At 38.7% G+C, this 139,763-nt stretch overlaps 2 protein-coding genes across 6 annotated transcripts; both read left to right on the forward strand.

Annotated features, from left to right (window-relative positions):
- The first annotated feature begins 213 nt into the window (after positions 1–213).
- dscaml1 (Down syndrome cell adhesion molecule like 1) lies at positions 214–112,116 on the forward strand. 4 transcript variants are annotated; one of them, XM_032590673.1, is made up of 35 exons: positions 218–451; positions 13,408–13,728; positions 23,203–23,349; positions 66,704–66,850; positions 66,980–67,258; positions 67,993–68,268; positions 69,169–69,468; positions 72,717–72,859; positions 73,020–73,149; positions 75,981–76,259; positions 77,067–77,195; positions 77,308–77,487; positions 78,734–78,939; positions 79,877–79,973; positions 80,099–80,227; positions 80,330–80,497; positions 80,653–80,723; positions 81,582–81,822; positions 89,614–89,760; positions 90,492–90,647; positions 93,661–93,800; positions 98,331–98,484; positions 100,960–101,077; positions 101,147–101,310; positions 101,455–101,553; positions 104,632–104,820; positions 106,469–106,597; positions 106,768–106,926; positions 107,060–107,218; positions 108,618–108,648; positions 108,797–108,915; positions 109,058–109,210; positions 109,517–109,711; positions 109,851–110,159; positions 110,723–112,116. In XM_032590673.1, the coding sequence occupies exons 1-35, from the start codon at positions 409–411 to the stop codon at positions 111,295–111,297; spliced, it is 6,282 nt and encodes a 2,093-aa protein (XP_032446564.1). In that variant the 5' UTR covers positions 218–408; the 3' UTR covers positions 111,298–112,116. The 4 variants fall into 4 exon arrangements, with proteins under 4 accessions (XP_032446567.1, XP_032446564.1, XP_032446565.1 ...); XM_032590674.1 differs by having other exon boundaries at positions 109,058–109,171; XM_032590675.1 differs by lacking the exons at positions 218–451; positions 13,408–13,728; positions 23,203–23,349 and adding exons at positions 46,838–46,939; positions 47,115–47,215.
- Positions 112,117–122,528: 10,412 nt separating this feature from the next.
- gvin1l2 (GTPase, very large interferon inducible 1-like 2) lies at positions 122,529–130,832 on the forward strand. 2 transcript variants are annotated; one of them, XM_032590677.1, is made up of 4 exons: positions 122,529–122,831; positions 124,362–124,496; positions 124,992–129,696; positions 129,839–130,832. In XM_032590677.1, exons 2-4 carry the CDS (start codon positions 124,454–124,456, stop codon positions 129,981–129,983), a joined length of 4,893 nt encoding a protein of 1,630 aa, XP_032446568.1. In that variant the 5' UTR covers positions 122,529–122,831; positions 124,362–124,453; the 3' UTR covers positions 129,984–130,832. The 2 variants fall into 2 exon arrangements, with proteins under 2 accessions (XP_032446568.1, XP_032446569.1); XM_032590678.1 differs by lacking the exon at positions 122,529–122,831 and having other exon boundaries at positions 123,895–124,496.
- Positions 130,833–139,763: the final 8,931 nt, after the last annotated feature.

Below are 139,763 nucleotides of genomic sequence, written 5' to 3' on the forward strand. Positions count from 1 at the left end.
ATTTTCCTCAGTTTAGAGTGTGAACTCACCAGGTCATTGCTCGTAAAAGTGCTGTCTCCAGCGAGTTTTTTTTTTTTTTTCCCACCCGCACTTTTAAACAGTGCATTATCATTGTATCTCTCCAATACACGGGGCATCATTTGGATAGCGGGGGTGGAGCGAGCAGCAGCCTGTCCCGGTAAGGGGAGGGGAGAACGGGGAGCAGAGGCGGTTCTTTCCACGGCTCTTCGCTTTTTCGGCGCTGGAGAGTGTTGGGACCAGGGCTGGAGAAGACCGCCGGGGAGCATCAGAGAAAAGATCCAGTCCTGTGCACGGAGCCTCGACTGGGCGAACGCGGCACCGTGCGTTTTTCTTTTTTGGGGGGGGGACAGCACAACATTCCTGTGAAATATAACTGCTATTAATGGCATGTGGCTTGTAACTTTACTCCTGCTGTTTTCTTTGCAAGAAGGTAAGCTGGAGATTTGAGTGTTTGCCTTGTCTGCATGTTGCCTCCTCTCTAAAAAGATGCTGAAGTTGACTAGTTGATGGATTTGGAATTAAACATGCTCTAAAGAACACGCACCAAACTCCAAATCACTGCTTGAAGAAGATAAGAAACTTTTTCTTTTCGTTTTGAAGGTGTTTATTCTTATATCAACCATCAATTTATCATAAATTGCTGCTTGGATTAACGTCTGCATGCCCCCATGGTGATTAATCTGATTAGGAGCAAATAAATTACAAAGAGAACACTAGGAACACAAAAATCAGCAATCACTTTTATTTGTGTGAAGCATAAAAAAACACAAGTATATAAAGTTGAGCACAAACTGCATCCTTATAACGACCACTAAAAAAAAAAAAAAAAAGCAGTGGCATTAGCGATTTTGCATGATGAATATGAGAATGTGCCGTGAATATGGAGGCTGTTGAATAGGAGGAGAGGCTGATAGCAATCTGTGCTGATGAAGAGCGCTGATGGTGGGGCTCTGGGGCTGTTTCCTCTGAAAAGTCCGAGTGGATAGAGAAGTTTAAAGCTTTTGCAGATCTTTTCTGTCCAAGCAAGATGTTAGAGAGCGAGTTTGAGTCTCTGTGTGTGTGTGTGCGCGCGCAAATGTGTGTGTTGGAAGTACAGAAGGCAAAGAATGGAGTGTTAGGAGTAAAAGCATCTTTCCCCGTTTATCTCGTTTTTTTTTTTTGTTATAGGTGCCAAAAATGGATGTTTCTGAGGATTTTGCTTAGTTGTTTAATTCCTGCGAAAGCAGAGCAAAGAGGGTCAGTAGATTTTGATGAGATAAAGGAGATTTTCAGGTGATGCTTTCCACTTAGGTGTTTTAAAATGCGAGAAAGAGCCAGTTATAGTTGGGTTTCCTCTGCTAAAATGTCGGAGTGACTCAGTTGTTATCATCCTTGCTCTAATTATTCATCCACCATTTTCTGTGCCACTACATTGTACTGATTGGCCTTGCTCTGAACACTGCAGATGCAAGATAATTAGTCGTTTTCTCCCCTTTCTTTAAAAAACGAAAACATTTAAGAATTCATGTAAGAATTAGTGGGGATATATACTGTGTATATATATATATATATATATATATATATATAAAGAAAGAAAATCAAGAGAATCTTAGTTCAATCTGCTGCCTTGACAAGCGACTTTGCATCTGGATGCTTAAATATGATTGATATACCATTCTAGAAGTTTATTCATATGAACTAACGTTTGTTTCTTGAGTGTTAGATGTTTGTAGTCGCTGGCCTTGGCAGTGCCCTTTGCTGGGGTGCACCTGCGCGGTGGGGGACTCCTGGGCTGTTTTTTGTTGTATGTAATTGGATTACAGGGTCTATTTCGATTTTACGCACTGTACATTCCCCTGTCCCGTGACTGAACGAAATGTATCGTGGGTGTGTGCGCGCGCGTGTGTGTAGGTTTCCATGTGAATGGGTGTGCGTGTATATGTGTGGTGATGGGAGGAGGGTTGGGGGCTGCAAGCAGCCACTGGAGCGGAAAGAGTGCTTGAGATGGGAGAGATGTAGATAACGCAGTGGAAAACAAACTTCAATTTTTCCGTAGATTTTTCAGAGCCATGCTCCCTCTGGTTTTGCACGGATCAAACATCTGATCGCTTTTCTCCTTTAAGAATATATTAATTGATGATATTGTCCAATTTTATGGCGAAAGACGAAGGTCTATTATCATACATGCATATGCATTAGTACTGCGTATTTTCCTGTCAGCGCCGCGCCACCCGATATGGCACACTATCTGCTTGCGTCTTGTGTTTTCTTTACGCCAGAATTGAGGGTATTTGCTTGAAATATTTTTTTTATATGCATTTCCTTTTTCTGCCCGTCACTGATGGCCTTTTGTTGCTTTAGTTTGGCTGCGTATCAGCACACCTGAACCCGTGTCTGAGTGCGGAGTGGAGAGGAATGGGTGGATAAATGGATACATGTAGGCAAAAGGAAAGGAGGAGAGACGCACTCATTCTTCTCTGTCATAATTTGGAAGGCTGCTTGTCATATTGGGGAAATAAAACTGAGTCATACTCAGTTCAGGGATGTATGGGAATGTTACCCCAGGCCCTATAGGCCGGATCCAGGCCCGATCAAAAGGAAGAGGGTTGAAATAATTATTGCACTCAATGGAACTTAGAATCAACTGGGAAATCAGGACCTTTGCTTATGTGCGCAGGTTTAAAAGCACCAACTCTTAACTCCAAAAAATGTTAAAAGAAAATGTCATGTGGTGATCTGCACCACCTTGTTCTCAACCACATTCCCTGAACTAAATTTAATGTGCAATAAAAAAAAACAGAAAACAACAACATGGTTTACTATTTAAAAACATTTTTTTTCATTATTTTTCTTTTGATAACTTCTCATTACAATTTCTTCCAGCCTGCCAAATACAGTAACATTATTATACTAATGAGAGATGCTTTCATTTATACTAGCAATTGAAGCTTCTAACACAAATGTTGGAAATTAATTCTGCTACACTCAAACTCTGCAAGGGGTAAAAAGTAGCTACTGTAGTTAAGTACAAGTTTTCTGTACTTAACGACAGAAAACTTTGCATTTCTTTAAAGGAGTCTACAGACCTAAACCTTTACTTTTACTTCAGCTTGTTTTAAATACTTTACTCAGTTACATCTGAAATCACAGACATCAATGAGTAAAAATAAACGGCAGAAAAAAATGGCATTGATGCTTCTTCTAGTAATCCGATCTCATCTTGTTGCATTAATTGGATGACAGAGGCGCTAGGAAAAACTCAGAGCAAGGTTCAAGTTAACCTCTGAGAAGTAGAAGAAAACCCGTGACCGTACATGAGGGGCCAGTGTGAGGAAGGCAACAGCTTTGTCCTACAGTGTAAGCTTAGTTTGGTTAATGTTCAATACTATGACAATGCAAATATTCAGAATAAAATTACAGAGAAGAGAAGCTTCATAGATGTAGTGAAGGATGCAGAGGGTTTAGTGTAATGGAGAAGGATGCTGAGATGATCACCTGTGTAGAAAACTAAAGACTGACAGAAGATGAGAAATAAATGTATCATTAATAATTGCACAAAATTTTACAAAGCCAATCCACAATCCTAGACGCCAACAAAACCATGAAGACTGATTGAAAGACACTGTGGGGAATATTGCAGTTCTGTTATTTTAGGGGTCAGCTCTGTTTAAGAAATGTTTTCAAAAGAAAATTGTTGTCTTAGTTATCATACGCATTGTTAATTTGCCTTTTCCGTACTGCACTATTGGAGGTATTTTTTTCGGAAAGACTGTTGGTATTCAATTATTTTTATTCAGAAATATTTCATTCTATAAAAATGTATGTGAATAGTAAAGATTATTCAGTTATCTCCATTTGAATCAGTAGGACAGTTTAATCTACAAAATGATTTAGTCTGTGAAAAATTGGGAAAAACTTCCACATGTTGGCCATCACAGAGTTGATGTTTCATACTACAGCAATTACATTTGTTCTGAAAGAAAGCAGGAAAAATATGCAGCTAATTACTGATACAATGACTTGCAAAACTATTCATACCCCTTGAATTTTTTTATATTTTGTCACATTACAAATACAAACATAGATATATTTATGTGGAATTTAATGTAAAAGACCAAGACAAAGAGGTATTCAATTATAAAGTAGAAAGAAAATTATACAGGATTTGAAACATTTTGTACAAATAGTAAAGTGAAAAGTGCGGAGTGTAACAGTATTCAGCCACCTATGAGTCAATACTTTGTGGAACATTATTTTGCTTCAGTTCCAGTTGCAAGTGTTTTAGGGATTGTTATCTCTACCGGATTTGCACATCTTGGGACTGAAACTTTTACTTATTCTTTTTTGCAAAATAACTCAAGCTCAAGACAGTTCAGATGGAGGGCATTTGTGAGCAGCAGTTTTCAGATCCTGCCACAGATTCTTGATTGGGTTTAGGTCTGGACTTTGACTGGGCCATTCTAACACATGAATATGTTTTATTTTAAACCATTCCATTATAGCTCTGGCTTCATGTTCATCGGCCCTTGTCCTGCTTAGAGGTGAACCCAGTCTCAAATCTTTTGCAGACTCCAACAGGTTTTCTTCCTAGACTGCAGGGTTTTTGGCTCCAGCCATGTTCAACTCTGACCAGCTTCCCAGAGCATAAAGCTTCCACCACGACAGTGGATACGGTGTGTTCAGAGTGGTGTTGTACAGTTTTAGTTCTCCACCACACATGGCGTTTTGCATTTTGGCCTAAAAGTAAAGTTTTAATTTTCTCTGACCAAACTTTACTCACCAAATCACATTTTTTAACATGTTTGCTTTGTCCCCAACATGGCTTCTGGCAAACTGCAAACAGGACTTCTTGAGGTTTTTTTCTTTTTTTTATCAATGACATTCTTCTTGTCAATCTTCCTTTAAGAACATATTTTTTGAGTGCGTAATTAATAGTTGTCCTGTGGACAGATTCCCCAACCTGACCTGTGGATCTCTATGTTTAGGTCAACGGCCTTATCTTGCTAGGTTTACAGTTGCGTCATCCTCTTTCCATTTCTGGATGATGGATTGAACAGTGAGATTTTAAAGCCTACATTGCTTTAAACTTCTCAACTTTATTCCTGATCTGTCTTGTCCCCAAAATGAACTTTGCAGTTTATTTGGAGATTTGTGCAGCTTGGCAAATTTGTAGAACTTTATATGAGTCTGACAATTATATTACATACAAATAAAATACAATTGTTTCAAAACTGTAACAGTTAAAATGGAAGCTCATCTAGTCTTCTGTGAAAATGCTCCACAATATATGAGTGAGTCTTATCTTCTATGCATAGTTTCCTCCAACGTCAGATTTGACTGAAGTGCATTGTGTCTATGCTTTTACAACTCCGCAGAATAACCTCTACACATCACTTTAAAGTTAAGTTGCTATCATCATTGTGCTCAGACAAGCGGTTTGTTTCTTTATTGTGGAGTGCTTGGTAGATGAATGCAGCTCAAAAGCGAGAAAAGAAAAAAAGTCACTCTGCCTCACATTCTGTCTGAACATTTTGTTTATTTTGAACACGCTCACTTCGTTGGCCAGTTGGTGTGATGTACTGTTCCTAAGGCAAATTCACTTCCTATCAAAGCGAGAAAAATGTCAACAAAATTGAAATGGCAGTTTCTAAAATGAACCAAAACCCCAAAAGTGTGCTCACAAAAACCTGGAGGGACAATGTTGCCTTGCGCTTTTACATGCCTTACTCTACAAAAAACACAAGCACTCTAATGTCCGTGGTTTAGCATAAGAGTCTTAATTGGAGATGTCATGCAGTCTAATTAAATGTTGACTGCATGCTACAGGTTTTTTAAGTCTGGCCAGCAGTGGTTGTCATGATTTCAGGGAATTTTACTGACCCAATCAAAGGTGGCGACGATCTTAAAAAAGGTAAAAGATTTCCACACAGAATGGAAGAGGTAAATGTGACTGGCCATACCAAAACCAGGAAATGAGTCTTCCCGGGGGCATTTTGAGTTATTTACAGATTTTTGAAAATGTGGATGCTAAGCTTTCTAAATGATGTCAAACGCATGGAAATAATAATAAAAATAATAATTAAAAAATCAAATTAAGATATGGCTGTTGAATATTGACACTCTGGAAACCAGATAATTGAAAAAGCAGCCCTTAAAGTTTCAGAAGAATTGTCCCCAAACCTGATCAGCTACCTGGGAGTGTTAACAAAGGGTGCTCATTTACATTTCTTTGATATTTCACAAAAGTGCTGTGACAGAGGTCTGATTTTCCAGGTTATACAGCAATGTCTGGAGGACAGAGATGAGGCATTCAGACTGACGATGGTGATGATGCACTTTGCAGAGGTATGACAATCATGGGGAAGCTGCAATCTCTAGGATGACTGACTGGAAGGGAACAGGCAGGAGGGCTTCCTCAAAGTCTAAGGATGGAATCCAGAGCTGAGGGCGACCTCGGTCCCGAAAGCCGAGCAGAGGTCTTCCCAAAACTTGGAGGCAATTTGAGGGCCCCTGTCAGAAAGGACCTGTGAGGCCAAAAGATGTATTTAACCAGTAGCTGAGCGGTTTCTAGTGAGGTAGTAAGTTTCTTCAGAGGGATGGAGTGGAAGAATTTTGAGAAGTGGTCCACAATGGCTAGAATGATGGAATATGGGACCACAGGCGATCAGGAACAAACAAAGGTTGCAAAAGCCCTTGGTGGAGCTAGGGTTTGGGACGTGGGAACATATGTGACAAGCCTGAATGTACTCTTTTACATCCCTGTGTATAGTAGGCAACCAAAAAAAGTGCTGGATGAAAGAAATGGTACATCCCACACCAGGATGGCATGTGGACCTTCTTGTGAACCAATGGACTGTAGTCCAGTTAGGGAGACTGTTACTAGGATTAGGTTCAGTACTTTGCGCTTTCAGAATGGAGTTGTGACCAGAGCCAACTACACAAGAGGTGGAAGAATGGTGTCAAAGGTTGGATCTTTACCAGAGGATAATTGTCTGGAGAGAGCATCTGGTTTTGTATTGTTTGAGCACTGATGGCAGGAGGATTAAAGTGAGAGAGGAAGATTGACCATCTTGTTTGGCAAGGGTTCAATGGCTTGTCTTCCTGAAGGTAAGAGATATTATTATAGTCAGTACAGAAAATGATAGGGTGTTCCAACCAGTGATGCCATTCTTGGACAGAACTGAAGGGAACATTGTAAGAAGAACCGAACTTATTGGCCAATTTCCCCAAAGAAGCTCTCAGGAATGGGCGAAGCAGCTTCTTGGGCAGTGAGGGCTGCGAATGTGGACAATGATGTGTGGAAGGTGTGGCAGCTAGATGTTGGAAGAGGCCGAGCTGGAAAGCTGCTGATTGATTTTTTGCATTTGACTGGTAAGTTGATATAAGCACTGGACAATGTAACCTTGTTGTTCACAAGGAGAAGTTGATGTAGTGTCATCCTGGGCAAGTAAAGAGATTTGCTTCATGTCGGGGTTTTAAAATGAATATGGTGGCTCAGTCCTGTTAGGATTTCAGAGATTTTCCTGACCCACTTGTGGAATAAGAGACATAAATGTTCCTGAAAAAGGTAAAGGCTCATTTACTGAATGGAACAAGTAAAAGTCACCCTGCAAGGATAAGCAGGTATTGGTGATGTAAATGCATCCATTTGCATTGTCCTTTGTGATGTTGCGCTGATATATTTTGGTGGCAGAGACCAAAACTTATAGTCTTCTGTTTTCTCCTCACTAACATCCTTGCACGTTGCATATGCTCAATACCTGTCCCCCAAAACCATGAAGCCATGTTTAAAAAGACATTACAGCAGAATACACAGCCATATAAAATAAGCAAAACATCAAATCAGAAAACTTTTGTTTCTCTACGATTTTTTTAATCCAATTACTCAAGGAATCGTTTTACCCTCAAGTATGTATGTATAGATTGGAGCATGAGTTGAACCTGTGTGAATTAAGAAAATGTATACTAAAGCTGTTCAGTCCATATTTGTTTAACTGTTTATATGACATTAATGCAAATGATTAGAGTATTTAAACTTCTAAGTTGAAATGCAGCAGCATTGCTTAGTGCTTCCAAAATCTACTTGCAGATATGTTCCTATGAATTGAACTTGAACTGTCTTTATGTGACTTTGTGACTGAAGGAAAAAGAGTTGAAAGGGCATAGTGAGGGATTTATTGCCCTGTTTTTCTATCCATGTGATTGTTATGGTGTGAATTCGAGTCTGCGTGTGTGCGCGCGCGTGTGTGTATGTGTTCCTGAATGAATCTAGATGAGACACAGAAAGCTGCATTATGCATAGAGGTTCACCATAGGCAATATCCTTGCCTCTACAGCATACATATTCATACTCCATTTTCATATCCACAGCAAAAACAAGTGGAGACGTGTGAATGTGTTGGGGTGCATTGCTAAGACATGTTTTAGTAAAATAAATAAATAAAATGCACCAAAACAAGAAACACATAAAAAAGTTAGGTTTAATGGTTCACCTCGCAGATTATATCCTCCTTCGTGTTTCAAAAAGAACAGGTTCAATCTTCTTCACTGCAATCCAGTGGTTTTAAACTCCAGTCCTCAACAGCTGGTGTCCTGCAACTTTTAGACACACCTCTGCTGCAGCACACCTGGTTCCAATATTAGCTGATTAGCATAGCTCTATAGAACTCATCTGCATGCTGGTGAAGCAGTTTAAGCTTAATTCAAGTGTTTAAACTTGAAGGGAAACATCTTAAAATTTAGTTGTGGGGTGTGACTAGGGACTCTCGTATCCCCAAATCCCCCCTTCATCTTCAGCCTTCAAGCAGAAAGTTATTAGCTGTTCCAAGAGGAAAAATAGAGAAAGCAATCCCAAAGTATGATGCTGCAACTGATGTGTTTCACTGTAGGGGTGGTGTTTCTCGTTTGAGTCTTGTTTGGCTTTGTATGTTTGGGTTGTTGTTCATAAAAAAAAAAAAAAAAAAGTACAACAAAACCAGAACGGAAGGCCTTGTGGCAGCGTTGTTTTTGTTTATCTTTTAGTTTAACTATACAGGATAGAAGGCTTATTAAGGTGGGAAAATCTTTAAATTGTCTAAAATGGCTTTGTTTTACATCAAAAACATCTAAATTTGTATTTATTAAACACAGCACCTCTTGTCTTTTCCTGTCCCTTAAGTGACCGGTGACTGTGTATGATTTGATGGCCAGAAGGAAAGTGTTAAATCCACATAATATTTCCTGTTTAACTCATCCACATTGTAATCACACCGCTGTGGGAAACTGATGTCCGACTTTCCTAGTTTTCGTGTGTGTGGGGGTGTGTGTATGTGTGTTATTCTACAGCTGACTTAGAGATCAGGAGTGCATTATTCCTGACAGGATATGGGTGGTTGGGTTGGAAGGGGAGAGGAGGAGGCTCTCGGGTACAAAGGTGCTCAGAAGCAACTGAGAGAGTGAATGTGTGTACGTTTCTTTCTGTGTGAGGTGATGTCAAAGGGATAGAGAGGTTATTGTTAAATCACTGGCTCAGTTTTGATGTCAAACTCAGCCAACAGCAAAGGCAGGGGAGTACAAAGAGAAAGAGAGAGAGGTGGAAAAAAATGCAATCGCTGCTCGGATGCATGTGGATGGGCCTGTGGATGTATGTGTGTGCACGAGCACAGTAAAGATGACAAGCAGATAGTGAGACAATGTTGTAGCAGCTACTCTCTTCAAAAATAGGAATTTAGGTCAAGTTCAATCCATTGGTGCTGTTTGATTCGGTGTCAATCGTTTTCAAAGGCTCTGAGGGAAACCGATCTTCACTTTCAGCACCATGGAGAGCACCGCAATGTGCTGCTGAGCAACACTCTAATGAGGGATGCTAACGTGAGCAAACAAGGAGGAAACCACTAAAAGATGTCAGTGACAGTCTTCCTTCTTCGTATGGTCAGTTTTAACTTCTAAAATGACATATTTATATGATTAAAAACAAAGCAAAGAGAAACTAAATTGACAGCGTGCTCCAGTGTATGGAACAGCAAATATAAAGGCCGAAAATATCCCTTTTATACAAAGCTGCATAAACAAGTCTATATATTGTAGTAGAACATGTATTATTTCTGGTCCAACTATGTCATACAAGACAAAAACTGTTTTGGTGTTTTGTTTTGTTTTTTCATCTGAAATGTTTGTTTATATTTTGTATTGCTTGATTTTCTCCAAATGATTCTGATTAAAAATTAAGGCAACAGTCAGAACATTTAACAACAGCATTACCATACAGCCACAGTTTTTCACTTTTTTGTTTTGTACTCAAATCCGAAGAGAACCTAAATTCATGGTCTCTTTATCTTATCTTGCAGTTGTCAACTACTATTAACAATGGCGGAGACAATTAGTAAAAATTCAAGATTAAGAGCAATTCAACGCCGTCTTTAAACCTCAATTGATGAACGAGCCCCTTTATTCTCTGAGGATGTAGAAAATTGAAAAGATTGGATTGAATAAACCCAGGCATTGTTGATACAATCCAGGGAAAAAAAAGGAATTAATTGAGTATCAATGTCTGAAATAAAAAATTCTCTGGCTTGGGGCATCACATCTCCCCCTGGCCTGCAGCCAAGCTGAGCTCAGCACTTCCTTATGATCCTCAGTTCCCCCCTCTCTTCCTTTCCCCGCCATAATCCCAGCCAAACATACACAGAAACAGAGATTTTCATGGATGTCTTAATACCCCACTTTAGTTTGAATAAGGGTATTTTGAGAGGGGATGAAAAGCGTATCTGCTAGCCGTACCTAATCTGTGCCACGGCAGTATTGCTTTACAGTGAGCCATGTGTGGTTTCCAGTTCCTTAACTCAAACAGCAACAGAGAGTTTCTCCTGCTGAGGCCAGGAGAATCACGAGGAACAACTTCCCTAGCTTACAGGACATAATCTGAAGAAATAGGTTGAAGTTGTGATATATTTTCTGCCCTACTCAGAGTTGGGTGGGTGCAGCTTATTACATTACTGATGGTTGAAAAATGCATATGGCATTAGACAATTTGCAGCAATTTGCAGTAGTTTGGAACATGAAGGAAGTTGTTTGGGTTAATGTGAAATTGACGAGCATACAGCTCTGAAAAAAATTAAGAGACAGCTGCAAATTGATCTGTTCTCTGATTTCACTCTTTATAGGTATATGTTTGAGTGAAACAAACATTGTTGTTTTATTCTATGAACTACTCACAACAAATCTCTGAAATCCCAAGTAAAAATGTAATATTTATTTACAGAGAATGATCAAAATCACAAAAAAGATGCAGTTCTTTTACACCTCAAATAATGCAAAGAAAACAAGTTCATATTCATTTATGAACAACAATGCTAATGTTTTAACTCAGAGTTCAGAAATCAATATTTGGAGGAATAATTAAGAGGTTTTCACTGGGGTTCTGTGCAGTGGGCTCTTTATATTAATTTTTATTATTTTTTTACATAGCTGTGTACACAGTGCCTTGTATACTGTAGGGATGCAAGTTATCGATTAAGAAGTTAAGCTAAAACTGATTGATCTCATTGATTGACTAACAATGTATTGATAAGCGGACATTTTCTTAAAAACCAGACTTTTCTCTTGTCTTTCTATAAGTTGAAATGCCATTGTTTTAATAATATGCTAAATTTTTTAAAAAAGAAGCACATCCTTACATTTTAACAATTTTCTGTGCCAGCTGTATTAAACACTGACTGAATAAACAAAACATTTTCTCACACATTATTAAACATCAACATCATTCTAAAAAATAAAGAGAACAGGAACTTTTTGGGGTTCCTGATTAGAGAAAAAGGTAAAGAAAATAAAACATGTGGAACCCATAATCCCCCGTGAACAGAAAGATGTAAAACTATCCCTTAAACACAGGATGACATTTAATTTCAAGGTTTCTAAGATTTCCAGTTCTGCTATCAGGCCAGTCTATAATCATTGGTGATGGTGACACTTTGTGTTGTTCAGTTCAGCTGTAGTAGGCTCTCTAAGTTTGTGGTTATGGTTGCTCTTGAAGTGAACCATAACTTTACAACTGTGAACCATTAAGTGAATTAGCTCATAAAATCCCTCAAAATAAACTGTTTTTGGGCATTATGTCTTTTTCTGTCATGTTACTTTTTTTTGTGTGTGAAAAGTTTTGTGGGCAGCTGAATGAACACTATTCAAGTGACAAATTAAGGCGCTTGATAAGTTTGTCTTTGTATATTTTAAACAAATAAACAAGAAGGTAATTTAACATATCTGTGAAATGGAGAGAAAATGACAAAGGGTTTACCGATAGTTTTGATTGTACAAATAAAAAAAAGTCAAGCTTAGGAAGAATTTAAATACAAAAAAGACATACACTTTTGAGTAAATGATTGATTTTATTTCACATACAAATAAATTTAGTCAAAAGCCAAGCAAGAAAACAAAACAAGGGCCCATAAATAAGTAGGTAGAGGTAGAAAGCATATTCTGACTTCCCCTATTTTAAAATATGTTATACACTAACTACAAATTTGTTATAATTTACATATTTAAAACAATTCAGTTTTCAACAGCTGTTGCCAAAGCCCTTTTTTGCAACATTTGGTATTGTTATGCTGCAAATACGTTAATTGCAATTAGATTCTTCCTCCATCAATATGTCTTATTCAATGGAATGGAATCCATTGAATAAGAATCATACTCATTGTTACAAGTATGACTCCATAGGTATTGTGCAGCTCTAGTCAGAAATTTTTCTTATTTTTACTCATTTATCCTTAGACAATGTCTTTGAACTTCAAAAGTAAGAGACTGCCTTACGTTGCCTTGACTAAAAGTTGTATTTCTTAATTTGCAACCAATCTGCTGTTTCTTCTTTACAGTTTGTGGACTTTTTTTCAAAACTTTACTTGCTATTGTGACAAGAATAAAGCCTCTTACTGTTTTAAAGAATTCTCTTAGGCATCTCTTGTCAAGAGACTCCAAGGTTGTTGAGCTTTTTCTTTAGAGTTGTGAAACTGGATTGAGTCAATTGCAAGATGTTATTCAGGTGGAAGTTTCATAAAGAATTTGAAGTCCTGAGGAGTTAAATGCTCTGTTAGATTTTTCTTATAAAGAAGGAACTAGAATGATTATCTTTCCTATTTTTCAGATAGTCTAAATTACCCAATTTTACATCCTAAACCATACATCAATCCATTTTTTTTTTACCACCCTTGTCCCTTAGAGGGGTCGGGAGGAGTGCTGGTGCCTATCTCTGGCTAACGTTCAGGGCGAGAGGCGGGGTACACCCTGGACAGGTCGCCAGTCTGTCGCAGGGAACATCCTAAACCACTGTTCATTGTTGCTGTTTAAAAATGAACAGTGGTTGTCTTTTTTCGTACTTGTTTGGTACGTGAAGTCGCCTCTAACGGGTTCTCCCTGTCTCTGTCACCCTAACAGCCAACAGTGAGGATGTTGTCTCTACTCGGCTGTACTTTGTGAACGCCTCCCTGCAGCGAGTGACCTTCTCCAGCTCGGTGGGGGTGTCCCTGCCCTGCCCTGCGGGCGGCGCCCCCCATGCCGTCCTGCGCTGGTACCTGGCTGCCGGAGACGACATTTACGACGTGCCCCACATACGCCACGTGCATGCCAACGGCACCCTCCAGCTCTACCCTTTCTCCCCCTCTGCTTACAACAGCATCATCCACGACAACGAGTACTTCTGCACCGCCGAGAATCAAGCGGGCAAGATCCGAAGCCCCAGCATCCACGTTAAAGCAGGTGAGGCTCAGGCAAGCTGCAAGCAAGTGAAGTAAATAATCTGACATTTTGTGCATGCAGACAAATTCAGCAAGTTGAAAAGCTAATTTCTTTTTACAATCTTATTTCACAAAGTGAAATAGGTTAATTACACACACAGAAGTTTTCAAGCATTTGTTTGTGTCAATCATAATTTTCTGCTTTGTTATTAAAATTTAACATTAGAATCTTGCATCAAATAAAAATTCAAACTTTTTAATACAGAGATGATGACTTGATTAAAAATATGTTTAATACTTGCTTTAAGGTTGCTAGTTTTTTTTAATGTTTTTATTTCTATGGAAATAATCTTGACAAAAAAAACTTTTACTCTGCCTTTTTATAAGGTAAATCCAGGTTTATGCACTCATCATAGAAAGTCAGAAGCATCATAACAAAATCTCACAAAGCTCACGTAACTTTAGCAAATAAAAGTTTGGAGTCACTTTGACTCCACAACAGCAAATAGATATCATAAACATGCCAACAACACGTTTGGGAGTCATGCCAGGAAAAAAAAAACTTTTTCTGTCCTACTGTACTGGCAACCTGTCAAGGGGCGTAGCCCACCTCTCACAGAGCCAGAGACGAGCATGAGCAAAGTCCCATTTGGTTTTAGTGTAGCTCAGGTGTGCGCCACGCACTTGTCTCATTTCGCCTCGGTTAAGCACACAGCATCAAACGTTTCTGAAACGCCAAGAGATTTTGAGTGAGAATATGCTGGCCTCTACCAGAAAACTGAAAATGGGTCATCACCGGGGCTTTCCGTGGGACGATGGGGACGATGATACAAAACATTTGATTAAATCTACACAGAAATGGTTCACCAGGAAAAAAAAACAAAAAAAAACTGTCTTCTATGTCAGTTCCAAGATCTCTCTCCCTTTATTACTCTCCAACAATGTGAAGAAAAGTCTAAGTATCCATCACATTGACCAATAAAACATGAACTTTGGAAATAAAATTAAAGCCGTACATTGTCATTCGGGGCACGCCAATGGGTTATCATCCAAAGTTAGGTGTGGTTCTCCACAGCAAGCTCGGTAACACCCTTGTTTGGCTTGGTAATCTCATTATGATTGACATGAAGAGGCCCTAAAAGCTTGGACTGTAAACATTCAACCCCCACTTTAGAGCTGATGTTTCAGTCGCAAATGGGTTGGAGACCGTGTTTACCCAGCATCTCTTAAATTTACCATTTAGGCTGGATTTTCTAACATGAAACATATCATTTGTCATAATGTAGTCACATTTCCTGCCTCAACAGGAGACAAACAGGAGGTGATTTATGACTAATAAAAATATTATATTTTATGTCACTACACAGAGTTTTAACATAATGAAGAAAACAGATCTGCAATGCTTTTGTCAGAGATCACAGTTTTTATCAAATTTATCCAATCTGACTTTAATGGGCAGATAAGTTAAAGCAGGCACTACATAAAGCTCACTTAACTTTAAAATTTTCATGAAATGTTTTATGGATATAGCACCATAAATTTGGATTAATTTTGAAAATTTAGTGTGTTTTTTTTTCCACAGTCACAAACTCTAAACCACCACTGCTGTCCTTTCCTGACCTGTCAGTTTAGTTGGACTCCAATGTCTCGGTGCCATTCTGTTTGTATTATCAGATGATGAGTTCAACAGTACTCTGAGAGACTTTAAAAAAAAAAAAAAAGCTTTAGATATTTAGATATGAACATGTTGTGAACCTCTCTATAACTTTTTCCCTGACTTGTATGAAAGGTGACAAGCTGGGAAAAACTCAGTGTGTATGATTTCATGCAACAATTCAGCTGGTATCTTCCACAAAAAAAGGGAGGTAGAGTTTCTAAACATCTTCAATTTGAAACAAATTTAATTAAAATCATAGGAAGAAAATCGAAAAGAAATGATCTCACCTTTTTTTTTTTCAACCCATGAAGTAATTTTAAGCTCTTTTCAAAACAGCTATCTTGGTCCAATATCTGTTCAAGTGTCCTAAAATGCCATGCTGTGACCCTGTGAACTAGTTAGATTCTTTAGAGGACAGACCCACAACCACACAAACAGTTGGCTCAGTGACCCGTCTGCGCTCCCTGCCAAGGTCAGAGCTGGAGGGAAGTGATGAACATGCTGATGGAAGGCATTATTGCTCATCTTCACAAACGCACGCAGATACAGTCAAAAATCCCAAACACACGCATGATTAATGTAACGCATATAGGTATACATACAACAGATTTATACATTTATATTCACACCCCTATGAACTCGCACAGACAACTAGCAGACTCCCATCCACTCCAGCTTGCGTACAGCTCATGCCAGCAAGCTAGTTTCCCAGTCTCTCCATCTGTCCATGGACTGGAAAGTCCCAAAACTACACACACACACACACCCCAACACACAATGTTTTTTTTTTTTATCTTCACAAGGACTTTACATTGACTTCCATTTAATTTTTTTAATTCATCTTGATAACCTAACCCTGACCCTTACCTTGAACTTAGCCATTACCAGTACATGCCTAACCCTAAAGTTAACCTAAACTCAATTCATACCTTAGTCCTAAACTTAACCCACTAACCCTAAAACAGCACTTCTTTTGTGGGGGCAGGGCTTTGGCCTCCATAAGGCAAAATATGTTCTCTCAAAGCAGTATTTGTTGGGAGAAAAATGGTCCTTACAAGGTGCTAAATGCTAAAACACACACTGAGCCATTCACTGCACAATTTTTGGCTGCCAGGTTGTTTGGCAGAAAAGATGAGCCATAGACATATAAAGATGTGAAAAGAAAGATGAAAAGAAGTGGATTTTTGGGTCACAGTAAAAGCTACACATGTACATTGTTGAATTTGTTCATTCTTTGGAGACACATAAAGAGGCAGTCATTAGCTCCTCAACTCACGCATGCATACACAGGTAAATGTATTTCTTAAAACGGACCTGAAATCTCCTCCTCACTCAAACACACCCATCTGGCCTAATGTGGTCCCCAGAGGATGAGAGCCCCTCCAGCGTCAGAGTGACCTTCCAGATAGCCTCAGCGTTGAAGTGACCTTCCTTTCCAAATAATTACAACAATTAATCAATTAAATGCTGAGGCAACCACAACTCTACAGCTCCATAGCCAGGCTCATGTGCATGTGTGAGCACCTCATTACCTCTGGAGCCTAACGCAGCACAAAGGCACGCCTTCACTCTTTCTCCCACAAGCACGTGCGTGCACATGAAAACCCTCTGTCTGTGGTTGCCACGGGCAACCCAGGCATGAGCGCCGGGGTGTGGCATACCCCGTCTCAGGTGGTGCACGAGAATGATGACAGCTGACAAGTCGTAGTGAGACACCCTCCACAAAAATCTGCCCCACCCCCTCCTCGCCATCCATGCGGTTTTCCTTCTCTGTCTCTTTTCCATCTCTATTTTTTTCTTTATTCCTCCTATCCTATTTTCTTCCTTCTCTCCCATACATGCTGCAAGTAGTCCAATAATAACATTATCACCAGTCTGAATACCTTCACTTTCACAGAAGACAAACTGGGTAGGTTTTTTTTTTTTTAAGATATTTTTTACTTGACTCTCTTTTTTTTTTTTTTTTTTTTTTGGCAAAAACTCCCAGATTTTTTATTTTATTTTATTTAAAATAATAAAATAAATTTTTTTTAAATTTTTTTTAATGCAATTTCAGTCAAAATGAATTTAGTTCAGCACTCATTTTAGTTTTTTGTTTTGTTTTGTAAAAAAGCTGTGATAAAGAGCAAGTATGCTGTCTTGTAACTCTAGGGACTGAAGAGTCAAAAAAACATAACCAAAAAAAAGTTTTAAAATGTCAAGCATCAGACTAAAAATTGGATGAAGGCACAAAATGTCCTGCATCTAAATCCTACTCCTACTGCTTCTGTAGGTAAGAAGGTGCTGTGAGGTAAATGTTTCTAAATGACTTATCACCAGGAATAACAATAAAATAAAAGTCACGTTGTGAAAAAAAAAGTCATAAGCCATAGTCCTGTGGATTTTTTATTTTTTAATGTTCATAAACAGGAACTATTGTTGGACGTTTTAAACTATTTTGAGTCCACTGATAGGTACTGAAAACTTAAATGCCAGTGGAAGACATTAGTAGTCACTCTGAGACTCGGAGTCCACACTGGACACGTCGGCAGACAGGAACACACATGCTAATATCCTAGCATGCACGGTTTTGGGTTGTGAGAGAAGAACACAAAGTCCCTGGTGAGAAAGCAAGCAGGCATGGGGAGAAAATGCAAACTTCATTCAAAATAACGGAAGTTGAACCGAGGACCTTCTTCCTGCTGGAAACAAAGCTGCCAAATGTGTCAACAAACAAATCCATTCAGTCTAACATGACACACATAAAGGGACAAATATATTCCAGATCTTGCCACTTACACAAAGTCCAGTTTAATTTGATCTACAAGGTGTTGTGAAAAGAGAATCTTCTCGCTGACAAAACCTCTTCTATTTTAGTTCTTTAATTCAACTTAATGTTTTAGATCAGCACAATAATTTTGATGTCAGATTGAGAAAAATGAGAACAAATTGAGTAAATACAACATGTGGCTTTCAAAGTATTACCTCTCTCTTTGAGTAAGCCACTCTAACATCTTGTTTTTTGTGTTCTGGAGCCATCCAGGTGTGTATTTGCTGGCGCACATCAGGTCATTGTTCCACTGCAAAGCCCAATGGAGCTTGAGTCCAAGATCACAAACTTAGCCTGACGTTCTCCATGAGGGTTTTCTGGCAGAGGTCATGTCCCACAGAAGTATGCAACCTGAATCCATCGTACCACCACCATCATGTTTGACTGTTGGCATGACTTTGCACATCTGAAACGCTGAATTAGTTTTACACTAAATGTAATAGGACACTTCTTCCAAAAAATCTCCACTCCTGAGTGCATCCATGTCAATGGAGGCCAAGCAGAAGAGTCACCGAACATTCTTGTGTCTGCTAATATATATATGTATATTTATTTTTATTTTTTTCTGCTGGCATCAGTTGGAAAACCAAAAATCCATATAATCAGAAAGACAGAAGATTAATTAATAGTTGCCCTTTGCCTTGATCACTGAATGCCATGAAAGAACAGTCCGTTTTTATTTTCATATAACTTCCAGCATAAATAATTAACACGAGACTTCAGTGCACACATGCAGTAATGCTGTGGTAGAATGGGCTGTACGAGTCAAAGGGTTTTAAGTTTCATTTACCTAACAGCTGTTTACACAGACACAATACAATGAAGGAAGGACACCTGTTCGTTGCGGCTAACCTTACCTCTTCTTTGTTCCAGCTAAAATACACAAAACTGCAAAGCTCTGGAAAGAGTGTGCATAGATCCTCTTTCTTAATTTGTCCTCAGCATCTCTTCTCTAACTGGTAGTTTATTTCTAACATAAAAACAGGTTTCCAAAGAGGGCTTTGTTTTTATTTTATTTATTTTTTAATCTATAACATTTTCAGTTGGTAATGAAAGCCACGTACATTAGGACACTCTCTTGTTTCATCATGTTCCTCCACAATCTCTTCGTATTCTCAGCTTGCTTTATAAATTAGTAAATGCAGTATTTGGTTTCCCTGTCGTTAATTATTGAAGCGACAGTGATACAAGACTCGCCTCCCAGTGCGCCCAGTGCGCCCAGACCCATGTTTTAGCTCGTTTCCTGGCAACCCAGCTACTTATAGTCAGGCATCAGTAACATCCTAATAATTCTGCTGCGCATGCGATGGGGGGCTGGGGGAGTGCAATTTACACACAAATCAGTCCGACTATTTTACATCGTGTTACGAAGCTGCCCTCGTGTCTCTATAAGGTCTTTGAATAACGTGCAACAAATCACAACAGTGGCCTCTTATTGTGGTCACTGCTAGACCTTATTTGACAGATTTCAAGTGAGTAAAGGAACTGTTGCGCAACACCCTTCGAAAGGGTGTGAAGTGTAAAACAAGTGACCTTGACTGGATATGAACTTCCACTGAACTGAAATGTGATATCTGTCATCGTTGTGGCAAGTATTTACAAGCTGTCAGGCTGATTTTAAACACTCTCGGAGAGCCTCAGTGGGCATTTGGGATTCTACTTTCTATTGACAGAAGGGAGCCAGGTCACCAGGAGAGTAAATAAATGATTGAAAGGATTGGCTCGGTCACAACAGCCGAGGCTCCTGTGTCGATCCAGGCTATTGATCCAGTGCTAGGTGGCATCAATGAAACGCTAGAGTTGTTTAATTTAAGGAAGTCAAACAAAGGCCTAATGAGAATGATTTTTTTATTTTAGCTTTTGAGCTCTCGTCGCTGCTCTGCTTCTGGTAACCAAAGTGGCGGCAAAATGATCTACATCCTGTCTCCTGCATTTTGTCATGTTGGAACCTAAAAAAATACATGGTGTATTGTGTGTCTCCAAATATAATGCAAGTCAACCAAGTTCTTTCAAAGATCACCTCATTTCAAAAACAAACTCCAAATAGCATTGTTGAGTTTGAAGATCACATCAGAAAGATGTGAAATTTAAAGCTTGGTTAGCTTTTAAAACAACATACAACGCTTCAACATTTCAGTTCATCCTCTGCAAATAACAAAAGCAGGCACAACTATAAGGAGTTGATTGGAAGACGTCGGTAGCTAGATGGAAGGAAATACTGCAAGAAGATCTGTCAGGTGCTTCAGAAAGCTGGGGAAACTTTGCATTATTATTGTGTTTTTGCTTTTTGTATTGACATTTTTTGTGATGAAGCAGTTTGTGGCTCTTGACATATTAATGTATTTCACCACATTGCATAATATGACTTTCAATGTGCAGCCAGCCAATTACTTGTTGGAATTGCCCAGTCAAACATAAGCTGCAAGTCTTGAAGAAAATACTTTTTCCAGATGCTCTCAATCTCATCTTAGTCTTTGTTATTTTGCCAATAATGGGTAAAAAAAATTCTTTCCACTGAAAACCGTGTCTATAAATTACTAATTTAGGGAGACTGAATAGAAATGCATGCCACACTTTTCAGTTTTATTCCTAAAAATGTTCACATTTTACTTCATTATGGTCAAGTTTATGCCGTCTTATCGAATGAAGTCCTAATATACATTGATGTTCAAGGGGTATAAACACATTTACAAAGAACTGAATCTTCTGTCTCTCTGTCTCTGTGAAGTCTAGGGTGGTTTTCTAAGATAAATCTTCAAACATAAAAAAACATACTCGAAAATGTTTTACATTGTCAAACCAACACACACAAAAAACCTTCTAAATAAAACTTTGATAAAATTGAATTAAATTTAATAAAAGTATATCAATATTTGTCAGGTTCACACATACGCTACACTCTGTGCTCCTTCACAAGCCACCAAAGAAGAAAGACGGGGTCCATGGTTCAGGCGCTTATGAATAAAGTACAACTGTGAAATCAATAGATAGAATGAGACAAAAGACTTGGGAGAATAAAGCTCGAACTTTAAGGTGAAAGACTCTCCACCGTTTCGACAAGGACATTGGCTTTGGTTCCACTGGGTTCCAGTGACAGTAGCGGCTGGCATAAAGCATTATTAATGACCAAGGAAACTGGCCTTCAGGCGAGGCGTTAATTATATCACTGGAGAGCTGGAGGAAGAGAGCGGGAGGGGTGAGGCCACTCCCAGTTTGGTGTGTGTGTGTGGGTGTGTGTGTGCGCGCGTGTACATTTTACATTGTTAAGCCATTACTGTCCTAATTTCTAAAGTGAGGCCCGGCTGATAGATTGCCAGAATCCGTCCCCAATATCAGTCTAGACCCTATCTGACTTCTGTAATTGTGTTTTTCTCATCTTATTCATGTCAGATATTCTCCTTTTTGTGCACATCAAAGAGAAAAAAATAATCTAGTGAGTTAACTTTAAACAAATAAGCTCCACAGTTTGGGTTAGAAAACAATACACCGATGATTCTGTCCAGTGGGTGTGCCCTTGAGCTACCTGTCTCTCCTTCTTATCAAAATAATCCATTCATTTAATTTCACCTCACTTAATTTATCTAATGAATGTATGCTTTGATTCAACAATTCACATTTTTCCACTAATCCAAATGTGACAGAATTAACTGGAGAGATAATTTGGTTAGCTACAGGCTACTGTTTTTATCATTAGGCCGGTCTTAATCACTACCGTCCTTTCTGTACACTGGCACAGATTCGTAGTCTGGAGCTCGGCGTGCCATGAGCAGAGGGTGTGTTTTTGATGCCTGGCGCCTGCATGTGACAGCTCCATCGGCTGTGAGCGGTCCTCCACTCCTTGCCGTCTCATAGCATCTGTGGCGCTGCGCCTTAAAAGGCCAGGGGCCGATCACTGTGCATCCCTTCCAACGCAGCTCAAAGTCAGGCCTTCTTACAATCAAACTGTGGCTTTAAGTCTGGGGCTAAAAAGTGCATCGCTGTCCTAATGTGGTTAAACTGAACACCAGAAAGCATTGTTTTCTGATCTGTCCCTGCATTCATCATTTGGTGAGGCTGGACAGTGATGACATAAAAAAGAGACATTGAAAATCTTTTCTTTTTTTTTTTTTCCAAGTTAGAAAATATTATGTGTCACTAATTTTCAGATTATGATGTCTACATATGGAATACTACTTACTACTTTAACTTTTTTTATTTGCAAAGATTCCTCACATCCTACAAAAGCATAGAAAGGGAAGTTTAGGTTTTCCTTTTAGGTTTTAAGTTACCCCATACGCTCTCAATTTTCAGCAGTGATCTTTGAAATGTTTGAAATGTTAAACATAATATTTAATAACCTTAACTCTGCTTTACCTTCTCCACAGTTTTCTCTTTGACTTGTCGCTTGCTCTTGGTTTTCATAGTACTGTCCGTTCAACAAAGTTCTCACACAAACATACGGGTTCTTTACAGAACAGTTTTATTTATACTGGAAACGAATTATAGGCTGAACACTGTTTAGTAATCTGCTCTTCTTAATCTTAAAATACAAGCATGTCTCACTTTTTAATATCAAAAGGAATTTATATATTTTTTCACTTCATCCAATTGCTTGCTATGCTGATGATCCAAAAGAGATGCTGAAAATTGTGATTGTAGGGTGATAAAATAAAATACTATAGTGATATGAATACTTTTTTAAAAAGTGCCTAAAATGACACCAGTTCAAATTGAGAAACACCTTTGCTTCTTTGGTCTTAGCTCTCTATAAACTTAGTTTCCATTCATTTTAATAAAACACAAAGTTGCAATTGTCAATGCCACATGAAAATGCGACAAGCTTTTTGTATCTACTTGTATAGATAATCTGATGCGCTGCTTCTCAACTGATGATGTGTTTTATAACTATTCTCTTTCAGCTTCTCAAATGTGATGCACTTTAATTAAAAAAAATAAAAAAATGTCCTTTTCATTAGCTAAAAGAGCCCAGGTCACAAACACAATACTGCTTTAAATAACTAACATTATTCCTTTTCTTTCCTGTAATCCAGTGTTCAGGGAGCCCTACACAGTCCGAGTGGCAGACCAGCATTCCATGCGGGGTAACATTGCCGTATTCAAGTGCCTCATCCCTTCAGCTGTTCAAGAGTACGTCAGCGTGGTGTCCTGGGAGAAAGACACCGTTTCCATCATCCCTGGTAGGACATTCAGGCTACAGTTGTCATCAGTGATTCACCAAACACCGTGACGTTGCAGTTGGAAATTAGTTTGACAGGTTTTGTCAGCCAATCGCTAAAATACTGATGTCATGACTCGCTCATTGTGTTTTATTTGCATCAGGGAGAAATTAGATGAAGAAATTTAACAGAATGTTGGTTATCATCTTTTTACAGTGATAAATACTGTATGTTTTATTTTTGCAATGCTTGTTTGGGTATAACATTTTTCACCATACAATTCCCATAGTTTAAAAGTTCTTTACATGGGTTGTCAAACTAAATTGTGGAGAAACTGCAGGTTTTTCTACCGGTTGGCATCAGCACTATTGCTTCACACCTCCACTCATTCAATAAAAGAATGTCACCTGACTTTTCCTCTGCATTCAAAAACGACAAATTCAGCTGTTTGGGAATATTTCTGGTCATGTAAAATACATACAGACATGTTGTGGAAACATACCATCCCTTTAGTGCTCTTAATAAAAACATAAAGGAAACTCGACTTGTGCCCGTGTGAGAATGTTGACTGAGAAAGCTTGAGACGGTACACAGTCGGATGAGTGATACATTTGTGTCACTGCTCGTGAAAAAATTGAGCAGCCATATCTTTGCTGTGTCTCGGAGCAGCTCTCTTTACTCCACATGATCCTTTCTTTAAATCATTCAACGGAGAAGCAATATCACTTTGAAACTGAGCTTGCAAGTAGCTATTCTTTCAGTGTGCATTGACATTTGTGCGTGTGAATGTGAATGTGTTCAGGAGTGCGTGGCATGGTGTTAACGTCTGCTCTATAGAGCAACGCCAAATTGCAGGCTGTCAGATGAGACTGTTCAGGTCAGATGATATGTTTTGCTCCTTCTGCCCCTTATCGCCCTCTCTGATACGGAGTGCTTACTTCGTCTCTGTACAGTGCATGCGCCTTTGTGCATAAAGGTGTGTTTGTGCTCCTCTTTTTGTACAATTCTATCCTTCACACAGCAGCACCCATTGATCCAACTCAACACTGGTGCGTATATGTATGTGTGTGGCCCGAGGGGGGTTTCCAGTCTGGATCGATAAAGCTTGTTGTTGGATTCCCCTCTCTCTTGTCACAGATCTCTCAGTGTGAGAGTGGTGAGACCAGGCAAGTCTGTTTGACTCATAGCTCAGTGTGTCTGCGTGTGTGCTTTGTTAGTAAAAGTCAGTGTATCACGTTTGTGTGCTAAGCGCTCAGTGGGAGTATGGTATTGATCATTTGGTAAAACATGCACACATAAACAAGTAAAAGCATGTTGGGATAGTCGCTTTCTCTCTTTCTCTCGCTCTTCCTCTACCTCACTCACACACGCCCACACACCCAAGTGTAAATAAGCGGTTTCCTGAAAAAGACCTTAACCCTAAAAGAATGAAATAAGGATGTACTGTTTTTCAAAGATAAATAAATTGATGCATATAGTCAAAATGAGCTGCTTCCATAGGGTGACTGTACTTAACCTTAGAGATAAGGGTAAGTCATCTGGGGTTAGCTCCCTTTGACAGTTTTCTGGGCACCATCACCATCAACACAACCCTTCTTGGACTCCAGTGATATAGCCAGGAGAAATACAGATAGTATCCACGACTTTAAGTCTGCTGGCTTTTTATTCCATTGTGTATTTTAACTGGCAATTTTTTGCTATGAGCTCAGGGATGTAGATGCCAAGATTTTATGCAATCTGTAGTGCCCATACCATATAGCCCATAAAAAGCACTTGCCCATTTGGATGTTTTACCCTTTTTGTTGCTTTTGCAAATCAGTCATGCCCAACAAAATTTGGCTTCCTTAACAAAGCAAAAAACCTTTTCATGTTAAAGTAGAAACTGGTTTGTACAAAATGACAAAAATAAATACAGATATTTAACATAAAGTTAAATGATTGTTAAATGATTGCACAAATATTCAAGGCAGTAGTTAGAATATGCACCTTTTGCTAAAATCACATCTGAACTCTGCAATTTTTCTCCACTCTGCTTTGTAATACTTTTCAAGCTCTGTCAGTTAGCATGGAGTTTTCACTTTGACATTAAAAAAGTGTTTTCGTCTTTTTTTTCTCCTTTTTTTTTTGTCAAAAAGGCCAAATTTGATTCATCATAAATAATTTGTAAAAGAAATATAATGGTAAAACATCCAAGGGAATGATTACTTTTTATAGGTGCTGGTAAAGGTTTTCTCCGGGGAGTTTTGCTGACAAAGTCACAACAGAAAACTTAAAGATGGTTTTTGCCAACTCTTCCGATTTTGATCTTTCAACCACATTTATCTTGATACCTGATCTGTTAACAACAGATGGAAAATCACTTATTCATCCAAAATTCATTCCACTTATCACTAAGTGTTTATCTAAACAAACAAAAAACGTTTCTTTTTTTTGCCAAATTGCAAAACACAGCTCTCTATAGCTCACACAATCAGCTATAAGAACATATTGCATTTCTGTTTCTTAACAGGTTGGATCCACAGTCAATCAGCAACAATAAGGTGGACACACGATTTTAACTAAGATTTGTTTATCTAACTAGGAGTAACACAAGATTCAGATTCAGAGCTTTTATTCCACTTAAAATAGGACATGAGCAGTGAAACACAAGTAATGCTACAATAAAGTAAATTGTAAATCTACCAAGCTGTTTACATAAATTTACACTTTATTCTTCTTTGTATCACCTGCAGTCGAATTAATTCTTGATGTTTTTTGTGTTGCATTTAAAAAAAATAAAGGAAATTAAGTGTCATATATTCATATCAGGGCTCAAAGATCCACTCTGGTTTTAGTTATCCTTCTAGTCCTCTTGTTTTCACAGGCCCACAAGGCAAACTGTTGAAATCACAACCTGAAAAGGTAAATATTAAAAAAAACCACTTTTTTGAGTTTAGTCTATAGCTAACTTATGTCCAAACATGAGCAAAAGTTAACACGTGTTTGTTAATCATGTACGGTAGTTCATCATTTTACTTATGAAGCTTTGCAAAGTTTATCTGCTGACAGCTTGTAATTGTCTCTTTGATGATCAGTGAAGTTTATCATGATTTTACTTAAAACAACAAAAATTGTAAAGCATCAGTATTATAAGTATTAGCAAAATAACTTCCAGAGCAAAGAAAAAAGATTTTGATGATAAATTCCTCTTGTTTGTTTTTTTTAATGTTCGGATATCTCTAAAAATGATGATTTGGGGATTCTTAATGAAACCATGCTTTGCTATCCTGTCAAAATGTTAATCTAAAGACATTGTGGAGCTTTATTTTTTCCTCCCAATTTTCTCAGTCACTCCTCCTCCTCTCTCCTCACAGCTGATGAATAGGTCCTATTGGTAAGACAGTGGTGCTCTTCTTTTCGACCATCTTCGGCTCAAAGGCTCTTCTCATCTCTTTCCCTCCCTGGTACAGACTGGTGGCCTGTGTCGATGGCCCCACACAGAAACACTTACACAAACACTGACCCACACCGAGTTCCAATTAGAGGCGTTCGTGCATGCCTCCATCCATCCGTCCATTCATCCCCTTCATCCATCAGCTCCTGGTTGCATGCTCAACTTTCAGCCTTCACTTGAGCACTCGAGATGCTCTGGTGCTTTGCCATTTATTAGAGACAGAGCATGCTAGGTGTCGGCTTGACAAGATGACATATGTCACACAGACGGCTGTGTTGGTCAATAAAACTGAGTATGAATGGGTTTTGATGAAGAGAGAGGAGGGTGTTTGCTGACAGCTGGCCTCACTGCGATTCGACCCTTCTTGGGTGTCGTGTCAGTATTTGACAGCCAAATCTGTTTGCCTTTGTGGCCTGCACATAGAGCAATGTTGGGCGGTACGGACAAATTTACAGACAGACAGGCTGATAGTCAAACAGAGGAGGGCCAAGTGTTTAGAGTAGCTCTTGTGGTTTTTACTTAGCTGTCATAACCGCCGCTCTCGCACAGCTTCTCCATATAGCTGCGTCTCTCCGTTTAATTGATGGTTTGCTGGTGTCGCCGTCACTTATAATAAAATTAGCATTTGTTTTCTTGTCAGTTAGGCAACTGAAGGACTACAATCTGACAGATGTGTAATAAGGAACTTCATCTGCGTACGGGGGTGTGTGTGTATGAGACTGTGTGAATCTCCTCCTCCAGTTGGAGCTTAAAACAGTGTGAGTTTTATCCGGTCGCCATGGAAACCGGTGCAATCCGGCAGGCGGAATGAGGAAGGTGTGAGGATGCATCGCTGCTTGATTTTTATTAGTGCATCACCATGGCTCAGCTCCACCACAGTCATGCTCACACACATGCATACACGCCGGCAAACAGAGGACAGTGGTGCATATTTCTATTCCTTCCTGGGATGGAAGACGGTCAAACTGGCCATCCCTGAAACTGTTAATTGCGTCCATCACGTCAACACTCCAGTACATGCAAATTTGCACATAAGCAACTGAGGTTTTTGATATTGATTACCATATGTTTCAAAGCACTGTCTGTGGTCACCTCCCTCACAAAGCTTCCAACATTTTATGGCTAAAACACGGTATTACACACACTACAATTAGAGGAGATTGTTTTTTTTCTATCCGAAATAAAATTCTAACCTTTTCTGAGGACTGCCCTTCTAATTCCAATTTTGACTTATATATATATATATATATATATATATATATATATATATATATATATATATATATATATATATATATATATTAAAAGGTTTAGTGTGCACAAAGTGGAAACAGTATGCTGTGATTCTTTGTTAGTTTACAAGAGTATTTATGCCTTAATTAGTCTGTTGTTGATGGTTTAGAGAACAAAAATCTTTGGAGTGAATGAATAAAAAATAAAAAAACAGAAGAAAAACATAGGTATTGATGTAGATATCTGCTCAAAGCCATTTCTAAGAAGAGAGCCATTATCCAGAAATGGAGATAACCTGAAATACTGACTATCAACACTCTACCTCCTTACCTTCAGGAATGCAGCATAAATTGAGTTAGAGGAACTGATCTTAACATTCAACTAATTAGCAGAAAAAAAGAAAAGGAACCCTTCCCCTAAAGAAGAAAGTGAAGAATAAAATGTAATGTTGTTCACTGATTGAAGCTGCCTCTTTGACACGCACTACATGCCTCTCTGAGTAAAGTGCAGTGTCGCCAGAGCTGCTGCATCTCCTGCCCTAGTCTCCATTTTGTGTCCTCTCTGTAGAGGCCTGCTACCTCTCTCCAGCCCTCCGTCTATCCACTCCTAACTTTCTTCCCCTCTAGTCCTTCCTTTTTAGAGGCACTTATTAGGAGATAGTGAAGTGACAATGCCTGGCCTGTTCCATCCACTCCATCAGCCCTTTAAGTGAACAAGAGATGGGCCCAAAAACCACAGAATAAGCAGAAAACAGGGGAACATAAAGTGGCACAAAAGCATGACATGCTAAATTATGCAGATGGCAAAGCGAGTACGGGATGGAGAGACGATGGAATAAGTTAGGTAGGTAGATAAGGACGCATGAGAGGGTGTGGGGATGGATAAAGAGAGAGGTGTATGTTTTAGTTTTCTTGCTGTCCCCAGCACCCAAGGGAGAAGGAAGGAGAAGAGCAGGAGCTTTAAAGCCCCCAATCATTAAAGATGCATTTGACAAGTTCCTCCATCTTTTCTCCTGTGTCTCTCTTTGTCCTTTTGTTATATCTCCCGTTAGTGTCTGACCATTAACCATTATACACATCTATGTGTGATTTCCTTTAGGAGCGGAGAAGTTTATACCTCACGTAAAAGGTAGGGGAAGAGGGCAGGCAGCAGGGTAACCGGGGAGGGGAAATGGGTGGTGTTTACTTATTGATGTGTGTTTATGGGCTGTGGTGTGTGCGTGTTTGTGTATGAGAACCTGGCTGTGATGTGTATTAGGTTGGGTTATTTATTCAGCACTCGTGTTTGGATGTTTTACAGAGAGAACAGGTGCAGAGCGACTCTGAGCTTGCTCTGTTTGAACGGACTCTGTGTCTGTGGGCGTGTGCTGGGGTGCGTGTGTGTGTGTGTGTGTTTGGCGTGGGCTGGAGGGTGTAGGGGTGTGTGAGGGTGTTTGTCGGTGAGACAGACGGAAAGAGAGACTCAGACACAGGGGCATTCACTGCTGTCCAGGCAATGATAGACCTGCAGTGTTTATCTGTGCAGAAAACCTGATTTGAATATAGATAGATAGATAGATAGATAGATAGATAGATAGATAGATAGATAGATAGAACATGGACGTTCTGACTGAAATGGCGGGAGAGATGGAGGGAGATTGAAGGAGGATATGATGGAGGTAGGAAGTGAGAGAGGGCTGCGCACGAGGAGAATTTCAATGGCACTCCAATCATGCAGGCAGTCTCGTTAGCCCAGGGAACATTTGCATAGCGCCTCTGTGAATTCATTTGGCCTCACTCAGAAGAGAAGGCTCCCTTTCCTTTCTGCTTGTTAGTTATTCATTAACCACAAGGTGTGTGCAAGGCCGCTTGTGTGAGTTTGTCTGGGCTTTTCGCATTCCCCTGCCCCCACAACCTCCCGCAGACCAACGTGCCTTTCGTTCTGTACTGTTGCCGTCCTCGCGTTTTGTGCCCGAGATCATTGCTAGCTGTGTTTTTTTGTTTGCTTGTTTTGTTTTGGGGTTTTTTCCGGTGTTTTCAACATCTTTTTTGACTCCGTGGACACATGCTTCACTGCTTCCTTCCATTACAGCGAAAGCAGACAGAGTCGCCTTCAGATATTTTGCCAAATCCAGAGCCGACGTCAGAGCCTTACTCATCTCCCGCCATGATCTCTTGCCAACACCCTCCTCCTGAAATCATGCTGCTGCTCCTCAACTTTGTGCATCATGCTGCCTTCCCAAGGAACTAATTAGTGGAAAAATACACGATGTAAGTTCAGACAATTAGGTTTTTGCTGGAGGCCATTTTTAATGGGGAGCATGACTACCCCCACACTTCTCCACCCCCAGAAAAAGAAGACATCAGTTAAGTTGGAGTAAGATGGTGTGATTGTTTGTTTGGGTGTGAGGGTTTGAAGGTTGGGGTGGTGTCAGTGAGGAAGTTCAGCCAGTAAGTGGTGATGACACATTTAATGAAGAATGCAGCGAACGTGTTATTCTAATTATCCCACTGACACCTCATACAATCTAATGTTGTTTGACAGTGCACAACAACCAGGGTGGAGAAGAGCTCTGATATGCACATTTGTATGTGTGTGTGAACTTTGCTGTGTGTGTGTGTGTGGTTTTCAAGCCAGTTTTTTTACCTGGTTGTGACAAAGTTGGTTACACACGGTGCTGTAAAAAAGGTTTTTCTTACTTTTTCTTATTTCAAATTATGAAACTGGTTCTTTTTTAGAACTGCTGTGTTAGTAATGTGATGAATATCTTCCAAAAACATTTGACATTTGTCCTGTCTGTCCACAGAGTCTTGAGGATTATTATGTTGTGTGGACTTTAGTAATCTGTAATTACTAAAGCACAGTGCAATTAGTGCTTTAAATGGGCCGGCATGCACCAATACCACTATCAACTCTATCAGCACTTTTAGATTTTACCTCTCAAAGTACTCTAAGATGTTGATGTTGTTTCCTAGTTGCTTTACAAAGAAAATGCAACGTGATTCATTTTTATAAACACACATCTGTTTCATGCATATCTTGTCTGTGGATGCAAAGATAAAATTCTATCATTTTATTGCGTGGTTTCCAAACACAATGCACAACTATTAAATGTGATTTACAACCTCAAAATATTAGAAAATATAGAAATACCTGTCTGTTCAAAGGACAGACCAAACATGACTATTTCTGTTCAGAGGCTATGTGCTTTTTAGATGCGAATGTTGTTTGCATCCAAATTTGTATTTTGTGCAAAAATAAATTATGCACTATTGCATTCTTAAGTATTGAGTAAGTTGACCAACATCAAGAATACATGAAAGGTATGTGTAAAAAAAGCAATGGGAATAAGTATGAACCAAGCATTTTTACATGTATTTTCAGAGATGCAAGTGTTTATGCATATTTGTGTTTCAATAGTGCCGTGGGGGCAGGGTAGTATGAGAAATATCCTGTTCCAACATATCCCTGCTGGAGCTGACTTAATGACCCGTGACCTGAAGATGTACATGCAGAAGAAAGAAAGCGAGCGACAGAGTAGTTGAAGTGGGACATAAAGGAAGCAGGAAGAAGAAGAGGAGGAGTATATGGAGACAGAGAGCACTGGGGTGAAGGATCAGGCACAAAATGGATGAAAACTGTAGCAAATAAATGTGAAATGACATGGAGAGACATGCAAATGTTTCCTTTTGTTTATCTTTTTTTTACATAATTTATCTGTTCTCAGTTTTCTGTCTTTTTTGACATACTGCATCTTGTTTAATTTCTAATTATATCACTATTGTTATTAATATTATTATTCTATCCTGTTCTTTCAACTCAGGGAACCTTCTATATTCTGTTGTGCAGCTGTGAGTGTGCGTATGTTGAAATGTGTGTGTGTGTGTGTGGGTGTGTGTGTGTGTGTGTGAGCCTGAGCTCCCCTGTCAGCAATAGAATCTCTGTGCTTTATTAATAGCTAATCAATGAGCTCTCTGGGATGTATGTTATGGCCTGAGGACTCCCGCAAGACATATGCTGGCATCTAAGTGCTCACCCGTCAATAGTTCACTGGTGTTTAATGCATATTTTTAGACATACTCTCTTCTTCCCCTCTTTACAACATGGGAAAAACAACACAAACAAACATGATTTACTCCTCTAATACTGATCGAATTTTTTTGCACCGAATACTTCCAGCGTTGTAAATGTAAAACTTTAGATTCTAGATGTGATCTTTTGTTTTTTACAAAGAAATACATTGCTGGGTTATGTGAAGTGGAGGTTTTAAAGGTGTGCTTGCCAGGTGTGCTGTCATCTTGTAAATGTGTTACCTGGGTCCTAATGTAAGGACATTAAAGAGACTATCTGGAACATTTAATCCTGGTAAAACGTTGAATTAATGGTGTTGCTTTGGTTGAAGTTAAATTTTCAACAATGCATGTGTATTGGCATCAAGGGTGACAAATTAATTGCTGAATTTTATGTGTTGTGACTGATCTGTTGTGTTTTGACATAAGGTGATCAGCTGAATGATCTGGACGCCCCCCACATGTTCAGATGACTATTAGCCAAGTTGATCCAAAACTAGGTATTACCATCAGTTTCACTTTTAGCTTTAACCACTAGCATGCTGAGGTAAGTGAAGTGTTTGCATAGAGGGAGAGCAATGTTATTAGTGAGTCATAGTGCTGCAGCAGTGTCTTGTTTGTGTGGTGTAAACATAGTGTGTGAAAACGTCAGCACTCACTCAAATGAATTTTGTTGACTTGTCTATGCCATTGATGACAGCCGCTGTTAATATTGAGGGCAGTGTGGCACTATGTAGCTCATGTTGTAAAAAAGAAGACAATGAGAAAAATTATATTACTTTTTCATTCCCAACCTTTTTAAGGTCCCCTTTTTCTCCTGCACTGCCTTGACTTTTGTCAGTTTCTCAGAGCGTACATCATCACATCCTGCTCCACCATGCCCATGTTTGCTACCGTTTGAAACTTGGCTCCGATTTCACAGGTTGAAACTGAACTTTGCTTTGGTGAATATACAGTAGTGTCTAACAATCATGTCAATATTGTAAATGCATTGAAAACATCATGGTAGTGAGGCTTGACAACATTAGAAATGGAATAATATTTTTGTGTGCTTTAAGTGAGCATACTTTGACATTTAGGGAGTATAAATAAATTATATTTCAGCTAATTTAATTCCTAAACTGTGGAATTATTTTGTCTCTGTCTGAAAAGACCACAATTAAAACCAATGATACAATATCCTGGAAACTTTTCACAGGCTGCTGTTTAGTTATTTTCTTTTGGAGAGGAAAGACATCTGTTCTGCACTCTTGCTGGCATTGTCTCCAAGAAGCTTTGGAGGGCTTGTAGTGGAGCATCTATAGTCATTTGTCCTTCTAAAGAATCATAGAGAATTTAGCTTTCCCTTGATGGCGTCATGTTGAGTGTTTTCCTTTGTAGTCAATAGATTAAAGTCAGCTGTCATGGCTTTTGCACCTCCTATTGGTAGAAACGCCTCTGATCTGCCACCAGATTACAGTTCAGTATTGATTGGTGGGGTAAACTACCATGTAGTGCTATTGATTTTTGCAAATTCTGAACATTTTGATAGTGTGAAGCACTACTTATTGGTGATGGTGTCAAACTGGACTTATTTTCTGCTTGATACTATATTTTAGTTGATTTAAACTCTGATTCATGATCTAAGTCCCTATCTTACTTTACCTTAGAGTTTATATGAGGTAGAAAAAATTTCTTACTGCATCCCACATGGAGTGCTATTGTGGTTAATATGGACTGCATTATCTGTCTCAACAGCAGGAAATGCATTTTACTTTCTGCGATAGTGTCAGTGTTGTCCATGGCCAACAAGTTTGTTTGCCTTAAGGCACAGCCTGAGGCAGGAGAGTGTCTGGTTTGTGGACTTAGAATCTGCCGCTTTTTAAAGTTGTTTTGGTTCTCTTGGCTTCATCAGAATGAAATTTTAAGCTGAGTAATAGTTGGAGCTCCACTGAATTCAAACAAGTTTCTATTCAAATGGAGGAATGAAAGGCAGGACGTTTGCAGTCACTTAAAATGACCAAAAATGTTAGATGTTGGATCTGTTGTAGCAAAACATTTAAATCATAAGTTTATGAGTAGACAGGAAACTAAATCAGGTGTTATTCTTTCTTTGATTTACCAACTAGACAAGAAGATCAAACACCGTCAAGTTCAGGTAATGTCTTATTATTTAAGCTGTTCTGCATTGCTGTACAAGATTGTTATTTTTCATAAATATGTATTAAAACAGCATTTTACAAAAACAAGTCCTCTTAGATTAGTACGTATACATAAAATAAAAACTCTTAACCTTACGTTTGCCTTCGTCTATGATGTCTGCCATTTTGGACTTTATATAAATGTATCAGTTTGTCTTTGAAGCCTGGCAAAGGGTCACATGACCTTAATATTTGATCCATTCCCCTTCAAATGTATGCAGTGATGTGAAGTGAAGGTGATTGATAGTTCTGTTGTCTACAGCCTGTGAACTACTGTCTGTATCTCCCAGGATCCAGAAACCATTTAGAGCTTGACACGAGTCTTTTTGTAGTAGAGCCCCAATTTATTTTACAATGCTGAAGTATACAGAGAAAGGGGTCTTTGATCAACCCACTTTGCTCGATCTTTGTTGATGATCCAGAATTCTGCTTTCCACTCTCACTCACACCTGCAGAGATCACCTGCTTTTCATTTAAAGGAAGTACAAGAGTTTATGGTCATTCTATGACGGTAGGAAGAAAAACAGGCCCACATCACCACAGATCATCCAGTGTGCTAGTCAATTTTTTTCATACTTTTCACATTTTTATTACTCTGAGATCAACAGAGCACATGGTCCCAGGTAAAGCCACAGCATGTTTGGCAAACTATACATCTTATAGTTTGCCATAACTACCATTAGTTATCTAATGTTAGGCAAAAAACATCTTTAATGCCATTTTGTCCAAATAATTTGAGCAAATAATGGTGAGCAAATCGTGTATCATGTTTGCTATAAAGAATTAGTGCTCTCTTGATGCCGCTCTTTGATGATGACCTCTAATAGTGATCAGTCGAGGTTGTTTTTTATTTTTTATTTTGTTTTACCTCTCATATGATCCTTCTTGATCGGTGCTGTACCAAGATAAACATGGGTCCCTGTTGTTTTAAGCTATTTATACACTGTTCTAAATGTTTAGATGGGTAGTCTTTTTCTTGTAGAGGACTGCTTGAAGATAATTTCACATCTGCCTTGAGTGAAATGTTCTCTTCTTGTAGTGTGATTAAGAGAAAGAAGCAGCCATATTATCTTTCACAGAAACAGGAAGTCGGATTACTAATTAACATTTCCTAAAACTCTAACACACTTGAGAAAAAAAACTAATATCTTTAACATGGATACCAGTAAATGAATAGGGTGCTTAATATGAGAAGACTCAAACTCCCCATTGACAAAAAAGTAAAAAGAAAAAAAAAAAGAAAAAGAAGTTACAGATATTTTTACAATAACAAAAAAAATCTTTCAGTGAAAGTCATGAGTCCTCATCAACCTCAATACTAGTAATAAAAACTGGAATACAAATTTCACATATTTTTGTAAACATACATGCAGCAGCCTCATGATAGTGTAAGTGCGTGTTTGTATTTGTATGGGCTCTTTTGTTAGAGAGAGACAGAAGCAGAAGCCAGTGTTTTTGCACTAAAGCAAAGCTGAGTAAGGCTCCCTGAAGAAAAACTATGAAGGGGGTTGAAAAGGGAGGGTAAAAAGGGAGAAAGGAAGTCATTTGAATCTCATATACATTTCAGTTTAACGTCATTCTAGCCTTTATGCATTCTTTTTTTGCAGCCGCCTGCGCACACAAACACAGACACGGTAACCCCCTCGCCTAGCCGGTTCTCGTGGACAGAGCTCTTGTGTATGAGCACAGATTGACGGTTGAGTGTTTGCACTACAGCTCATTCATCCTTGTTGACTATATTTCTGCAGCCGAGTTGAAAATACATGGTGTGTCACATGCAGCCTCTCTACATAATGAAATCCATTATACTGGCTTCAATTGTTGCACGCTGTGGTACATTAGATATAACATTAGAAGCTGGAGCACACAAAGACAGAGAAGAAAACTCTACCTGTAGGCACTGAAAGAAATTTATGGGGTCTACAAGCTGCCGAATTTATTTTACATGTCCACAACAGCAAATTTCTAAGCTAATTTGTGATGTGTGTCCCTAACAATATATTACCATGTTAAAAATGCAAATACAATGCAGAGTAAAAAGGTAACACTACAGTCATATTCAGTAAATTTGAATATTATTGAAAAGTGATATTATTTCAAGAACTCAATTCTCCAAGTAAGACACGTTACTATGTAGATTAATTACACACAGACTGATGTTTTCAAGCGCTTATTTCTGGTAATTATAAGATTTTTTTTTTGCTTTTATCTAATAACACAGCATTTAAAATTGCATTATCCATCAGATCAATATAAAACATTTTTAATACATTGATGGAGGCTTATTAAGATTATGCACAATACCTGCTTAAAGGTTCATTTTTGAAAGGTACTTTTAATTTGACATTCATCCTTATAAATTACCCACATTGTTAATTGTCAAGATAAATAAATTGAAATGGACAACATCTCGGTAAAACATGGAAGCATGAGGTGGCCAAATCCTCCCAAAGCCTAAATCTGTGGTGTATATTGTTGTAGACTTGATTTTAAACCAGATAAATACTGTTACAGATCACATTCCCGTAAGAAGAGGAAAATGGTAAAACAGAGAATTAAAAAATATACACTGTGGATTTAGATCAAAGCAGCATGTGGAATAATGGGACATTTGCTTTTAAATGGTTACCTGATGCTTTGTCAGAAAGGTCTATCATGTGTCTCTCCTTTCTTTAGGTGTAACACAAGCAGGCAGACACGATCAGAGCTTTACGCCATTGCAGCCAGTACTCTACACTCTGCTTGTCTGCTGCATTTTGAGTGTAGTCATAAAAATGTTATTTTTTTTAAATCCTTAATAAAATCTTTAATAAAATTCATTTAAGGTTGTATTTTGAATTTCCGCATTTTCAGATTAAGCATATGGATCAGTCTAATTCGACTAATTTGTATATACTGAATATATACACATTCTCTGTCATTCTTGTATTGATATCTGGGTTTTGCAAATGGAAATGTTTGCAGTGGCAACTCTTAATTCAGTTTATGCTGCTGTCTTAAGAGGGGAATTTAAAGAAGCCAGCATTTTATCCCAGACTTGTGCTCGAATGGTGCAGGTAATATGGACACACATAGGAAAGCAAAAACTTGCAAACAAATTGCATGGCCAGAAGAAGAATATAGAGCTGCTAAATTCAGTTTCAGTGAAGTGACAATTAAGGTTCAAATTACACATCAAAAGCGACCTGTTAAAACTTAACAGTTGACAGGTTACATTTTCTTTATCACTTCTTATCCTATTTGATGCTGTTGAAATTTACAAAAAAAATAAATGACGTAAAGTAAATCTAAGCAGTCCTCTTAAAGAATGATTGAGTTGTTTAAATTTTAATATATTAAAATTGTCATTATGTAGTTTGAATCTTCTATTATGAAAATAGAAGCAAGGATGGCAGATTCTTTCAAAATGATTTGTGTCCTTTTCTGGACTTTCATTTTCACCCAAATAGAGAATATACATATCTTCTTCATGCACAATGTCTAATTTGAAGTTGAGCAAACATGGAGCCCTACCTAGGGTATGTGCAGGGCTGTGGACAGTTTGAGGGGCAGGTAACAGTGGCATCAGATAACTGGCAGACACACTAGTACCGCTTCCTCTCCAGAAGTCAACAGCACGTCGCAGCTTTCCACTAATAGGGAGAGTGGTTTTGCATTTACGCAATGTGTTGCTGTGCAGCAGAGAGCCATTCTGGTTCTGTCAGTATGTGTTCATCTGGATGTGTTCCTTTACTGCCTGTATGCATAATTTTAGACTTTCAAATTGGCATTTGCATGTTTCTGCATATGTGCACGCATGCATTGGTGTGTATTTGTGTGTGTTCGTTTATGCATTCTTGCGCAAGCACTGGATGTTTATGCACTTGTATGTCCGATGTGTCAATGGTACGTAGCGAGAAAAAGAGAGATAGGGAGGTTGGAATAAGAAATGTAAGTGGTAAGGGAGATAACATAAAGAAAAAGAGCAGTTGCCAAGGAGGGAGTGATATTGAGAATGAAAGACAGAGGAATTCTCTCTGGGGAGATGCACATGGAGACCAAAGACACATTCTGCCACCATAAGCATGTTTAAATTTTGAACAGGCACTTAAGAGGGACAGCAAAGAGATGCATATTTCTCTTGAGCAGGGACTTGAGGGTAAAGCAGTGATTTTTCTGAGTATGAGGGACAAAGAGGTGTTTAGAATAAGGGAGTGAGGAGAGGAGAGTTGGAGTGCAGGAAAAGAGGGGAAAGAGATGGAGGTTTTCTTAATGGAGGTGTTTTTGCTTCACTAATTTTAGGACCCATTTAACTGAGTGTGCCTTTTTCTCTCTCCCATGCCTCTGCCTCCCTTCCTCTCCTCTCCTTCCATCTTACCTCTCCTATCTTTTCCTACATTTCTAGTTAATTTAATGAAGGGTTGCCCGATTGCTTTTAGCATTAATATTCCAATACCAAGTGATGTAAATAATGAATGCAGCCTTCCCCTGTTCTCTCTCCCCACCCCTTCCCCTCTCTGAATGATGTTGAGCCCCATCTGTCGTCTCTGTGGTGGCACAGAGCAGTCCCCGAGGAAGAGCGAGGAAAGTGGGATAAGAGGGCAGAGGAAGGCAAAGAGAGCAAAAAAAAAGGGAGGGCGAAGGGTGAAGAAGGTGTGTCCAAATAGATGACATCAAAAGATCTGTAAATATCAGATAGTTCAATGTAATTATAATTTACTGTAAAATTTGGAATAGCATCTTTATATATTCTGTGTAGTGTCTACTACACAAGATGAGATGATACAGCAGATTTTCACATCACGACTGTATTTATCAAAATTCAACAGGCCACTTATCATTTACTATTGAGCTGTGAATTTATTAGTTTATTTGATTTAATGTCTCAAAATAGTTGAGTATTTAGTTTCCCTCCCTTAAGCTGAAGAATATTTTTTCTCTCCTCACACTGACAGTTTTTTTTTAAGCTGGGGGAACAGGAGCAGCTTTGAAAGCTAGAGATGCGTTTTTGAAGCATTACTTTAAATCTGACGTGCCTGAATCAGAAACGCGTAAAACAGCCGTCCAACACTTGCCTCGTTCTAAAATCTGATAATAAACTATACTCATTACACTTCAGATAAAGGCGTCATCAGTTTAACTGGACATGTGTTTCTACTGGTTCACATCAACAGGGCAGTTCCACATCTGCTCACACCCACACACAGTCTTTTTATTGGTTTTATAAACTATTGATTTCTGGAACATTTCACTTATATTGGATTTTTTAAAACAACTGTCACAGCTGGACCTTTTCAGGTTTTCAATAATAATCTGATTATGGTCTTGAATGTACAAAATCCTATTTTATTTTACTTTACAGACTGCAACAGGAGGTGTGGACGGGTTTTGGTCAGGCAACGGGTGATCATAAGAAAGTTAGAGAACTGGTGTCTGGTTTAGAACACAGCACTCTTGCAAACTAGTAATGAGTGGAGCTAATTAATTTTGACTCTGCCAACAGATGGCTAAAGCCACATGGCAGCCGCTAAGGGAGGTGCTCCTCTTTCCCCTCTCTCTATCTTGTTTTGCCTGCATCAAACAGTCTCTGTCCTTCTCTCCAGCAGAAGTCACTGTTAACCTCATTTTGGGAGCTTGTCTTAAGGTTTTCCCCTGGAGTGATTGTATTACTGCATCCTCCACGCCTAATGCCAGCCCCTGGTAAAGACAAGCAAAAAGCCATAGAACAAGCTAATCTTCAGCATAATTGCACCTATGAACTGTCCTGTTTTTGAAAAGCAGAAAGGAGTGACGTTCATCTGCACCAACTCACAACAACAACATGCAAAGAGGTTTTTTTTGGAAGGCATATCAGAAAAAGCCTTTTCTGCTGTAAATCATTAAGACAATGAAAATATAGAATTTACTAAAGGTTTATTGAACCTTTGAATAGATAACAATGAGACTGGTCAACTGCTGTGAAGCATGGTGGAGGATCTGTGAAGATGTGGGCTTCTTTCTCTTCCAAAGGAAGCCTTGTTAGATTGTATTGAAATAAGAGAAAGTTTAAAAATAATAGTTTTCCTCTACCAGATAAGTGAAAATATGTCGCCTAGTGATTTTCTGTAAGAATAAAGACAAAAAAAATTTAAATTTCCAAATCAATACAGAAAATCAACCTTTTTCAGTCTTTGTTTCTGTATCTGTAAAAATTACATTTTTATTTTAAGGTGTTTCTACAAACTGGCAAATTTAAAGAATTTAAACCGTGAGTTTGTTTCTTATAAGTAGCAAGACAGGCATCCCTGAAAAGACAATAAAATAACTTAAATGGAGTTTGAAATTTGAAGAAAAAATCTGTTTAAAAAAAATTCTGGAAAATGGCATTTTCTCAATAAACACGAGAAATTGTTATTGGCTTTACAGTAATTTTGCATTTGAAACCAACTTCACCATCCCTTTGCATGTTTCTACTTATATTTTGATTACTTATATTTGGTGATGAGCAGTAAGTTTCTCAGTTTGGAAAACCACCTTGCCATCATCCAAACCGTTGACTCCCTCCACAGATTCTCTTTCAGACTGAAGTCAAGAATCTTGTAGGCCTGCTCAAATCTTAATGTTAATCAAAGTGGAATTAAAACGCATCGGAAACTTTAAAACATTCTTTACACCTAAATTTTCCAGGGGTCTAAATAACTTCAGGTATAACTGTTGCCGGGATGCCAGTAATTGTAGAGACTATTGTAAATTGTTTTTCAGCAATCAAAGTCCTGGAAGAAAATTTCAAAGATATGAATGTTTAAAAATACTTTTTCCTTGATGGACATTAGCATAAAAAAAATACTGGGAGAGATTGGATTGCTCAAATGTATGTTTGTTGCAGCTTGCAGAAGAAAATGAACAAAGCCAACAAAAAAAAAGGACTGACGGAGAAATGGCAGAAAGAGGTTTCTGTATTAACGGCTACATTTGTCCACAGCTTCGCTCGCTCGTGTAAACGCCACTTCAACATCATATTGTTGCCCCACACATCACCACACACATACAGACACAGCCACAAGCCCACTTAAATCTGAGTCTCTTACAATGCCAGCATACACACACAGAAGCCACCCAACAACCACTCTGGTGTTTCTGCAACCAAAGCCATTTGTGAGGAGTTTCCCTGAGTACTTGAGTGGGGAAAACACATTAAAGTTTAACCAGCGCAGGAACGAAAGGGAAAGCAAAAGGGAAGAAAGGGAGAGGACGCCACTGTCGCACAAGCTACTCTCCATTCAATAGCTACTCAATCTCAATTCTCTGCTTTTCATCTTCTTTGTTAAGTAGTGAAGTTAGAGAAGACGCCAAAGACTGATGAAGAGGAATTGGAGAGTGGATAATAATACATTAAAAAGAATATCGATTCAGTAATCATTATTCAGTGATAAGTCTGCCAGATAGTTTATGTAGCTTTCTATTGCTTATGTCACTCTATTCAATAGACTGAGCAACCGTAGATTATGTTTGTATGTTTCGTCTCAAAATTAGACAACTGCTGACTAACACTAACCTGTGAAAAAAGTTGAAAGTTACACCAATTTCTTCCATCTGTAAAAATGATTTCTCTCATACCAGAGAGTGAATGTTGCCACAGAAACAATAACAAAACTGATCAGAGGAACAAGGGGGAGAAAAAAAGTGATAGTGAGAGCCGGAGACAGATGGGGTAGCTGGCAAGCACGTGGCACACTTTGCATGGGTGTGTGTGTGTGTGTGCAACACACAATAGTGGTAATTATCTTAGCTGTGGAGAGCACACAGGGCTTGGCAGAATAGGGGCTGACAGTGGGGAGTGTTGTGAGGGGGGTTGAGGGAAAGGGGACAGGCAGTCAAACAGTAATATAATCATAGTTCTTTGTGTGAGTGAGAGCAGAGGGCAGCTCAGTGTCAGCTGTTATTGAGTGCTTATCCCCTAACGGCCCCCCTCTGCACACAAGCACAAATACACACAATGTATAGCCATGCCGATAAAATCCAGCCTGTACATACATGCAGGCTCAGCCACTTTCACATGTCAGTTCCTAGGAAATCCATCTGTCCCAGCTGGACAATGGGTCATTTCTAGAGCAAACATCAGATTAATGCGACGTGCGGGAAAGGTTCCTGCTTGTGAAAGATTTAATCGGCTGACATGAAGCCTCATCACTACTGAAACTGAATTATATATGTAAAAAATAAATATGGATAAAGGCATAAAAAGTGAAAATATTTTTAGAATTTTGATAAGTCTGGGTCACGCTATCCATTTTTTCATTTTAAAAGCATCCCTTTGCTGGGATAAGAAAAAACACACTTTACCCCAAGAATGAGGGCTCAGTACTGACACTTAGACTAGGGTTGCATTTATGTTGTAAATAAAAACATTAGACTTGACTTGAATTTGAGATTTGGAGTCAAGTCTGAGAAACCATCTTTACCTTATATAATCAAAGGTTAAAGCTGCAATCAGTAACTTTTATAAAAACAAATATGTTTTTATCTGTTGATTAAAATTGTCACTATGTCCTGACATAACTAAATGTAACTCCTCTACCTCCCCCCTGTGGCCTTATGCTGTCTGTTGTTGCTGTTATGTCAGAAATAACCAATCAGAGTGAAGAGGAAGGTCGCTCGGTTACATGCTGTTCAAGATTGCCAGTTTGCTGCAGGTGCGCTAATGCCACAGAAACAATTTACCTTAACAGGAAAACTGTTTATTCACCTTCATCGTTGGCCATACTTACTACCCTGGGCTCTGCTGGGGAGAAGCAACTTTAACATAGCAGCGACCAAGGGGGAGGGTGTGAGCAGCCCCTACACAAGCATGATTGAGAGCTAAGACCCTCCTCCTGGCTCTGATTGGTTGTTTCTTACTGAGCGGTATATTTCTGCAGATGGCAGTAGGACCAAAGGGAGGAGAGTGGTCATTTGGCACAACAATGTGAAGGTGAAGATAACCTAGAATATTTATCTTTGTCAAAACATGCACCACACTACAGTAAGTGCCAGATTTTTTAAAGAAGTGAACCAAATCTTTTAATAGTTGTCAGAATATTATTCTGTGGCACACACAAAAAAAACCCTATTGTGTTTTAAAGGTGTGTATTCATGCCTTTGATTATGGAAAACACGTTCTTTCTTCAATTATACTGTGTGCTCTTGCTTTGGAGAAGGCTTTGAAAATCATTTATCATTTTTATTTCACATCAAAATTAAGTAGTGGTTTTGATTAAGCCCTTAACATAAAATGCCTGTAAAATAAATGACAATTTGTTGCCATTATGTAACCATATCAGAAAAAGTTCCACTGCAGGCATAAATACCTTTACAATGTGCTATATCACAGGTATAATGATATTACACAGCAGTGCTGGGATTACAAGTTGTTCAGGAAGACTGCATGATTAGGATTTGTTTGCACTTTGATTCTGAGTGTTCTTCAAAATGTGAGAGTTAAACAATCAGTCTGATAAAATGCTAAAAAACAGAGTAAAAACAAATGTGGAGGAAAACTAGTCACTCATCTGTGTTCATTTATGTTTGTTGTTTTAAGTACAAAGCAAGCCAAAAATGATAGTGTATGACCATGGGTCTTGAACATCAGATTTAGCGTTGTGTTGAACACTGAAAGTGGTGTGACGCCTGTTTAGGACTCATAAATAATTCCATGGTGTGGTCTTGATCCGTCAGCCCTTAGGAAATCCCTCAACAGATCATGGAAATGTACAGGCCATATATCAGCCCTGACCTTATATATTATTTACACACAAACACACTGAAGTTTTTGTAGACATCTGTCTTTCAACAGGGCCTTTCTCTATCACTTGACTGTGTTTTACTCTCTTTTTCTCGCCCTCCTCCAACTCTGTGGGGATCACCTTAGCTTCACATCTGCAAAGATAAATAAATGTTTTCCTTTGTCTCTTCATCAATAATGCAGACTTACTTTAAGTGCTACTGTGGGGGCTTACATTCTTTGTCTTTTTTTTGCTCGTTTGTTCTCCCATTCTTTTACTCCTCACCTCCATCCATCCAACTGGAAGAGGAGCAAGAGGAGAAAGGGGAAACTTACACAACCTATTTTCTCCAGTCATTCAAGACCTACCTGTTGCTTTGTCAGAGAAAATAATGAAAAACTATATCTAAGCAAAAAGAGATGTCAAAAAAGTATATAAAACACAAACAAGAAATTGTAAAGAAGACAATACTTGTACTAGATAATATTATAATATTCCATATTAGCTCTGGTTGTATGTTAAAGTAATTTTCCATCAGAATTAATGGGAAAATTAAAACATTTAGTCCAACGTGTTCAACTAATCTTGGGATCCCTTTGAGCACAGTGAGATTTATTTCTGCAGCCATTCCTTTTCTTTTCCATAATTCCTGCTCTGTCTTTTGAAGAAGAGGGATTCTGTATTTCTCAATTGCCAGCTCTGTTACACTAAACAGTTAAAATTACCAAGATCGCATCTCGTGACTTGAAACAATACAAAAAGATAATTATCTGGTTGTTTTTTCTATGACAGCTGAATAGTCCATTGAAAGGAGGAGGAGGGCGTGCATAATCAATTTACTATATACAATAATCCTAATCCTATAATTATCCTACAGCTTTTCTTTCCATGGTGTAAATGTGTAGCCATACACAAATACAAGCGAGTATTTTGCATGAGATTTCTCTTCTGGTTTCCCCTTTGCTGACTGAGGTCCTGCTGCGATAGACTAGTTTTTCATGTATACAAACTTTCTCTGTCTCTTGTATATGTTGACAATGTTACTTTGTAAAACTGCACGACCTCACCACTTCCCTTTTCACTGCTACATTCAGTGCTACTGAATATCTCCAGGGCATTTTCAATGCGTTTTTCAGACATCCCCGGAGCACAATTTCATGCATCTTATCCGTTCGGTATTGAAGCTTTCTCAAGTTGAGTTACGCAATGTTTACTACTCTTTGTAAGTGCACTTGCAACATGTCTGAAGATTGATTGTACTTTATTATATTTCCATAGAAATCTGGTAAGACTGAAGGTAAGATTCATAATTGGAAAAACGTGAGTTAATTCCACATTGAGGAATCACTGATACAACACACACTGCATAGAGTATTGAGAGTAAACAAACAGGAATAACATATTATCCTGCTGTGCTTGCATGTTTGAACCTAGAGTCAGGAAGATCATTGTTTTATATTCTGGATTGTACTGAGTGGTAATTATTACTGTAAATGAAATTACAGTTCTGAAAAAAAATTGGAAAATTAAAGTACAACATTTATGTAACAACTATTCTCTTCATGTTAACACAACTCAACATTTTTAATGTAAAAGCTCCAAAAATTTAAACTGTCTTTGTTAACCGTATTGCTTGTACAAAGCTTATGACTCACTTTTTACAATCGCTTCCATTAAACACAAACAGAATGATTTTGTCTATAATGTATCACTACCCAATATCACTGACCGATATTTTACACATATGAAGTGTGAATTCATTTTACTGTTCGGTCTCTCATATATATTTTTTATATGTGTGTGTCACTGCAGTCTGAATATATCTGTAGGAGTGTGTCATCGTTTGTTGAAGCAGGGTATCTATGTGTCATTGAGGTCCACAAGTTTCTTGGTAAGAAGCTGCTGTGGATTTGATGTGATGTGCAGTGTATGCTGTGTGTCACACCAAAACAGCTATGGTTGCATAAGGCCTCTGGGCAGTCATATTAGTGCATGTTTGTGTTGTTGCGTGGTTTAAGTCTGTGTTTTCAGGCAGACTGCCTTGCATCACTGTCACTCACAAAAACAAAGAAAGACACTGATGCTATTTTACCCTGACACGTATCTGACTCCACTGTCCTTAAGTCTTACCCTGCTCCAGGCAGATGTACGAATTCATGTGTTTCTAACGTTTATATCGCATCAAATTGACAACCAAACTCTGACCTAAAGCTTCTTTAGCCGTCTTACTGTAGTTGACTGTTTCCCCCCTTTTCTTTTATTCAACAATCTTAATCTTATGAAATGAATTACTTGATTTTTTTCCCCCTGACGTTTTGTGCTTTTCAACAAAGCTTTGGACAACAAATGCCTTCAAATTATGTTTCATTTATTGTATCTAAAATATAAAAAACAATCATTGTATCTGTTTACCTTGATGCAGTTTATTGATTTGGTACCAAAGCACAAGTCATATCTGCAAAAGTAGGACTAATTGATAACCATTTACAGAATCATTTTCTATACATGGATACTGTTTGCAGGTCCATCCATCCATCCATCCGTCCATCCATCCATCTGTACATTATATTTGGTTGCATCTCAAAAAACACGCTTCTTGAACTTCTCATAAGAAACTGTTGACGGATTTGCAACATGTTTGGACTGAAGAAAAGCTTCTCAATGCTGAACAGTCTCTTTGGGGCATTTGATAGCACGGCTACATTGTATCAGTGAAAATAAGCTTAAACTTTTTGGACAGCATCACTCCATGTGTTTTATTTGCCGAGCTCATGTCAAACCTCACCTGGGTTCAAGTAGAGGTCCTTCTCGCTCTGCTCTTATCCGTGCCTCCTGCATTTTTTCCGAGCCGTCTTTAAACGCATCACGAATGTTTACGCTGTGACGTTGATTTTTGATTTTACACCTGTGGGGGCAGCGAGGGAAGACATGTTCCAGCTTCCAGTCTGAGCCAGCAAACACCTAAAAACTGCACAATTTTTTCCCTTATCAAACCGAGTAAGTTGAGTAATACTGCAGATAATGTTAGCTAAACGAGGACTAGCTAATATATGCCGATATTTTACGTTAAGCTGTTCAAGAATACTAACGTTAGTATTTTTAGGCCATGTTGCATCCCTTTGTTGTTAGTTCATGCTAAAAATAAACCCAATCCTCTTTAATTTCTGTGCAGAAGTGCAGAAATCTTTATTGTCGCAATAGAAAGAGCAAAGTCAGGGAGGACACACTACAGGAGAGGGCAGGAACAGGGACGATGACGCAGGGTCTTCTCAGGTAAGTAGAGATTGAAAAATGTCTGCTAGGAGAGAATTTGTACAAAACCAAAGTTTGCCAAGAATGATACGAAAAGAAAATACATTCAGCGTGAAGCAGTTGTTAGGTGAACATTGCTTGTTGATGTTAGAGGTCAGATGAAAATTGGCAGACTAGTTTTATATGACAAAACAAGGCAACAGTTGCTCAATCACTTCTGAACACAGAGCCTGTTGGACTCAAAGGTTTTCAGCATGAACAGACTATATCAGGTTCTGCTTCTGGTAACTAAGAGCAGTGTGGTGAGGCTAGTTTTCAGAGGTCAAACCAAAATTTAAAAATGGCAGGTTGGGAAAATGCAGACTGGTCTGATAAGTATTGCTTTTAAGCACCAATGTTCAAATGATAGGGTGAGAATAAACAACGTGATGGGATGGATCCCTCTGGTCTTGTATAAATGCTACAGGCTGCTGGTGGATAGGCTATTTATCCTTGGCACAGTTTGGGTCGCCGAATGTCAACTGAGCGTTTATACACAACAGGCTATTTTAGTATAGTTGCTAACCAACTATACTAAGAAGATGGGTATCAGAAGATGGGTACAGCATTGTACCCATCTTCTGTTAGCTACTTCTGTCAAGATAAAGCTACATGCCACATGATGTCAGACTGGTTTCTTGAACATGACGATGAGCTTGTTGTACTCCAGTGGCCTCTGCAGACACTAGATCTCCAGAAGAACACCATTAGGGGAACGGGTGGTTGTCATCTCAGCATGGGGTATGATCTATGAGGTATGGTCCTACACTTATTTTAGTCGCAACATGTGGCAAATAAAATAGGCATAGGAATAATAGTGGCACAAGAAGACTGCACTAAACTGAAAGGGTTTGCTCGCCAGCTCTCAAAGACCATGAAAGGCTCAAATGTCTACTTGAAGTAAGAAGACCTGTTGAGATTTTTTTTTCAGTGCTACTTGTGTTGTGAAAATATTGCTGCTTATTTTACAATGCACTGAATTCACAGGGTTAGGTCGTGGAATACACACCCACACACACCCACCCAACACACACACACACACCAAAGCCTGCTTACAAGCAAAGTAAGCAGTCGTGCTCTGCCAGCACCTCTTGTAATCCCTCAGACAAATTACGACGTCTTCTCCTCCTCTATTCTCCTCCTCTGCCTCCCTCGCGCCGCTCTTTCCTTCCAGCTGCAATTGGATTTGGATAAAGATGGCTTTTCCTTTTCTTCTCTATTCTTCCCTGCTTTGGCTAAAAGGGGATTTGCTCTGGGGAGATTACACACACACAAACACGCCGATCTGTGCACGCATGCAGACCACAGTGCTGAGACACTGCATTTGAGGAGGAACATCTTCACGAACAAACATCCCACTCCTCACAACCCCCACTTTCTTGCACTAGAGTGAAGCTCTGTGTTGCCAGGGGTCAACTACCTCCTTTGCTTTTGCTGTCTTTCCCTTCTTTTCTTCTTCTTTGCCTCCCAGTTGGCTATCCTGCTTATTTTGCACATCATCCATTTTTTCCCTTTCACCCTCTCTGCACTTCTTTTTCTGCAACATCTATGCCACTTCTCCTCCTCCTTCATCTCATTACTGTCCTCGGTGCTCTTTTTCAGGAAGCCGAGTTGTCACAAAGTTGACCTCCTGCCATTCGGCTGTGAAAAAAAAATAGCTAAACTTGTGTAATGATCTGTCTACCTGTCTTCTGTATTAGTATCTATGATGACCGACACTCCATCTGAGTTGTATTAACAGAAAGCTCAGCCATTTTACATGGCACATTGTAGTAAGTGTAGTATTAGGCTATTAAGATGCTCTAAAAATGGAAATGCCCCCCAAGGGACTAATCTCTGTGTACGTGTTGTAGCAGAGGGGGTTGGTGGTGCTGTGAGGGAATATTAGAAGACTGGGAGTAGTAGAAGGTCTTTAACCCTGACCCCCAGACAAGGCAACAATCAATATTTAAGCAGTACACATATTCATACACACGAGTCTGTGTTTGTGTGTACTGTGAGACAGTGAATCACTGTCAGTATATATGATGCATGGAGTGTGTTTTTCTGTACACTGAGGAAAAATACATTGCCTATGAGTTTAGACTTTTTCTGGCTCCTGTGTGTGTTTTATGCCAGTAATCATTGTTTCCATAGAGTGCCATTTTTGCATGATTGTGGCCAACGTTGAGGCATATTTTTCTAAGCAGCTATGTCATCACGTCTGCATGTGCACAGAAGGAGGACACATTTGTTTTGAGTTGTACAAACATTTCATAGGAGCCACAGTGTCTTTTCCATTTCTTGCCCTGCTCTGTCTCTCTCTGCCTCCCTGGGCCACCAGTAGTGGTAATGGGGAGGGACCTGTCAGCTCACTTAATGCAGCTAATGTTTGCCTGCGCCTCGGGACACGAGCACAGACACACACACACAGTTCTGACACACAGACAACACACACACATACAGAGTGCCCTGCTCGCTCTCTCTCTCTGTCACCACTCTGTCACATTCCCTCTCTTCTTCCTCCATCCCGCCCTCCCAGCTTTCTCTTTCTCTTCGAGTTTCTGAAGCTTAGCATTTTTAAAATGAAATATTTCACAATGTTTTGGAACAGTTTAAATCTTCTGTTTGGCAGCATTTATTACAAATACCTTGTTTGTTCACATTGACTATTTGCCCTCTACATGGCCAGGTATTGTCAACAAGGAGAGTAAGTGAGGTGCTGTGGTGGCGCAGGGGCAAAGCACGACCCACATATTGAGGCCTTAGTCCTCGTGACGGTGGTTGCAGGTTCGATTCCCAGCTTGGCGAGATTTGCCGCATGTCTTCCCCCTTTCTCATTACCCTGTTTCCTGTTGAACTACTTTCAAATAAAGGCCATGAGAGCCAACAAAACCTTTAAAAAAACAAAGAGAGTAAGTAGTATAAGACAATAATTATATGACAATAGTTTGTACTTCCTTTTATGTCAATGAATTCAAAAATATTCCCCAAAAGGTGTTCTTTTCTTCAAAAATACTAAAGATGATATAAAGATGATATCGTCCCTCCAGCATGTTCTGTGTCTGGCCTTGGGTCTCCCTCCAATGATGCATACCCAGAAAACCCCCAAGTAAGACACATCAGTGACTTCAGTGAATGACGGGCAAGACTGATCAGCAAACTTTGGACTGACTAGGAAGTCTGGTGGACCTGTTTGAAGATGTAGAATGCTCTACTCCAGAGTTTGGTTTTGTGGGCGATCTTTAAGAATCGGTGAGCACCTGATAGTCAAACCCTTCTTCCCCTGGAGCTTGGTTGAGTCCTGGATCTTCTTTTATACTTAACAGAAGTTAAGCTGAGCTCTAGGTTTCGGTCTGGAGAATGGGATGGCCACTATTTGTGTTGATTTGGGCCATAAGTGAAAGGTCATACAGTGTGTGTAGAAAGTATTCACTGTTCTTCATTTTTCACATGTTATGTTTCAGCCTTATTCCAAATTGGTTTAAATTATTTCCTCAAAATTCTACACACAAGTACCTTATCAAAACAAGGTGAAAAAAATTTTGCTTTTTGCATATTAAGAAAAAAAGATTTGTATAAGAACTTACAGCCTTTGCGTAATACTTTGTTGAGCCACATTTGGCAGCCATTACAGCCTCAAGTCTTTTTGAGTATGATGCCAAGTTTGGACTCTGGCTTGGCCCCTCCATGACATTCACAGGGTGATTCTGAAGCCTCTCCTTTGCGATCTTGGTCATGTGCTTTGGGTCGTTGTCCTGCTGAAAAATGATCTGTCTGAGTTTGAGGTCAAGATGCTTTGGAGCAAGTTTTTTTCCAGGATGTCTCTTGTCTGTTGTTGCATTTATCTTTACCTCTTTCCTCGCAATAGCATGATGATCCAGAGATGCTTGTCATTCTGGAAGGTTCTCCTCTTTCCACAGAGAAATGCTGGCACTCTGACAGAGTCATCATTGGGTTCTTGGTCACCTCCCTGACTATGGCGCTTCACCCCAATTCATGCTGTTTTCATGGCTTGCCAGTTCTGGAAAAAGTGTTGCTGGTTCCAAAATTCTTCCATTTATGAACAATGAAGCCCATTGAGGTCATTGGGACCTTCAAAGCATCAATCATTTTTCTGTGTCTTTCCGAAGAACTTCTAGACAATCCTTTTCTTGGAAATCTACAGACAATTCCTTTGATTTTTTGCTTGGTGTTTAACCTCTGACCAGCACTGTGGAACCTTATATAGATAGGTGTGTGCCTTTTCAAATCAAGTCCAATCAACTCAATTTACCACAGTTGGACTCCATTTTAAGCTGCAGAAACATCTCAAGGATGCTCAAGATGATTGTATGTTGTTCTTAAATTTTCTCCCCCTAGATGAGGTTTTGCTCTTTATAAGTCAACTTCATAAAAAGTGGTTGGTGCAGAAGACAGCAGCACTGCCAAGCAGGAAAGCTTAACAGCAACAAATGGCTTTTAGAGATACAAATTTTTTTTCTATTTTGCCACTATTCCCCCCACCCTGGTTGCTGCCTCACTCCATCCACTCCTCCCTGTGCTCTGTCGCTCTGATGAATATCAGCCAACCAAATCAGAGATGCAGAGGAATCTTTCTGGCTCTCCCTTATTCTTTGCTGCTTTCACTGTACCTAGTTTGCTGCCACATCTTTCTCTGTCTCTACTTAAAATCCTCATTCACCGTCTCTTCTTCTTTCTTTGCAAATGTGGACATCACTCTATCTCATTACGGTGATTTGAGGTTCGGCTTCAGTTGCTGGCCCATTTACAGATAAGTAGCGGTGGCAGCAGCAAACGTTGCCTGTTTGTATGCTGCAGATTCCCTCAAAAAATGGCCTCCTCTCTGCATCCAGCTTTACAAACTCGGATATTAAATTAGTCAATGTTTGTGGAGCTTTTTTTCTTTAAATGCAAAATCCTGGGTTTGAGCAACACAACAGAGATCGTGCCACACACACATGCATGTTGAGTGACCTTGGCAGATGCTGCCTCTTGCCAAATTATGCAGTGCCAGCCCTTGATGAGACCTCCCTCTTCAACAAACTGATGTTACAAGACTGCAGAGAGACTGGAAAGAGGAAGGAATTTTACATAAAACTAGTAAGATATCAGACATATGAACATGTTACTGGAAATTGATTTCATATATCATTCTGCTGTGTTGCAGATTGCATGTGTCATATGTATACACGGTTGGAAAGTTCATCAAGAGGTGTGTATGATAAGACACTAATCCAAAACATCCATATGACAAAAAGATCAACAACACAAACAGTAGACTGAGGAGTCACCATGGCATTTAGATTTGAGTTGATTGTGCAAAATCTGACTGCATGTTCATCTCTTATTAACATTACACCTGATGTCCTACCTCATAAAATGATCATGGTTTAAACATATGGCGCGCTTAAATGTTGAACAAATACTTGCAGTCCTTGCTAAAATGTTTTTTGGGTTTTTTTTTCAGTCATTTCAGACTAACGTGCTACAAGAGTTAGGGTGAAATGTATAATTATTTTCTTTTACCAAAGGGTTCTTTTTCTTGCTGGATGTTGTTAATATTTTGGATCATGACCGAATATGTGAGGTAATGAAAGAATAGGTTGATGACAAGAAGGCCTTTCAACATCAAAGATTTGGAGTCATCACCCAATATAACTTAAAAGTTGTAACACATGTAAGATGGTGCAAGAAGCTGTTTTGCATTGAGAAGGATCTAAATAATCTTCAACATGGCATTTTGCATTATTTTTTTATCTTGTGAGAGGCCTGTCTCATTTCCTTTCAGAAACAAACTTCCTGTTTGAATGTAAATAATCTTAAATATGAATCTGTCAGGGCTTGCAATTATTTTTACCTGAAGGTGACATTTTGTTGAGATACTGCTGTATACTTGACATACAGCAATTTACAAAAGGATTCATTTCCTTTCAACATTTTGTCATGTTTCAACCTCAAACTACATAATATGTTATTGCAATTTAATGGAAAAGACTAACAAAATGCAGTAAATATCAATGACATGGAAAGAGAAGGATAAATAGTTTCATACAAATGACAGTCATTTGGCATGCATGTGTATACAGCCAATAGTGTGTAGAACCACCTTTCACTCCAATCACAGTTTGCAAGTCTTTTGGTATTTACACATTCCAGCTTCACGCATGTAAACACTAAAATCTTTAGAAAAATAGCTCAACCTCATAAGGACCGGATGAAGACCCATTTTTACATTTTTAAGATTTTTAACATAATACAGTTTTTCTTCCAATATTACCAATATTATTCTTCCAATATTTCCGCAATTATGACAAGCTTTGATTTCACTGTTAAAGGAAAACACCCCCAATAGCATGCCACCACTATGTTTTACTTTAAATATTGAGTAGAGTACAATTTTCCACACACATCATTTTGCATAAAGAGAAACTTTTCAGATTTGGTCTAAATGTTTCTCCATGTCCAGCATAGCTTGTCGCAGACTGCAAAGGAGTTTATGACAGATTCTCCCAGCTGAACTGTAGGTCTCTTGGCTGCTTCTCTAATCGACACTCTCCTATCCAGGGCAAATCAAAGTTTTGCTTTCACTGGGATTTAGGTCTTGGTGATCCAATTTAAAGGTTATGGTTTGGCTCTTCTAACTGACCTCTCTTTTTGCATAAATGTAAACCTCGAAATGTCAGAAGCAGAACCACAGCAATTTCTTTGCAGACATTACCCATCTAACGGTGACAATCACCCATTATTAAGAACATTAACACATTTTGGTTCAGCAAGAGTTCTTCATACGTTTTACCTACGTATTAAAATGTGCTTTATGAAAGCTTTGACATGTTCTTATTGATTGCCTGAAGAGATATCAGCTAAGTTAGGTTCATTTAAAAGCTGACTATGGAAACAAAAAGAAGAAGACAACAACACGAAGGGTTGAACATGAAAAGTAGCAATAATCAGCGGGTTGAGTACTCTAATCTTGCATGTTTGATACTCAGTGGCAGATTTAGTTTGTAGTATATTTGTATTCCACATAATGTTGCCTATCTCCAAGAATAACACATCACTACATGGGGAGACCATGTCTACAAAACCGCAAAACACGCTTGACTTGCCATCATGGTGTGTGTGTGTATGTGGAAGCATGTCCTGCCTGTCTGCATAGAGGTGTACTTGCACTGGGGACTGTGTGCTTGACTGCTTGTGTAACTCTACATAATTCTTGAGAGCGATATGTTTGTGTGATGGGCAGACAAACAGATCTGAGGGAAAGAAATCTTAAGAACTTAAGAGTGTGATGGACCTTTAGCTAGAGGATCTGTGTCCCCCTCATCCTCTTTAACTATTACATTTTTAGATTCATCATTTCCTGTTTGCCCTTTGTTTATCTTCTTTGTATTCTTTCTCTATGTTTGTCTTGATTTATCCTCTTTCCTGCTCATTCTCTTGCTCCTGCATTTTTTTTTTTTTAAGTTCACCCTCCCCCCTGCTCGGGCGGTGACATTGGGCTAAAGTGGGACAGAGTGTAGGAGGGCAGTGAGGCAGAAGAGACGGAAAGACACTCGTGCAGAGATAGCTGCTTGTTCTGCTGTGATGACCCTCCTCCTTTCCTTTTCCAAGAATGTACCTCAGGCACTCCAGGCCCCTCAGGCCTCCCCACAACGTCTGGGGGACCCACTTTTAAGAATGTCACCACTCCTCCGCTCCAATCTGCAACATCTGTCTCTGCAGCTTATTTGCTTCCAGTCACCCCTCATTTCCTTCTCGTGTGCAGGCTCCTCCTCCTCATCCTCTTTTGGGTCTGTGTCGCCAAGATGCCCAGCAACAGTGTAGAGGGGACATCATGAAAGTGGCCCGGCAAACAAGCGGAGCCTCCGTAGGAATGCGATGGAAAGCGTAAATCCTCCCCCCGATTCTCCTTCCCCCTCATATGTCTTGCTGTGTAAGGTGCACTCATTCGTGCACAGGCTTTGCTCCCCAGTGACCTCGCTGCTCTCTGAGATTCAGAATATGTCACAGGGGTGGTGCTTACATCCTGAGGGACTGTAGTACTCCCACCGAGGAGAACATGGCTTTACAAAGGGCAAGGCTTTATTGATTTGTGTGAGAGTTTATCACATGTGTCAGCACACTCTCCTTCTCATGTACACACAGGCATGTACACAACAAATCAAAGTGGAGTCAAGTTCCAGAGCTCACAGAACGGGTTTTAAGTGCCACTTTTGAATAACATCCACAATTCATCTTCTGCTTGCTTTTTCATGCTAGTTCCTTTTTGATAGATGACAATGAAACTAAGCAGATCTACGTGTAAATTCTGAGTTTTCATTGTGTTGGTTTTGTGTTTTGCCACAACGGAAATAAGACATTCTAGCAAAGTTTAATTAGCTCGTGCATCATGATCTTAGAGATGCCCTGCTAGCCTTCTCATGACTGTCGAGCATGTCTGTGTCTATTATTGACAGGAATAAATATTTAAAAACAGACACAAGTTGACAGATCAGAAGTTTGTGTTTATTTGCTATTGCTAGCGACCAAAATGAAGTAAATGCACACTTAGCTGAATACATTTTGTGTAGATACACAGAGAGCTAATCAAAATGACATGATGTGTCATTTTATGTTGTGGTGCACCTTTTAACTCCACTTGTCAGGCAAGCAAGCTCTGCCATCTTGCAGCTTGCATATTTATGGCATTTCTAACAAAGGTTGATTCAGTGCATGCGAGTCATTAACCAACATCTTGTTCAGACCAAGGAGCACAGCAGATTGGTTGTTGAGTAATTGCTAGCAAAAATAAGTCAAACCATATCCCATGTATTGAACACATAATAGTTTAATCCATCTTTTGAAAATGGAAAGAATATGGGACAACTGCAAACCAAGACACCCTAACTGACAGACCAATCAGAGAAGGTAACACGAGGTTCATGTGGATGCAGGGGTCCATGGCTTATGTGGGAGAATCTGTTGTGCTGATGGAGGTCACAGCTAATTCCCCACAGAGAAAAATTGTGGTGGCTGTCTCATGCTGTGGGAATTCTTTTCTTCAGCAGAGACAGATCGGAAGATGGCTGGGGCCAAATACAAAGAAAATTGGAATACACCCCGTCAGGGTGGAAATGATTTGAGACTGAGGTGGAAGTTCATTGTCACGTCAATGACCGAAAACCTACAGCCAGAGCTTGGAATGATTTAGTGGGGCAAACCTGGTAGATAAATAAATATCTTAAAAAGATGTGCAGCTGAGTGAAATCTGGTTTCATTACAGGATTTAATACAAACGAACAACACATTTGTAAAACATTTCAGTTTTCTTTCACTTCACAAATAGGCACTCTTTTATTTTGACCTCTCCTATAAAAAGACAATAAAGTACATGCAAATTTTAGCTGACGTGATGTGAATTTTGGAAGTGTTACATTTAACTAGTCTGACTTCTGTCTGTGTGATATTATGGAAAGGTAGCAATTTTTGGAAACTGCAGTGTATAACAATTGTCATTTTATGTTATTTCACCTCCTTTTTAACTATTTTTTTCTTTTTACAGCATACATCACTGCCTCTTGTGTGTGTGTGGGTGTGTGTGTATGTATATATACATATACTGTATATAGTATGGCCATTCTGATTAAGGTTGTTTTAGTTCTTTAGAGGCCTTCCCTAGAGCAAGGGTGGTGGACTGAGACAAACATCTTTTCATTTGGAAGAGTGCATATATGCGCTTTATTTGTTTTGCTTCTTGCTCTTCTTTTTCAAGCCCTCCACACTGAGACATGAGTTGAGGGGTGTGTGGGTCTGTGGGGTGTCACCTTCTAATAACCAATATAGAAACTGATCCAGAGTTGCAGCATCAGAAAATGAGAGAAATGGAGAAACCAAGGAAACAGATACTCAGAGTAAAAGACAAAGGAAGAGTCTCCTCTTCTTGGTGGTGTTGGGGAGGGCAGCAGCTGGAACTGACAGTGAAGTTTGGGGTTTTTTTTTTTTTTTTTTTTTTTTTTTTAAATGACTCCATTGGCCCTCACCATGGCCATCCTCAGATCACTGATTCGAACTAACCGTGGAAAACAGATGTAACCGAGCTGGCAGATGAAAAGGTCAAGGGTTGGGAGTTGAAAACTGTAACACTTGTTTAAAGATAAGAATGTAGTAGGAGTCTGTCTGCCTTTTCTTTAGAAATCATTCTGCCTCAATCCCAGACTCATGGAAGGAGACAGAAAGAATGAGTCAATAAAATTCACACATTTCCTCTTTATTAACCTTCTTTTATTATTTTGACTTAACCTCTTACTGGTCCTTTCGCAAGGTTCTGGTCCCTGATTGAGTTAAAGAAAGCGCCGGTAATACGCCATCCTTGTGGCTCTTTCTGTATCGGGTTCGTTCTCAGAAGCACTTCACTATTTCTAGCTGCTTTGAATGTGAATAGAGAGGAAATAGAGACAAGCATCATTCATTTCATATGAGAGCGAAACCAGGGAAGAGGGTGGTGGTGGGGGGGCTCAAACTGGGAGAGCGCCTATTGTCACTAGGTGTAGATTTCCCTTTGTCAAACACATGCCAATTCTTCAGACCCAACAGAGGAGAGGAGAATAGGAAAATGATAGCAGCAGAGAAAAAAAGATGAAGGGGGGCTGGGAGGGTGACAGAGGAAGAGAGGGAGAGAGAAAGAAGGGTAGCCGTATTGATTTGACACTCAGGGAATCACGCCACAGCTCTGTTCATTTTCATTCATCTGCCCTTGTAATGGGTGTGTTAATATGGCAGGTAGGGGCAGAGGGCAGCAGGGGGATTTAGGAGGATGGGGACGTTTTATTACAATCCAATCTTTATCCTCTACAGATGCATGCATGCAGTTCTCCACAAGTATTTTGCACTCACTTCATGCTTAATACACAGATAAATACTATTTCCCTCATCAATACAAACGTGTCAATTGAAAATGACAGCTAATTTCATTTCATTTAATGGAACTTAAAAATACACAGTCAAACAATATTGGGCATATCTAATGAAGAGCTCTCTTTTGTTAGATGCTGGAAATTAAGTAGCAACACCTGTCTCTTTCCAAGAAAGCAGTGTAACCCCTTTCAGATTAATGTGCAACCAAAATCTCCTAAACATGGATGATTTTGTAGTCATACCAGTTAAGTTGATCTGGTGAGATCACGACCTTTGAACGCCTTCAGAGAATGTAGCTGAAATGGTGGAACCACCAAAGAGGGATGGTCTGTAACTTGCACCATTAATTTGAGCACAAGACGGCTTTTCCCATAACTGAGCTTTGTGCCTCAGTCTTCATGCTGAATGTCCCAATGCATCCAGTGCATTGAAATGAAGAAAATATTGTCTACCATTTTCATCTTATTATCCAGATTAGTTTTCACCATTTGCTGTTGCCGATGCTTCACGTGAGATCGTCAGCTCAGTTATTTCTAAGCTACAGACACAACAAGCCAAAGCGTTTGTGGAAATATCTGGTAATTTCTTTCTTTGTCTAAATTTTCATGCGACAAGACGCAAGAAAGGGCAGATAATGGATCAAATGGACGTTCTGAAGTGGCATTAAAGTCTTTGGTCAACAATGTTTGTACAGGAAAAAAGGTCTTGTTATAAGTTCAATAATCTGCGAATGGAATAAATGCTAAGGAATTATTGACCTAAAAAGCTATTATATCTTGCTGAAAAGTTACTTGTACGGTAATTTAATTTTGTCCTTTGTGTACTAACATATTTGCACTAAATACTATGCAAAAATATTTGGTGAGATTTTGTGTTTTTGCAGTGCACAGTCATGATATATTGTAATCAGTGTATGGCAAATATCAGTAATCAGTGTCCATTGTAATCAGCTATTGTCCCAGCTGATCGGTGGTGGCATTTCACCCCACTTCCAAAAAGTCTACATAACCTTCTCTTTAAAAACATGAGATTTTGACTGTAGGAGCTGTCGGCGTAAAGTCACCGGTTGTCAAAATGTTGTTGAAATTTTGGCTTGACTTTCAACATCTTTGTCTAGACTAGATGGGAACGGACAAATGGGTAAAGGGAATTCAAAATGTCAGCGAATATTCTGGGCTAAATGAAGACAAGCACTGACTGATGTGCAATAATATGTAATCGGTGTCTGCTGTAATGCATAACACAAGGAGGTAGTTCAGACACAGTATTAGGAGCTCAAATGAAATAGCTTTTAGTAAGCTTTCCCAGCGCATCTTTCAAATCAACCATAATAGGCCCTTGGTAATTATGAAATAAATTAGCTATGGAAAGGAATGAAGTCCTACCAGAAAGTAGAGGTGCAGGGATCTTGTCTGTCTTTATTTCAAAGCCTCTTCCTTATTCACTGCTTTACAGCTGAAGAATAGCTGCTTGGAAAAGAAATGTATTTTTGCAGGCAAATCTCAACACATGTGACATTAAAGTGGGATGCAAGCCATGTTTAAATTGCTCACATTGCTTGATTATCTTAATGCCTCTCTTGTCAGAGTTTGTAATAAATAAATAAATAAATATTTCTTGTTTTAGAAACATAAAAATCTAAAAGAGTCACTTTTACAAGGTACTATCTTCCCCTACCAGGACTAAAAGTACTCATAAATTAAACCACATAAGAATATATTCTATTACTGTCAGACAATCCACCCTACTTCTGCAATATTCTTCAGAAAATGATATTCCAACACAGTGCAGAGACATTGAATATTGAGATTTTTAACAAACAACTGCTCTTAATTTGTGATTCAGCATCAGAGCTCTTCATATATTTTAAATATCATTATGTAATGAGTTGATATTGCCTTTGCAGTTGTTTTTTGTTGTTGATTTTTAAGTAGAATAATTATCGTTCATGTACTAAGTGCAGATAATGTTCTGTAGATTTTTGTAAACTGTAGGCACACATTTTTTTAACAGACATTTGAAAAAGGTTTTAAAATACAGTTGCAGCAGTAATTTTAACTTGATCTTATCCCTGATATCACATCTAAAGACATGTAAGTTTTGGCATTTTTAAAATAAATATGTTTCAGTTGAAGTAATAAGCAGCAAACCTGAAAATGCAACACTAAGACATTTTCTGCCAACAATAAATGTATCTTTAGTGATGAGCTCTAAACCAGGTTATGCTTTATGTCAGATTCAAGTGAAGTTGGGCTCCAAACCAATGCTATTACTTCCAGTCAGAAGAAACATGCTGCCTCAATTAAAATATCACTTTAAACCTATATTAATTATAATGGTATTTCCATTTATGCATCAAACTCCTAAGCTTGATCCGATTTTTATGACAATGTAAAAGTGCATAAAATACACAGGGATGTTTGATGTGTTTCTAAAAATGTAATAAATAAGGAAAACAATATGATTTTTTAGTATTTGACCTTTTTAGCACCAATCAAGCAACATCTACGAACAAGAAAAATTACTATTTCCAATGGTCAGTGTTGGGCATCTGAATTGGTGCATTTCAAGCCAAACTTTCTACTACACTCATTTTATTGGTTTGATGCAAGCCTGCTCCTACTTATTACCATTAAATTGCTGTAAGCTATATATACTTGTTCTAGTCCTGGAGTTATGCTACACGGTATTCTTTGCCTCTCAGTGTTAAATATTTTCCTGACATCCTTTATTAAAAACAAGTATGCACCAACGATCCACTTCATCTGCTAACACAGTTTTAATGATTCGCTAACAGCATAAATGTCAATACAGGCATGCATCTTTGATAAGGACCGCCAAGATATTTAATCATTTACATTCTATGTCTGGTAGGGAGCTTAATTGGTAAAATTATATCTGTAATGAAAAATGTGGAAACGGGAAAAAGAGAAAAAAAAAAACAGGACAAATCAGGCGAATAAATAAGGGATGTGTAGGTGTACTCCACTGTCTTCCCATTGCTGTGTCATCTCTGTAGAGAAAATGCTCGGCTCACAGTTTGTTAGGTGCACACTCTAAATGTGGATTGTGAAATAGTTGGAGTACAAGCATGTAGCTTGTAAGACGCATTGTGTGTGTTTGAGTCAGTGCGCATTTCTGAGAAGTCCGTTTGTGCGACTGCTGGCCTGCACTGAGCACAGCACCCGTGGTCACTTTGGCGCTGAACTATGGAAGGCAATCTTTGACAGTAGCACCAATGCCAAACTCCAGGACGTGTTTTAGAAGTCAAGAGTGCAAAACAAAGTGGCACTATGCAACGAGTGATGCGGCAAGCCCCTCTGTGGCCTAAGGTCTCGGCATGCGAATCAGTTACAGATCCATTCAGCAGTTCCTCTCCTCTGATTTACATCGCCTTCATTTAAATGGCTGATTCCTCTCTTCTTCTTTTTTTTTTACCTCTAATGAAGGTTACTCTGCCGCACACACGTGCATGCACGCTAAGTGCATAAAAATGCACACTCGCCCTCGTTGTCGTGTGCCACTGCAGCGCCCCCTACCCAGCTGCTGTCACGTGAGTGCCCAGGCCCTAGCAACAGCGAGCGAAAGAGCGAACAAAAAGAGAGATCCTGGCGAGAGCACGAGAGAGGGAGAATGGGTAAAGAGAAAGAGATGGGAGGGAAGTGGGGGGGAGAAAAGAGGGGAGAGCTGTGGAGCATTAATAAGTGATGAGTCCAACAGTGTGAATTGCTGTTAGTTAGTATAGCTGCAGCGCCGCTCTCATTTGCATGGCAGCACCAAGAAGAATCCCCCGGTACTTACGCCATTTCCTTTTCAGCTCAGTTTGCCACTGAATGACTGTTTCCTGCGTACATCTTCTGTTATCTATTTCCATCTTTACCTTACGTCCATCGTCTAGTTAACGTTTTAAAATATGCACCATTTTCCTATCTGGGGGTTTGTCCATTCTTCCTGGTGAATACATTTCTTTAAAGATTTTTCTTTTTCTTTTTGGCTCCTTCTACTAGTTCTATTTTTATTTATCCTACTTAACAATAATTTGTTAAAAGAATAGCAGCCATACACAGTGCACATTTAGCTGCACTTTTCTTAATCACCTCTCAATACTTATGAAGAGGGGTGTTCTCTCTCTGGAGAAACTCTGTGGAAGACAATTGATACTCCTGGGCCCCATGATCCCTTTCTTCTCCATTCCTGTTTCTCTGTCTCGTTATTTTCATGTATGTCTGTGGATTTCCAGAAAATGTGCAAAGATCGAGCCGAGGCTTCTGCTCCTGGCATGACTTCCTGCCTCAGGCAGATCAGCTGAACTGATTCCATTACTCACAGACCCCCACCCCGTGAAATACGGGGAAGAAGAGCACTGTAACTGTTGGGGTGAGTGGAATTAGGTAGAGGGCAGAAGGAGGGCTATAGGGCGGCACGCAAAATAGAAAAGGGAACTAAAGGAACTGTAAATATTTTTTTTAAAATAAGGAGGGAGTGAAGTGATTGTGCAACTCCCATAGGTGTGAGATAGACTTCAAAATTCCCATCCTTCCTCCAACAGCAAAATAAATAAATAAATAAAATAAACACAAAAACACATGCAGGAACACATACAAACACACACCCCACCACAGCAGCCTACTCCTGGAGGCGTAGGCAGACTAGACGAGAATTGATCTCTCCCACGAGGAGAGGTTTGCGAGCGGAGGGCGAGATGGAGAAAGACGTAGAATTGTTTTTAGTTGTGTTCAGCTCTCAGGCCTGTAGGCCCCTCATCACTCTCACTCCCTCCTCTGTCACTCCCAGCGGCATGTTTCTCTTTATCTTCTCATCTCTCCCTCCATCAATCTCCATCTGCCATCCTCCTCCCTGTAGGCCCTCAGACCCTTCCTCTTCACTGCTGCCTCCCTTCATCCCTGCCTGCACCCTCTCCACTGTTTTAGGTGTGTCTCATCTCTGTAGACAGCAGGAGGATAGGCGGTGACTAGAAATTAAATACAAGCTGTGCCAAAATAAAGGCAGAATGAGGGAGGGCCAGAAAACCAAAAGACCACAAATGGGAGCAGACATGGGGCAAGAAATTATGGAAATCCATAAATCAGGGTTTATTTATATAAACAATGATGTGTATATATATATATATACATACATTTTTTATTGAATATTGACTTCTCAGTATTCCTATCACTCAATTAAAAGAGTTCCCTGACACTGACAAATTTGTAATGCTGCTGAGGTTGGGTTCATACTAGAAACTTACCTGGCTGAACCTTGTCCTGTTGCATCAACCCTTCAACTCCAAGTATCATTGATTTTTAAGTGTTTAAACAGATTTGCACTTACACCATTAAACGGTTTTATACAGAGATTGCAGGGTAACAGCAGATCTACTACAGCGTCTTTAAATTTAAATTGTAAGGTTCCCTTTCGTCGAACCACCTTTGCTCAAAGTGCTCTGTCTGAGAGGATCTGCTGTACGGAACTCACTTCCTGTCAATTTAAAATCTGTAATCAGATTAACAAAACTCTGGTTATGTCCAAAACAGAACTGTATTCACACTTAATGTTTTCTGTCTCACAATCATGTCTTATGTACATGATTGTGTAGATGCTGTCAACATTATGTTACAGCTGTGCTACTTTAAATGATTATTACTTCAATTTTTAATAGTTTTAAGATGTACTGTTTAAAAGCCCATCTAGGGACGCAGCAACAGCTGCGAATTAGCTGTTGCTAAAAGCACTATGACGCAAACATGGGACTGCTGTTCTGTTCAGTTTGTCCGTCGATGTATGTCTTTCCCTATCAAATAAACTTATGTAAATAAATTAACTGTTCAGTTGTTGATTTGAGGTGAAGCTGAAGAAAGTGCAGGTAGTCATCTATCTTCATTATTCCATTTACTTTTGGCAGTGGACTGATACCACTGGATGCAAAGCAGGCCATCATCATTGTGTGACGTTTAAAAGCCGGGCCAGTGTTTGACAGAGCTCGACTCCTTTGAACATTCTTTTTGTTATTATTTCCAAATGGATCAATCTGTTCCTTAATTGTACATAAAACATTTCTCCAGAATACTTTTAAGGTGTTGAGCTTTCGGTCGAGCTTGAAGATATCCTTTTTTTGCAGGTCTTGACACTAATTGAATCCATGTTGATGTTAAACATGTTCCAGAAGTTTCTGGTTTTTGATGGGTTTTGGTCAACATGGTTCCAAAGATGTTCCTGAACATCCTGAGCAATTTCTTTCATAGTTTGGATCAGATGGATGCAAATGAATGTTTGAACAGGAAAATTATTCCAAACACAAATTGAAAATGCTTTTGAAACAAATAAAACGGGTTCATGCCAAACTGGAATGGCACAGATATCAGTCCTATTATATAAACATGAACTCTTATTCAAAGCTTGATCCGTGTTACGAAACCAACCGATTTATGATATCCAACCATTCCTGATAATATGACTGGTGGAGATACCAGCCATAAAGTGAGAGGCTTGTTGGTCAATATATATGTGTATTTTATCTTGGCAAGACACCTTTATCTGTATAGCATATTTTAGGAACAAGGCAATTCAATTTGATTTCTGTGTTAAAACCCAAAAACAAATAGACAATTACAAAGAGAACATTGCAGAAGAATAAGTGAAAGTAATGAAAAGTTTAACCAAATGTGTTGGGTACTTGGTGTTTCAACAGTTCTGCAGTTTTCTGAAAGTTTGTTCCAGATCAGAAGAGCATAAAAACGTAATGCTGCTTCTCCGTATGAGAAGTGTAAAATGTCTTTAATTGCTATTTTAATTGATAGAAATCTCTAAGTGTGGATCTTTTTTTTTTTTTTTTAATCGAAATCATATGTCATGCTTAATTTGTGATGTTTGTTTGGGATAGCAAATTAGGGTTTGATCACAAAATGATAATTCAATAAACTAACCAAAGTAAGACTTTTGTGACCTTTGTTGTGGGCAGCATGTCTTGAATTGACTGGCTTGTGTAAATGTGTAATAGCTTAACTCTATACCACACTAAACTACAATTTTGAGGATACCAGATTCCTGATGGTGATTTTATTTTTATTTTTTTAACTTGTTTTGGTTTTGTATTTATAAAAACATTGAGAGGAGAATAAAACTGATGGATAAGTGGTGGAGTAAGTTTCCTTCACATTGTCTCTTGACAAGCCTATTTTCATTTATGTCCTCTATGCTGCTTTACTTTGTCTTCAGTTGTAATAGTCTCTGAATTTCTCACTCCCCTCCTACCCGATCACCCCCTTCGTGCTCCGTCTTTCTTTCTTCAGGCATGTTGTGACAAGGGTGTAGCAATGTGTTACACAGGGCTCCGCTCACCAAGTGCATATTATCCTATAAGGTATAATACCCAGGTTGGAACAAAAGGGCAGGCTTTGAAATTACAGCTTACGTTGCTTAGCACTCAGCACAACAGTCTGACTCACATGAAAACACATGTGTGTGAACTTTATGATTGTAAGTGCTCTGGCTGACAGTCATGTATGCCATTAAGGAAAAAATAACTAAAAATACTCACAGATGCTTGCAAAGAATTATTCACAACTACTCTGATGTCTGTTAGCGTGTGTTTTATCATTTCTCAACTTTTACGGCCGATTTTTCCAACAAATTGGACAGGTCAGGGATAAATACAGCCACAAAAATGAAAGGAAGCCAATATAAAGTCCTAAAAAGGGTAGAAATAATAACTTGTATGTGTGCTTATGTGGTATTTAAGACTATTTATTTTGATTTCCTTTGTCAAAAACTACAGAAGACACAGTGGGAAGCATCAACAACCCTTGTTCCACACCTAATGGTTGCTAATGACACTAAGCTTAGTGTCTGATTCAAAACTTTTGGAGAGCTACTGGCTTTTAAGGGGTCTGGGCAGCATTTGATCATCTTTAGCTGAAAGTTTAGATTGTAGACTTCAATAAAATAACTTCATCTGGAATTCTGATTCTTTAAGATCATATTAGAACATTTTAATGTCAAAAAACAAAGCAAGCCTTTTGAATGCTTCTTTGGCATAAAACAACCAGCTCCTAGTGCAGGGGTCTTTAAATCTAGGCTTTGAAACCCAGTGTCTTGCAACTTTTAGATGGGTTTCTGCTTCAACACACCTATGTCATATACTGATGTTAGCAGGACTCTGGAAAACTTGACTGGATACTGAGGAGGCTGGACTGGGGACACATTTAAAAGTTGCAGAACACTGACTCTTGAGGCATGGATATAAGAACTCCTGTTCAAGTATACTGAGAAGAGTGTAAAAAGTCCTATAAATTACCTCAATATAATGTTTCTTCAATTACAGATGTTTTTAAACTTTTTTTTGTGAAATCTGTGTGAAAAAATCTAGCTTTCCACCCCTCTAGATCAGTTATCCTCAATATTTTTTTAGTTTTTATATGTTTTTATAAGTAACAGCACGGAAGGTATTTTTTGCAGAATGGGTTTCATCATTGAAGTGGTTGTATGTCTCCATGGTTTATTGGTCAAAGGAATGACATAGGGCACACTGCATGCGGGAATTACCTTTGACAGTATACCAAAATGACCAGCTTGCACTTCTCCACTCTTTTACAGGTAATCGTTTCTTCCTGACCTCATTTGGCGCTTTATATATCTCAGAAGTACAGAAGGAAGATGCTTTGTCCACCTACCGCTGCATCACAAAGCACAAGTACAGTGGAGAGACCCGCCAGAGTAATGGAGCCAGGCTCTCTGTAAAGGGTAGGTAAAGAAACTTGTTTTCTTTTTCATTTATTGCTAATGTATCATGCTTTGACTTTTGGTCTCTTAGAATATTTTTGATGAGCGTATTAATCTGAATGAAAATCACATTTCTGTGATCACTTTTAGACCCGAAGGAGTCCCCCCCATCTGTGCTGGATAGTTTCCAGTCTGGTGAGATGCAGGTTGGACACAGCGTGGAACTGCCCTGCATTGCCTCCGGATATCCAAATCCCACCATCCGATGGTTGAAGGATGGTCGACCACTGCCAGCTGACTCTCGCTGGACACGCCGCATCACTGGCCTCACTATCTCCGACTTAAGACTTGAGGACAGTGGCAACTACATTTGTGAAGTCACGAACAGCTTTGGCTCCAAAGAGGTGACGGGTCATCTCAATGTTATAGGTAGGTAGTCAGGGTAGATATGACTTTATTAAGACATTTTGACTTTAGTCTCATTCTAAGGCTTGGGTATAACGATATAAACTTCAAGCTCCTAAAGTTAGACTTATTATTTGGGACTCTTTATGTTTTATTGAGGATAAAAGCAAGCTAGTCAGCAAGTCCCACACCCCAATTGCTTAAAACTCACTTCTTATTTTGTATTTTATACACGTTTTTGAGCAGAGTGACCATATTACAGTGCAAACCTCAAACCTTAAGTGACAGATCATATATGGTAGAACATTCACAGACTTGGAGTCATAGATACATGCACTAATTCTGTGAAAAAACCCATCTTACCCATGCAGATGCAGTGACACACAGACACACATGCTCTCACACACATTCAGCAGCTCCCAGCTCATCACACCAGCTGCTTTATTGCTCACTGACATTTTTTTCCCTCTCTGTCTTCCTGTCTCGGTTTTTCCTTGCTGCTCAGCACACAATCTCAATCACACACAAACACACCCACACACACACACACACCCCGACAGACACAGGAACTGAAACATAGACAAGAAATACACACCAAAATATGATTTGTGTTGCTTAGCCAGCACAGTGTAGCTCATAAGAAAATTTCCATCCTGTGCCTGGGATGCTGACATATACCAACTTTTGTTCCTTCAATATGTAGGTACTTACTTGCCTCCATCTAAGGTATTGTCATCTATTTTTTTCCTCATCTCTAGAACCACTGCGGGTCACTTTGTCTCCAAAGAACCTCAAGACTGGGATCAGCAGTACAGTAATCCTCTCCTGTGCCGTCCAGGGTTCCCCCCACTTTACTGTTTCCTGGTACCGTAACACAGAACCTGTGATGCCTGATCAGCATTTTTCCATCCAAGGAGCACACAATGAGACACTCTTCATTTCTGCTGCACAAAAAAGACATTCTGGAGCTTACCAGTGCTTTGCCTCACGAAAGGGCCAGACTGCCCAGGACTTCTCCATCATACTGCTGGAAGGTAAAAAATAAAAAAGGTCTAATATTAACTATTTTCTCTCTGTTCTGTAATCTTACTCGCATTAAGGCTAGAATAAGGGTTTGTTTTTAGTCTCAATGATATAGTAGTTCAGCAGTATTTTAACATATTTAGATAAACAAAAAATGTTGGTGAACAATGTTGGACCTTTGCTTTATAGGTGAATGTGCAATGCAGTTGATTGCTAATATGTTCATTTATTGATTTTGAGAAGGCACAAGTCAATGAAAAAGGATAATTTTTGTTGTTCAAAACATCCAACATCTTTACCAGCATCTCTGTAAAGATTTGTTAAAAGATCAACTTATATTCCAGTAACCTAAAATCACATAAGATAATGAAAAATTTAACCTTATTTTTTTGTCTGTGTAGGGGGGAAAAAAACCATTTGTTTTTAATAAACTCACTGTTAGTACAATTGTCATCATTATGTTAATAATTTGTATTTTACTTTTCTTTTATTGTAGATTTATAGAAGTGCTGTTTTATACACTGAAACACTACTCAGAGTAGAAGAAGAAAAAGAACTTTAAAAAAAAAACAAAAAAACTAAGAGTTCATAATCATACCCATTGTTTTCTTTAACCACTTTGTGTTTGGCCTTAAACTCTTACTGAGAGTTTTACTTTCTGTGCCAGTGCAGACAGCTCACACAACCACAAAAATATGGACTGCACATGGCTTTCCACAGAGAGTCCTAAAAGACCTTAGCTGGTGGGTAAATGTCACAAAATATACAGCACAATGCACTTTCTTCTAATTGCTTGATGGTGCAGGCAAAGTGTTTTACGAGGGCCTAGAAGAAATGGGAGCTGGAATAAAGTACCGCTGTTGGGTGATTTCCTATTTCTTATTTTTTTGCCTTATAATTTTTTGTCTTAGATGGTACGCCCCGTATTGTCGCCTCCTTCAGCGAACGAGTGGTGGTCCCTGGTGAGCCATTTTCCCTGATGTGTGCTGCCAAAGGAGCCCCTCCGCCTACCATCACCTGGACCCTGGATGACGAGCCCGTGGCTCGGGATCTGTCACGTGTGAGATCCAGCCAGTACACGCTCTCCGATGGGAGCACCGTTAGCTTCGTCAACGTCAGCAGCCCGCAGATTCGTGATGGAGGAGTGTATCGGTGCGCCGCACGAAACTCGGCTGGTAGTGCTGAGTACCAAGCGCGCATAAACGTAAGAGGTGCCTGTCTACTTTTCAATATCAGTCATACAGAGGCTTCCCATAGCCTGATCCCCCCCCACCCTACCCTGACCAATAACCTCTACTGGACCCTCCTTTTGCTCTATTTCTGGCTCTGTATGTCTGTCTTTTCTCCTCTATATAGTTTTATTTTTCACACCTTTTTATTTTTGTTCTAAAAATAAATACTTCTAAAATTTCTAATTTTTCTAAAATTTTATTTCTTGTTTTTTCTGGAAATTATATTTGTTGTGTCTTTTTTTCTTTGTCTTTTTTTTTTTTTTTGCCATTTTATGTAATCAAAACCTCTGAGCATATATATTTTACAGTAGTGTTGATGCATAAGCAATTCAAACTAAGATACCTCCACAACCTATCTGTTTGAACAACCATTTTAAATCACCATATAAGCACTGTTTAGTCCAACATCTGAAAATGGAGAGTGACAGAACTGCGAATCTTTTTAGTGGAGTTTAGATCTATGGCCCAAACCGGTCGGGCTAAAATTATATGGTTGGTGGTCGAGCTCGGGCTTCTTTGGCTCATTTTTAATAAGCATACAACACAGAGAAAACTAAACAAGAATGCATAATATAAAAATGTGTTAATCTACTTATAATAGTACAAATAGAGGAGAAAGTAGGTTACCCTGGTGAGGAAACAAAGAAAATAAGGTGCAGATGTGTATTAGCTTGTATATGCACACATGGCTCCATCCTGCTGGGCCCCTATCACATATCCCAGAAGATTTGCACTTGGTTCACCCTACATTTACAACAAGTGAGAAAGTTGAGCTGGAATATGCAAAACAAAAGCTAAAAAACAAGGGAAGTAACACTTACAAACCAGCAGAGTGCAAAGTCAGATATCTGGATGAATTTTAAACTACCTTTGGTCTCAGGCCTCCAATTAGAGTTAATTAGTTGGGTTGGGTCAGGCTTGGACACAATGTGTATGGGCTCGGGTCAGGTCAGGTTGGATTTTTAGGCCTGATTTGAACACTACATTTCAGACACAAATGGCCAATGTACGCCGCTAAGCTACGGAAGGACAGCAATGATCAGAGAAGCAGCCAAGAGGACAATGGTAATCCTGGTGGAACTACAGGTATTTATAGCTCAGGCAAGAGAATGCATCGACATCGAATCAACTAATTATGAACGTCACAAGTTTGTGGAAATTTGTTGTGTGGAAATATGGTAAAGTGCCAAAGGACTAGCGATTTTAGCTGCGGTGAAAAATATTTCTGCTGGCTCATTCGACTTCACAATTATGCCCTACAGTTGGTCTCAATAAAGTACATTACACTGTGTGTGGGTAATATGAGAAAATATATTACATACACACATATATGCTTCAAATTAGTTTAAAGCAGACTGTACATTGGCTATACATCTAGTCATAGCAATTTAAGAAGCCATTATCGAAAATTCACCCATGAAACCTAAGATGAGAAGGAAACAAATGATTAAGTACTCGAAGATTGGATGAAACAAGAGAACAACTAAAAGAAGACGACAGCTTCTTATAAGTGGAGCAGCTGATTGTAAACTTTGGTGAGAGAAGGGGTGAAGCTACTGCTGTCTGGGATGACATTGATAAAGAGTGACGCCAATGAACAAAGCTGTATCACCCTCTCAGTCTCTCTCTCTCTCTCATTTTCTCTCAGTCTCTTTTCCTTTTGGTGAGCTGTATAGTTGTGACATGCAAGTCTGCTCTAAGCAAACATGCCAGAAAGATTGTTGAAGTGAGAATGAGCTCCAGTGTCGGAGAGTTTTAGCCATCCATGCTACACAAACTGTCAGAAATGGCGCGGCCACACATACATTGACACGCATACTTACGACCAGACTTCACAAAGCCCAATCATGCTAATCTGCTTTCTCACTCACTATGGTTTGCTTTATTCAAAGTATCCTTTTCACTGAGCAACCAAGTTCACAGAGATGTACAGACGTAGCCGAACACATATTTATGTTAAGCCTGAGTGTGTGCTTTCGCATGGGCGTGTGTGCATATATGTGATGGAGCTCCTGAATAATACATCTCTGACTCGTCAGAGTTGTGACTTCAAAGCTCAGAACATCCTGAGAGAAGGAGGAAAGGGAGAGAAAAAAAAATAAGAGACCAAAAGATGGCAGGGGTATAGGAGAGGGTGTCAGAAGAAGCAAAAACAAGATGAACAATGGTGAGAAGGTCAAAGACGAAGTGACGGATGACTGAGAGATGGCTCTCAATTGCTGCCAAAAATGCTAAACGTTTTCTGTCAAATTACACACAGATTGCATGTTTTTTGAAGAAGCATTTTGCTCCAACATGGGAGCTTCCTTTACTACTGTAGATGGATAGGTATAAACAGTATTTTGTGACTTTTTCCTTTGACAATGACTCCAGCAAATTTCATAGAATTCATTCTTTTATATTTTTATAATATTAGTCATAGATAGAAAACAAAACAGTACAGAAAACATACTTTGGTATTTGCAAGAGAAACATAAAATGCATTAAAAATAGGGAGTCAAAAAATTAATATTTGAGATGTTGAAAATTGCTTTGTCAGTTCCTGTGGAGGTGTCTTACCTTTCAGGACCAATCAGTCAGCATAAATTAACAGATTGCTATTCTTAGGCTTAGATATAGATCCACCTCCTTCAAATAATCCAGAAATATTTAAATAAACTAGAAAAAAATAAAACAAAACCATGTAAGTTTTCCTACATTCATGTACTTAGATGTTTTTGTCTTTGTAGTTAATGCAGTCAGTTCTGTTTTTTGTTTTTGTTGATAAAGAGCTTTAAACAAAATCTCATCTCCTCTCCAGAATGAGAAAAAATAAGAGCTTTATTGATAATCTTTCTTCTGGTCTATGTAGATATAGAGGAACAGGCACATCTCATAACAATTTTATGCGATATATTTTGAATAGCCCTAATTCAGGTATTCCAATACAGCTCCAGATTTAAAATGCCATTTTACCAGAAAATCATAAGATGTCTTAAACCTCTATCTCTTTCTAAACTTTATTTTTTTCGAAACTTTTTTTTCTGAGTTCTGTCTTTTTTCCTTACCCCTCTCCCCAACTCCCTTCCTTTTCCACCTCCCCTTTCGGCATTATTCCTAAAATTCCAAGACCTGCTATTGGCACCATAAACTAATAATCTTCTTTTTCCCCTCTTTCTTTTTCTTTCTCTGATTGTACCTCTCTTTCTTTCCCCACATATCTGTATTTATCTCTTTCTCCAAATCAGGGCCTCCGAGGATTAGGCCTATGAAGAATATTACAGCGGTGGCAGGAAGAAACACTTTCATAAACTGCAGAGTAATTGGGTATCCTTATTACTCAATTAACTGGTACAAGGAGGGAATTCTGCTGCCTGACAACCATCGTCAGGTGAGGTCCACTTTAAACTTGTAAAATATAATGCACACTACACAAATAAGGGGATTTTATATGTTCTTCCTACACTCCAAAAACATACTCTTCATAATTGCCCTTCTGTGTTACTGATGACGTATCAGTGCATGCTAATACATTCATGATACTTCTCCAGGTGGTGTTTGAGAATGGGACACTTAAGCTCAGCGATGTTCAGAAAGGCATGGATGAGGGCGCCTATGTGTGCAGCGTGCTGATCCAGCCACAGCTATTCATCACACAAACCATTTATGTCACCGTCAAAGGTCAGTTACAGAGATGACACTACTGAATATGATATCTGACTTACTGAAAGGAGGTGTGGAACGTCATCTAACACTACAACTGGACAATTCCTCGGTTGTACAGTACATGATTTCTGCTCGTACACATGATCCAGTTGGAGTTCAGATCGACCATTTGAATGTGCAAAATACAATGTGCTGCTACACATAAGTACAATATTTTATCTAGACACTCTCTCTGATACATATAGGTAGCATCCTAAATAACTTTTCTTTTTGTTAGCATCTTAATTTTTAATCAAATGTTGATTTGGTTGACTCTGACAGTCATGGGAAGTTAGATTATCTACCAAGTTCGATTATTCTAACTTTCAAGTGACGTACTCATGAGTGGTGAATATATTCATGTGAGTGTAGTTCTAAGTTGTTCAAAAACTTTTTTCACTAGGAATAATTCTGACTCTAGCTCCAACATCTGTGTGCGCACTACTAGACCTTGCACAGCACTGTGTGTCCTTTGCGTTTAATGTGACAAATCCCATCATAAGTGCAAAGACAGTTTATCTCTGCAATCTTACAGCATTTTATATGTACTTAAACATTATGTGAATGAGATATTTCACACCCCACCTCCTTCCAAGGGTTAGCGCTCCACTCTATCCCTTTTGGTCATGTTTGTGGTCCGATAGCAGCGATATCTACCGGAAGAGAAACTTTTTATTCCAAAGATAAAGATGTCAACAAAAACCCAGCATGTTTAAGCCAGGATCCGACCCAGAGCAGGAGAATACAGACAACGAACCTGCAGAGCCATGCATTCAAATGAATGGATCAGAATGGCGTTATTACAGTATTTACACTCGTCATCCATACCAACTACCTGCAACATGGAGCGTAGTTTAACTATAGTGTCCATGCATGTCAGATACCTATTAAAATATTAATGCTACCACAATTTGAATGAAGTAAAGAAAGTCTCGACATAGTTAATGAATGAGCAACAAGAATGACAATGAATGTATTTAGATCACTGTGAGGAAAAAAAATGGCAGATTCGCAAAACTGAACCGGAAGTCCATGCCCTTGTTTAGCATTTCCACAGCAAATGTAGTGATGTAATAGATGAGAAAACGTAATAGAGAAAAATGAACAGACTGAAAACTGACTCAAAAAGAATGTAAATATATCTGCATAGCACCGGGAGAGGACAACAAATTAAAATTTTTGACGTGTAATATATGTATTTAATAGCATAGTTTTTTGTTACAATATTTTACACAATGCCCACACGTAATTACTGATGTGTAATTTTTAAGCACTTGAAAGCCTCACAATGCATTGTATGGAAAAGAAAACCCCATCAGATTTGATTCAGCTTTCTGGATTTTATTCCTTTAACTTTACCTTCACGAAGAAATTGTCAAAAACATGATTTTTCCTCTGATGTTTTTCCTCTATGAAATCCATTATTGTCCTTCAATCTTGTTCACTTTATAAACGATCAACAATCTCAGATCTGCCTGCTGGAACCTTTCATTCACCTTTTATGTTATGGTGCACTTTTGTCTTTGGCTCTGAGACAACTTGTAATCAGTTCTTTGCTTGTCTTCAACCCAGTCTCAGGTTAAGCCATTTTTGAATATGTTAATCAGTGCTGCTCCAGGATGCTTGAAGTTCTTTCTACTTCACAATGTTTTTTATCAAGGATTTGTCAATCAGGTTGGTTGTTAGGATTATCATTCATAGCAGTGACAAAGAACAAATCAGTGAAGAGGAATTATGATCCTTTTTAATCTACTTTGGTTTAGTGCCATAAACAGAGTGATTATTGGAATGGTTAGAAGCAGGACTGTTTTAGTGAAACGGAATGAGAAGAAAAAAGAAAGCTCTGTGCATTCCCTCTAATGACCCCTGATTAGGGGGCAGAGAGGCCAAGTGAAAGCTCTCAGCCACTCAGCAATTAAAGAGAGCAGGAGGGCTATTGTATAAGTTTTGTGTGCTCCTCGCTCATTGCACGCGTTCGTATAAATGAAAAGTATGTGTTGTGAATATTTTTTTTTCCTAATGTTACGTGCTGTCCTTAGCTGCAACAGAACAACATGTTTGTTCCAGGAAGTTGTGAAGTGTGAGTGTGGGTTGTGTTCGTTCCCTCGACGTGTGAGATTTTTGTTGTTTCCTTGTTTTGCATGCTGCAGTGTTTAAGTTTAGGAGCAGGCTACCACTTACATGTGTGTGCATATGCACATTCTTCTTGCTGTTTGTTGATGTAGGTATGTGTTTACTTGAATTTGTGCCCATCATGCCTCTGATTTAATTAGATGAATGTTAATGAGGCCCAGATAAAATCTCCCAGATGTCTCTGCTGAAACACCAAGACCCCCCTCCCAGCCCCCATCGTCATCCCCCTCTTCAAATCATCAGCGTCACCTCAGCTGGTATCCATGCCAACACAGTTTTTCTCCCCTATGGATGGTGCTCTAATTAGAGCAGCTATTATGGGTTGGCTTGAGCAGGGCAGGGTGGGTTGGAGTGGAGGAGTTGGTGAGGGCCACTGTGGAGGGTGTAGTGGGTTAGTTGCCCAAGTTTTGTCGATGGAAGTTTTTAATCTTTAAGATATCAGGGTAAGAAGATAGACACAAGACATCATTAGTATTAGATTACTTTATTAACAGAGAAGGAGATATATTAATGATATTGTCAGAAGGAAATAAGTGATTCTATGGGCTGATTTTTTGAAAAGAGCACTTTTTTCTCTTTTTATTGCACCTTCTTCTCTTTTTCTTCAACTAAATTCTTCTTATTCCTTTACCTCTGTTTTTCTCTTTCATTTATTCTGTCTCTTACCCTTTTAGTCCCCCCGCTGATCCAGCCGTTTGACTTTCCCCCAACCTCCATCGGTAAATTGATGTACATCGCCTGTGTGGTGTCATCTGGAGACATGCCCATACGAATCACCTGGCGTAAGGACGGCCAGGAGATCGTGCCCTCCTCGGGGATCACCATTGACACAAAGGAGTTTATGAGTTCACTGCAGATTTCCAAAGTGTCGCTCAAACACAACGGCAACTACACCTGCATCGCTAGCAACGATGCTGCTACTGTCAGCACAGAGAGGCAGCTCACAGTTACAGGTAAGCAAACAAGAAGGCAATAGGCACAAAAATATTTGGTATAATTAGAAAATTAGGTTCAGGAGAGCTGGAAAATAAAAAGGCACCATGTGGCTGATAAGAGATTATTCTTAACATTTACAGTACAGACCAAAAGTTTGGACACACCTTATAATTCAATGGGTTTTCTTTATTTTCATGACTATATATAAGGCAAGAAATCCCACTTATTAACCTGACAGGGCACACCTATGAAGTGAAAACCATTTCAGGTGACTACCTCTTGAAGCTCATCAAGAAAATACAGAGCGTGCAAAGTAGTAATCACAGCAAAAGGTTGCTACTTTGAAGAAACTAGAATATAAGGGGTATTTTCAGTTGTTTTACATTTTTTTGTTTAGTGCATATTTCCACATGTGTTATTCATAGTTTTGATGCCTTCAGTGTGAATCTACAATGTCAATAGTCATGAAAATAAAGGAAACTCATTGAATTAAAAGGTGTGTCCAAACTTTTGGTCTGTACTGTACATGTACTTGGATAAAATCAGCTTGTCATCACAGTACAAACAAGCCTGCATCAACTGGTTCATCCTCACATGTCGTCTCTGGACAGATGTGTGAAAGCAGCTAAGAAATTTGCAATACATTAAAAGAAAATAGCAAAGTTTTATTTTTAGCCTATGCATACACATGAATGCAGATGATGGTGTATCTAACTCGCACAGAATCTTAAATACACTCAAGTCAAAAGTTTTGACACTCACCTAAATTGAAATTAATTGGCTTTTGACTTGTACTGAAGCACATTTTTTTTATGATTTTCCAGTTCCTCCACGATTTGTTGTGCAGCCCAACAACCAGGATGGCATCTATGGCAAATCGGCAATCTTGAACTGTTCTGTTGATGGATACCCTCCTCCTAAGGTCATGTGGAAGCACGCCAGAGGAGCTTTAGGTACATAAACTTCTTGTCATACCGATGTGCATGTGTCATATTCTTCTGTCAACTTTTGTCTGAAAAATACTTTACAATAACCTTCCCTGTTTGGCTCTCACCTTTTGTCCAGCCGGGATTGGAAACCCACAGCAGTACCACCCGGTTCCTCTAACTGGCCGCATTCAGATCATGACTAATGGCTCCCTGCTGATCAGACATGTACTGGAGGAAGATCGAGGTTTCTACCTCTGTCAGGCCTCCAATGGCGTGGGTTCGGACATCAGCAAGAGTATGGTCCTCACTGTTAAGAGTGAGTATACAAATGCACACATGGAAACAAGGTAGGAGTAGAGATGGGACATTTAGGAGGCTCTGATTTTGCTTTATTAGCATCCTTGCACCATCAAGCCAATAAATTAGCTCGCAGTACCTTCGGATTGATGAAGCAAAGGTGACGATTAACAGAGGGGAAAAAAGAGCACCCCCGAGTGAGAGCAGTTTGTTTGCAAACCTGTAATAGACAGTGAGAAGATAACTGAGCCATTGATCTTTTGACTCATGGGATCTGTGTTGAGACAGTCAAAAAGACTTTGAGCTTGATCGTTATCTGTAATCAATGACTCTATCCCGCTCTGCCTGTCAGGAACCTCCAAGCCTTGTATAAAAATGAAAAGGAAACAGTATATGTGCACACACTCATAAATCCAAAAACAAAGATTATTACTATCAAGTACAGCACCATCCAAGGCTAATGTATTCTGTAACTTGCAGTGCATTGATCTTGCAATTCAGCTGTTCTCACAAGAGAGACGTTAAGCTTGATATCTGGCAGTTTTTAACACTTACGCACACAATCCAGTAAAACAAGGTGCAGATAACTGCATCTACTGTTCTCAAGATGTTTTTCTATCCATGGGGCTGCCCCGCTCTCTCCGGTGCACTCCTTTCTCCTTCTCGTGTTAGTGTTATTGATTAAACCGTTCCTCTCCTCTGCCTCCCTCAATTCTGTCTGTTTCGCTCAGCGGAGAAGCGGGAAAAGCGGAAAAGACGGCGAGTGGGATGAATAAGTGATGAAAACAAAACAGCAGAACCCTCGTCAGATCGATACTGTGGGTGTGTGGGCGTGAGTGCGCGTGTTGGACTTAGAAGATTGAGTATGTGAGGGATATGTGTATCGTACACGAAAGGTGGAGTGTATTGTTTTTGCCTCTTCATTCACTTACTCCCCTTATGTTAACTATTGGAGAATGAGAAAGGAGGTTTATTGACTTTACCTCAATGACCACAGCTCTTGATTGCTCTAATGCATTGGAACTCTGTTACTCTGAGCTCCTCCTTCCACTGCCAGCTATCCTATACCTCTCTCTGCTCTTTCACGTCTGTCTCTCTTTTCACTTAAATTCTGCTTAGTACTCTTGACTTACTCTTGACTTTTCTTTCATTCCTCTTTTATCTCTGTCATCCAGCATCCCTATCTATTTAGTGATTTCCTTTGCTTCTACCTATTTGCCCACACCTTCCTTTCATCTTGCACTCGATTTCCTCTCTCCCATTAGTCCCAGCAATGATCACCAGTCACCCCAACACTACCATGGCCAAGAAGGGTCATGTGAAGGAGCTGAACTGCACAGCCAGAGGAGAATGGCCCATCATCATCCGTTGGGAAAGAGGTGACACAGTGATTGACCCAGATCGCAACCCCCGGTACTCCATAACCACAAGCCCCAATGAAAAGACAGATGAGGTGTTGTCTACTCTCAAGGTAAAACACATTTGTTTATAGGAGAGCGTCTAGCTGATGAAATCAGACAACTGTGTGTTTTTTACTCACATCTTTGACAAATAGCTTTCTCTTTACTTACTTTAATTTTTTTCACGTTTCCTGTTGTCCACAAATGTTTTTATTTAGAGGTTTTACCTTGGTGGGATGGGTGAAGTGGTGAAGGTCTGCATTGCTGGGCTACACATAGTGCATCTTAGCAGTGCCTCGTGAAAGTATTGAGTCCCCTAAACTATCAGAAAGCATACTAGCGCTTCTGAGTGTCTGACCAATCGCATCGGAATATCACAAAGATGTAACATTTTATACAGTTCACACAGTATTAGTATAAAAAGATATTTTATCTTGAATATAGAGATCTTGCTGTTTTTTCACCTATCTAATATTGCTTTTTAGTATAATGTTACCAATCTTCTTGTAATGTACCATAACAACAAATGGGATTGAGATTGTTCTGATATAAATAAAGTAATTAAATCTAAACAACAATTAAAACAGAACTACTGAAAGTACATTTTTAAAACGATGTACTCACTACTCACATTATTAGTAACATCCGTAAAGAGAAGAGAGGTATTTACTAATTATTGTACAGTGGGTTGATATTGTGTTGAGTTCTTTGAGGATTATTCTTGATGCATTAAGAATTAGAAAATAATTAACAATTATAAATTAACAAAACTACAACTTTGAAACTTTGATCTGGTAGCTGGACAGCAAATTGTGAATCAAAATGTACGACAGGCGTCAAAAAATTTTCATAATTTCAACTGATGTTGTAATGCAATGTCACCTAAACAGTCTCTAACAAACACACCGAAGAAACAGTCATTAAGACTCTTCCCAACACAACATCCCAGCAGTGTGAATGAGTCGTTTTGTCTCTTTGATGCTTCTCTTTCTGCATTTCTCTCTGTAGCTAAAGCCAGCAGAGCGTGAAGATTCAGTCTTCTTCTCCTGTCATGCCATCAACTCTTATGGAGAAGGACGAGGCCTTATCCAACTCACTGTGCAAGGTATTCATTCAAGTCAATATTTTCATATAAATTAAAAACTGTATTGCTAACACTTCCCCACTTTTTGTTGCGCCATCTGGTGTGTTTGCATTATTTAGTTCCTAAATTCTCCTTAAATTTCTCAGAGCCTCCAGACCCTCCAGAGCTAGAAGTGCGAGAAGTAAAAGATCGTAGCATGAATCTTCGATGGACACAAAGATTTGATGGAAATAGCGTCATTACCTCCTATGACATTGAATACAAAAACAAGACGGGTAACTTCAACTAGACTGCTTGTTGACACAACAGAGCATTTTATAATTTACTGTAACTGTTAGTTACTAAAATTATATTTATTTCATTTTTCGTCTTGACAGATACTTGGGAGCTGAAGCATGCCACTCGAAATATATCTCCCACAAACAATCAGGCCAACATAGTAGACCTCCACCCTGCATCCGTCTACAGTATCCGTATGTTCTCATACAATGCAATAGGCAAGAGTGAGGCCAGTAAAGAGCTCACCATCAGCACCGAAGAAGCACGTAGGTTTCTGAACGGCACTATCTTTACTTTTGCATTTATGTTGGTTCGAATTCTTTTTAAAAAAATAAGATGTACTACAAATAGTAAAACCCTAAACTGTGTTTTAATGGGAATTAATGATACAGACTTTGACTTTCTGTCTTTCACTGCGCAGAGCCTGATGGTCCTCCAATGGATGTCGTCCTTCAGCCAGTCACCTCTCAAAGTATCCGGGTGACCTGGAAGGCAAGTTTATACAACATGTACCTTGCTTCCTTAATAGTTTTGCTCCTGTAAGCAAGCTTCTCTATTCAGTTAATCAATCAATCAAATTTATTTGTATAGGATACTTCAGCAACAAAGTACTGAAATGTGCACTTCATAAAACACAGTGTTGAACATCATAAAACACAAAAATGTAAATTAAAAAGTTATCAAAACACCATGCAGTCGACAATTGAGAAACCAGTGACAAACATTACATTTTGACAAGTGAAATTATCAAATTCATCAATACACGTCCAGTATGTTGATCAATGTTTCATTTATTATGGTACAAAGTATCTCTAAACATGTGAGTTTTTAGTCTTGATTTAGAGGAAGTCAGTCTTTCAGCTGTTTTGGAGTTTTCTGAAAGTTTGTTACAGATTTGTGGTGCATAGAAGCTGAATGCTGCTTCTCTGTGTTTGGTTCTGGTTCTGGGCATGCAGACCAGAACCAGAAAACCTGAGAGGTCTTCAGGGAGGTTGATACAACAGATCTTTATTGTAATGTGATGCTAAGCCATTCAGTGATTTATAAACTAACACCAGTACTGTAAAAAAGTTTTGGTCTGAGCTACAGGATGCCAGTGTTAGGATTTTTTATGTTAAAGTTACTTTTCAATGTGTTAAGTTACCAAATGTAGCATAAGTAGGGGTATGTCGATGCATTCATTTTGCAAGGTGGACCAAGTCAAGAAGTCTTTGTTGCAAGCTCAAAGCACCAACCTTTACAATATCTTAGTCTCACTGCACCAGACGAAATCATTTTCTAATAGCAGCTGGAGGTACCAAATACCATAACTAATACACTTTTTTCTGTTCTTGCTACATTTCTCTGCAGGCTCCAAGAAAAGAGCTCCAGAATGGGATTATCCGCGGTTATCAGATCGGCTACAGAGAGAATGGCCCTGGCAGCAACGGTCAGTACAGCATTGTTGAGATGAAAGCCACTGGGGACAGTGAGGTCTACACCCTGGACAACCTGAAGAAGTTTGCTCAGTACGGCGTGGTTGTCCAGGCCTTCAACAGAGCAGGCACAGGACCTTCAAGCTCAGAGATCAATGCGACAACACTGGAGGATGGTAAGGTTTACCACAAACATAACACACATCAGGTGTCATCATTATTACTGGTGATTCATCTTCATTGAGAATTCAGATCCATTGTTGACCAGCAGTAGTAAAACAAGTTAAACAGCATGGATCATTATAAACATTTACCTGCCAGCGCTATGAATCTTTTCACCTCCACTCTTCTTTTTCTCTGATCTACATATACTGCAATTGTTTGCCCTTGTTTTAGCTTTCTCTTTGTACAATAATCTCTGTCAAGTCATTCTCTGATTTGCAATCCACAATTGTTATATTCTCACTCGTCTTCTCTAGGCAACAATAAATGCTGTGCTGCTAGAATTCAAATGCTTCTGCACCAAGGACACAGATAGTCTCAAAGACACAACGTAGTGCATTGCAGGAAACTGAGTGATCTCAGTAAATACATGTGGAGAAGCAGTTGTGCCCCCTGACTACTGAGGGGTAAACAGAATATTTCTGAGTGAGTGAACAAATGATTAAATGAGCTGCTAAGGCATGTTTTCTAGTATTACACAGTTTGGGACAGCATTTGAAAATCTTTTGTGTGTATGTCAGGTATGCAACAGTGTCACTAATGTCAAAAGGCGTCATTCTCAATAGCGCCTTCCAACCATTCACGTGGTTGTTGTGCACAGACTCATTAAAAATGTTTTTTTAGTGCAATATTTCAAGAAATTTGATCAAAATCCATTAACCTTCTTTCTTGCACCTTATTTAAGGTTATTCTCAAAAGCAGTAACAGTGCGAAACCTTGACGATGCAAGAGACAGTTCCTGATTTTCCACAGCCAGGGAACCAACTTGGAGTGTTATGCTTTCGTCATTAAAAACATTTCTTCGTAAAAGTAGTATTCTGAATTTATGTAGGGGACTGAACCCCAAAGAGTGTTTAACTTCATAAATGTCACTTTTATTTTGGTATTTCTGCAAGAAGATGTCATGATGCCACTATTTTGTGTGTACTAACACTTTTAAATGTACATTCAAACACTGAGTTCTTCACAGCCCTGATGAGAAGCTCTGACATTGGCACCACTAAAACTGAAAATAGAAGTTAGAAAGCGTCTCAAATAGGATTTCAGATTAAATAAGACAAGACTCTTGTCTATTAAAAGAATGTAAAATGGACATTTTCTTTAAGTTTCTAGCAACAAAAGCAACCATGCAAAAATGCACAAAGCACACAACTAAAACAAAAAACTTGAGTACATAAACACACACAGTCAGTCACACAGTCACAGTCATGTGAAAAAAAGCACATGACTGATATTAACTCTGCCTGGCCACATAAAAAGACTGACATTAATATTTTGGGAATAAAAACACATTGATCTACATAGACTTCGTATAAAACATGACAGGAAGATGAGAGACAGTAGACTCATGTTCTTTCTGTCTTAAAACAATTGTGCATTATATTAAAGCTTTGCTGTTTTGTTCTCAGTAAATTAAATGTTGTTCTAGTATTAAATAGAGTACTTACAGTTTGAATGATTGAAAATCTGTCTAAAGCATTTTACCAAAGATGACCCAGCTAAGAGCAGAGAAAAAGTTAAATATAGAAAATTACTTAAAGTTACTGGCTAAAAAAGATAATTTACCCACAAAATGTCCCACATTTTATACCTGAAAACATTGCCAAACAACCAAAATGTAATATTTGTCTTTGTCGGAAATCTACCATTACAAGCTTATGATATTTTTTAACCACAAAAGCAACATCGCATGAATGCATAAAGAAAAAAATTTATTATTTTTTTTCAGGCTTCAAAGAACACAATTTTTGATGATTTTATTTATACTCATGCATTTGCTCTGAATGATATAGAGCACTATATATTTCCATTTATTTTTAATCCAATTCTCAAATTTCTTTGTCATGTACAAAACATTCAAGTACACATAAACACATGCGTCGCATAATTGTCCACAGTTGGTTGAGCCTCATTGGTCCAGAAGAGACATAGACCTCCTGGTTCCTTCCTGTGGTTGTAACCCTGGCGACAGTGATATTGATGGCCATTATGATAATAATGATACCAACAAGCATACTAAAAATAATTATAATTAGCTTGTCTCTCTGTCTGTCTTTCTCTCTTTCCCTCTCCTAGCTTCCTGCTGTAATTATCCACAGCTGAGTGCTTTGTCTCTCTGCTCCCTCTTTTCATCTTTCTCCCCCTTTGCTTTTAACTCTCCTCCTCAATTCCCCCATTTATATTCTGTCTCTTTTCTCCATCTACTCCTTATTGTGGATTTAGACCACAATGGCCTTCGATATATTAGCAGGGTTTTCCAAAAATCTGCACTTCTTCTTGTTTTGTTCTTTCCTAATCATTCTAACAAACGTATTTGTTGAGCAGCTAAGCAAAAGCCAAATCTTAGATGTTTTTAGGCGTCTACTTCCTTTGCCTGCATTCTAATTCTTACTTTGCCTCTGTGCAAGGTCTAAATATGGATATTGGGCTATCTTTTGATGCATCCTCATTATTTATCATTAGCTTCAAAGATCTATTAATGCAAAGCTCTGTTTTTGTTTTCTAACCCTCGTTTATTTCTGTCTCCCTTCCTCCATCCTCCCCCCTTCACTTCCTTTACTCTCTCCACCAGCTGCAGAGAAATTCTCTGGTGGACTTGGCACCATCTCCTTCTTTGATTGCATGCTGTCTTTTAGTCAACTCTCTTCCTCTCTTCCTGTCCTTACTCCTTTCACAAGTTGACTTCTGTTCATCTTCAACAGTGGGAGTAATTGAAAGCCTGAATGGCTGGTGGTCAGTTGCAGCCAATACCAAAGACACCTGGGCTAGAAGAGACAGAGTGGGGCTTGTATGGAGAAAGAGAGATGATCCTATACATCAAAGTAGAAGCATGGCAGGGTTTTGTTGTAGTTGTTTTAATAAGTCACTACTCTGTTTTACATAATCTAGGTTGGATGTGGAAATGTCGAATAGGTGTATCAAAATGATTTATTGCCAAATTTTGTGGCGGTATCCTTTAAATTGGCCACATTTAATGTTTTGGATGATTCAATATTGTCTTTCTTGATGTGAAATTGTATTTTTTTTCATTGTGAAACATTCGAGTGAACATTTTGTTTTACATATGTGCACCAGGGGCCGTTCGGTATGTGTTGCTTGTTCTCTCTGTACCAACAATGGCTTATTCCTACAAACCAAAGACTGGCACAGTAGTTTAAATTAAATATTCACTGATCAGAGGTTTGGGGTCAATTCCAATTAAATTTTTGTAAAGCTTCTGTTAGAATAATTATCTAAGTTCATTTACTTGTGAGTTTATTTGAAAGGTTATGTTTTCATATTATTATTTGATGTTACTTGACTTCTTCTCTTCTGTGAAATACTATTAACCATTTGTAGGATGTTTGCCTAGAGGCTAGAGACTTTGCACATTCCTGTGTTATCAGTTCCATCTGTAACTGATTAGTTGTGGTCAGCCATGCCCTTTTAAGGGCATGCCCACAGAAGGTTCTAGGACACCCTGTAGAAAAAGGTCATTGGTCAAATTCTTTGTGTGACTATGTGAGAAGGCCCAACCTCCTTCCTTGTATTTTCTAATAAAGCCAAATGCAGAGAAAGATCTGGCAGAGTTGATCCCAGACAGTGTTTTACAGCGATTCGTCGCGTCTCGGATCTTCCCTCCTATTCTGCAGAAAAGACAATCACGACTGGTCTGAATCCTTGCTAGATAGGAATTAAATAAACCTATCATTTGGGGGCTCGTTCAGGGATTCCCGATATACCCGCCGCTGACGGAAGGAGTAAGACGCGCTGAAAACTGCCGGCAGTCAGGTTCTTTAACCTGAAAGTCCCGGGGGGTAATTTCCTCGCTGGGCCAGTGTTTTAGGTCAACCTCCTTCTGCCAACGGTGGATTGACGGGACTCAAAACCGAGACAGAGCAGGATTCAACCAAGTAAGTAAATGGGATTGTACGGGCGGTTTTCAAGTCCCCCGTTTGACGTCAAGTGAAGAAAAAAAAAAAAAAAGGGAAAGTATAAAAAACACACGTAGGGAAAGGCAATAAATGTGATACCTTAAGAAAACAGTGGGAAAAAGCACGTGGTCGGCTTGTTGGATGATTGTCAAGAATTCTCCACTCAAATCATTTATTGAATTAAGTTAAAGCGAGAATTACCGCGACAATAACTTGGCCGCCACCTCAATTTTCCTATTCCCGGTTCTGTTGGTTCTGTGTTGGTTGTTGTAAGGAACGGGAAGAACACACTGTAAAATATGGGTTTTTCACACGGGAAGGAGAAAAGTCTTAAAGGGGATGAGAAGTTAATGTGTCAGATGGAGCCAGGAAACTTAATGTACCTGACTAAATGGAAAAAGAAGTACGGTGCAGATGGCATGTTGAAAGTAAAGAAAAAACGTGGTGTTTTGGTTTTAAAAATAAGGGTTAAGTAAAAAACTGGTACCAGAAAACGGGAAGTTATTGGTTGTTGTTAGATTCTAACATAAGTTTGAGATGTCTCTTTTTAAATGTGCACGGGTTTTTAAAACAGGTTCCTGAAGACGAGAGTTTAAAAATTAATTAAATTAAAACATGAAAAATGTTAATAAAACATTGGAAAATTCCTGAAGCTTCAGTAAAATTTGATAAAATAATGAGGACAGACTGAAAATTGGTGACTGAAACTTTGACCTGGCCAGATGTTTTGTGCTTTGTGTTTTGTATTGTGTTGCAATTCATGTTGGTGTGAAAGAGTGTGTGATTGGAGATAAAATACCACTTGGTATTTTATGTCATATAAATACAGAGTTTTTGTAGTTTAATTCATGGTGCAAAATTTCCAGTTTTTATAACACACTATGTGTTAAATTGGACTAAATTATTAAAATTAGGCAATAACAGCAGTAAATGTGACCTGCAGTGTAAAGATTGGAAGGTTATTGAAAGATAGAATCCTGATAAAATAAAACATCTGAACAAATTGAAAATAAATTATGGGTTCTACGGTTAAATAAATAAATAAAGAAAGAAAGAAAGAATAAGCCAAGAAAATGAGGTCACAGAGGATTGTGGAAATGATGTATTGGCAAATTAATAGATGACTAAATGAAAAATAAAGTAAATAAATTAATAGATAAATACATAAATGATTAGGTAGATAAATTAAAAAAAAAATGTATATAGAATTGAGAACTAAAATTTTAGATAAAAATGTTAATTATTCCTTCTAGGCTGAGAAGGTAGCAGAAAAATAGAATAAAATACAATGAGTTACAATAGGACTTTTTAAATGAGTTGAGGATAAAGAAAAAACAGAAAAGATCTTTAGAGAAACAGGCTCTAACTGTAAGAGGAATTGCTCAGATAACAACAAACTGTAGCATGCAGCTGATTCTAGATATTTTTCACAATCAGCCTTTTAAAACTGACCAAAACTTTAAGATAGATAAATATCATTAAATCTACAGGACTTACTGATAATTAAGACAGAATAAATTAGAAGTAACTCTCTTGTTAAATAGAAATTGATTAAATATAGAAAAGTTTGCTAAAATTGACAAATTTGTTGTTGAAGCATAATATTAAGTTAGAAATAACTTATGGGTTAATGAAAGAGGATCTGGTGGAACTTTTGTAGAGAATAATGTAGATCAGGGGACTTGCAGACCCCCCCCCCCTTGCAGCAGCTCCGCAGGGGGGCCACAGAGCTGGGCTGTAACTTCTACCCCCACTAGATTCAACTAACCAACATGTGAAGCCTCTTTACAAACCACTAGTATATGTTTTTTAAGTACAAAGCAACCTCTGCTCACAGCAGCTCAGCTATAGAACAAGCAGCTGTAAGGCAAATCATTTTCTCTCCCATCATTTAAAGTACCTCCTGACAAAACATCAGAATATAAGTTACAATTTTAGTAGTGGAACGACAAAAGGTACCCCAAAAAGGTTTTTAAGTTCAAATTTTAAAATTAGAAGAAACTAAAACATATCTGATGATACAAGTGCCAAATAAAGCAGTAAGAATTAGGAGTTCCTCCTAAAATCCTTATTAATTCTATTTCCTTCCATAAAATCACTCCCTCCAAGAGGTGAAGGAAGGTTTTTATGGTGGGGTTAAAGATTTGTTTTGTGATCTGACAATAGAGATTGCTCAGACTAGTGTAGTGACTGTAAAACATAAATTGTGACATCTAAAAAAAATACAAAGGTTTCAATTAAACTTTTTTCCTAAGGAACATAGAGATTGGCTGTTTAAATTTTAGGGTTTTGTTTGACATTGTAGATTATAGGAAGTTGTAGAGAGTGATTATCATCACATAAGGCAGGATTTTGATGTATTTTAGTTTCATACAATTCAGAGAAACATTTTCTCTTTAGAGTAGATAGTTTAAGCAAGCAAATACATAGTGAGCAATTAAATAATGTGGAAAATGTTAAAAGTAAGTTTTTAGCATCAAAACACTGAGTCTGTGACAGCTGTCCTGACTGTCACACACAGACACTCTTGGTAATGGTTTTCTGTTTTCCCTTCATATTACTTTATATATTGATTAGTGAGTAGTTTAGATTTTTATCTTTAAATTTGTTTTCATTAGTCTGACTCTTTAGTTGGCTATTTGTTGTGCACCCATTTAGTTAACTTTATGTGTCAGTTCTTTGTATATTTTGTTAAATATAACAAATTAATTTCTTTCTTTTGAGTTGCCAGTTTCCTCTGGACCTGTTGCTGAAAATCATACAGATGAGCTCCAGCTGATTGGTGTCCATATATGGGTGTCAAACTTCCTTAGCGGGCCATTCCATTTGTTCACCAGGGGAGGGGGAAATTTGGTCTTTAGTTTAATTTCTTTCATTTGTAGATTTAGTAATATTCTGACCAGTATTTGTTAGGTTTTTTGTGTGTTTAATTACACCCTAGTGTGTGTTAATGGTCTGATCAGCCACTATTTAAGTTCCCCTCATGTCTTGTTTGTGAGGTCAGTTTGTGCTTGAGTTTGTTCTGTTACCACCTGAGTTGTACCTTGTTATGTTGACCTCAGTTTGGGCCCAATTTATCAGTTTTGGATTTTCTTTGTTAATAAATTAAGACTATATTTTGAATTTTCTTCAACGTCTCTCTGGCTGGTTTATGCAAAACCTTCACAGAGTCTTAATTGGTAAACATGCTTTGTCAAACGCTAGTAAAAATTTTTGAGAAGTTTGTAAAATGAATTATTTGAAAATCATAAGAGTAAAATGAAATAATGAGCTTTACCACTGTAATGTGAAGTATTTTGGGAAAATAGTACTCTAGAAGGTTTAACACATGCTAAAATGACTTATTCTGTTTGTTTTGAAAAATTTACCTTTTAGACAAAGGCAGCATTGCATATCGGTGGGATTTCTCAGCTAACAGCTTCGACCTCCCAACATGGATTCAAGTTCTCTTTAACAACTATGGTTAACTGTGTACTTTTATCATGTGGTTAACAGGGTTTACTCAATTAAAACTTAGATTTCCTGATTACATAGTTGACATTTTGATTAACTGCCTATGTGTAGACGTCTTCGGTCAACTTTCCACTTAGTATAGACCTGTATGAAATCTGAAAAGGTGCAACCACATCTGTACGGTTGTTTATTTCTTGGACAAAACCATGTACTCTCCATTGTCACTCCTCCATAAATTATTTGTTTTGAAAAGTAACATAAGGTTATTTCCTTAGTCCTTTTGTGATTACCTGTTATTTTTAGTTAAACATTTAGACACATGTGGTTAAATACTAAAGACACATTAGCAATACGTACGTCTTTCTCTCTCATCTTTAGTGCCTAGTCAGCCTCCTCAGAACGTACGAGCCATCTCCGTAACTTCAGATGAGGCGGTGATCAACTGGGCTGAACCTCCTAGAATGACTCTCCATGGTGTACTGAAGGGATATCGTGTTGTGTTCTGGGCTGTGTTCCCAGACGGAGGTACGACTGTCTGTCTGTCAAAATAATTCTTTTTAATTATATTTTTGTGTTTTAAAGTTGATCTCAGTTTCTGGTGACTTTTAATCATTATGCAAATTACACAAATCAATGGAGTCTGGATTGATGAGACTTAATAAAAGAAATCTGGTACACTATACCAAAAACCTAAACATAGTCAATTTTGTTTGACTATGTTTGTTTTGTTTTGACTATGTCAAAACAAATGGCCAGATTTACGTAGAAATTACATGCCAGATAGAAGCAACCTCATTCAATGTCCATGTTATTCCCCAAACCTTATTATCATATGGAGAATATGTATTACGAGCTGAAGAGAAGAGATGATAGATGATGATGATGGTGATGAGAGAAATGGTCAAATGTCACTCTTTTTCTTATATAGCGTTCCAACCATGCTATATAAGAACATTGTTGTTCCATTGGCAAAAAGGACTCTATACAAAGTTTTACCAGCAATGGCATGAATTAATTTGTCAGCAGTGATGTGATTAAAAATATTCATTTGAAACATGGGTTTTATTTCTCATCCAAATGACTGAACTCAAACTTATGATATTATATTTCTGGATTTAAGAAATATCCTACGTTTCTTAAGTAAGAGATAAAAATGTCTTTTTCTGTACCAGTGTGTGGAGAAGCTTGTAAATACTCAAACTGTGATCATTTGATGCCTCAGTTTAGAGTTTGACTTTCACCAATCCTGTCCCCAGAGTGGGGTGAAATGCAAAACATTACAACCACCAAGGAGCAGGTGGAGCTCAAAGGCCTCGAGAAGTTCACCAACTACAGCATCCAGGTTCTGGCCTTCACCCAGGCCGGAGACGGTGTTCGGAGCAACGTCCTCTATATCCAAACCCGTGAAGACTGTAAGTTTGCATTTATTCGGTGTATCAGCTTAGATAAGCCAGGTAATTAAATTACCCACAATAATGTTTCATTTGCCTTGACGCTGTTTTTTGAAACAGCTTTAAGGATTTTTCCTCCCAGTTTAGGCAGCAGTGTGGGAGGCAGGGAGCCAGCGTGTGCAGAGGGGTTCTTTGTAAGGCTGAGGTTGCTGATTAACAACCTCTTTGTGCTCTGATATGCCATTACCAGTGCTAATGAAAATTAAGAAGCCAAAAAGTGTGTGCTGCAAAGAACCCTAAGGGTGTCAGTCAGTGTGTGTGAAGGGGTGGGTATGTGTGTGCATCGGGGGGGGGTTAGAACTGTCTTTGCATGTGGACAAGTCTTTGAGTTGGTGTGCACGTTTCGCTGCATATGTGTGCACCGTTCATTATTGTTTGTGTGCGAGTAGCTCACAGCGAAGCAAGAGGAAAGGGATTAATTCTTTGTGGCTTAGAGAGAATTAATTTTGTGCTTACACTGGCGGGCTGTGGATTACATCCGTATCCGCCTCTCCTCTCCATCCCTGGGGCCAGTCAGCGAAGGAGGCAGGCATCTCGAGATGGAGAAAATGAGGGAGCGCTAGAGAGGGGGGGAGATAGATTCTAAGAAGTGTCATTTCAAAAAAGGCCTTTATTCTCTTTTCCTTGCCGTATCTCCATTTTATGAGCTGGCCTCTGTTGCAAGAGCTCTTCAAATGTGTGTATTTTCTTAGTCTTTGAGTGTGTCTGTCGGAGTCTGTCTTTTTACCCCTGATATGTGTTGACACTGTGTCCAGGGGCAACCTCTTCACAAACGTTATCTGTCTCTCTTGGCTTAACCCTTCTCTTCGCCTTCGGTTCTGTCTGTAACACATGGAAAAGTGTTTGCAATGAAATTGTGCAAACAGCCAATTCTCAGCCTGACATCTTATGCTTCTGTCTCTTGGATGCCCAAACACACTGGACAGTAAGCATAAGAACTTTTAACATGGCCATTTATTTATATAGTTGTTTTTTTTAAGGTTCTGGAGACCCTGGGCTTTTTTCTTTTTGATTTGTTGTTGTTTTGTTTTAGCTTACATTTTAGCAGTTTTGTGGTTTTTATCTCATGATTGCATTTAATTTTTATTTGCTGTAACTGTAGAACAGTTGAAGATAGCCAAATTAAAATTATTACACATCTAATGCTAATAAAAATCTAAATAACTACCAGCTTAATTTAAATTGAATGTTTTCAATTAGTGTGATCTCTGCCATTAATTCACTTCCAGTGTTACTTTTTACATATGTGGTCAAATATCATGCCAAGAGCAAGGTCACAACTAAAGGCCGTTCTTGTTAAAAGCAAAAGGTTTATTTTTGAATCCTAGTCAGCATGACATCTGTGCACAACACTGATGCTCAACAGCAGATTGACAAAAATATAAGATGATTTTGTGGAGAAAATAAAGCAAGGAAAATTGTTTGCTTTTAATGTAAATCATTGTTTAAGTAAAATACCTGGAAATATTATGTTGAAATATTGGCAGAGTCAGGTGTCACATCTTACTGGATATATGTTAATAAGAAAGTTTACAGTTATTAATGGAACAACAAATTATTAATAATACCAGAGAAAATAAAACTGTGGTGAAACCAGCTGGAAAACGACACTTGGTTAAAAAAAATTTAAAATAAAAATTCTATTCTATATTTGTTTCACCTAATATCTGTGCCTGCTTTTCTACAAAAGCCAACATATCTTATTTCAAACTAATCTACTATTTTACTACTAAAATATCTTTGCTAATGTCTAAGCAACACCGTTTTGATGTTTAATTCTGTACATTCTATACATTTTGAAGCCACTTTCACAAAACACTTTCATCTAAGGCCTTAAATACCTCCTTCTTCTGCCTGAGTAAGTTAATATACGTACAGCAACATGGAGGTAGTAGTAGGTCTACAGCTGTTAGGCCTTTTATTCAACAGGGACGTTGGTCACACAACAGTGTAGATAGGTGTGAGGTGCGAGCAGCATTTCATTTTTACAAAATATAATGTTTTCCGACACTTTTTCACAAATTTATGTGCATGCATTGTTGAGGCCATGACTTGCTCCGTTTATAAAGGCCAAGACAGTTTAATGAGACGTTCATCTTTGCAGCAGTATTGGTTTTATGCTGGAGCTGATTTTATATAATTTTGTGAAAAGGCCAAAGGATATTTAGGGAAGAGCATTTCAAGCTGAAATACTAATTATTAAAAATGCTAATTATTATTTATCTTCCTAATATCCCAACTCTGCAAAGACCACACAACCCTCCATAAGACTCCTACTGCTTTACACGCAAGCATTTAACAAAATTGGTACTGTCACTGTTATGGCTTCTGACATATCAATGTAATGACAAGTAGTTTACAGCCTTGAAATAAAATCATGAGCCAACATTACACAACTCAGTTACAAGATGGTGAGAAGATAAGACTGTAGAAGACTTAACAAAGACGATTACATCATTTGGTGCATTATTCTTAAAAATTTTACCAAGGATTTTTGGACTGTATAATATTTTTACTTAAAGACTTTAATGGTCAGTGATTGCAACTAACTGCAACTTGTTTCAAACAAACAGTCAACAGTAGACACAGTGCTGTTAAGGATTGTGAGGGAAGGAGTGTGAGGGGGTGCTGTCTGGATGTCCACCATCATCACTACAGTCTTGAGCAGCTTACGCTGCCCATTGGTCAGTGCAGACTCAGGCCAGAGGGGGACAAATCATCAAATCTGGAGCATTCTGACTCTGAAAGAACACGTTCACATTTTTACATCAGCCACAATTACATGACTCATGTAATTGTGGCTGAGCTTTTTGCTTAGCCACTGCATTAAAATAACTATTTTTCAATATTGTTTTCCCAAACTCTTTTATTTTATACCACTAATATACAAAATTGATCAAGATAGTTAAAATTTTATATTTTAACGTGGAGTAAATATCTTAGGATGATGGGGTTTTTTCTTTGTGCGATTCAGATCCCGGACCTCCAGCTGGCATTAAAGCAGTGCCCTCCTCTGCCAGCAGTGTCGTAGTATCGTGGTTACCCCCTCACAAACCAAATGGAATCATCCGCAAGTACACCATCTACTGCTCCAGCTCTGGTTCCGGCCAACCGGTGAGTTACCATAGGGGTGTGGTGGATTTTAGTACTGATAAATGATTAAAAACTGGTAAGAGGGAGACGTTAATGTGGCTAAGTAATAAGCAAGGACAGATTTGTATTTTAAAATTTTTTTTATGAAACAGAAAGACCTTCTGTTGTGCATTCTGTATGTTGTGGGGATGGTGGCAGTTTCATTTAATTAAGGGCTGTACTGCTTTTGTTGTTTCTGAGTTTCTATGCATGTGTCTGTGCTTCGCTGTTGGCGTGCGTGTGTGTGTGTGTGTGTGTCTGAGGCCTATTGCTGCAGTCTCAGCAAGATGTGTGCGTGAAATTAGCTCCCCTCATACTGCAGTGTGTGTGCATGCAAGCTCACCCTCCAGCTTCATTTACATATCTGCGTCTCATCACGTTGCCAGGACAACCTCATCTGTTCATCAACCTGGGTGGAAAACAAGCCGAGAGCAAACACACACTCTCACTCCCACTCTTTCTATCTCTCTCTCGCACACACGCACACACACGCAGGGGTGCACACATTTGAGTAGAAAAACACTCTGAAATTTATCACGCCAGGGACAAAGTGCTTCATTCATACACAGTATGCGTTTAATGTTTTTTTATGACCGTGTGAATTCAAAACCAAGAAATACATCTGCCATCGATACACATCCAAGCACACGCACGCACCCCACGGACCTTTCAAGAAAAAAATAAATCCATCTTGTTCTTTACCTCCCTCCCTCACAAATTATTCTTTATATCTACGCATCTATCCATCTATCTCTTTCTTTCGGCCTTTCTTTCTGTCTCCCAAGCTCCCATGCAGAGTTTGGGATGATTACTATGTAAATGAGTGCGACTGGAGAGAGGGAGGGAGGGAGGGAAAGGAGGGGGTCAGACACTCCGCGCGGGGAGTACTTTTGTTCCTCTTTTCATTATCTTGCTCTATCGTTCCCCGGATCACCGCTATCTCCACGCAAGAGGAATATTTTAATATCCGTTACAGCAGTACACACTCTGTCAATCCTTCCTCCCAAGATTTTCCCACCTACACTGTACAATCATCCATCCTTCCATGTGTCAATCCATCCATCCATCCATCCTTTTCCTTCTCTCACTGCAGAGGATATGGAGACAAATGTGCAGAGAAATATTTAAAGGGAAGTGGGATTATGAGGGAACTGTTGAAAACACATGGGGTTATCTGTGGATAGATGCATAGATAAGTGGAATAATAGGGAAAAGTGGTGACAGAGGAAAATGAGGAGATGGATGAGCAGTGGCGAAGGAAAGGAAAAGATGGTGCATTGGATAAAGAGGCAGGGAAACCAGATAAGAATGGCACAGACAAAAGGGAATGAACACATTAGAGACAAATTTCAGTAATTTTGATAATGATGACTTGTTCGTGGGAGTAAAAAAAAAAGAAAGACATAAATCTGATTAAAGCATTGTACTTACTAAACATACACCAATCAGAAATGCATAGCCAGTTTCTGTAAAGCTTTGTACTGGCAATGCCTAATTCTCTCAAGGAAGTACAATATAAGAAATTAACATTTAAATTTTTTTTTTTCCAGTAAGTGATCATTATTTGTAGCAGGAGAAGAGACGACATTGGGTGTTGGAGAGTATTCTCCATAAAACAGCATTTTTGAGTAATTAAAAACCAGACCAAATAATTGTGTAGTTTATATAGTAAGTTGAATTTGGAATCTTATATAAGTGACTGGTACATTTAACATGGTTAGCAAATGTTGGTAATACTTGAAATGGCTCTCATATCTTTTGTGCTTCCTCCAACTTACTTTCAAATGAAAAACTGAAAATAACTATGTTTTCTTTTTGACTTAGTTGCTCACTCAACACTCAACAGTGGCTACCACAACATTGACACTTATTGGAAGAGGTCTTATTTTTCAGTATTTCCAATTGACTGGTCACCATCATTACTAATCAAACTGATGTCCCGGCCACCAGCCGAGGTTTCGTTGCACCACTCGGCACTAAAAGATCTGAGCTCAGCAGCTTTCACAGATCTTACTCGTGTGACTTTTTCTCTGACTTTTCAACCCACTTGACTCCTGTATCACAACCTTCCTTTCATCAAGCTGCTGTTGTCAGAAATGTAAGTTAGTGTTAAATCACTGAGGTGTGGTAAAACGTGATTTAGCTGATGGAAGATGTGAAATGATGCCGGCGCTCAAATGTGTTACATTTGTGATGTCGTTTTCTTTTTATGACTCTATTCATAGATGAAAGCACAGAAACGGACTGAATGGCCAAGGACAACTGTGTGAAAGTGTGTGTCTGTTCATCTGGATTGTGTGTGTGTGTCACGAGAAGGCTGAGTTAGCTGAAGAGTAGGTGTGGAGTAGGAGTTGAGGGAATACAGGTATAATTGGTGGGTAGGAGAATCGTGATTGGCAGTAAGAAAAAATAGTGATTTTTCTCTCTGTGAATGTGGGATTGCATGTGTGTGTGCTGAGGGGACAGTGATGCGTACATGTCTAGACAGCAGACACATGGCCGGGTTAAACACACTGCAATTACATATCCACCTCCAGGTCGTGTGTGCCACTCTGTGTGTGCATCTATTTGTGTGTCGGTGCCTCAGTCTATGTGTGTTTTTATAGCCATGTCTCCTTCTCTGTTTATGTGACTCTCCTCGCCTCTCCTCCATCAAAGATCCCTTCTGTAGATATGACTGTTCATGATATCTCCAACTGACTCATTAGTCTGTTCCCTGTTGTCTTGCTCTGTCATATCTGTGTTTGTCCTCCCAGGAGAACGGTGGAGGAAAGGGCAAGGGGGTTTCCCTTCCCCCAGTAAAACCTTCACATCTTTTTTTTTTTACCATCTCTACCCACTTTTCTAGCTTTATACATTCAGACAGTTTTGCCTTATAACAAGTGTAACATGCCCCCAAACCTCTATAACCTTGTCTCATCATTTTATCTGTTCTACTTCAACACAGTTGAAACAAAATATACAGCAATGATGTTCACTCAGTCCTTCACATCACATCTACTGTATCCTGTGAAAGTTTCCGTACCGCTTCAGCTTTATCGCATTTTGCCAAGCTACACAGACAACAATATGTCTTACTGGGATTGTATGTAACACAGTCCAACAAAGAGTTGTTCATTATTCAAATTAGTAAAAAAATTATTCAAGTTTATCTAATGATTTTACAATGAGAATTTGAAAAGTGGTATGTATTTGTTTCCAGTCATCTTGAGTAAAACCCAGTGCAAACAAGGTCCCTTCAAAAGTCATCTGATTATTTAAGTAAGGTGGTGGTATTATTATGCTGTAGGAATTATTTTCTTCACCAGGGACAGGGAATCGGGTCAACGTCTGGTAAGCTAAGTACAGGGCAATTATATTAAATTGCTGGAGTCATTTTCTAGTCATGCCAACCACTTCAAGCAATTTAATTTAAAGCTATATATATGTCCATCCATCCATTTTCTTCCGCTTATCCGGGGTCGGGTCGCTGGGGTAGCAGCTACAGAAGGGAGGCCCAGACTTCCCTCTCCCTTGCCACTTGTTCCAGCTCCTCCAGGGGAATCCCAAGGCGTTCCCAGGCCAGCCGAGAGACATAGTCCCTCCAGTGTGTCCTGGGTCTTCCCCGGGGCCTCCTCCCGGTGGGACGTGCCCGGAACACCTCACCAGGGAGGCGTGCTGACCAGATGCCCGAGCCTCCTCAACTGGCTCCTCTCAATGTGAAGGAGCAGCGGCTCTACTCTGAGTCCCTCCCGGATGACTGAGCTTCTCACCCTATCTCTAAGGGAGAGCCCAGACAACCTACGGAGAAAACCCATTTCGGCCGCTTGTATCCGCAATCTCGTTCTTTCTGTCATGACCCAAAGCTCATGACCATAGATGAGGGTGGGAACATAGATCGACCGGTAAATCGAGAGCTTCGCTTTTTGACTCAGCTCTTTCTCCACCACGACAGACCGGTACAGCGGCCGCTTCACAGCAGATGCTGCACCAATCTGCCTGTTGATCTTCCTTCTTCCCTCATTCGTGAACAAGATCCCAAGATACTTAAACTCCTCCACTTGGGGGCAGGTCACCCCCCGACCTGGAGAAGGCACTCTACCCCTTTCCGGCTCAAGACCTTGGCAATGGTCCAATCGCCATATATTGCTTTATATGTCCAATTTGATTTTAAACAGAAACAAATTTTACAGTATAATTCTGTACTACAATACAGAGATCAGTAAGCCACTTGGGGCTCAGTGTCTGGTCCATGTTTATAGCTTTCAGATTTCAAGACAACTACTCTTCCCACAGAACCAGTCGCCCCAGTAGAGAGGTACCCTAAAGCTCAGGAGAGACTAAAACCAGTTACACAGCTCACTTTTCAGAGATAGATCCACTTATCTCTGAAAATTTTACTGTAGCCTTGATTATTTTATCTTTTTTTTTTTACTAGACAAGTCCCAGGGTATTAGAACAAAGTGACCATTTTACAACACCGCCAGATTTGTCTGTCATGTTTGACCCCATGCTTTGTCTGCTTTCTTTCAGCTGCCAAGTGAGTATGAAGCTAACCCAGAACTTCTTCTTTACCGAATCACCCACCTGAACCACCGGCAGCAGTACCTGATCTGGGCTGCTGCTGTCACCACTGCCGGCCGCGGTAACATCAGCGACAAAGTTACAGTGGAGCCTGCTGCAAAGGGTGAGCCCTTTTATGGCACTGTGACATCGATTATGACTACTAAACATATTTATAGATTTCAATCACAACATATTCCACCTAATGGCAAGCAGCGGTTGGAATTTTTTAGTGGTATGATTACTCCTAAGTAGAAATAACTCATTTTCAAGGTATCAGACTATTTACACAAATGTACAACTACAATTTTGAAAATGATTGTATTGCTTTTATTTAAAGCAGAAAAATAAGTTGGTGACTGATGCAAAAGTTACATAACCCAGTATTTACTTAATTTGTAGTAATGTTTTTTTTGTGTGTGTTTTTTTGTTGGTTTTTGATATTTAGTGAATAATAAAATGTAATAAACTGAATTTAGTCTTAGTTTTCAAATGGTTATGCAGCAAAATAAATAGAAAAAAGTTACTTTGGCTTTTCTTCTGTTTAGAGACTAACACAGAGAGAAAAATCTGATATTTGTGAGTAATTTGTTTGGCTATCTGCTCAAGTCTTCTGTTGCCTGCTTCACATACATGCTTCTTATAGCTTGTCAAAATGAGTGTCCATGTTATTCATGACCAAAAATATTACCCAAGAGCCAAGTTTGTTTTCCTTCAGAGCTAAGGAAAAGTATAGCAGCCTTCTTTCCAGCAGCAAAAAAGTGAGGGTCAGTACAGAGCTGTGCTCCACCACGTAATTTAAACTCATTCTGAACTTTCTCCGGCATCTCGTTGAAAGGACTTTAATCTGCATACCGGCTTGATACTGACTTTGTCAGAGGTCTTGCTCCATTGCTTTCTTTCAAGCACAAGTCTGAAAGATTTAATAACTTCAATTTTTTCTTTAAATTAAAGGGCTTCGCTATTTTAAAAATCATTGCCTCGCATGTAATTCATGCTTCGGAGAGGTTTCTCAAATTATGCAGCCATATTGTCCATTATTTACAGATGTGATACTTTGAAAGACAGCAGAAAGTTGTCATTATCTGGTGTTTTTACAAGATAAAAAATTATGTTAAAAGCAATTTCTGACACATTTACTTTGAGTCAACTGTGTTAATTGATTTTCACTGCTTGCATCTTCTTTCATTCTCATGAAGCACTTTGACACTATTAAGTCTGGAGTAGTTGCTGCTCTTCAAACCTCTCGCTGACTTTGTTTGAAACAAAAGCAACGATTCCTGAAGGATGTTTTTTCTTCATATCACTCAGCTTCTTCTCACTTTGCCCCTTATTCGGCTCACTGTATCGAGGTTTTTCTTTTTTCTCTCTTGATTCCTTCTGTGCTGCTGCCTGTTAAGACTTCACAGAGGTGTGCTATTGATTTTGGAGTTCAGAGTGCACCAGATAAAATGCCTCCAGCCAGGGAGATGATCAGGAGGGGAGACAGCCAGCAGGAAAGACAACAGGAGGAAGGCAAAAGGGGAAAGAGAAAATGACTAAACGGGAGTGGAGAGAACTCCCAAGCAAAACAAGATAGAGGCGGTGTGTTTAGGAAATGAGCGTGTCAGTTACAGTTAATCAATAGGCTTTCAGATTCAAAGGTGGAAAAAGTTGTATGAATGCACTGTCCGTTTTCTTTTATCTGCTCATCCTTCTGACCTCCGAGGGCAAAGGTTTGCTGGCTTGCTGGTGTGAGTGCCGGGCTCATCTGATCAGCAGCTGTAAAATAACAGTGTCCTCCAGGCTAGAATAGTCAATACCTAATTTAACCTTAACATAAGTGCACTAGAGCACAACCATTTAGACGCCAAGTGTGGGAAAGAAAAAGAGAGAGCAGGTGGTGGAGTAGCACTGAAAAAAGAGGTTATGTGGCAACCAGAGAGGATGTTTTTTTGTGTCCTCTATGCTCCCTCTCTGTCCTCTAATAATCATCTTTTTTTCTTCATTTTTTATGGATAACATAATAAATTCTTATGAATTTCCTGGGATTCATATGTAAAAAAAATTCTAGAAGTAAAATAAATAAATTTATCATTCATTACACCAGCATAATTTTTTATAAACATCTCTTATAAAAATGCAGCCATTACTTTAAGCACATTAAGAGATGTGCTTAAGTCAAGAAGTTACTATATTACTCAAAATTATTAGCTCATACATCCCACACAGTCACCAAATTAAGGCTGCACAAAGTATTACCAGGAGAACCAATAAATGTGGCCCAACTAATAAAAAAAAAACAGTTATTCTTTAATATGTAATTTAATTAACTTTGTAAATATATGCAAATATTTTTATGTTTGGGTTTATGGTACCACAATGAAGGATGGCTTTTCTTTTTTCCAAGCTTATTTCTGGTTTTAATTGAGGTATAAAGTAAAGGCAGCAGAATAATTAAAATAGTTAAGAGTGTACCAATTGCTTACAAAAGATATGACTTTTTTAATAAAACTATTCACACATGTTATGTATGTTAGATTCGAGTCACCTCAAGCTATTTCTCTATACGTATATTAAATGTACTTCTTTCATTTGAATCTTCCTTTGTGTTGAACAGCCCCTGCCAAAATCTTGTCATTTGGAGGTACGGTAACCACTCCTTGGATGAAGGAGGTGCGTCTGCCTTGTAGTTCCGTAGGTGAACCAACACCTACCATCAAATGGACCAAAGACAGGTGAGCATCCTTCCCATGTACTGCGCATCTGTCACTGTTCTTTTATAATCGCTTCTTCACTTCTTTTAGTGAGGACACAGCAATCCCAGTGTCTCTCGATGGACAGCGCCTCATTCTGGCCAATGGGACGCTGGTCCTGCGATCCGTCAAAGCTGAAGACTCTGGTTATTACACCTGCACAGCCACCAACACATTGGGCTTCGACACCATCATAGTCAACCTTTTGGTGCAAGGTATGAGAATATGGGTTCAGCTGCAGCATGTGGCATTCATGAAAAGAAAAAAAAAAGAATCTATTGAACAAGCCGTTCATGAGCAGCCATGATTCTGCCGGAGCAGGAAAGAACAGGCTCTGAACTCTCTATGCTCTTCCACAGTCCCTCCAGATCAGCCTCGTCTTACTGTTTCCACCACCTCCACCTCCTCCATTACTCTCGCCTGGATTCCAGGGGACAATGGAGGCAGCTCCATCAGAGGTGAGTTGCTGTACTAAAACGAAGGGTTTCTTTGTGTTGTCCCAACACAATGATAAATTGTAATGATCAATTCAGCTGACATGACAAGTCAAGACACCAGACTGGTTTAGTGACAGAGAGATGAGACGTTGATTTTACAGTGCATCCGGAACGTTTTCACATTGCTTCTGTTGTGATCTCTTGTTGCTTCCAGCTTCAGTTTGTTTTCTCTTTTTGACCATTTCTCTATTGTGTTTTCTTTTCCTTATCTCTTACCATTTTAGTTAGTTCCTTGTCTTAATTCATTTTGGTTGGATTTTGGATTTTTTAAATGTAGATTTACATTTTCTTTCTCTTACAATTTTATAAGATTCAGAATACTTTTCCCCTTCTCATTTCCCTGCCCTGGTTAACCTTTACATCTCAAAGAATTTGAATATTGCATAAAGGAGCAATATATTTTGCCAGTCATCTCAGAAAGTGAATTTCTTTGCATAGAGTTTCATTACACATAGAATAAAATGTCCCCATAGAATGATTCTGCCACCACCATGCTTCACTGGTGGTCTGGTGATGGAATCGTACCGGGTTTCAAATTCAATTGAACTCAAAAATACTTTTATCTTTTGTTAAGGAGTGGTTTTTGTCCGGCCGTTCTACCAGCAATAGATCGCTGCAGAGATTGTGTCTCCTGGAAGGTTCTCCTCTCTCCACTGAGGAATGGTGGAGGTCTGACTTAGTGACCATCAGGTTCTTGCTCACCTCCCTGACTAAGGCTTTTCTCCACCGATTGCTCAGTTTAAATGACCAGCCAGCTCTAGGAAGTGTCCTGGTTTTTCCAAACTTGTTCCTTTTGCCAGTGATGGAGCCCACTGAGCTCATTGGGACCATCAAAACCGCAGAAATATTTCTGGATCCTTCCCCAGATTTGTGCCTCAAGACAAACCTGTCTCTGAGGTTCATAGACATTTCCTTTGATTTTATGCTTGGTGTTTGACCTCTGACCTGGCCTTACATGATGTCAACTGTGGGACCTTATGTAGACAGGTGTGTGCCTTTCCAAGACAAGTCCATTCAACTGAATTGACCACAGGTACACTACGTTTAAACTGCAGAAACCTCTGAAGACTGACTTTGTACACTTCTGAATAAGGCTGTAACATAACGAAACGTGAGAAAATTGAAGCGATGTAAATACTTTCCAGAAGCACTTTAATTTACAGTTCACGGACATGCTGTTCAGAAGGCTGACAGTTTTGCAATTTAAGTATTTTATTGATGTTATGTAACATTCTAGTTTTCTGAGAAACTGCATTTTGGGTTTCCTTTACATTCAAGCCTTTTTCTTTAAATTAACAGGAATAAACCCTTAAAATGTATTGCTCTGTTTGATGGATTTACTGTGTACAATGTATGAAATTAATTACTTGATAAGTAACTTTTTGATTATATGTGATGAAAAAGTCACCACTAAATTCATACTGTCTTCTTTCTGTATATCACTGTTTGCTTTTGATGTTTTTTGTTACGTGCCACATTTTTAGTGTTTGTTTGATCCATCAATTCATTGAGTGGTGTCCTGCTTTTATGCTTCCCTGTTGACTGTGTGTCTATCTGATTATCGTATTATTGGTGATCTCTTTGTGTGGAAGGCTGCAGTGTGTGTGGCTGAATGGGCATGCATGCAAATGAAGTTTCAGCTGCTGTCTTTGTTCATCCCATTTGTCAGGACAGAGGGGTGGTGGGAGTGTTGCAGATTCAGCTGTCTGATTTCATGCTGCAGTTATTACCTATATGACACATCAAACATCAGCTGTGTGGTCATTTTCTAACATTGTGTATAACTTTGTCCAGGGTTTAATTTTGTGTAGTATTTGTTAATAAAAAAAAGGATGGACTTTGATTTCAAAAGTGATTTCATTAAGTGTTTATCATACCCAAATCTGACCCTTTTTTTTTTACATACCATCAACCAACCTACAAGAAATCCTCAGAAAAACAAGCAAACGAATAGAAAAACTCTTGTGCATTCAATGTGCACATCCAAATGGAAAGCAATAAAAACAGTGTGCTGGACGTGCAGTTTTGTATTTCGAGTAATGGTGCTCCACACTCTGGTATTTGCATACATCGTTCTGTGCTGCATATATGCATAATCCCATCTGTATATCTTTTGTGAATACCAGAATGCCTACCTGCTTGTAAGGCCATCTGTGCAAGGCAATGCTCAAGGTTCCCATAAACAAACATTTCTGCATTAATTCTAAATTGGCAAAAGTAAACATTTATGCTCGTTCTGAGTTTTCCATTCAGTTTGCACAGGAATGATAAAGAAAAGGTACTGAGAGCTAAATTTACAAATACTATAAGGTGGCAAAATCAGTATTCTTTTCAAATCAGTTTTAAGTTAGTATCTTCTTGCGTTATTACAGCTTTGTACCTGTGCTATTCTGTTCTGTGGCAGACTTTAAAACTTCAAAACACAGCTCAAATTATGCGCAGTAACCAGTGCAATGCTTCGGACTCTGTCACACCATCTGTTAGGAAGAAAATGAGGGGAAAGCAGACAGTACAAAATACAGAGTGGACACTTTTTTGTGATTCAGATATGCATAATTACATACAGATGAAAAAGAAGCAAAGACAGATAGAGGATAGATAGAAATACTCCCGTAGCAGGAGGGAGCTGGCTCTGCAAGGAAGCTGATTATAAAAACAGTCACCATATTGCAAACCCGCATTTGCATAGATGCTCAGTCAGCGCCATCCCAGGCTTTGCGTTTGTAGGTAACTAATGGCGGCGTAGATGGAAAGCAGCAACACTTTGTCTATTTGGATTTCACTGATAGCAAAGGGTAGTCTTTCATTGCCATCTGGTGGACACTAAAGGTACCAACATCATAACATTTCGAAGGGGCTGATAAGAAGCACTCAAAAGTAATCATAGTTAGCAGATCTTAAAACTGTATATACCCCCTCATACAATGCCATTTTTTAAATCATTAAATCATTATGTTGTCCATTTGGATGTATATTTTGACTTGGGTACAAAAGAAACAAGGATCATTATGAGTATTGTTTGCCTTTCTTTCCGTGTAGGCTTTGTGCTACAGTATTCTGTTGATAACACAGAAGAATGGAAAGATGTTTTCATCAGTTCATCAGAGCGTTCATTTAAACTGGAAAACCTGCGCTGTGGGACCTGGTACAAAGTCAAGCTGGCTGCCAAGAACAGCGTTGGAGCTGGACGCATCAGTGAGATCATTGAGGCAAAGACCCACGGGCGAGGTAGCGGCAGAAAAAGTTGAATCTGAAACATTTACAGCAACATTAACAGACATATAAAAGAGGAAACAATATCATGGTAAAAAAGAAGGAAGATCCCCTTTAATCATGTAGGTAGCATGTAACTTTAGTTTTAAGGTTATACTTATTTTTGCACAAGCTTTATTATAATTACATTAGTGCTGTGCATTAACATAAACAATCACCCATGTATTCACAGTAACTTTTTCGAGAACTTTGACTTTAAAAGTGTTATAGTAGGTGTTGGTTTGGAGATGCAGCAGAGTTGAGCATAGAAGTAAAACTGCAGTCTAATTTATTCAGTCCCTTATGACTTTGCTCTTTTACCATTGCTTAGATACAGTAAGTATAGTCAAGTACAGTAAGATGTCGTATCAAGAAACACCAGTTTCATGTAGCACCGGCAGTGGCCATGATTAAGAAAAAATGTAGTCCTAATGGGCACATTTTCTCTCAAAGTAAGACTCATTTTTCTTTCTGACAACTTCAGTGAGGAAATATGTGAACGGCTTTGCTGGGAATAAAACCCAGTTTATGTGAAAAAGAGAGCAGGAGACGATTAAACAGGTGTAATTTACTGACCAGAGCCAAAGTTTGCAAATACTCTGCAGTCACATAATCAATAAACTAATTAGAATGGAATATATATAGTTGTGTAGTTGAAACCAGATGATTACTTGCACTGTATGATAAAACATAGCCTTTTTTTCGTTACTATCTGAGATTTAATTAAACACTTCCTGTTTCGGAACAGCTATGATAACCACAAATTATTTCTCTGTGCTAAATGCCAGAATAAGGAGAGATGGAGATATTTTTTTATTTCTGTAGTAAAAGCCAGAAGTTGAGATTCACCAAGATTGCTATATCTTACAATTTCTGAACACCAGAATGATGATGTCATAACTGTTTTGATGACTTAATTTATGTTTTTACATTTAGCAGATGCTTTTATCCAAAGTGACTTTAAAGGAGGGCATAACGGTGTAGTAAATTTCAACGTTATATAAGTTACTTAAAAAGAAGAGCATTAACGAGGTTCTTTCAGACAGTATAGAAATAGAATGCAGAGTTGGAGGGAAGTGCAGTAGAGGGGAACTGTGGGTGTATTTTTAAGTGGCATCGTAACACACTGCTTCCTTCGGTTACATCATGGGGAAATCAAAAGAAATCAGTTATGTGATCAAGAAAAAAAAATTAACCTTGTCATGTCTGGTTCATCCTTGATGACAAATTCCTGATCTCTAAAGGTGCCAAATTTGTATTCAAACTATTACACTAAAGTTTAAACATCATAGGAATGTCCAGCAGTCATACTGTAGACTTTAGGATGGAGACGAGGTCTGTGTTCAGGAGATGAACGTGCCGTGATGCAAAATAGGTGTCTTAATATCATGGCAAAAGCAAGAAACCTTGTGAAGATACTACCTGAAGTTTGATATTTGGCAAGTCCCTTATTGACGTTTGCTGAAAGGTCATTTAGTGAGGACGAGGCACTGGATTCTTAGATTTTTCTTAGTTGTTTATATACTTCATCTACCACCAATGCTGGTCTATTTCATAATAACTGATGATATTTATGCCAATAGACAAATATAAACTGATCCATCTTGGTGTTTTGCTTTTTCAGAACCTCAGTTCAACAAGGACCAGCCTATCTTCACCTACGTCAACTCCACCCATGCTCGCCTCAACCTGCAGGGCTGGGCCAGCGGAGGCTGTCCAATCATCTCAATGACACTGGAATTCAGACCAAAAGGTGGGACATTTGTTCTTTAGTTTTAAACCACTAAATATGTTCTTGATAAAATAAAAAAAAACATCTATAAGGATACATTTATCAAGATCTTGCAGCCTTTATTGACAGTTTTTCAGGTAATCCCATAGTAAAATAAAACGAACTTGAGATGAAAGTTTGCATTTGTACAGGCATGTGGACGTGGCAGCATGTCCGCACCAACGCCACCACAGACGTGTTTCTGGCAGAACTACGTGAAGGCACCTGGTATGAGTTGAAGATGAAAGCATGTAACAGTGCTGGCTGTGGCAACCAGAGTTCTCAGTTTTCAACACCCAACTATGATGGCAGTGAGTAGATATTCTTTCTCTTTGTTTGTTTTGAGTGATTATCTTTGGTGGTCAACATTTTATTTTAACAGTACGACCTAAAATACTACAGTCACAAAAAAGACATTGCCAATATCCTCCTGGTTGTTTACAGGCACCATTCCTCCCATTAAGTCCCCCTTGGAAAAAAATGATGATGTGAAGAAGCTGTTTTCAATCGGCTGTCCTGTGATTCTGGTGACTCTTGGGGTGGCGCTGCTGTTTGTCGCCATTCGCAAGAAACGCAAAGAGAAGAGGCTGAAGAGACTCCGAGGTAAGTGACTGTGTGAGAAAAGAGAAAACGCATAAACACAGTAAAAGTAAAGCAGAGTGAGATTCCGTTACAATGTTCAAAGCAGTTCATATCTTACCCTGGCAGTTTTATTTAGTATTATTGGTGCAGCAACATTGATTTCCTCTCGTGGGATTTCAGCAATATTTTTGGGGGCAGAATAAAAAATTGTTTTCAGAAATATAGAAAACCACAGAATTTGCAGTTGTTGTAGTATTTTTCAGTCCATTTCAGTATTCAGTAACTGATTCAAAGGTGGTTTTAATGCCAGGAAGTTTTCACATTGCTTAGTTTGTTGTTTTCACAAATAATGAATATACTGCAAGTTGCCTGCATCTTAAAATGTTTTGACCAAACTAATTAAAAACTGTGAAATAGCCCTTCAGTTTGGAGTTGATAAGAAACTCTAAAGCAGGTCCTAATCCTAGTATAGTTAGAAGCTAACGGCTAGCTTCAGCAATCTCAAAGTGCTCAAATACTGCTGTCACACTTTCGCCATTTCTTTTTTCTTTTTTACCTTAAATGTTTTGTAACTGTGGTTTTTGACCTTAAAGTGGTGCCAGATTCTACAGCTTTCATGTTACTGAGTGGCATCACCAAGCCTGAGGAGAAGTCTTTATAAGATGACTCCAGATTAGGTGGTTTTGAAGACTTCAGACTAACAGCTGGTAGGAGATGGACTAAGATCAAAGTGGAAACATCTCTCAGCTCAAAACATAGCAGCTACTTATTCTTTGAGCCATCATTGCTTTTGCATTGTGTTGAACACAATGCAAAGTTTAGTTGGTTATTTACAAAATAAGTGGTCAAGGTTTTAAGGTTAAAATAAAATATGTTAGCATAAATTGCTTTGACGTTTTTGAGATTGATCCTAGATTTAGGACACAGATCCGGGAAATCAGATATTTTCTACAGGATCATGTCAAACAAAGTTTTCAGTGGGAAAGCCATAGGTAGACCACTTATTGTCTTTGGGTAGCCATCCCAAGCCAGAAGCTATAGTGGAGTTTTCTGAGTTTCATTATGCTGGTATCATAAATCATAGTTTAACACTGAGTGACAGACACCAGAAACTGGCCTGCTAAACAGGACAAAGAGCTGATATAAATACATCATAATTGAGACTCATGTAGCTTGTCCTGTTCTTCCTTGAAATCCCATATCAAAAACAGCAGAATTTAATCCTCATGGCCCTTTTTTGTAGTTGTTGGCACCATTGTGCATTTAAACAAAATTAAGACATTTGCATCTAAGAGACCCGTCGAAGCACAGAGAAAATATCACAATGACTTGTGGCTATTATATAAAAGTATTAACAAATAAAAGAATAATTATTTATATGTATATAACTATATGTATATTATATTTCCTGTTCTCTTAGATGCCAAAAGTCTGGCAGAGATGCTCATCAGGTGAGATACATTATTTTGGGACCCAAATTCGAACATTTTATTTAGATTTATGTAAAGAAAAAACTTAAATTTACCCTGAAAGTCAGCTTTATGAATTTTCTGAAAGACACAGGTGATCTTGTATGCTAATCTTGTTTCTCTGAATTAGTAAAAACAACCGCAGCTTTGACACGCCAGTGAAAGGACCTCCTCAGGGCCCACGGCTACACATTGACATCCCCAGAGTGCAGCTGCTAATTGAGGACAAAGAAGGCATCAAGCAAATCGGTGAGAGAGAAAAAAACAAAAAAAAAAACAATGAGAAGGTTGTGCATGATTCACATTTACTGGATTAAGTAGTCTCTCGATTAATAACAGTTACTAGGAACTTTGTATGTTTGATGAACTAAATTCGTTTTACTTGTTGTAGGAGATGACAAGGCCACTATTCCTGTGACAGACACAGAGTTCAACCAAACTGGGAATCCTCAGAGCTTCTGCACTGGTGTTTCTGTCCATCACCCTGCCCTCATCCAAAACACAGGTCCTTTGATAGACATGTCTGACATCAGACCAGGAACCAGTATGTGTTCTTTTCCATCACTGTTCATTTTACCAGAAACCTCTATTGCAAATGCCATATTTATCATAGAGTAATTGGTATAAACATCGACTGTGAAAATTTTCTGCTTTTCTGCTCAATTTCTTGTCACATATCAACTTTTTGTCACGGTACTGGGGACAAATATTGGTTCACAAATGTTAGGCTGTGGTTTTTGTTTTTGTTTTTTCTGTAAATGTTCATCCATTTTCTTGACTGTAAACTCTGTCTGTTCATATGTGCGTCTCATTTATTTATTTGTTTTTTTTTTTTTCTGCTTGCTACCAGACCCAGTGTCAAGGAAGAGTGTTAAGTCAGCCCACAGCATCAGGAACCGCTACTCCAGTCAGTGGACTCTGACCAAGTGTCAGGCTTCAACGCCAGCCCGCACTCTCACTTCAGACTGGCGCACAGTTGGTTCTCAGCATGGTATCACTGTCACAGAGAGTGACAGCTACAGTGCCAGCCTCTCACAGGACACAGGTTGGTACAAGGGTGAAATGACACTTAAAGCCATTAACAAGTATCAAATAAACTGTGCGGAGGAGTGGAGGACAATGTGATTTTTGTGCACTTGAGTGCATAATATACTGGACAAAATGTACTTTCTCTTATGTCACAGACAAGGGGCGCAACAGCATGGTGTCCACCGAGAGTGCCTCCTCCACCTACGAAGAACTGGCAAGAGCCTACGAGCATGCAAAGCTGGAGGAACACCTGCAACATGCCAAATTTGAGATTACGGAGTGCTTTATATCCGACAGCTCATCTGATCAGATGACTACAGGTACCAATGACAACGCAGACAGTATGACGTCTATGAGCACACCATCAGAGCCCGGTATCTGCCGTTTCACTGCCTCACCGCCCAAGCCCCAAGACTACGATCGTGGCAAGAATGTAGCCGTGCCCATTCCACACCGCGCCAAGAGTAAGTGGCCGCTGCATAACGTTTCCCATTTATTTTAGAGTACCTATGCATATATGAAAATAATATGATCCGTATTTAAAACCCATTAGCGCTCTTATGTACTGTTATGCTATGCAGGGGGTTTTGATACCCTTTCCATGTACATATGCATTTTTTTATGTACAGCTGTCTTTCTATAACAAGACAGCTGAATTTTTGAGGTTCCAATGATGTATACCAAGCAAGGATATAATACAAATTGTAGACACAGTAAATGGTTTTGTCAAACCACTCAGAAATGCAGTATAATGTTCCAGTCATTGTTTGAAATGTCATATGATTAACAGAACAGAGCCTTTCAAACAGGAAGGTCTTTTTCCATCTTCCATCATTTGTCCATCTTCAAGGGTCCAATTTAAAATACCTTGTCCACAGCAAGTCTTATGTCCACAGTCAAACATAATTTGCCACTGAAAATCTTTGAAATTTTCTTCAGCTAGATAATTTTTAATTCAACATTTATAGCCTTTTGCTTTGAGCGAGATCTTAAAGTTAGATTTGAGCTTTTTTTTTTCCCTCTCCAGGCGACTACTGCAACCTGCCCCTGTACATGAAGTCCGATCCCTTTTTCCGAAAGCAGTCAGAACACCATGACCCATGTCCAGTAGTTCCACCACGTGAAGCCTCTATTCGTGGCCTAGCCCAGCGAGCGTACCACAGCCAGGGCCGTCACGTGACTATGGACTCTGCAAAGCAACAGGCTCTGACCATGGGCCACTCCGGCCTGTCAAACCTCACTTCCTCTGGGGCGTCTTCTGGAGGAGCAACAGGAGGCGGCGGTGGAGGCTTGTCTGCTAGCTCCAGCAGCTCCACGCTTCCCCAGCGGACTCTCACCATGCCTGGCTCCGCTGCTTCTGCGGCTCAGAGTGCTGCTGCCGCCGCTGCAGCCACCGCTGCTGCAGGGGGCGCATCATCTTCCTCTGGCGGTGGGGCAGCAGGGACCTCAGGGGCGACCCCTGGAGGTGCCTCTTCTTCCTCCTCCAAAATGGGAGGATCCAGAGACTCTCTCCTGGAGAGCAGCTCTTCGGGATTAGGCAGACTGCAGAAGCAGAGGGATGGGGGGTCAGGAGCCTACTCCAAGTCCTACACACTGGTGTAGCCTGCCAATAGCGAGGCCTGTCACTGTAACTCTTAATACAATGCTGGTTCAGCCAGCGTTTGCCTGGAGCCTCTATGGTGAATCGGGGTGACAAACATACACATGCACAGCTTACCCGTCAGTGCCTGTGCTGTGCCAGCCTGCAGGGAGCTGGTTGGGCTCCCGTCAACACAACTGTTTCAAGGGGTCAGAGTTGGGTGTCCACAGCACAGGGGCTTGCCTTTCTTTCTGCCTGATTGTGTTCCGTTATATTTGTGTAATTTCTCTCTTTCTCTCTCTCTCTCTCTTTCTATTTTTTAAATCACCCTGGAAATCACTTGCCAAAACAAAAATGATCTATCTGTTCAGTCTATCTTCATTTTCAGGCAAGGACACAGAACTTATGCACAAAATGCTTTTAACTTGCACTGTCTTGCTTTCTATAACAAGACAGCTGTAGATTGAACCAGGTTGCTTAAGATGTGTGTTGAAGTTTCTTTTTTTCTTTCTTTTTTTAAAAAACAATATGTAACCTTTATGTTCTCTGATGGAAGATTCGTTCATATCTCAGCATTGTGCCACGGCAGAATGCTTTTGCTGTATGCACAAATCCCCAGCCTCTGTGTTACTTTGGCTCTGTAAGGTTAGTCCATCATAGATCCATACATTAGAGGCAGAGGAATGACTCTTGTACATGCAATGGATGACCCAGCATTGCGGTCACAATGGAAGATTTTATAGAAAGAGGAGCTAAAAATGTCAAGCATCATTGAGTGAAATCTAGATTCTTTTTTTTTTTATTTATCCAAAAAGGTTTAAGTTTGTTTTCAGACGATGGAAGTATAACCCCATGTGCACTAGGAAACCGTTTGAAAGGATCTAAGTAACAGAAATGTTGTGAGTGAGTGTGGGGGTGTGCGGGCGTGTGTGTGTGGATGTATATGTGTAAATATATATGTGTACATGTGGCAGGCACACACCAACAATGGACCTTTTTAAAACCAATCTGTATGCTGAATTCTTGGGCAGAAGTCTGTGTCTAAACAAAACAAAACCCTCCCCAATTTTTTTTTTCTTTTTGTACCTATGAAAACACAGAATGATAACGATGATGCTGACAATTTAAGTCGATTTAAACTTAATTTGCTCTAGTATTTTTTTATTTTAAGATTTGATTTGATATCTGTTGCTAACAACATGGTGTAGGTGAGTTATACAAATGCTAATGAAGGACATAAGGTTTCATTTGAGGATTAGAAATGCGGTGCCTTGCAAAAGTATTCACCCCCCTTGATTTATTTCACATTTTGTCACATTGCAACAGCCAACTTTTAAAAAAAATTATTGAGACTTTAGATAATAGACCAATAGAGAGTAGCACACAATTGTAAAGAGGAAAGAAAATGATACCCAGATTTAAAATTTTTTTTTATGTATATTGTTGTGAAAAGTGTGGAATCCATCTATATTCAACCCGCTTTATGCTAATGCCCCCAAGTAAAATCCAATGAACCAATTTGCTACAGAACTGACTTAATGAGAAAATAATTACCTTGTCATAATTTAATGACGGCATGTTGCGGCTCAGTGTGGAACTTGTTAGAGAAGTTAAATAAACCAATAGCGACATGAAGACCAAGGAACACAACTGACAGGGCAAGGTTAACATTTCAGAGCAGTTTTAAGCTGAGATATCTAAAAGCAGAAAAAAAGACAACACACCCATAAACCTTTCCAAGACATGGATGTCCACCTAAATTGATAACGGGGACAAGGAGAGCATCATCGGAGAAGCAGCAAAATGGCTCAGTTACAACGAGCTTCCTGCGTAATGGTAACTCTGGAAAAGCTACCGAGATTCACAGTTCAGGTGAAAACACTTTTACCAGGACAAATATTAGTTGCCATTCAGCAAATTTGACATTTAATGTCAAGGAATGAGAAGAGAGCCATTGCTTAAAGAAAGCCATAAGATATCCTGGCAGTTTTTGTTGAAGACGGTTAATTTGGGATGAGACCAGATTTTACCTCTGTGCAAACTAACACTGCACATATGAATTTCCCCCTGTGGATAATGGTAACTGTGTTGTTAGGATGTAATTTCATTGCATGGAGAGGGAAGCGTCTCAGGGTTTAGTCCCTGTACTTTGAGAACTTGAGGAATAAAACTTGAGATTAGTTGCAAGACCCTTGACCCTATCTCCCTGTGGAACAGGGAGATAGGGTCCCAGAGCTGTGTTTAATGCACAGCTCTGGATGTGCATTAAACACATCCAGAGCTGAAATATTCACAAGTTAGATTTTCTAGTTCAAAACTGTGTATCGTTTTCCTTCCATTTCACAGTTATATGCTGCTTTTGTGTTGGTTTATCACGTTAAATCTCTAAAAACTACATTCAGGTTTGAGGTCGCATCTAAGGAAATATGAAAAAAGTTAAAGGAGTATTTATAGTTTTGCAAGGCATTAGAGGGTCCTGTTTAGTTATATTTATTTTTATCTGGACAAAAATAAAACATTTTTAGGAATCTCCCTTACAGTTCACAATCTCATCATTTCACTGTCGCCTTCATAACACTTCCATCATCCACTCTCCTTTCCTCCTGCCCCGTCCCCCATCACATTCATACAGTGTCACTGTGATGTACTGCTAGCATGCTGGCCAGACAAAGACAGACCAACCGAACTAGAGGTATCCTTTATCCACGTCTGTGCAGAAATTCTTAACTTTCAGTGACGGTTTGAATGTGCGCATTCAGCAAATTTTTGAGAAATGTATTTGTATGATTTTGAATAAATGAACACACAATGAAATTATGTAATGTTAAAAGAATCAGAAGAATTTGCTTAGAAATATAATCACGTTTCTCCAACTTTTTTGAATTTACGTTTTAATACTATGGTTGAAATGGGTTTTTTTTCCTCTTTTGTTTTCATTCTTCATTTCTTATCCCAAAGTTTGTAATCTCATAACAATAATTGTTCCAAAAAAAAAAAAAAAGAAAGAAAAGAGTTGCTCCAAAAGTTTTGCATTGGTAAAACGTAACATCAGGGCTCTCGCAATAGAAAAAAGATATCATATATGTTTGTTTTAAAAAAAAAAGTATGTACATATATATTTCTATCCAAATATATAGCAAATATATGAATAAAGAGCAGAGACATATAAAAGCCGTTCTAATTGAAAATATATATTAAAAGATCACAAGACAATCGCTCCGAGTGAAGCATCACACTAAATGATAACGAAACAGGAAGACGGGAGGTTTAAACGGGTAGCACAGCTGTGGATGGAAGACCTTGGAGAGAACGAAAGTGGTGTGAAAGTTACTGGTGAAACTGGGACTCGAGAAATGAGACGTTAACTCCCGTGTGATTTTGAAAAGGACAAGCACAGGAAAGTGAAAATATAGTGCGAGATGTGTTGCTGGTTTATTGTGGTCTCAGATAGTGCAGGAAGTGTGGTGTCGCAAAAGAAAACGGTTAAAAGGAAAAGCTTATAAAGTGATTGAGCCTCTTGTGGTTTGTTGTATTGTACCTTCCAAATATTTGTGTTCACAGACTCAACGCCACTACCAAACTACAACTAAAGAACACAAGCAGGTTGCGTATTTCTCCAGGCCAGTGATGGATATTACTGCAGATAACTGTAAGAATTAATTTAATTTTTTTTAATGTATTTTGGAATCCAAGAATGGATATGTGTTGATTTCTATACATAGTGTTAAGATGCATTTACTTGCCTTTTTCATTTTAAGTTATGCAAACACTTGTCCTGGGAAAAAGTGAGTTTGGAAAAGGATTAAGCCTGTTTTTTTTTCCCCCAAAGGGCTTCCTTACTCCAACTATATGGATTTTGGTTGGATAGATGAAATAAACTTCCTACCAACGTGCTTTCCCTCCAATTTTCAGTCAGTTTGCTTAAAGTGAATGTATTATTTTTCAAAGAAATTTCCACCCCATCTTAACTGCAAATTGAAATGGTGTGTGAACTAATATATCTGTATTAACCAAAAAACAACTTTTTCATTAGACTCACACAATTTGTGTAAATTTGAGATTTATTTCCAATTTTTTTTGTAATCACTGTAATTTGGGAAGTTCACTGAAATAGAACTACAATATTAATAGGGTTGCAATAAATGTATAAATCCCATTAATTTTAGTCTTTAGATTAATTATTTCAGGACGGACTGACAATACAACATTAAACTTCAATGATTTAAAAAATAAATAAATAAATAGGATCTGGGTGAACATGTTTCCAGTTATTGTGGCTTTTCTCAAATCTACGTAACTCCTCTGTATTGTTTGGCAAAATCTCACCTGGCAGCTGCATAGAAACCATATGCTGCTTGTCAACATCCAGACGACTTTGTATGGTTCAGGGTGGATGGCAGTGCAGTATTTTGAGTTTCTGCCGATGGCCTTCCTCTAGGCAAAATACCTCAAGAAGGTAAAGTCACAGCAGCTCTTGAAGGTTAACTTTAGCCAAACTAACCCTTCCAAACACTCGAATTTAGCCATGTTTTATACACAAACTGGAAAAGAGGTCCCTGCTCCATAAATTGAATTTTTAGGTGCCCAGATGGACGGGCCAAGTGGCCTCTGGAGAAAGTGGTCAGAAGAGGCAAACACTGAGCTACTTGACCACAAGAACAAGAATTATTTGTGCGCTGATGTTTGAAACTTGGACATAAATTAAACTTTCAAAAGAAAAAGAGATGTTAAATATCCACCCAGAATCACAGCAGGAGCTCGATGACGGCTTTGAAAACTGTTTCCCTTTCAACTTTAGGACGGTTTATGAAAATATTAGTGGTAGTCTGATAGTATGTCTGAGTATGAATGGGTAATTTTGACCTTGTTCATGAAAACCCGTTTATCCAGTTAAAAATTATTACATCATTGACGTGTTGTATAATAATTCAACGTTTCTTGAACGTTGAATTCAAAACGTATAATTAAAAAATGTTTTTTTGTTTTTTGAACAAAAAAACATTTAAAAATGTCATTTAATGTCTCAAATAAATCCATGCCTATAACTGCAGCTATATGATGTGTAATTTATATTTATATTGGGTGGATTTTTCTTTAAAATGATACAACATGCTTTCAAACTGACCTGCATACTGCCTATATTTTACATCGGTGTTTTTTTTTCTACATCTGTCAACCAATCAGAACTTCTCCCCTTCCCTCCTCTGTAGCCTTTTGTCCACCTTTATACAATGATTTCTACACCATAAGAAAGGACTTGTGTACATATGAAAAGTGTTTTGTATAAATGACTACTATTTTCGACATCTTCACTAGCAACCAGGGCACAATGTAAACTCTGAAGTACAGGTGATGTGATGAAGATTCAATGAAAACTTAGAATTAAACAAATAACTGCTTTATCCTCATCCATGGACCAGATACAACATGTCTGAATGGACCATGCAATGTTAACTAATGATATTGTTTGATTTTATTGGGCGTTTTGTTGCATAGTTTTCATTTTTATTTCTGTTTTTACTTCACAGGATTTTTTTTTGTTTGTTTTTGTTGTTTTTTTTTAATCTAGAGGTCCTTTTTTGTCAATGAGTTTTTTGGGTGAGGGGCAGCAGCGTTGCATGTTCTGAAATTTTCCTGGTTATAAAAGAGAAAAAGGGGGAAGAGGTGAATTGAACAGACATTAATAAAAAAAATAAGAATTTTAAGAATCCAGCAGTTGTTCTTTGAACTTTTATTGGGAAACATTGCTTCAGTTTGCAATTGCTTGTGTTTAACCCTACATTCTCTTTTCTATCAAAACAAACAAAAGCGGGGGGGGGGAAAAAAAGAAGAGTACTTAAAACCTTGTGCAATAAAGCTATCTTTTTATAAACTGTGATGATGTTTATTTTTTCAGGTCTATTTAGTAGCAATGCTAAAACAGCAGGGAGATTAAACGTATGCTGCACATACCTTGAATGTTTATTCTATTTTTTCCGGTAAAGTAAGTAAAAGTCGGAAATAGCAAGTTTGTGAAAACCATACTCATCGAGACAAAAACGAATAAATTTCAGTGAAATTGCTTAAGTGTAAAAACGTGTTCATAGTTTAATTTTATTTTGTCAGGATAAGCTGTTAAATATATATAACAAACTCCTGATCAAAGTCGTCAGAATGGAAGAATACATATCACATTTTGTGTCGCTGCAGTGTAACCAGCCCCATACTGAGACCAGGAATGTCTTGGTATAAGGCTGTACATTAGTGCACCTGTTAGCACTGTTACCTTGAAGTCAGGTGATCCTGGACTCAAATCCGAGCCCAGGCTCTTTCTGTGTGCATGTTCTCCCTGTGTATGTGTGAGTTCTCTCTGGGGATTCCACAAGCTAAATTTGTCTCTCTTAACTTGCCTTTGAGTATCAGTATGTGAGCGAGTGTGCAAAGGTGATTGCCATAAGGTTTTCACTCGCCTCTTGTTCTGCAAGTCCTGGAGTTTAATGTGATTGTGAAATCCAGCCATTTTAAGCCATTTTTCTTTACATTCGTAAACGAGTATAAAAGAGAAAAAAGGGAAAACATCAGAGAAAAACATCCAACAAAGTCTTAGACAATTTTATTTATATCCTGAATTTAAAATTCAACAAGGATGCTTTGAAAGGAAAATATGTTCACAGTTTTTGCCACGTTTTTAAAACAAGTCATACAGCATGTTCAAAAAATACACACATTTTAACAGTCCACCTGGCAGCAATGCACATGAAAACCATTCATTCAGACACACAAATTCACATCAATTGTCATCTTGAATTCTTAATGACGCTACAAAATTTGTCATAAAGGCTACTGCTTTATGTTACTGCTTGGTTTCCTGTGATATATTTTCAGAACTAATTTCAGCATACATGTATACAGCGTACAGGCTGTTATGTTTAATCTGAGGTAAATCAACATGGCCCACCTGCTTCCTGTAGCCTTGAAAGTAACTGCACCTGCAACACACCAACCCTCACCGTTCATCTATTTGTCGGTCTTGTTTTTTTTCTGCTGGAACTTCCTGAAGTGGTTCTGGATGGTAGATGCTGCTTTTTCAACTTCGATAGGGCTAAGAGGAGGAACTGATGGTGTGCCACATGTGCCATTGCTGGTACAGGAGCCTGAGAATGAAAGGAAGCAAGAGAGTCGAAGGAAATAATGAAATTTTAAAAAAAAAAATTGAGTGATTCTGTAACTAATTGTGTCATGAGATTTTTTATTATTATTATTTTAGCATAAGTTTTAAAATGAAAAAAAAAAAAAAAGTTGGGCTTATTCTAAAATCCATTTTAAAGATCAACCAATCACGGTAGTGTAAACTGTCGGTGTCCTGACACTTACTCTTTCTGTATACGCCTATGCTGTTCCTCCTGAAGCCGTCAAACTGCAACAGCAAAAAAACTCTGTTAGAAAGCTCGTTCAAACTAAAGTCTCCATCTGATCAACAGATAAAAACACACAAAGTTATCTGGAAGTTGCAGTACACATTGTTCACATTCCTTTGAATACAGAAGTGATTGAGCACATGGATAGCTTATCGTGCTAGCTTTTGTAGAATCCGTTGACGCCGTAAAAACGGGCTGCTCTTTTTGGGCATCAGGTAGCTGCATGTGTGACTTCACCCATGTGCCCTTTTTTTTATCCAGAGCTTGAATAATGACCTCACACACAAATCCTCTTGATTGGGATTACAGCTCAAGTGGAGAACTGGCGGGGGAGCCAGAGTTGGAGAACTGTCCCGTCTTGGCATGCTTACCTGCAAATTTGGCTAGGTGCCTGCATTCAGCTTGAACACCGGTTTTGTGACACTAACAAAAAGGTGTGCACTCTGCTCTCACTCAGGTACAAGTGAAATGAAGCTGCGGTCAGATTTAGTCCATAATTATTTTTCTTACACTGTCAAGCAATCACAGAGGTACCTTTCAAATCAGGCCCCTAAAACTCCACGAAAGGTACAAGAGAGGTGCTAGGAATTATTCAGATTGTCAGTCATTTGCCATCAGATATTTTGAAGCTTGAAAAAATGTGTTTTTTTTCCCCAAGAACCTTTTCAAAATCTTCAGCATGATAGCAAACTGAGACTTTGCAGGTGTCTAGTTTATGCAAACATCCATGGACTTATAGGTAATGATTCATCAGACTCTTGAAAGTAATTTTTTCTAAAGTCAAATATAACACAAATAAAATACTTTATTGTGTTACACAGACCAGCAGTGTTTATGGACACAAAGTTGTGGTGGAATACAATGTCAAAAAGTGAACAAATTCTAGCCCATAATCTAATTACATATTTGTACTGGGGAACATATCTGGTGCTGCCTGTGGTGCAAATCCCACCAAAGTCAAATTTTTGTGATTTTATGAGGAGCTGCCATTATATGACGTTGAGCTCTGGCTGGCTGGTGAACTTTCAACGTGGTTTATCTTAAAGTAACAGAGCACTGGACTGAGGAATTCATGAAAATGAAAACCCAGCCAAGCGAAGAGAGGGGCAGCCGATGCAGTCATATGTACAAAATAGTGGACAAGACACTTTGAAGGAATCCAGAAGACGGGATTTGGATACATGCATAGAAATAAATTTGGTAACTGAATGTAGTAAGATAGCATCAGCAATAATGAAGTGGAAAGCTTGTTAAGACTAACCTGTTCTGCTTTGCTGCTCCTCCGGCTGTGAGAGACAGAGTGAACCTGCCAGGGCAAAGGCTGAGATACCATGTAAGGCAAAGGTTCGTCTTTCTGTGCGAATCGGACCCCAATCTAAAAGCAAAAAAAGGGAGGGGGGCTTGGGTTAGAAGTTACTTATGAGTGTTTCCTTCCTCCTTTCGAAACACTCTGAAGTTTGAAAGTGAATCTCCATTTCTTGGAAGACAATTTCTATTGCAAATGTCTGACAAATCACACCGTTTTTTTATGTTAATTGAATAAGTCAGATTTAAACTGACGCAACTCACTGCAAGATATATAAATTAATGGTTCCAGCCATAGTTTCCTTCAGCAAGTCACATTAAAATTCAGTTCCATAAAGAAACTATTTGGAGAAGAGAAAATATGTATTTTGTATGCATTGAACTGCTGCAACTACGATTCTCAACACAGATCTTTAGCAGTCTATCAGTAAGTCATATGTTAATAAAATCAGCTTACCGATTCTACAACTTTCACCATCACATACATGGCCGTTAGCATTGTGATCAACATCTTGACCACTATTATTTGAGTCTTTAATATTCCTTAAGGTCTTGGCTTTCTGTTGCAGTCCTCAGTTCAGTTAACAGAAAGTTAAAAGTCCATGCAGAAATAAGTCTGCGCAATCAGGCATGCAATTCAGCAGAGGACTTCTCAGGGGAAGGCAATGTGAAGACAGTGTTGATTATGTCCGTTTGCAGAAGTCTCTCAGGCTCATGAAACACACACGCCTCACGCTCGCAGCTCCAGACACATAATGGTAAGACTGCTAAAGAGCTTTGTAGGACAGAAATAGAGAAGCTGTAATCTTTTCCTCTGCAGAGCACTTATCCCTCAGGTGGACGTACAGCTTTCCAGTATTTGTGTTTTTTTTTATGTGGCATTTACGAATGCAAATATTATACAATTTTCTTTGTGTCGCCTTTAGTTATAAAGCTTTACCCACTGATAATGCAATGTATAAGTGGAGATGTCCTATGAAAAGTGATGCAAAATTGTTGCCTTCCTAAATGGGCCTTCTGAACCATCAGGAAAATTATTCTCTATTTAATCTTGACCTTTGGTGTTGTGACATATTAATGCCCTCCATGAGTGTAAGTGAGTGGGACGGATCCCAAGTTCCTGTTTATTCAGTTAATCTTGCATAATGTTCTGAAACATTTGTATTAAAAATGATAGCAAGCCATTTATTTGGCTAAACCAAACCTGATGTATACCGTGAATCCAAATTGCTATCCTTAATTCTAAGTTATGATCATCTTTATCTTTTTAACGCATGCAGTTCATGTAAAGAAAAAACATACAAACAACTTAAAAGCTGGGGTTTAAAGTTAACTAGGTTGATACCTGTTAATGTCAAATTCAATGTATGAAAAAGGAAGTGCTTCTATTTAAAAAAAAAAAAAAACAAACTTGTAATAATGACAACTAAGCAGTGAGCACATAAACAAGTTAAGTATATTAACTTGTTTAGTGTCTTTCACTTCAAAAAAAATATCTTGGTTTAATTATGTTTTTAATGGACAAACACTGTGGAGTTTGTCTTACTCCTCCTGAGTCGGAGTCATTTGAAGCAAAGTGTTTAAGCTTTTAACACCCCTGTCACATGACTGACGATGTTCAACGCTGCAGTTTAATTGTTCACATTGGATTCAAACAGCGCCAGTACTTCAGTTTTGCTCTTGAGAGGCTGCAGTGACTTCAGTTGGCCACAAGGAGCCACTGTTCTTAGTTAGACCTAAGCATCACAGCTTTGAAATCTCTTTTGGCATGTTTAGAAAGAAAAAGCTTCATGTGTCCGTTATTACATAGCTTCAATAAACATAAACAAGCTGTCATGAACAATTTAGTGCTCACAGTCTGATTATGAAAACAAATGTAATTTCTAACTGGATTATGTGCACATCTCAGCCGCTGTCTACATCTTGATTCCTGTTTAGCTGTAATATGATATAATAACAGACGAGCTTGGATGTCTAACTCATTTAGCACCTTTTGTTGAAACCATAGAAGAGATGTGTAATGTCACTGTGTCAATCAGCCCTTGGAACTTGGTAAAATCTGATGTCCTCATTGATCATTTACTCAAATAACTTTCACCTGTTGGATTATTTTCACCCCTCGCTCCCTGAGATAAAGATTATTCATGAGAGACTGAGCCTGAGTCGAGTTTCAAATGTCAGACTTTGTCTTCGCAACTAAAGTGCCACTTCAGTCAGGACTCACATCTCAGTCTTTGGCATTCTCTCTCATCAAACTTAAACTTCAGCCGAGTCCTTTGAACTCTGTGAAAAATTGTCCGTCCAAATACAATTGGCAATTCTAAAGTACGGTACCAAAAAGGTTTCTGCTACAACAGCTCACATCTGAGGACAGATCGGTAGAGTTACAAAAAAGGCTATAAGAGAATAAAATTAACCATCACCATGCTAACTCTTCCTCTTCTGTAAAAAGAGACCTTCCTCTGAGAGATGACACACGTCCGAGGCTTTAGTGCGTCACTGACTGCAGCCTTGCCACTGACCCCTGAAGGGAAATGATAATCCTTTTGGCAACTGAATACATTTCAGCAGTGCTGTGAAAGACTGCAATTCTGTGCTATTATCAAGATTAAGTGTCAAGCCTGTGATGCAAGGAATTTCTGCAAAAGCAAGCACGCCATTTCCTTGCAGGTCCTGAATGTGTTCTGTCAGTATCTGTGGGTGTAAATAATGATCATTTTGTTCCAATATGGTTAGAGAGGAGGTGCTGGCAGGTATTTCGTCACTGAACCGATGGGTATAAATTAACTTGTGACGGGACAACCAGATGTCTGGACTCTTTCCCTGAAGCAGAGGCACAGGAGAAACAAAAGGGGGTAAGAATTATCTGATTTAAGACAAAACCTGCTAGAAATGTATGAATGATTAAGAATGCAATACAAAACAATTTAAAAGTACATCTCAAACGAGCAGAATACTTTGTGAAAGTTTTTCTATTTTTAGTCACTTATTTCAAAAAGTGAAACTCATGCATTATAAAACTTCATATTCAGAGAGTTAAGAGAAAGAAATAAGTGAGTTAGGAAAAAGTTAATCAGTAAATATAGGTAAAACTGCAGCCTAGGGAGGATTGTCAAGCAAAATCAAGAATTTGTTAGAACTTTACAAGGAGTGGACCGAAACTGGAGTTTGTGCATCCTACACCTGGACAACAAGCGTGTTGCTCAGTGATCCAAAACCCTCTTTTGAGCAAAGGTTAAGGTTTGAATTTTATTTGGACATCAAGGTCTCACAGAGTGGAAGAAGCGTGAAGAGGTAAAGAATCTGCTTTGTGTAAAATGTTACTGTCATGCAGTTACGATATCAGGTGCCATGTCATCTGCTGGTATTGATCAGCTGTGTTTTCTGAAGTAGGCAGTCGACACAGCAATCTACCAGAAGATTTTTGAACACTTCATGCTTCTTTCAGCTGACAAGCTTAGCTGAGATGCTGATTTCATTTTCAGGACTTGGCATTTGCCAACACTGCCAAAGGCAGTAAAAACTGGTTCAGCGACCCTGGTGTTACTCGACTTGATTGGCCAGTAACCAGATCTGACCTGAACCTAAAGAGAATCGATCAGTTTTTGTCAAGAGGTAGATGAAAAACAGCAGATACAAGGATGCACATTACCTGGAAGCCCGTATCAAAGCAACCTGGGCTTCCAACAATGCTGCAGACTGATTGTTTCCATGCAGCAATTCATACAATAGCACCTATAGCTAAGAATATAGCTCACGGAAGTAAACATAGATCGCAGAAGCTTGACAATTCTGTTTAAAATAGATATTTTTTGTCAATTAAATGCAATGGCCTAAATTTACGACACACTGAATTTACGGCTTCCCTTATTCGTAAGATGTAATAATCAAAATTACAAAAAAATAAATGAAATATGTACTCTAAGTGCAATAAATAGGAATGACTAACAAACTAACTTCTATGTTTTCTCCTGACCTCCTCATTAGATGTGTGCTATTTCAGTGGCCAAACAAAACCTTAAGAGCAGCTCTTATTAAGTCTTTGCTGAGTAACTGGTTTTATTGTTCGTCTCATAGTCTCTATGTCTGGCTAAAAAAATGTCTTCTTATCAGCATGTCACACTTCTTTCGAAACAGATGATGTTGGATTGTAGTTATGTAAAATATGAAGAAAGATGTGCGGTTAGAGCCAGATCGGGAAGATAAAAGTCCGGTAAAACAGGCCCTCTGCATTATCTCCATACCAAGTGAGCATTCCTTTGAGACAGCATGTCGAGCCAAGTCACATTTGCATATTTGTTCTACTACTAAATAAAACAAAGCTTTTTACTATCTTGTGGTTGCTGTTGTATTTATTTCACTGACATTTTGATTTTTTTTCACAGGTCTCTAGCCAGTTTCCCAGACTCGGATGTGCCAGATGAGGGAGGAAAACCTAATTTAAGACAGAGAGTGAAGCTACCCAGAGGCATTCACAATGTCTTTCAAGCTTACCAAAAGACTGAGCAGCAAAAAGAAAAGTATGTTTATTGAACAGTCGTTTGCCCTGTATGTTGTAGTTAAAATCAGGTGGTATAATACTGTGAATAAACTGCATGCCCCAGATATTCGTACTTTTAAGTTAGCCATCAAATTGAGGTCATGAATCGGCCTTATTGTAATTTGTTAGTGATTTAAAACCCTAGGCAGGGTGAAAACATAGATTAAGAGTTGACTGCAGTAAACTACTCTATTATGATTGTAAATGTCACAATGTGCACATATTTAGGATTGGAACATGATGTTTTTCTTGTCACATATGCTATTTATAAAAAATAGCAACAGTAATTAAGTCTATTGCTGGGTTTGAAATCAAGATATGCACAATTTAAATCAGTAGAGTTCTTTTAAAATATGTTATTCAACATTTTTCTATTCATTATTAAAATATGTTTAAATATACAAAATTACAAGTGCAATTTAAAATACAGTTTTTACATCCTTGAATTTTTATTTTTATTTTTTTTTGTCACTAGGACCTCTGAAGGACAATGCCCAGGCAGAGATTCTTCATAAGCTTGGCCTAGAGGCCTATAGCACTAGACAACTTGATTCTGCATCAGTGTTAAATATCAACACATGGACTCTGGAGGATAAACAGCCTCTAGAACTCAAAGATCTTCCAAATACTTTCCTCAGACGCCTTTGGCTGCTTAGTGAAGATGCCCGGAGCACTTGTTGCCAGGCTCAGCTTGACCCTTTCAATGAGGATGGCAAACTACCAGAGGAAAAACTCAGCAGTTTGGAAGAAAATGCTATCAACCCCCTGGATCTGGTCACATCTGTCTTTATATCTGCTGACACATTTCTGCAGCAGGAGATAACTGTGCGCATGATGCAGTGCAAGTTTGCTGTGCCTTTGGTCCTACCAAACGCTGATCCAGAGAAACCCAGTCAGTTCCTTCTCTGGCCGTTAAGAGGTGTTTTGGGCCAATGGAGATCTCACTCTCTGGTTACTAATGGCAGAGTACAAAATGGCAATTTGGCAAGTACACCTCTGCCAATTATTTCATGTATAAAACTTGGTCGTTGCAGTGTCTCTAAGTCACAAGTGCTTAACTATGTTCTGACTGGACCTAAATCAAGCAAAAACATATTCATACATAAGGGCATGGATGGAGGGCAAGTTCCCCGAAGACTCTCTAATGGCCTTGTAGAGATTGGATGGTATCTACCCACTGAAGATGTCGACAGAGATATATACCAAGCCCCTTTTGTTATCTCTAATTTACGAGGTGATGCCAGCCATCATGAGAGATGTCTCAAACTTTTATGTCAGGCATCATCGGCTGTTATAATTTTCTGTGGAGACTTTAAAGAGAAAGAAAAACAACTCCTTGAATCTTGCAAAGCCATGGCAAGTAAGCTCATCCTAATCGACGTCTACGGTACAGAAGGAGAAGAGAACACAACTATGGGATATGATGGACAGAGCCTTCAAGAATGTTTATGGCTTCCCAAAGAGTCTGTGCTTCCAGGGAGTACTTTGAGTGTGGAGAAAGTGGCAAACAACCTTTGTGAAATCCTTAAAAGTTGGGTACCAGACAATCTGAAGCCCGTTACACTTGAGGCAGCAGCAAAATTAGCATTGGATATTGGCCTAATTGTGGATGAAAGCCCAGTCTGCAAAAAAGCAATGGCCACAGTGGAGGAAATATTGAAGGGTTTAGATGAGGGATCAGTTGAATTTCAGCAGAAACCACTCCCTTTGCAGGGGCATTTGTGGCACAAACTGGCAGAGTTAGATAAGGAGGAAAGCAAACACAGAAAATCAGAAAAAGAAACTGAACCCCAACTTCAAGAAGAAAAGAAAGACATCTTGGCAGAGTTAAAAAGGTACAAAATGACCCCAGCTATGAAGATTTTTATAGACGCTCTTTTCACAAAGGATAAAATTCAGAGGACTTATTTCCTTACTTGGCTCAAATTGAGGCTTCAACTACAACAAACCGAAAAACTGAACAGTTTTCCAGAGTCACAGACAGAAAAAACAGAACAACTGGAAAACCTTAAACATGAAGCCGATAACAGTGTAGATAGTGACAGTTTCTGTACAGATTCTGAAGAGGAAACTGAAGAACAGCCAGTAAACAATGAAGGATCAGACGTTCAGTGCAGCAAAACATCACAAGAGGAGGAGCAACATTTGCATAATGCAGAAAACACCACTCAACATTTGGAGTCCACACCAGAGTTATCACGTTCTAACGAGGAACAATTGTACCTTGAAGATTCATGTGAAGATGCTAAAGCCTTGTATTCACAGTCTCTTGAGTCAAAAACATACAATTTAGGCATTGAACACTTTTTCCGTGAGATGGGGCTGATTTTTGAGCTCACACATACAAGTGGAAGTCAGAATGTGTTGCGTTTGCCCAAACTTGCAGCAGATCTTCTCCTCCATGGGGTTCCACTGGAACTAATGGATGGAGATGCATCAAACGTCCCCATATGCTGGCTGAGTTCCATCTTTGCAGAGCTGAACCACTCCCTACATCAAGAGAAGTTGAGGACCAGAGTGCTGACGATCCTAGGCAATCATCACGCTAGGAATGCTGTGGTTCTGTCTGGCCTGTTTGGTGTTGAACTCCAAGAGGGATGGAAAAGAACAAACAGAGGGGTTTATATGGCTGTTCTAAGTCTCCCTGATGATTGCAGAAAAGACTTAGATTATGATCTTCTTTTGTTAATTGATGTGGAAGGCCTTGGCTTAGCTTCAGGAGGAATTGAAACTGATATGTTAATTCACGACAATATGATGGCCACATTTGCAATAGGATTAAGTGATGTTTTACTCCAGAACATTTCTCCTCATGCTGGCAAAGAGATCGAGACAACATTTAAGGTCATGGTCAGTTCTCTCCTCCGCTCCAAAGAATGCGGTGTATTTCCTATTTGCAATCTCCTGGTTCAAGATGAGGGCCTAGACGCTGTATTACAAGCTTCCCAGTTGAGGCATGTTTGCAAGATGCTACAGACTGAAGACAAAGGAAATGTCAACAATCACTATGCATTAAATACAAGCAGCACCACATTTGTGAAAGGACCTTGGCCCAATATGTCTCTTTCTGAAACAGTTGATAAACAATACACAAATGATGTGTTAAAGCTTAAGGAAGCCCTGTTTGGAGCCCTAAAGAGATGTTCAACCAAGTCTGAAGAGTCAGATTTCATTGGACGGTTGTCTAAGGTGTGGGATGCAGTAAAAAGTGATTCATTTTCCATTAGTCTACAGAACATCAACATGGCTTTAGGGTTTTCTTTGCTCTGCACAGAGTTTTCCCAATGGGAAGATGGTCTTCTGGAAAGCATGGAGAGCTGGTTAATGGGGGCAACAACAAAAATCATTGCCACAAAGGCTTTGGATGGTACCGCTCAAGATGCCCTTTTAAGTGAGTTGAAGAAAGAAGCACAGGAGGAAGTCAAATCAGAAGTACACAAACTCAAATCAAAAGCAGAAAGCTATCTGATGTCAGAAGAAAATCTCAAAATGAATTCTGAAACATTCATGCCTATGCTTTTGAGCAACATGAGCAAACTCCAGGAAAGAGCATCTGAGGAGGTCATGCAAAAGTTGGAGACAATCAATGAGTCACACTGTTCTTTGACTCAGATTGAAAAATTTGAAACATCACTGGAAAGAGAGCAAGAGTTCAAGTTAGTTGCACTAGTGGAGACAAGCAAGTCCACCAATATTCTTCTTCAAGATCACGAACTGGAAGAGGAGTTTGAGAGTGTGTGGAAGAAGATGTGTTCCAGTTTTGACTTCAGACCTTCAGAAAGTGATGACATTAGTTCAAGTGTGGCAGACGTTCTGAGGAAGAATCTAATCAGTCGTGGCCTCCAGAAACACATGGAAAAACTTGATGTCGTAGGCCAAAAGCAGACTTCCAATTTCCAAGTATGTGATGAACATTTTGGATATCGCAGCCGGTTAAAACACATGCTTGAAGACAACAATAAGCAACAAAAATTAGATGCTCAAAAGACAGCGAACAAAATCATAGAGGAATACAACAAGTTTAGTGCAAATAAATGCAGCTTAGCAGCAGATTTCTCAGAAAGCTACATCACTGAGCTGTTAGAAATGATTGAAAATGGCTTAAGAGAAAAGTCATTGGAAATCCGATCAGCTTTTGAAGTCGATTTAAAAATACATCTGTGTAATGCAGCATGTCAAGATTTCCAAAAATTACATGACCGCTTTGGCAAGGACAAAGAACTTCTGACATATATATCTGAAACCAAGAATAAGTACACAGCAGAGTTCATTTACCAGTTTAGGAAACGAGATCAGTGCCAGAGGGTGGCCCAAGCATTCATATCCATGGTCATCAAACCATTAGTGTTAGCGTATATCAATCAGCCATTGGGGATACAAATAGCAAAGGAGATTGAGAATAAAGCTAAGCAGTTTCAGTCTCCACATGCTTTCCACCAAAGCATACTGGAAGATCTGATTAATGAAGATTGCTTTGAAAGCTTTGAACAATATTTGTTGTTCTATGAAGACTACAGACGAACAAAGATTAATGACACAGTGGTTGCTCACTTGGCTGACACAACCAGCCTTCGTAAATTAAAGCAACAAAGACTTGGAGAAGTTGTAGGGCAGATTGCGGCAGCTGTAAGTCAAACAACAGAAGGTGCCAGTGGAGTGCTCAGTGATACAAAGCCACTGCTGGAGAGAGTCTGTCTCATTTTAGAGAAAGATGCAAACATTAACGTTGAGAAGGAGTCTCTAAATGGTCCCCTCTTTAGCATCACAACAGATTGGGATTGCTTTGTTAAGTGTTTACTAGAGTTACTGGCCACAATGCACTTAGGTCTCAGTCAGGACTTCAACCAAAATGTGGATGTACTCGAGGTTCTCAATGACCTTTCAATTCTGCCACAGGACCACCTTCTCCAAATAGTGAGAGGCTGTGACAAAAGATGCCCTCTATGCAAGGCCCCTTGTGACAAAGTAGAGCTTGACCATGAGATACACAGCTCTCTGCTTCATCGACCCAAAGGCATACTGCCTCGAGACATCTGTTCTCCATTTCATCTCAGTAGCTCAGAAACCAGCAAGGACTCACACGCAGAATTCATGATATGTAAAAATCTTCCTTTGCAAGATACGAACTGGAGCGATGTTTCTGATGACCTCAACAGCCAAAAGGCCAACAATTACTGGAGGTATTGTCTGTGTTTACTATTCATGAGTTTTACAATAGCATTGCTTAACACTGAGATAACGCTTTAAAGGTACATTGAACAAATGTACAGTTTGTCACCACTTATCGAATCTGAAATAAAGATTCTGTTCTTGAATCTTCAGGTACGTGTTGGTGAGGTTTAATGAGAAGTTTGCAGCAGAATACAAGCAAGAGCTTGCAAAGTTTCCAGAGGATTGGACGAAGATCACAAAAGAGGAGGCCTTAGATGGTTTGAAAGAAGTCTTTGGCAGAAAAGAGTGTAACTAAAATGGGGCATTTATTTTTACTCAGTTTTTATTGCCATATTAATTTTTATATTCTTCAAGTAGTTCAGTGAGTTATTCTAAATATCTTTTATTCGGTTCTTATTTTGACTTCGTATGTTTAAAACAAGAAAAATGTGAACCTGATGTGAGAATTTTGTCTGAAACCTGATGATATGTTGCATTTTTTCATTATTTTTATTCACCTGTTACTATTTTCATACATATTTTAAATTCTGTTGTGTGCTTTTTATTGTCATTATGTCAAAATGGCAAAATATTCCACCAAGCCTGGAAAAATAACGTACTTTAACGCAGTTGTAAAATGTCTGAAGCTAGTGGAATTATTTTAAATGATACATTTGTTAGGCTGGTGCAGTTTTTTTCTTTTAGTGTGTTATCTGATACGTGAAAAAATAGCACACAAAAGAAACTTTTAAAAAAGAATTCACTAAATATTCAGCAATGCTAAATATTTTTATGTCCATTACCTCAATATTTTATCTTAGATTTTGAAGTTAGAATGTTTTTAAAACTTTTGACCTTGTTATATTGTTTCTACTTTATTTCTCACCACTTAATCTTTTTCCAACACTAAATGTGTTTCCATTGTTGAATATATTTTAATGAAAATGTGCATTTTTTTCTCAATGTATTTTTGTTTTTCTTGATTGACAGTAGTTAAACAATATTTTTTGGTCAACGTGACTGTGTGAAATTAATAGTATAAGTGATTATTGATTGATATATGTATTAATATTGTTATTTGTTTCCTTTAGAATTTTTTTAATATGTTCTCTATGTCTAACTTTTTTAATGTATGTTGTACTAAATAAATAAATTCTGATAATCATTCTGTCTTTTTACTGTGACACCAGTAAGTTTACTGATTACTCACCTGATACTAATCTGAATCCCAAAGAAGCAGCCAGCATATGCTTGATGCAGAATTCAAATACAAAGTGTCGTCTCTGTGTTGAAGCACTGTTAAGCTATTGCAAACTTTATTAATGCATGCAGATAAATATCACAATCACTCTGTCAATATCACTCTCTTAATTCATGTAAAACCTGTCCAAAGAATGAAATAATCCTTTCTCAATGAACAAATTCAAACACATTTAATGACAGGGAAATTTAATAATTTGGGTTTTTTTAGGTTTTTTAAATCAGAACTAATTATGTTTAATTAAGCTTTATATGAGACAATGGGAAACAGTAATGAATGTAATCAAGAATTGATCTTTTAATTAATCACACTACAATTTACTTACTATTGGTAAGCTAATAGGGAAAGTGTGTAGAGCAGGAAGACAGAAGATCAAAAAAGAGACTGTTATTTCTCCACCATTTTACGGAGAAGAGTTTTACAATCCAGAATTTGGAGTTCTGATACCTCATGAGCTTTACATGAGGTATCAGGTTGGCTGACAGGAAAATATCGGCACGGCAACTATAGTTATGACCAGATGGACACCTAACCTAACAGCATAAGCAAGGAAAAACAGTGATTACAGCTGAATCTTGATAAGTTGAATGGGTTTTTTTGCTGATTAAGTTGTTGTTTTTTTTGTAACCTAGTTCCACAATTTAGATGCTCCGTAAGAGCTTACAAGGATTGTTACAAACTGCTAATAAACCAATAAAAGCAGACATGGGATAACACAAGCAGTACGACTGGTTAAATGAACTTTACTGTTGTATTTGCAGTGCTAAACAAACTGTGTGTTTTGTATGATTCCAAAAAAAAAACCTTTTTCAATCACAATGAGATTTAAGAGGCCAATGATTTGAGTGCATTAAAGGAGAACAAAAAATGATTAAATCCACAAGATGGCAATGTAAGCTGCAGGAATCTTAGCTGGCTCTCTGAGAATAATAAGACTGAGACTAATATAATCTCTAGGATTTCTCAAAGGGAATTTATCATTATCTGTTGATATATTTACATTTAAGTCTTTTTGCTTAAGAAGACACATTTAAATAAAATTTCTTCATGAAGCTTTAAGAGCAAATTCTTGGAGAACTTTTACCACTTCTGCATGTTTAATTCTACAAACATGTTTGATAGAAAAACCTATACCACATGACTTACACACCATTACTGTCACACACATTTTCAAATGGTGTGACACACACAGATAATGAAAAAGCAACTGAGAATACAAATAAAAAGCCTTCTCTTTCTCTATGTGTGATTTCTAAATGAAAACATTTGTCTTATTGATTTGCTTTCACATGAAACTGTAATCTCGGTGCTTTTATACGTGAAGTGTGCCACTTACACACTCTTCATCAATACTTCAATTTTTTGCCAGCTCCAAATCGTTGTATTCCATCTCTCACACCTCAAATTAGCTGATAATTGACATAATTATCATAGACAATTCCTTCTGAGGTGTTCATTGTTCTGACAACCTTTCACCCCTGAGAGTATTACAAATAGCCAGCCAACTGTCACCACATACCGTCTGTGATACACAGATTTACCCTTTTTTACGCAAGCAAGTGGGAGTGAACAGATTGCCTCATCACACAGAAACGGTCGACATGAAAATGAGACACACCACGAATCTTCTTGCTTCAACTGTGATATTTGACTTTAAGACCGAAATAAGATGAATGAAAACCTTCTGAAAATAGAAATGCAGCAATGTGAAGGTCATGCCGTCCAGTGGCAAATAAAGTGCTGAAAATGTCAGATGTTCATTTCAAGAATACAGTAGTCTAATCAGAAGAGGTAGTTTCACACAACGATGCGTAATGTTGCCGGTGAATCATAGTCACACTTTCTACAGTTAAAGTCCAAAACCGTCAGATTATTAAAAACTATCAAATGACAGCAAAATCTGTGTTTGTACAACAGTCATTGGCAAAAAAAAAATCAAAACAGACTGATTTACTCTGAAGAAAAATAAATAAAAAATGAAGTTACTTCTTGAAATGACATGTCAAAAAAATGGGATAAATTACAGTCATTTCCTTGGCTTGCAGCTTGTTTAATTTATTTTTTTTATTTTTTCTTTCTTTGCTTTGCAAAACCTTTGTAGGAAATAATTTTTTTCAGGCGTAGATTGCTGTTCATTCTGTGCCAGATTCTGCTTTACAATCAACTGAGCTTCTTAGATATTTTTTATTTTATTTTTATTTATTTATTTTTTGCAATTTCATCACAAGATCAATTGAATTTCAGTGCACTGGACACTTAGTTGTACTGAAACAGATTGAATTGGCTTGTTTGTTTTGTAAAGTGCCTGGGGATGGAGTTTAGTGGGAATTTTGCACAAAGATCAGGTATAGTGCTCTAACTACTGACAAGTGAAAAGATTGGCACTGATTGTCTCTTGTACCTGTTAGTGAGTGATATATGAGGGATGGACACATTTTCCTCAAAGTTTTATGTTTTAGAGGCAGAAAAGACGGACAAGCATATAAGGTTTTGAGCAAATTTTGACAAAGGGAAAATTGTGATGTATAGACAATACTCATGTCTTAGATATCTCTTGTCTGCAGTTGATCTATGAAAAGTTGTCTAAGAAATGAACATGAGAAAAACCAAGGGTTACTCATGCAAATGGAGAGCAAAAACTGGCACATGTGGTTGATGAAACATACAGTTCATGGCAGTTTTATTTATCAGGCTGCATAGACACAAAATAAACAGGAAGCCCTCGCTGATCCTTGTCTACCAGCAAAAGAAACTAGAATTGGTACGATGGTATAAATACTAGACCACAGAGAAATAGATGTCTTGTTTTGATGTGCATGGGTGTCTCTGGGATCTCATGGGATCCATCCAACCGAAGAAGGATGGATCCCGACTCGCTATGTGGCTGCTTCTTTGGCAAGTGGTTCCAGCCTTAAGCACTGCAGTGATCAGAAAATATACTTTGACTTTAAGGCCCTAACACCCTAACAGCCCACTTGGGATGTGAAATCATTCAGAATGAAACTGAGCATTAAGATAAAAGTGAAAGGAAGAAAAATGCAAATCTCAAAGTATATATGGCAAATGATTTTTAAAGGTTAATAAAACACGGCTACAGATGGTCAAAGTTATGGACTGTAGATGATGAAAGGAAGGTAATACTACGATAAATGATCTAGAATAAAAAGCATTGTTTCCTAAGAGAGATTTACTTACAGAGAACCTAAGGCCAGACCTTTGTGGATGTATGGCTTTTTCTGTAAGCCAAAGCACTATGGAGTTATTACTTTTTACAAGAAATAAACATGGGTTTGTATCATATCTTGCAACTTTTGTTTTTGGCCACTCTATAAATCAAAGCTCTGCTTGGTGGTAAGAAAGTCTCTATAATAATAATAATAATAATAATAATAATAATAATACATCTTGCTACACAACAAAGGCCCTTTAAAAATTAATGTGGTATATCAACTTAATGGCCTGGCAGAAAAGATCCCAGTCTGATCAAAAATGTAGCTATAGTTGAAATTAGAAAAGAAAAATGAACAGATGATCACAAGGCTCCAGAGCTGATTTCTGAACTGCTATCCACCAAAGTTGGAACCTGACATCTATCGTGTATACCTTTATATTCAGTTTTCAAATGAAACTGTCATATCTGTGATTTCTTTTCAGCTTCTTCCTCTAATGTACAATTCCTGAAGTGGTGATTTTATATTTTATCTTAGTTTTTGAAGCAGTGATACTATAAATAAAAGGACATTAGCTTAATCCAACTCAACTGGGGCGCCCTCTAAGCTAAGTGTGGTACTAAACCACAGAAAACAGCAGCAAACAGTGCCTGAGCTAACAGAAGCATCACCAATGCATCAGCGCTCAAACAAAGCCTCGCTGATTCACTTGTTCTGTCTGGAAGGTGACTCCTCATGTTGTCACCGTGGCTTTCAGTACATAAGGCTGTGCAAACATTACATTCAGAAACTGTAAGTCCAATGCTAAAAATGTGCAGAGTTTAAAAGATTTTTAAATCCATCGATGTTTTTCTGGTTTTTTCAGCAGAATGAAACTGAGTGAAGAAAGTACAAACTGCAGTATTTCAACTCATTTTTAATTCTACGTTAGGGAGTGAAGTTCCTGCATTCCAGGCTTAACATACTTTTCACAAAAAGTTGGAAGCGTTCATCTCTTATACAATATTGGTATTTCTCTTCTGAAAACACCCCATAGAGTGGTATTTCAGGTGGTCCATTCTTCTGGCGAACACATCTAAGCTGTAATTGTGTACAGGGTCATGTTGAATCCTTCACATAATATTTATAAAGAATGAGTCATAACTACAGGCCGGCCAGTTCAGCATGACTACTTTTTATTTCCGTTGTGTGCTCAAAGTTACCTTGTTTGTCTGTTGCAATCATGATCCTGAATCGTGAGCACACATTTTGAAAACATTTGCACATTTAACATTTTTGCTTTTGTGAGAATTTTTTTTTAAGTTTAGCTAGGAACTCTGCAGTCTCGGAAAATTAAACTGAGACCATCTCCTATCTCTGGATAGGAGATGGTGATTATTGCTTTGCGGGTTTGAAACTGACACAAACAGTGACACTATGTTGTCCTGGTAGTGTTTAGGATGAGAGTCAGAGTACCTGACTTTCAATAATGTTTTTATGCAGCCCAAAAGTCCAGTTTATTACTTGTCTGTTTCTTATCAGTGAGACAACATCCTGGTTTAGAACAAAAAGCTTGTATTGATTTTAAAACAAAACATTATAATCAAAGCCTTAAAATATTTCCAGTTTTTAAACAAATGTGAAAGGCTTTCAACCTTCATTTAGACTCCACAAGATTTTTACTCTTTGCACAGGCAGGCAAACAGAGTAAAAAACTTCTGCAAGTTTTTTGTTTTGGGTTGGGAGAATGTGGTTTTGGAATCTGTGAGTCTGGTGGGACGACCCCCCAGCTTCTCCACTGTCCGACAGTGACATTTGCCGTCCTCCTCCTGAGAGTCGCGCTAAGACCGCAGGAGGGATAAGGGTGTAATTATTATAAAATGATGTTGTAATATGCGATGGGTCACCAGATACATCGATTGCTCTCTGCTCAACTTTCTTTTTAAACCACGAGAATTATGGAGAGGTCTTATCTCTCCATAAGAAATCCAGTCATCTTAATTACTGAATTTTCCTGAGCACATGAGTGCGACCTATTCTGTCATAAATATTGATAGAAGCAACTTTACTGTCCTGATTTTGTGCAGCTGTAACCACGGAGGTAATTTGAACACCCAAATGTAATTATTTGGATAGATGAGCAAATATTTGTATCGGTTTTGTGCAATAGAATAAGTAACACATTTAAGGTTCATGGAGATAATTACCATTTAAAAGAAATCAATCCATCTTAACGAAGACGGAAACACAGCCTTGTTGTCACTGTGACCAAATTCTTCAGTACAATACAAGCAGGTCGCCTTAGGTTGTAAATGACAAGAAAATATCGTACTTTATAGCAAACATAAAAATGATTGAAGGTTCACTATATAATTCCTTGATTTCTCAACAGGAGTAGGTATAGTACTTTTCACTTTTAGGGAACAGAAAAAACTTAACTCGAAGCTTGAAGTCTAAAGTTATTCTTCTTTCATTGGTGAAATCCTGCAGTAATTTTCCAGAGAACACAAACCAAAGGGTTTTGGGTGTCTTTTGTTAGAAAAATCATCATCAGTTCTCCATGGCATTCAGTTTTATCTCAGTCAGGTGCCTCTTGTACCTGCAGATATTTGCAGATAAGAACCATGACGGCTGTGAAGTCAGACTAATCTGACTAAACTGTTGGCTACTGAAGGTGCTTAAGGGGCAAATTTAGAAAGTCTGTGACATTTACTAAAGTAGGCATGCCGCACTGTTGAATCCTGAAAATATCGTATTTGAGTGGTAATCAAACGCTGCACATACTGTGAAGTAGCCTAGTTTTCAACTCTAAAAACCACAAAAGCAGATTTCATTTAATGAGGCTCTACTCACTTTTACACATATGACTTCAGAGTTCATGCGGCAGACACAGCGCTTTCCAAGGCAGCAGTTGCGTATTTTGGACTGATGAAAAAAGCCCTGAAGGTTGTGGAGGAGCCCATAACATCGGCAGATTGAGCCATTGCTTTATTTAATTGACATTGGGTTGGCCAAGCCACATCTTTAAACTAATTCGCTGCTGTGGTGAACATCTAAAAAGAAGCGCAAAATCAATAGCAAAGTCTACAAGAAACCATAACAAACAAACAAAATAAAACCAAGCAGGACTTCAATATAATGTTGACTGTCTTTGTAAATTAGAAAAACTTTTGAAAACCAAAATAAATCATGAGTGGCACTTTCATTATCGGTAATGATTTTGTACTGCTGTTTAATGAAGCAACATTCATGATGTCACAAAACTTTTTTTTAACCAAAATAAATAAATACACAGATAAATAAATAAACATGTTTTGAGTGTGTGAAAAGTATGCATACACATATGCGGTGTATATTTATGTATATACATTTCCCACTATTTATACCTAATTTTGTCATTTATTGGAAAAACATACCACAATTATCAAGACCTCACATGAACCTCACACTTCAGCCGTGTCTAAGATGAGAGAGTTAAAGAAAACCTTTATTGGATGTTGCTGGCATGGGAGTCTAGAATCGCTTGGAGAGGAAAGGAGGTTTACTCACCTGTAAAGTGAAATCATTTGACCACTGTGTGATGTATGACTGTTATTATTTCACAGTGGAGAGGCTATACATTTTCCACAAACCATTTTGGTGTTCTTTTGACAGAGGTTAAAACACCCACCGAGGGTCAGGTTGGAGAAAATTTAATTTTAGGAGGATTTTCAAAAATGAAGCCTAGGCGCAAATTCAAACTGGAAGACTCCTTTATCCCCATCGGGACCCGTTAACTGAAGCGACCTGCCCACAATCGTCGACCTATCAACGCCGGACCAAGCCACGTCACGTCCAATCATCGACCAAGTCCCAGCTGATAAGGACCTTCATTCATGGTGTCCTTCGCTCTCCAGCCGAGCTCAAACCACCACCACCCCTTCTCCTCCATTCGCCCAGTCCTGAGGCCCACACCCTTCTTCAACCTCCACCACCAGTGCCGGGCCCTGGGGGATGACGTTCCTAACAGCATCGGGGATGCTCATCTGAAGCCCATCGCTAACGCTGCGATAACCGTTATCCCCAGCCGGGGCCCGAGCGCCAAAGACTTTAAATCCTGATTGTCAATAAACTCTTCTAATTGTCTTCTTATCTCCGTCTGAGTCTCTCCAGATTGAAAGATTATTATGCCAAAAAAAAGAAGCAAAATTGATTTTTTTACAAATCAAATAACATTTAAAGCAGATAACCTTTTTGAGTTTTAACTTAAAGATGAACCAATGTTAATGTCGCTCCCTGGCTACGGATTTAATTTTCAGGACTCAATTTGTTTGCTTTTTTCTTTTTTTTCTTCATGTTGGCTATGAATTTAATGGTAACTATGCCCACCAAAATGTGGTGAATTGTTTTGACAATAGAAGCAAAATGCGTGTACCGGTACTGTGTGGTGTGCGAGACTATTTGCCCCTAACAAATTTCTTGTGTTTTCATTTTCTCGACATAATAACATTTTGTGAGTTTGTTAAAAAGCAAATAACTGGACACAACTCGTCACCGGATAATACCATGACAAGGTCCCCCCTCCTGTTTGATCATTTGTAAATCAATGTGATCTTGTTTGCCATTAGTCTTGTTTTCAAATTTCGTTATTAAAAAGTTGACATTGTTGCATCATGTCAGATTGAGCTGGGCAGGGGAAAGTGCAAGCAGCAGGGGGACGCACGGTGGATTATTTTGCACACATTGGACCTTCTATCTGAAAGATATTTTTAGATCACCTGTTGCTGCAGACATTTAGAAACCCAGTTGTGCAGAGAGAATTCAGTTGTAAGGATGGCACCAGCAGGATGTTGCTCGTGCATTGTTTAGTTTTGTACGTTTGACATTTGCAAAGCTGCCAACAACAGCATACCGTCTATTGTCAAACTGGAAGTATATTTACAGAGAAGCAACAAAAACACATTGCTGTATTATTGCTGTTATGACTATTTTGGTTGATTGTTTCGGGTGCAACTAATCGTGTCGAGTAAATTTACTTGCACTTTATTTTATGGTGGTGATAGTATCTAACGAGCTAAAATAACTTTCAAATTACTTAAGGGTAGAGATGCACAAAAAATAGTCTGGTAACTGGAATTGGATGAATTTCAGCTTAAAGGTCCCGATGCAGCGATCAAGTGGTTGGAAACTTTTTTTTCCCCCCTTTCAATCAGTGAAAAAATCCAGCTGAAGTGATAACATCACCACTTGGGATTGAGGTTGATACTGAAAGAAGATGACTGAAAGTATCTATTTTCAGTATCAGTGGGATGTTTAACATGAAGTCAGATTAGACATTTTCTCAAACTACAAAATAGAGCGAGACTCTTGCAATAGTCTTGCTCATGAAGTTGATAGAGAACAGCCGTATCCCTCATGTACATGACGGATTTGAAAATGTTAGCAGCATCTTGAAAATCTTAGAGATCAGACCGAAATCTACATTCCCTACAGTACACAGATGGAGACCACTTGTTTAATGTTTGGATGTCTTCAACCCAGACGACTTTTAGTTACAGCTAACCAATATGTAGCTGTCAAAATGCTGAATGAAGTAGTCCACATTATGGTCAGGGTGATTAGTACTGTCACCTCACTGTAATAACATTTTCAAAGGAATTTTAGTTGGGAAGATTCTGTTGATTAGTGTCTCCAGGTATTCTAGGGT

Source organism: Xiphophorus hellerii, chromosome 18 (assembly GCF_003331165.1).
Source record: "Xiphophorus hellerii strain 12219 chromosome 18, Xiphophorus_hellerii-4.1, whole genome shotgun sequence".
NCBI classification, from domain to species: Eukaryota; Metazoa; Chordata; class Actinopteri; order Cyprinodontiformes; family Poeciliidae; genus Xiphophorus; species Xiphophorus hellerii.

Coding starts and splice junctions, on each gene's coding strand:
- dscaml1 (XM_032590673.1), top strand. CDS start 409: ATGTGGCTTGTAACTTTACTCCTGCTGTTTTCTTTGCAAGAAG. Junction 77,196..77,307: donor GCACGCCAGAGGAGCTTTAG/GTACATAAACTT, acceptor CCTTTTGTCCAG/CCGGGATTGGAAACCCACAG. Junction 89,761..90,491: donor GGCTGTGTTCCCAGACGGAG/GTACGACTGTCT, acceptor TCCTGTCCCCAG/AGTGGGGTGAAATGCAAAAC.
- gvin1l2 (XM_032590677.1), top strand. CDS start 124,454: ATGTCTTTCAAGCTTACCAAAAGACTGAGCAGCAAAAAGAAAA. Junction 124,497..124,991: donor ACTGAGCAGCAAAAAGAAAA/GTATGTTTATTG, acceptor TTTTGTCACTAG/GACCTCTGAAGGACAATGCC. Junction 129,697..129,838: donor AAGGCCAACAATTACTGGAG/GTATTGTCTGTG, acceptor TTGAATCTTCAG/GTACGTGTTGGTGAGGTTTA.